Source organism: Orbicella faveolata, unplaced genomic scaffold (genome assembly GCF_042242905.1).
Source record: "Orbicella faveolata isolate gen_17 unplaced genomic scaffold, um_ofav_v1 contig_13, whole genome shotgun sequence".
NCBI classification, from domain to species: domain Eukaryota; kingdom Metazoa; phylum Cnidaria; class Anthozoa; order Scleractinia; family Merulinidae; genus Orbicella; species Orbicella faveolata.
The window spans coordinates 9,412,684-9,534,344 of record NW_028301540.1 but is presented as its reverse complement, the minus strand read 5'-3'; the positions used below and the strand labels follow the sequence as shown (position 1 = coordinate 9,534,344).

General features: G+C 39.4%; 7 protein-coding genes across 9 annotated transcripts in view; all 7 read left to right on the top strand.

The window, feature by feature from the left end:
- The first annotated feature begins 5,043 nt into the window (after nucleotides 1-5,043).
- Nucleotides 5,044-27,526, top strand: LOC110066870 (uncharacterized). 2 transcript variants are annotated; one of them, XM_089284535.1, is made up of 23 exons: nucleotides 5,044-5,245; nucleotides 5,360-5,407; nucleotides 7,646-7,681; nucleotides 9,061-10,068; nucleotides 10,573-10,624; nucleotides 12,271-12,360; nucleotides 12,893-12,981; nucleotides 13,341-13,414; nucleotides 15,495-15,631; nucleotides 16,293-16,359; nucleotides 16,513-16,634; nucleotides 18,070-18,124; nucleotides 18,699-18,752; nucleotides 19,503-19,596; nucleotides 20,361-20,434; nucleotides 21,200-21,277; nucleotides 21,620-21,682; nucleotides 21,831-21,893; nucleotides 22,018-22,089; nucleotides 22,487-22,581; nucleotides 23,237-23,355; nucleotides 23,546-23,619; nucleotides 24,553-27,526. In XM_089284535.1, the coding sequence occupies exons 1-23, from the start codon at nucleotides 5,161-5,163 to the stop codon at nucleotides 24,622-24,624; spliced, it is 2,721 nt and encodes a 906-aa protein (XP_089140661.1). In that variant the 5' UTR covers nucleotides 5,044-5,160; the 3' UTR covers nucleotides 24,625-27,526. The 2 variants fall into 2 exon arrangements, with proteins under 2 accessions (XP_089140661.1, XP_089140662.1); XM_089284536.1 differs by lacking the exon at nucleotides 12,271-12,360.
- A 93-nt stretch (nucleotides 27,527-27,619) lies between these two features.
- On the top strand, nucleotides 27,620-33,240 carry LOC110066862 (uncharacterized). The gene is made up of 6 exons (XM_020774114.2): nucleotides 27,620-28,332; nucleotides 28,620-28,836; nucleotides 29,764-29,833; nucleotides 30,842-30,916; nucleotides 31,081-31,132; nucleotides 32,189-33,240. Exons 1-6 carry the CDS (start codon nucleotides 28,187-28,189, stop codon nucleotides 32,340-32,342), a joined length of 714 nt encoding a protein of 237 aa, XP_020629773.2. The 5' UTR covers nucleotides 27,620-28,186; the 3' UTR covers nucleotides 32,343-33,240.
- Nucleotides 33,241-40,152: 6,912 nt separating this feature from the next.
- On the top strand, nucleotides 40,153-68,873 carry LOC110044925 (uncharacterized). Of its 2 annotated transcripts, none has more exons than XM_089284534.1 (27): nucleotides 40,153-40,276; nucleotides 40,542-40,673; nucleotides 48,034-48,096; nucleotides 49,151-49,350; nucleotides 50,032-50,157; nucleotides 51,030-51,294; nucleotides 51,581-51,686; nucleotides 52,064-52,149; nucleotides 52,456-52,578; nucleotides 54,346-54,428; nucleotides 55,330-56,334; nucleotides 57,035-57,281; nucleotides 57,438-57,607; nucleotides 57,936-57,985; nucleotides 58,520-58,578; nucleotides 59,422-59,474; nucleotides 60,051-60,104; nucleotides 60,806-60,859; nucleotides 61,022-61,077; nucleotides 61,514-61,601; nucleotides 62,235-62,354; nucleotides 62,732-62,789; nucleotides 63,040-63,198; nucleotides 63,820-63,953; nucleotides 64,266-64,350; nucleotides 64,917-65,058; nucleotides 65,893-68,873. In XM_089284534.1, the coding sequence occupies exons 2-27, from the start codon at nucleotides 40,649-40,651 to the stop codon at nucleotides 65,936-65,938; spliced, it is 3,657 nt and encodes a 1,218-aa protein (XP_089140660.1). In that variant the 5' UTR covers nucleotides 40,153-40,276; nucleotides 40,542-40,648; the 3' UTR covers nucleotides 65,939-68,873. The 2 variants fall into 2 exon arrangements, with proteins under 2 accessions (XP_089140660.1, XP_089140659.1); XM_089284533.1 differs by having other exon boundaries at nucleotides 50,014-50,157.
- Nucleotides 68,874-71,917: 3,044 nt separating this feature from the next.
- LOC149114891 (uncharacterized) lies at nucleotides 71,918-75,690 on the top strand. Its single transcript, XM_089283822.1, has 5 exons — nucleotides 71,918-72,090; nucleotides 72,760-72,831; nucleotides 73,596-73,744; nucleotides 74,496-74,670; nucleotides 75,328-75,690. The coding sequence occupies exons 1-5, from the start codon at nucleotides 71,918-71,920 to the stop codon at nucleotides 75,638-75,640; spliced, it is 882 nt and encodes a 293-aa protein (XP_089139948.1). The 3' UTR covers nucleotides 75,641-75,690.
- Nucleotides 75,691-76,880: 1,190 nt separating this feature from the next.
- Nucleotides 76,881-98,631, top strand: LOC110044923 (dnaJ homolog subfamily B member 6-like). The gene is made up of 9 exons (XM_020750497.2): nucleotides 76,881-77,041; nucleotides 78,015-78,124; nucleotides 82,585-82,635; nucleotides 84,142-84,223; nucleotides 89,573-89,613; nucleotides 89,803-89,932; nucleotides 94,300-94,346; nucleotides 96,657-96,720; nucleotides 97,335-98,631. Exons 1-9 carry the CDS (start codon nucleotides 76,977-76,979, stop codon nucleotides 97,426-97,428), a joined length of 684 nt encoding a protein of 227 aa, XP_020606156.2. The 5' UTR covers nucleotides 76,881-76,976; the 3' UTR covers nucleotides 97,429-98,631.
- Nucleotides 98,632-103,365: 4,734 nt separating this feature from the next.
- LOC149114890 (uncharacterized) lies at nucleotides 103,366-105,782 on the top strand. Its single transcript, XM_089284532.1, has one exon. It carries the CDS (start codon nucleotides 103,486-103,488, stop codon nucleotides 105,556-105,558), a length of 2,073 nt encoding a protein of 690 aa, XP_089140658.1. The 5' UTR covers nucleotides 103,366-103,485; the 3' UTR covers nucleotides 105,559-105,782.
- A 15,205-nt stretch (nucleotides 105,783-120,987) lies between these two features.
- The window catches only part of LOC149114889 (hsp70/Hsp90 co-chaperone CNS1 homolog), a 4,050-nt gene continuing 3,376 nt past the window's right edge, over nucleotides 120,988-121,661 (top strand). Inside the window, exon 1 of the mRNA XM_089284531.1 lies at nucleotides 120,988-121,661. This exon is cut by the window's right edge and continues 146 nt beyond it. Coding sequence (XP_089140657.1) covers nucleotides 121,600-121,661 — 62 coding nt within the window. The 5' untranslated portion in view covers nucleotides 120,988-121,599.

Sequence of the window (121,661 nt, the reverse complement as noted above, 5' to 3'; positions counted from 1 at the left end):
CATGCACTGATAATGCAATAGCATTGAATACTCTTTAAGCAAATGTCCTAACATGGCAATCAGAGCATTGATCCTCGACTGGCTTGCAGCCCACAGAAGTGACCTCAGTCGTAATCCAATACACTTGGCATGTCTTTCCTCAACATTAAAAGAAGTGTTTCTTGGCATGAAAATGAAGCTTGAAATATCAGAACCAAGAATACTTTTCTTCAGGAAGTACTGCTCTCATACCACAAGTTGATCATAATTTTTTGGTCTGGATTTTCTAGTCTTATGTGTCAGAATATTGGCAAATATTTTTATATCCTTACCCCTTCCAATGAGAAGATGATAGAGGAGGTTTACATCACGCCCAAGTCTTCCCCTCTCCCCTCCGACTCTCCCCTCCCACTCTGCCCCGCCAGGATGAAACACTACTTTCCAGTCAACTTTGTCAACTTTCTAACAAGAGGAAAAAGCCGACAAAAATGGGCAAAAAAGCTGTTAAAGGAAAATACAGTATTGCTATGTTGTCTCTTGTGTTCATTGGTCAAAAAAAAAAAAGCAAAATATTCAACTGATACGGTCGTTTTTTTTAGAAATAAAACCTTCTCGATCCGTTCTTTTGTCACAAAAAGAATTGCGTGATTCGCAGTTACCATAGCCTGAGGAACGGAGGGAGTGAGAGGAGCGACCCCGGGCCTTAATGACAATCACTCTACGGTTGTTTAGAGCACGGGAACGTAATTTATTGCGGCAAGACTAAATATGTTGCCTCCGAGGTTTTATAACTCTTGACTGTCTCCTAGTATTGTCCGAACTTAGGGTTGAGAAAGGGACACTGAGAAGTGGATTCCGTTCACATCACGTTTCACGTACTTCACGTTACTTCAAGTTACTTCAGGTTACTTCACGCTTCATCAATCGGCAGAAAATTGCAATTTACGACAAAAACTCGATTCTCGTTTCAAGGAAGCCCTCCTGGCAGCTCTTGGAATACAAGACAACGACGGGAGAACTTGCTCGCAAGCTACCCTCTTAGACCTCTTAGTCAATTGAAACGAAAAATTAGGACCACACCTCCCCCTCCCCTCCTCCCCCTCCCCTCCTCCACCCCTCCCCCTTCTCAATGTCAATGCTGGAAGAAAAAAAGGCGCGTTTTGGTTTTAACGCGAGCTAATCTTTGATTTGGGGGGTAGATGTGGTTTTACTTCTCTTTTTTTTTCCGATCAATATTTTAGTTCCAAGGATATTGAGAGTAAAAATCACACTTCACGGCTATTAATTTGTTAAATCACATTTCACGAAAAAAGGTTCCCACTTCACGTTTCAAGTCAAACGAGTGACATATGATCACACTTTTTTTCATCCTCCTAAAAAAAAGTAAAAGAAAGTAGCCTAAATTTTGCATCTTCCTGCTTTTGATTCTTTCTTTCGTTCTCTCTTTTATTCTTTCTTTCTTTCCTTCCTTATTTTCTTTCTTTATCTTGACCTTGGAAATATTAGGTTTGTCCAGAAGACTCTTCTGTTTTGGAAGCAGCTTTCGCTTTCGCTAGCGCTTCGCTCAGCCGAATAGAAAACATTTCTATTATCGAAGTAAAGGACACAAAAAAACACCACCAACAACAACAAATATAGTGGAGGGAGCTGCCAGCAGTCGAGTTCATTCACCAGAACCTGAGACACGTTGAACACGGGTTACAAGCCAAAGAGTATACGTGAGGTGTCATACGCTATTTTACACAATGATGATTATAATTAATAAGGAAAAATATCCTCCAGTAAACTGATATGATATTCACAAGCAGTGGTATAAAAAGGTCTGATTATCCCCATGGGATTCGAAATAATACAATAACACTTATTATATGGCTGTGTCTCTCAAGGACTGGGAACTACCGAATTCACGAATTTGATTGGCTCAGATCGATATTGACCGCGGTCTAGATTTTCCCATCTAGACTGGCACCTCGACCGATTACATTTTGCCGTGAAAAAGTTGCAAACTAAATACAAAAATATTGGCTATTTTCTTCCAAAATATTAGTTCCAGAAAATATCCATATCATGGAAGTGCGAAGCCTGATGAGGAAGAAAAGTAAAGAGGACGAGTTTGGCAGAATTAAGTTCAGCTCATCGCCGTTCGTAAGCAAAATGTCAGCTTGTACAAACCAGTTACATTAAACGAATTAATTTTTTCTTGTTTGCCATATAATAAACATCTTATTAACCGAGCTTAGTCGATCTGTATGTGAGAATCTTGACCTCGGTCGTGTGTACGGACCTCACTGCGTTCGGTCTGTACTCCCGACCTCGGTTAAGATTCTCCCGTACAGACCTCCTGCTCGGTTAATAAGAGCTAAATTTAACACCTAAAAGAAATACATAATATAACGAAGACACTTTGCATAAATGGCGCCAAGTTTTAGCGATACTTTATACATCCCAAGCTAGCCTCATATTCATGGGAAAAATCCTTTGTCTGGAAACACAAACAGGAGGCTTAGAATGTGTAAAGTATTGTTATTCATCAAAGTTAGGCGCCACTTATGCAAAGTGTCTATCGCATATGGCCCTTTTAACTGTCTTTCCATCATCTTCCCCAGGTGGTCTAATGGGAACGATGTTCCTTATAGTTTTTTCTTTTTTTCTTTGCTTAGGTCACACACGATTTCGCAACAGAGTATCCGGATATTCGACAAACAAAACGCAACTTAATTTGAGAATGGCACTTGTTTTGTTACCGGCCACGTTGATATGATGTCTCCTTTTGAATTGCGTCGTAGGTTTACACATTTAACAAGAAACCCACGCATGGCCTGAAAATTCGAGAGGGGCAGGAGGCTCTTAATGAGATGAGAAAACACACCCCATACCCCAATCCCCCCACCAAACTAAAAATAAATAAATAAGTAAAATTGCCTGACTGGTAAAGCACGAGAAAATGGGATGAAAATATAGTTACAGAAAATCGCAGAAACACTGAAGGAAAAAAAACACAAGCAGACAAAAGCGTTCAAAAAGCGAAAGTAATTTGGATTAGTGCAATACCAGTTGCCCTGACTTAAGATTTATTACCCAGATAATAATCGTAGCCCCCCCAACCTCCCCCCCCCCTCCCCCATCATGTCCCTCGTCAATATTACAAGATATAACATAACATTTCGTTTTTTCCAAGTGTTTGGCAATGTATATATAGAGTAAAATCTTGGTTCCTCGAATAGTGTTAATTATTTAACGTGCTCACTTGACTACTAGAACGCTCATTGCCAGCGAAGCACTCACTCCGGTTTCTTTAGCATGGACGCGACTGCTGGGTGTTAAAACCTCCCGCTATCCTTCCCCAGCCTGTCTTAGATGAGATGGCAAGGAGGACAACTTCGTTCCCAGGTCTCAGGAGTGAGACGTCTTGACCTAGGCTGTACACGCCACGAACAGGGGCAAATGTGGCCGATAAAGGGTGAAAATAACTCTGCAGACGTTCAACTCCGCCCACGATAACGAAAACCTGACGTATGTTGGGGTTTTCCGATCCGGCCCGGCTCGCCTCAAGATCTCAATGGGACGATTTAGTGTCTAATATATCAGCAATGTTTGGAAATGTACACCTAATCAGTGTCAGTAAAAGAATTCAGAATCAAAAAGAATGAGTGGGTAAGAGTTTGATCATAAATGCGCAAAAATTTAAAGAACTGAGCGGAAGAAAATTTTATTATTTTCGTCCATTCCAACCAGTCCTTCAATAAATTTCAATTATTTTTTCTACATGTTAATCACTTGATTCAGTATTTCTTGAAGCATGGGGTACTTACCATTTAGCAAAAAAATGCGGAAATTTCGGTAGAAAATCAAATGAAACAGTAATTTTCCGGAAAACTACCTCCAGAGGTAATCCTCTTTTTCCGTTCGGGACGGGACGGAACGGAACGGCGGAAATTTCCTTACCATTTCTGAATTCCCCAGTTTCCAGTCTTTCCCAATTGCAACCTGTTCGGTTGGTTTGCTGACCTTACCATAATTCAACAGTCATCCCAACTGGTTTATTCCGAAAAATGGTGAGAACCCATGATATCTGATAAGGGCGGAAAAATGCCGATAATACTTTATTGGAAAAACGGCACAAAATAATCCGTGTCGAAATTGCTTTAGAATGGGAACATTTCTGTAAAACTGTTCTTAATTTTCGGCGAAAGTAATCTATTTTACTTTTGCTGTTTGGTCCATGCCTTGAGAGTTTTTCTTCAAGTTCTGATTTGGTTTAATTAACGAAAAATTCCAGATGCTGGTAACGTATGAAGTGTGTGAAGATCAATCCACGTCAAGGAGGAAAAGACGCGTGGGCGTCCGCGCATGAACATGCTAGTTACGAGCGCGCGCGTCTTTGCGTGGGCAAGAAATATAAAAATAAGAATACGTGTATTATGAAAATACCGCTTCAACTTGTGAGGTATGGTTTTATTTATTTATTTATTGATTCATTTATTTTTTGCCGTAAAAAGGAAAAATTGTGGTGTTCAATCAAGGAGAAATATTGTTCATGGGTGAGTAAATAAAAGAATTCCTTGAATGTATGCGAACGTCAATTATTTGGTGAATGCGTGGGTGTCAAGAAACATAAACGAATTATTTTGTTCCAGGTTATCGAGTTTTCTTTTCTTTCTAATTCTCGAGAAAAAAAAATATCTGAAAGTGAGGGAAAAAATCCAAACGAAGTTATAACCAAAAATATTTATGTAGTTTGATTTTATCTTGTCATAACCATGGGATGACGTGTTGTCTACTTACTGTTTTAAAACACCAAGTTGAGCGTAATTTTCGAATGTGAATTGCCCGAGATAATTTGTACGAGAAACAAAATCACGCTTAAAATCAAGTTTGAAAGAACAAGAATTGGCATCGAACATGTACGAAGACAACAAAAAGAAGCAATTTTTATTCATTTTTCCGCGTCGTTGCGTCAAATGTACAGATGGTCGACCTGCCAACGAGATTTACTGCGTTCTGATTGGTCGTATGAACAATACATGATCGACAACTTCCGACAACAAATAAACATCCGGGGACTCAATCGTACTTCTGTTGTTGATGGCCGAGTGGGAGAAGATGGCGAAGCGTTACATAGATCATAGCGTTGTCTACCTTTGAAACTTTTTTCTCCTTATCGAAATCCATGGCAAGCCCATGGATTCTAAAAATCTGAAGTACATACTTCTCTTGTTCTGTTTTTTTCTTGACTATGGACATCTTAGGGAATCGCCGGCGGTCGGTAAGTTTTCCCTTCATGATCAGGTGCTCGCCTCGGTGTGATTGATCAGAGATTCGAGAACGCTCTTCAAAGCGTCAGAAATCGACTCATTTTTCTTCCCCTTGCTTCCTTTAGCCTGTTCATCTGGGGCTGACTGTGGAATTGGCGAATACTGCAATCGATGTAAGTAGAAACGAGATTATTGGAATTATTGTAAGGAAGTTTTTTTTTCTCTCAATGTTTGATTGACCCCGATCTCTGTCTGCCTCCTATTTCTTGATCCATCTCGTTGACCATTCTGTGGTCACCGGTCGAGACTTCACAACGTTAAAATTGGGTTCAAATTGAATTTTACTTTGTCGATAACTCATTACAACACTCCATAGTGCTGACAGTAGCCTTGGTTGGCTTGTATAAGTCAGTTTTGAGATACATTTGGAAAATTATACTAGTAAAGAACGAAGGGTTTGATTTTGATTAACCTGGTTCGACTTAATTTGAATACGCTTCCCGCCTACTCGAAAAATAGTAATCTTTCGTTTTCTTTTTGCCAGTGAAAAACCTTTTGAGCGAAATTTAACAGAAATTTTCCCGTGTTTTAAAATTTCTTTTTTAAGTGATTTGTCACAAGTTGAATACCAAGCGAAATATTTTCGTTTCGTCCTTATTGTAAAGTGGGCACTCATGAGGAACAAAATAAAATATTTTTGCATACTAATTTTGAACTTCATTTTGTGTAGGATGTTTTTAAATAACAACTGTTCAAAATTCCGACTGCTCCTGTTTTAACGAATATCTCTATCAATTTAGTCATTCTGTTCTGAAGCAAATCTTTATACGTATCCCCGCACAGATGTCGACTCCATGAGTTTGACTGGCTTTATCATGTCGCTCAGCCCGACATGTTAATTTTATTCATAATATGTACCCTTTATCTGTATCTAAAAGTCTTTTGTTCATTCTTGTTCGTATAAACAAAGTATTCGCACACATAGATTCGATTTCCTTCAATAATCTCAAAATGTAACTTTTCTCGGGATTCAGATACCTAGATACCACAACACTTGTGCTTTTTGTTCTCTTCACAAACATGTACGGATGTCTTAAAACACGTATATTAAAATCAGCATTTACTTGGCGGATTTTCTGAACAGTTTCTTAGCGTGTCTCGCTTAATGCTCACATTACTGAAATTTTCCAGTGTTGTCAAGAGTATTCATAAAAAAAGATCATTCATCAAATATGTAAAAAAAAAAAGAATTAAATAATACTTTCCAGCATTTTACTGGGTTTGGAGTGGAGGAGAGGATACGTTTTCCTTTCAAGGGAACAGTACACTGTCAAACCTGATTTGAATTATGCCAGTTTGTTCACTTTGGTGACACACCTGATAGAAAGCCAAGCATGTCTGCTGTAGAGAGCTCTCTACAGGGTTCATACTAAGGCAATAGCTATTTTTAAATTTATTAGAAAGCAAAGGGAGGAGGTGGCTGAAATTCAGGCTAAATAATGTAAACCAACATCCTCTTTTAAAAGAAGCTAAGAATTGTAAATTCACACTAGTGGATGCCTGTCAATTCTCGGTAAAACATGTAGTTCTATTAACCAATTGACTGAGTCCTGTGCTGTCCATAACGGACCATAAAAAGCGTTGGCCTTTGTTCTACTTCCTGATGTCATCACCTTTGACCAAAACTGGCATCATCTAAACTCAAGTTACACAGGAGGAAAAGATCTTTCCAATGATACCCAGATCAGGGGTATTGGCTCAAAGGAGCCTGAAATATGCATGAAAATGCTCAGAAATTTGAGTGAAAAACTCTGAGCAAAACTTTCTACAACTACATGAAGCTACTCCATGGTAGAAATTGCCCGTCTCGTTGATGCTTTCTCAGAAATTTTTGAACTGGAAGCAAGCCTAGTAGAAGGTCAATCACTGCAGCAAAAAGACAAGAAAAGGAGAAAAAGGAAAGGCAAAAAACATTTAAAAAACTGCAAACCCTAAAGACATAGGTCACTAATTTCTCGTCCAAAAACTTGAAAGTTTTATTTCTGTACATGCCCGAGCAACATGTCGTAAACACGATGCTAGTGGAAAGAGAGCCATGCTGTCATGTTGCAAATGCCTTTTTGGGTAGATTGGAGTTTATTTGGCCCATATGCAGGCTGAAAATCTCCAAAATGTCCAAAAAATGCGTTTTTGGCAAAAAGCTCCGGGAGTCAATGGGTTAACACAGAAGTAGGATATAATCAGCTGATTGACATCCAACAAAAATGCAGTCTGTCTAGGCTATTTGCTTTTAAAGTCTGTGGAGTTTGCAATAACTGTAAAATGACGACACATTGTTCTTAACTTGCTATTAATTTAAGTTCATTTTAAGTAAATCTTCTGTAGTTTAATTTAAATCTGTTCTTCCACAGTTTTTCAGTGTAAAAGGGAGATAATTCTTGATGAAGGTAATTATTTTTCTCATGTGAATATTGTTTCTAAGCTTTAATGTTGCTGCTCATCAAAGAAAGCAATCCTTGATAGCACAACAATTTTGAGAAAAACAGCATTCTGTCATTATCAGTGATACACTTATTGTTAGATTCAGTTTCCATTGTTTTTAAAGAATATTGTCATAAACATTTGTATTATGTTGTAGCCTCTGTTTGAAGCTAGTGCACATAAATTGGGAATAATAGGTGAAGTCTGCATACAAGCCAAGTGGCCCATCAGACTTGCTCTGGCACTTATCCAGGTTTCTGTAGCATGAAGCGACTAGGAGTATTTCTACTCCCCTTGGATGGGATGTTAGCCATGGCAGGGTTATTACCCCCAGCATTAAGCTCGCGGTGTCCATTTATACGCCTGGGTGGAGAGAGGCACTGTGAGAGTAAAGTGTCTTGGTTAAGAACACAACACAATATCCCCGGCAGGGCTCCAACCTGGGTCACTTGATCCGGAGCGCACTAACCATGAGGCCACTGCACCTCCCACAAATTGGGAATAATATTTTTCTATTATTCTAATATTCTATTGTAATATTATTATTCTAATATTATTTTCATACATTTAGTTTAAAATTCATGATCAAAAGCAAGACATTTTTGTTTTTGCATTTGGAGGCGTGGCGCTGGTGCTGTTATGGTTTGAGTGTTGTAGCATTGGCTGTAGCCATTGAATGGCGCACTTTACTCGCACAGTTCCTGGCTACTCCCATGTGTAAGTGGGTGTCGCCCACTTGTTAGGGCAGCTTGAAGATGTGATTGATAGGGGAGGGGGGTAATCTTTGATGGACTAGGTCTCATCCAACAGGAGCAATGCCCATCATGCTTCGCAAGTTGGGATAAGCTCTAGCACTTTGCACTCCCTTGACCTATTCAAAGTACAATTTTATTTATCCTTGTTCTGTAAGGGACCCCTTTAGTCTCATTCAGCTGGTTATCATCGGCAACAGAGTTGTAATCAGAAGTGCAGAGTGATATGATCTGGTGAAAATCAATCAGACGGAGTCAGAAACAGAATACCAATTCCACTCATGACTCTGTTGTTTTTGATTTAGTGAGGACTAGATTGTTGGAATTGCAAGCAGAAATTTCTAGCATTGTACTCGGACAATCTAGCTTTCACTGGATCATAAGTGACTCAGTCATTGGCGGAGTCTGAACAAATGGAAACATTTTGATTCTTCCAACTCTGATTCCATCGAGCTTATGACTCTGTATTAGAGCAACTCCTATTTTCAATTGTCACTAGGTTTTAAGCTCTCTTATGACTCTTACTCTGACTCCGTTGCTGGTGAAAACCACCCCTAGAAAAAAACTTTTCTAACACTGCCATATTTTTGCAGATTACCCAGCTTATAGCAGACAACAGCTACGGGAAAGAATCAATACCAACGAATACAATCCCATTGAGAATGACTATGAACAGAATTTTAATGAAAGGGAGGCGTTTCCACCAGGTCGGCTGGACGATTCTGAATGGATCTTGAATGAGAATGAATATGAAAATAGCAGAGATGATAGAAATTTAATACTGTCTCTGGCTGGAGATGATGCGCGCTACGAGAGAAGAGGGCTGAATAAGTTACCTGTACGTGGTGGGCCTTTACCACCTGAGGTGCTGGAGAACTGGGGTCAGATCAATGCAGGCAAACATGACGGTACCACAGAAAGCCCTCACTCTGATCCAGAACAGCTTAACAAAGCACACCATCAAGCTGAATATGATTATGATGACTTAAAAGCTAGAAGACATATACGACAACATGAAGAAAGTAGAGATTCTGTACACAGTGTAGGCAATATACGTGATTCTTCCCAAGGTAGCAAGAATTATTTAGTAGGTGAAAACAATCAATATGACAAATCAATGCAATCAAGAGACTCTGTGAAACATAGCACAGAATTATCTTCCAAAAAGAGTGATGTGCTTTATTCAGATGAAAATAGTGGAATGATGTCTGCTGGCAATGAAAGGACTTTGGATGACAAAAAGAAACTTCCACCAATTCCTCTTTCACGTGAAACCTTGTCAGTCCCTGATGATAATCCTGGTTTCCAAGGCAACCACATGCAGACTGAAAAGGAAGCCTTTGCAGAGGAGGTTGCTAACACTAAGAGTGAAGGAAAGGTCATGGTCAAAGGGCAAGTGAAGCAAGTCAAAGCTGACATTGATCAAGGACCAAATCCCGAGAAGACTTACAAACGAGTGGAAGATTTCTTTCAAACCCAGAGAGAGAGCTCCATAGTAGAGGTTCCAAATGCGGTCAAGAAGGAAGAGGCTTCTAAACTGTTCAAAGACAACTTTATCCCTGTGAAGGAAGATGGCAGTGATCAAGTGAACAAGGAACAAGGTAAGGATAATTTTCTGTTGTGAGTGATCAACATTGAATTCTCATTACAAATAGAGATCAATACATGTACATTGTTAAGCACACAGGTGAAGAGAAAAAAGAAAATCCTCAGCTAAGAGAGAATTATCGTTATCGCTGATTAAATTCTTGACAGATAATAGAGCAGAAATTGGATAATAAGGTTTTGTGACATTATCGCTTTCCAGGGTAGTACAAGAAATGGAAATTTCTCAATGGGAAGTACCAAATTTTTTCTCCAAATTGACTTTTCACATAAATAAACACATTTAAAACATGGGGTAAGTATCTGCAGTTACCATATGCTAATGAGGCAAAATTTCGACCAAAAATGGTAAATATGGTCTAAGCTCATTGTAAGCAACCACCTCCCCTAAGGGACCACCTAGGCTTGATATTTTGAGTGGTCACTTAAAGGAGGTTCGACTGTATCTATATTTTAAGCTCAAGACTACTATTAACAAGGTTTGTTTTTTTCCCTTTAAGCTGATTCTTCTGCACATGAGGAGGGAAACATCCAACTGTCTTTGAACAGAAAGTAAGTTTGTTGTCCTGCAACAGTTCTTTACCTTACAAGCTACAGATATTAGAGTGCAATGAAAATTGATTTTTTTTAAAAGGGCAAGCTGGAGTTGAGATAACTGGTCCAAAACTCTCTCTAATTAACCTTATAAATTGGTATGTGGGAGGAAAAGACCTCTATGACTTTAACATAAACAGAATTAGTATTTTTAAGTGGTTAAAGTCATCAGGCTTCATTAAGGATACAGAAAAATTGTCAGAACCTCTTTAGGATTGAGTTATGGAATGATACATTACTCGCAAAAAATTTCGGACAAAAAGTGTCTGAAAATAAGACCATCAGAAATTTTTTAGCATCCGAAATTTTAAGTGTCCGAAAAATATGTACAAAGCAATGTAAGTAATATAGTTTTGGACTCAAGTTACAGTATATTTGGTGGATATGCTTCACTCTCACTCTCACTCTGGATCATTGAGATCTGTCACCAATGAACTGTTAGATCAGTCAAGGTCTTTCACAAAGACCTATGGTGCTATGACATTTAGTGAATGCACAGGGCTTCAAATAACAGCCGGTCAACGGACTATGCCTGGTCAAAGAGGTTTTGTCCAGTCAAATCCGTAGATGGCCAGACAATTTGTTTGCTTTTTTACACTGGTAAAGAAAAAAATCTAGAGTTTCAAGTTTTAAATATTTAAAGGTTCAATAATATTGGCATTTGTGAAAAAGGAGGGGGAAAAGGCAGATACTTAACTACCACACCAAGAACTTTTAATAAATGATTTGTAATACTCATAAAATTTCAGGCTATGGTTGCAAATTTTCGCACAAATGTGATACTGATTTTGCTGTACCGTGCGTTCCACTTTATTTAATGTTTTCCTGCGTTGAGGTTGATGCTCGTGTACAATAAATGCTTTGAAAATTTACTTGTTTCATATTTAAACATCATGTGAAGGGGGGAGGGGCACTTTTGTAGTGATAAGACATAATTGATGTTTGTCCGGCCAAAAATGGGATATGTCCGAGCAAAAATAGGTTTGACCAGACAATTTGACTGGCACCAGACGGGAAATTATTTGAAGCCCTGATGCGCCTCAAGATTATGGAACAATCTGCCACTTGCCTTGCCCAAGTCAAACTCCATTGAGAACTTTAACTGTTTGTAGATAGCGACTCGCTGTTATTGTAGGTATAATGTACTTTCTTAGTTTTTAAACCTTGATCTTTTTGTATAGATTTTATAACTGATTGTATAATATTACACATATCTTTGTTAAGCACCATGAGCATAGGAATGGTGCTATATGAATTAAATTTATTATTATTATTATTATTAGTAGTAGTAGTAGTAGTAGTAGTAGTAGTAATTATGAATAGGGCTTTAGATCACTTAAAAATTTCCTCCAATCCAGTTTGACTGACATAAGTTTTTACATGTTTTATATTGACACCTTTGGCTATTAAATTGTGAGAGAGAGGTAATAAGAAAAAGTTGAACCTAGGTCTTAATCATTAATTGCTTGACACTATTAATAAATCAAAATAATAAAGACTGAATAACTGCATGCATTGATTAAAAACTAAATTGTTCTCTTGCTCCTTGAGTTATGTTTCACACAGTATTATGACAAAACATATTACACTCTAAATCTACACAGCGTAACCACAACCCAAGCCAAAATAGTTGCAGCAGCACTTCAGAATGCGCTTTGGAACAATGCACCAACCCCCATGTTTACTGTGATGAAGTAAGCTAATGATGACTTAATCGCTCGTTCAAATAAACAAAATCAGTTTTCAAGACACTCATATAAAACATTTACTAATATGAAACATACTCCATGTTTACATAGCCAAGCTGAGAACTCAATGGGGAGTTTGGGAGATCTAAAAAACATGTGTGTGAACCTGAGTTTACTACAGGCAACAAATTGTTAGTCAATTCTAAATTCTTGCATATCAGGTTTTGAGACGGGACACATAATTTGAAAATTAAATTTAGATTTAACTGCAGTTTTGGGTGGCATAGATTGAACTTCCAAGTTTGAATTTTTGAGAGCGCATGTAAAGGTTTTTAACTCTACAGTGTAATTTGTGGTGTAACAGCTGATTCCAGTTTAAATGTTTTAAACCCTTATACAGTTAAAATACAGATTCTCTTTACTGATCTCCATTCTCTTATAAAATTTAAGTTAGGAGAATATTGAATTCCTGAATTTGGAGTTATGCTGAGTGAGCTGCATTGAGGCATTACTTACACAAAACCTTTGTTTTCAACAGAGTTCATGACTCCAAAGTCAAGTTGAAGATGGCAAAGACGAAATACACCCTTGAAGAACCCAAGAATGTTGCTGAGAGGATTAAGAAAGGTACAGATACAAAATACTAAAATACTTTTACAAATTCAGACCTCCTGATTTAGTCATTAAAAAGGGCTTATTATAACTGAGCATAATTCAATGTTGGTCTGGATTGCCACATTGTGCCATTCCAGGAAATATCAATTATAGCAATCCCATAGAAATTCATTGGAAATTCCAGGGGGAGCAGGTGTCCAATGCTGAAGGTTTGAAAGGAAAGTATGCAGCTCCCTGGAAATTTCTAGGGGGGAGGTATCAACTGGAAAGCTCTGTGGAGGTGGTGTGGATATGTTCTGGAACAAGATGTTTTCATTTATTGTTAGTTCTTTTAGTAATGTTTGCAATCATATTTCCATTTTCTTGTACAGAGCCAAGTGTGAAGGGAGATGTGCAAAGAAACAGTGGTCTGGAGATCATGTCTGCTGATTATGAAGATTCGCCAGTAAGTTTTAACTAAGGTTGTGAACTAGTAATTTTGGCAAAGTGTCACAAAATCAATCTCAGTTTTTACTCTGGAGCATGACTTTGAGGGATTTTGAAAAGTACTCCACATTGCATCGAACAGTCGAGCACTGCATTTTCACCAGTGACACTTGTTTTCTGTTGTTTTGTATCAGCTGATTTTAACAAATAATCAAATTAGAATAAACTTAGTTTAATGAAGCCTTCGAGCTGTGCTACAATTATTAGTAAAATTGTAACAGACAAACATACAATTACTCTGGATGGACATAACATTCCCATTGTACACTGAAGAATTATTTTGTATTTCAAATTTGCCAGACTTGCAGACACACAGAATATTTCTGTTATCTGAAGTGAAATTTTCTAATTGGCTTTTGTATAGTAACCCCTTATGATGCCTATTTGATTGCAATCTAACAGTGATTTTCAACACACAGGCTCAATTTTCTGGCCAAACAGAAAACTTTCTCTGCACCCAATAGAAAACACCTGGATAAATGAATAAATGATTAGTGTTAAAGTTGTAAGGATAGAGGAGATTAAAGCTTCAGTTTGACAATGAAAATGTCTAAATTCATTCAGACCATTGTTTATCGTTGCCCTAAAAAAGAAAAAAAAATTAATCATTCATCTTTAGCACTTCCTTATTAATAAGTCATTAGTTCAACAGAAGGCTGCTTCACGATGAAGGTTATTAATAATACATAAGTGGAGAAATTTTCATTGAATGAAACCTTCCTGCCTCAATAAGCACCTGTAGTGTGAGAAAGAACTGAGTTACTTCCTTTGAAATACAGCCTTGTGAATTTGGGTGAAGTTTGTCAGTGGAATATAGGTAAAAAGATTCACAGTCCATGTCATCTTATTTCATGGTGATCGTTGTAAACTTTTTGTAAAATTGCCATTAGAGAGATGATTGATCAAAACCAGTCATTTTCATGAATTGTCTACGCTGGCTTTCCACTTCATCTTTAGCAAGTTCACCTTTCAAGAGATGTTTTTGTTGATTGATGCAGTGTTTTTTGATTTTGAATTTCTGAATTTCACTTTTGTCGTAGATCTACTGTCACTGTAAATTGCTCTACTTGTGTGTTGTAACTTATTGAGAATTTTGACATCCACTTCAACCAAAAAAAAGTTTAATTTACATTTTACTGATTTTATGCTAATTTGGCTTCAACTGCAATCTGTTGAGAAAAGATGATATCATTGTTTTTTTATACCATGTCATAATTCTCCTTTTCCTTTCTTTGTACCAACTTAAAAAAGGTCTTTTTCTACATATTATTCATTTGAGTCATATCATGGGCAAGAAATTGTTGATTGGATTCCATCTGTTGTGAGAATTTTGAAGTGTAGCAGAATATCCTGATTTCACAAATCTGCAATTTTTCAAGTCTCCCAATAACTCAAACCAAAAGCGGTTTCCCTCTCCTCAGTCAAACGCTGTAATTGTACCCACAATTTCTTGAACTATTCTACTTTTCAAACCATTTTTCCCTTCCCTTGATGGTTAAAAAAATCAGAATTCCACTGTACAAAATTGAGCTACTGAACAACAATATAGTCAATTTTCTCTCCTTGAATCTGAAAAAGAAAAGGAAACTGACATAAAAACATGGATGTTCAGATGTTAAGAGGTTTAATGGCAAACAGCAATCATTATGAAAACTTTGTTGTCCAGCTTAACTTGTGTGCACTTGATTAAGTGAGAATATTAATTTTGTTGTATTTGCTGTGATTGGGAGATTTGTTTCTATTTTTGTGTTGGATTGACTCTATATTTAAAATTAAATGAGACACAAATTTTTCTACTTGCTGTTTGCAGTAAATGTCATTCTTAAATCCTCTACTCTTATGGCAAATGGTAAACAGCACAGCAACTTCAAATGATTATGTTCAGTGTACTTGTAAAAATGGCTGAGTACAGCAGCAAAAGTATTTTTTGTTGTTTGCTGTTTTCCATAAATACGATTTGTAGCTTCTCTATTTTCTATGTGCATACAGCAAAAAGCTTGTACAAAATAGTAACAACAATACTTTTTTTGTGCTTGCAGAAACGGGATGTAAAAGGGCATCCTCAACGATCTGTAGAAACTCAACAGCCAAAGTATTTTCTTATAACTATAATTGTTGTGGGTTGTGTTACTGGAGTGGTGCTGACAGCAGTTGCAATTTACCTTATGATGAGAAGGTAGGTACCATTTGTTTCATCTGTTCCATCTTTTTGTTAACTTGAGTGTTACATGTAGGTTTGAAATCTTTGTTTGTGTGTTATTTTAGTGATAAAACAATTAAGTAAATTGATTTCTTCCTGTCATAAATTAAGCATTCAAATTTGCTCTGGCACTTTCGTAAGATCTTAAATCTTAAATATATGTCACTTGGGTTCCTTTCCATTTTGCTCTCTGATGTGTAAATTCATAGCTGGGTAAATTCACATTTGTTTTGTTTTGTGGTTCTCTCCTTTTCACAGTGACGATCATTCTGCCTTTAGAAAAGCGTTTTCTAAAATGTCAACTTCAACACTTACTTCTGTTGATTGGCCAAATAAACTAGTAAATGGGCTCGCAGGTGCCCATGCCTCAAAAGGATATTTCAATGTTTTGTAGTCAATAAGCTAGCTTTGCGTGGATGGACTTGTGACAGTGACTAGTTAGACTTTTGTTGGTTGGCTAATCAGTGAAATTCGCTCTTTCACTAGCATGTGCACTTGAGATTCCTCAGTCAGATTGCAGTTGCATCCAAACCCTGCAGTCAATCAGGGTCACTAGTAAGCGTGTGTGCCAAATGTACATTGACATGTGATTCCATCTTGCAAGAACTTGATTGACATTATTTTATTGTTTTTTCAGACACAATGAAGCAAAGAACTTTAAACCTGTCACTCTTCCCGGCCAGGAGGCAGCTGCAGACTATCAGGTAAAACTGTTTGCTTTAGAGTTTAAGAAAAATATTTTAAGTTGTATGTTTTAGATTATGCATTTCTTAAACTTCTGATGTGAATCATGTAAATCTTAGCCAAAGACTCTTTCTGATTATCATCCTTATCTGTCCCATTTACATTTTGCTCAGGAGTTGTGTCGTCAGCTGCGAGCCACCCAAGGCTGGGACAGTGCACCTGTTAAGACCACACCCTTACAGCACGGGGAGAAGGAGAAGGGGTTGGGAAGTGGCAGAACTCCTAAATACTCATGGTAAGACAAAGTGACTTGAGTGCAACTTACTTTATCATACTGAGTGTTTTAGTGGAAAATCAGTTTTTCGTAATGTTCATACGAAACTATGTCTGGAACCTTTATTCTTCTGAGGTTAACGCCCAAGTCGCTATTGGAGGGAAGGTGCCTACAAAGCCTGGGGGCTGCAACTGTAGTCACATCCCCAAGGCGGTAGAACATCCGACTGGCCTGCCCAACCCGCAACCAAGCCATGAGCCCCCTGCGCCAAGCCCCCTACAGGCACCTGTCACACTCAAGCCAGATGACATTGGTGGGGGAAAAAAAAAGCTGAAAAGAGGGGGGGATAGGGAGGGAACGCCAAGAACCGCTAAACTATAATTCAATCCACAGCGCCACACTAACAGAAGTATGAACATGCTGCGAGCACATGGGACGACAACACACGTACTAATCAAGAATACCGCTGGACATTGTCAGCCCCAGGGCTCTCACGACCATATGACTGCTGCAAATGCTACAGAATGCACCAAACGCTAAACAAACGCTAACAGATGGCCAAGGCACTATCAAACACCTACAAAAAAAAAAAAAAAAAAAAAAAACGCTACTGACCAGACTAGCTCCTGGTCATAAACTATGTAAAATTTCATTGAACTATATCAAACGCTACAGAACACACCAAACACTAACCAAACGCTCACAGATGGCCAAGACACTAACAACTGCCCATAAAAACGCTACTGACCAGACTAGCTCCTGGTCGTTAACTATGTTAAATTTCATTTAACTATATTATATATGATGTCATTTCCTGTTTTTTCGCAGTTTGTGCAAACAGTCGGTTTGGCTACAACAAAAAGAAAATTACATGGTGCCTTGATATGATATGAATTTTATTTTCTCGTGTTAAAAACAGTATTTCACTTGCTTGTTGTGCGTATTTGTAAAATGTTGTTTTTATCACTCGAAAAGAAAATTCATATCTTTGTGGTGCCTCGTAATATCCTCTATTTAATCCTTCCTGACTTGATGTCAGTACTGTAGTTATACTTGTCAATCCTCATGCCTGTGGGTCCAAAATGTTGATCTTATGTCTACTCACACCTTTGGACCAATTTCACTTGCCCAGCTTAATAGTATTTGAGCTACTCTAGCCTTAAATGACCTACTTTTGAAAATATGTTAACTCGAACCAATTCAAGGAAAGAAAAGTCCGTATAAATGATGGTACACCTCTCTGAATTCTCTGATTTCCATGGAAAATATACCTACAACATGGCGCTTGGAAATGTTGGAGATGTCTTCGGAAGAAATGTATGCAAGTGAATATATGAAAGGTCATTTTTTTTTTATGAATGGATATAGTCAGATTCAAAAATCGTGGAACTTTGACTTAGAAAAAGTTGACAGGTTGAAATTAAAGAAAGTTGTAATACAATTAATTTTGTTTCAGGAGCGAGGAGCCTGTTGTACCCAACATGGACATTTCCACTGGACATGTAGTCTTGGTGAGTATTTCATCCTCTGAGGGGGAGGAATCCCATGTGAAAAGGTCGAGGATACTTTAATTTGGATTAAAGCTCTTAAGGAGAGTAATCTGGGTGTGTCAGGAGCAACATTCATTTCTGGTTTGCCCCCTATAAAGAAGATACCTCAATGGCTAAAGATAGTGGTGCTTTGTCCTGAACACCCAAAGTGAGACCGAGGGTGGGTTCCTTAGGGGTGATCTGGATCAGGATCACTCAGGTCGTTGTGCATCAAAGGAGCCAGTGAATCAATGTCTAGAGTGGATTGATCGGTTTCTTTGATGCATCATGATTCAAGTGATCTTGGACCACGGATCCAAATCTGTGATTTACACCCCTCTAAGGGAAACGATGAACATCCCTGGCCATTTTCATATGGGATTTCCCCTGTGGTTATTTCATCCTTGTAGTATCATTTCTTGTTTGCACTTTGGTGGTTTTTGTGAAAAACTTAAAGGAAGAGAATTATTAGGAAGTTGTAAGCATCTTGCCTTAACTTGGTAAATGCCAATTCCTTTTGGAGTGTTTTATAAATGATACTCTGCTTATTTTTCAGTCATACATGGAGGACCATCTTAACAACAAGGATCGGCTGAACAAGGAGTGGGAGGTAACACTGTCAATTCTTTTCCTTAATTTGCCTTCTTATGTTGTTAACTTGTTGAAAGGCAGTGCTTAAATGGAGGGGAGCATGAGAAAAATGCCAATAAGAGAGCAATCCTTGGAACATCCCTGGAGAAAACTGCAGGCATCAGTAGATTACCTGCTGGCTGATGGGAGATCTCCCTGTTAACTATGATTTTTGACAAACTCACGACCTTAGACTAAAACATACCAACCAGTGTCATACATCTCCTTATACGGGGGTTTCATTAAGAGTGGGGCACCAGCAAATTTACCAGTGAGGATGATTTTTCCCATCTGATTCGACCACCTAGGGAAAGTTTTTCTTATAATGAAGTTCAGTTAAAAAAGATTTTCCTGCCTGTGTAAACCAGTTGCCCACCTGATGAAAATGTTAATGAAACCCTTGCTTAAATACTGGCATGTGATAACGTGTAACAATAACTATAACAATAATAACAATATCATGACAATGTCAACAGTAACAATGAAGGTTGTACACTGTTCCACTTGATTCTAATGTTGTAAACTATGAGAAATTTAGTGCAGTCAGTAGTAATAAGCTTCAGTCTAGTGGGGTTCAGATCAGTTTGAGTAATCCAGGGTAGAAACTATGATAACTTTGCTGTAAAAAGCTAAGAAAGAATCTGTAACTTACCAGAATAGAGCCAGATCTTCAAAAACGTTATTATTTCATTTAGTATATTCAGTATATTAAAAATCCTTTTTGTTTTAGGCTCTGAAGACATATGAGGCTGAGCCTAACAGCAGGGAAATCGGAAAGTTGGAAAAGAATGCTCGCAAAAACCGTTACAGTGATGTCTTGCCATGTACGTATTTAAACATTGGAAAACACCTTGTAAAAAAAGTGTGCACTAAAACACATACTTCTATAACTCGATACTTTGATAACTTGATTGAAACAAAGAATGGTATGAGCTGTTGACATAATGATGAAATAGAATAGGTTAACATATAGTTATAGAAGCACTCTTGAAAGTTGGGGATAAGCTTGAAAAAGCCCTGGAATCACTGATCTGTGGCTTGTGTTCTCACAGCATTTTTCTCTCTCTCAAACTTCCTCTTGCACTTCTATTTAACAATTAGATTATGAGCTCAAGATTTGTATGAGATGATAGTTAATGAGGCGGAAGGCCGAATCAACTACCACTTCATAGAAAACGAAAGCAAATAATCTATTGTAATATTGTTTTAGTATAAATCTGAGTCATCTAAAACTTAATCTAAATAGCTTCCCTCACAGACACTTCAAAAATGCAAAAAAGGGGCTGCTAGGTTGTTAACAAAAGCACACTGCTACGCTACTCACCATCCACAACAGAATAGATAGTGAGTAGCGTAGCCAATTAGAGAATGGCAATCAAGATAGAATGTGAGTAGATTTATACTAAAACTTGTTAGAAACACCATTAGTGAATTTTCTCATCTGAATCTCAACAAGGGATAATATCTTCATTTGCAAATAAATCCTTAAAGCCATAATTAAAGGAAATTCATTGTATCCAGTAAAGAGAATTGTTATCTTGGGGATAGAGTTAACCTTGTAGCCAACTCCCATGTCATTACGTTGCAGATGATCATAACAGGGTTTTGTTGAAAGAGACTGCAAGTGCTACTGGCTCAGACTACATCAATGCAAGCTATGTGGTAAGTCTGTAGCTTAAAATTAATTTCTTAGTGGTTTGAGCAGTTTTCGATTGAGCATGGAGAAATTGAAACCAGAGTAAACACTATGACGTGGGGAAACCTGTGTGAGTGAGTCACAATTGGTTTTGGTTTTACTTTATAGAAAGGTTTTCAATCGAGTGTCGAAAGTAATCAGGCATTTACTTTGGTTTTGGTTTTGGTTTTACTACGGGCTGAGATTCCTCAAGAAGTCTAATTGTTGAGTTATTGGTTTGGTTTTGGTTTTATGACACTCAGTTGAAAACCGCTTTATTCAAAGACAAAGTGGTATAAGTTTTCTAAGGCAAAACCAAAGCAAATGTGAATTACTTTTCACAGTCAAGTGAACATTTTCATGAAATTGATTTTTGTGTGGTTAACAACGATTGGTTCAATGCATGCATGCGGTTATGGTTCATAAACTGGAAACTGGCTTATTTTTAGAGTTTATCCTGTTTATCCATATCATTTAGCATCTAGGAGTACTGTTATCCCCCCCCCCCCCCCCTCTCCCCCAACTTCGAATGAGATTCTACACTATTGGGATGCTTGGTTTCTGTAACAAATAACTTGAACGCATTTATGCTTCTGAGTGTGGAGAGGCACCATTAGAGCTAAGAGCCCAACCACGCTCTAACCCAGACTGCTTATTCAAAGTTTGAGGGACTACCCACTAGGCCAATGCATCCCCCAAAAGATGTACTCTGTAGATGTAGCTATTTACAGCCACGTTGGTTATTTCCACAGACAGATCATGATCCAAAAAATCCTTCTTACATAGCAACACAGGGACCCCTGGCTCAAACTGTGTCAGACTTCTGGCAGGTAAGCATGCTGGGAGTACTGTGGCATTTTCTACTAAGACCAGGCATCATAAGGGTTAATCCAATAGATGTTACTCATATTGTTTGCTTAATATTTGCCATCTTTGTGACTACATTCTGACAGTTTCAAGTCGATTTAAACATTTGATTCAGACAATCCATTGGAGAAGAGCTTAGCCTAAAATGTCTAGGTGTTATTGGAATAATTGGCAGTTTTCATGTACTCAACTGAAAGATATCCATATGGTGTAATCAATAAAAATCCAGTGTGACCAGTGGATATGAAGAAAAATTTGCCGGCAAGAATGTATTGTAACATTTGCGGTATGCTTTTCATTTTCAGATGGTGTGGGAACAGGGCGTTGTTGTGATTGTTAACCTAACAAAACTCTCAGATCTTGGACTGGTAAGTGTCGTCGATGACATAAGAAAAGAAATTTCAAAGTGTCTATAGCTAGGTGGCTCTTTTTGTTTTTCACTTGAATCTTTGTGAAAATTTTGTCGAAATCACTAAATCCCAGTTTTGCTGACCTAGTTAAATTCTGTCTCTGTAGCCTCAATGTCACAGATATTGGCCTGAAGAACAGCAGCCGATTGTCACATATCGCATTTACGAGGTAAGCACGTTTTTATTGCACATTTTTGTCTCAGTTGTTCTGTCATGCCTGCTGGCCAGAATAATTATGTTACAATAATCAAGTGCTTCAGCTTGAGTAATTTTTAAGTTCTTTTTTGTGTTAGGTTCACCTTGTCTCCGAGCATATATGGTGTGAAGACTACTTAGTAAGAAGCTTTTACTTAAAGAATTTACAGGTAGGTTCTTCCATTCTCTTTTTGTATGTGAACAGAAAACTCCTGAGAATACCTTCACCAAAAGAAGACCTTCTCCCTCATTCCTGCACACACGTGAAAGAGCACCTTTATCTAAGATATAAGTTCAGTCACTCACTCACTCACTCACTCACTCACTCACTCACTCACTCACTCACTCACTCGCTCGCTCGCTCGCTCGCCCACCCAAAAAAGTTACAATATGTAAAAAGTTACAATAAAAAGTTACAAAAAAATATTTATAAACATAATTGTGATGATTTAAGACGTTAGAAATCAACTGTGCATGCTATGCATTGTGGCCTACTGTTTTATCCTTTTTTTTTGCATGCTTAGTTCTTTAAATTGTTATGTTTCTCATGTTATTTTAATGTTACAGACCAGTGAAACAAGAACAGTCACTCAGTTTCATTTTCTCACGTGGCCTGATCTCAATGTCCCTTCAACTCCTAAACCACTTCTGGAATTTAGACGGTAAGACATTCTTAAAAACTATGCGAGCTTTGTCATGAACAATCTAGTAACACACAGGGTCTGGTTTTTACTAGAAATTTTTGGTACCTGTTGGTGACTTTGATAGACATTCAGAGACGGCAGAACGTTTTGAAACATGAGGGGGCGCGTCGCTAGGCTAAGCGTATACCTCTACTCCTGTTTTCCAAGATGTCTTTTGCGCTGTTCTTTTACACAAACAAACTTCTTTGCGATGTCTACAGTGTTCAGTGTGTCCGTAATAGACTTATGACAATGCAGTTGTTTAGACAATCCTTCTTTATGATGCTTCTAAGGAACACAGGCCGAGGCAGTCCAAAACGTCCTTCAAAATAGTACTTCGCCAAGCGTGAGCCTGATGTAACGAATTTTATGAAAAGATCACGGACCGGAATATTTTGTGAAACTAATTTTAAACTGCGCTAGCGGTACTTTTGGCACCGAAATGTAGAGGCTGACCCCCAAATTTTCGTTGCGGGGGTTAGAGCTCCCCTGCCCCCTGCTCGCCGCCTATGACATTGAAGTTAATGAGCTGATGTTCTACGCTCATGCTAGAATAGACTGTTCTCTGTAAATGTTTGTAAGATTCCAACAGTGACGTGACAAGTTTGCACATACAATTATCTGTCTCTTGCAGGAAAGTAAACAAGTGCTTTAGGGGCCGAGCCTCCCCTGTAGTCGTGCATTGCAGTGGGGGTGTGGGGAGGACTGGAACCTACATACTGATTGACATGGTGCTCAATAAAATGATGAGAGGTGAGCATTAAGCGCACACACCAATCAACTGTCATTGATTGGTGGGATTACATGGAACAGGTTTTAAATGACAGTTTTTTACTTTCGTTTGACACTGGTTTCACATGGGTGCCATAATGCTTTAAAAGTTATTCAGCAGATTGATCTAGCCAATGAGGACATGGTAAAATGTATAATTCTTTTATTTCAGGTGCCAAAGAAATTGACATTGCTGCTACTGTGGAGCATCTCCGTGACCAGCGACCATCAATGGTCAAAACCAAGGTGCGTGACATAATGTTCTTATGTGCAATCTGTATGTCTGCGTTGTGTTTTTTTTTTTTTGCCATTTTTGATACGGTTTTATACTGGACTTGAGTTTCCAATTGTTGATCATCATCTGTCATGATGCTCTCTTGGTTGCCAGTCCAAATTGTCTTGACTTCTTTCATCTACAACACTTATCTGTAACAAACCTGTTGAGAACAGTTCTGCTCAGATATTTTGCTCGTTTATTCCAGGCTACGCAGTGTCTGTTATTAATGGGGAAGTTTACTTACTTACGCAGAAAAAGAAAACAAAATGTGATCAAAATGGTGATCTACTAAGCAATTGGATTATGAGCTCGAGATTTCTGAAATCGAGAGCGAATAATAATATTGTTTTAGTATAAATCTACTAGTCGTCCAAAACTTTATCTAAATCCTCTTCACAGACACTTCGAAAAAGCCAAGGAGCGGTCGTGATTTTGTTAACAAGGGCACACCGGTACGCTACTCAGTATCTATCACAGAATAGATAGTACCGGGTAGCGTAGCGAATCAGAGAACGGCATTCGTGATAGAACGCTAGTAGATTTATACTAAAAAGTGATAGTCCTGTTTTGAATTAGCCAAGACCGCTAGATAAAAAGCCTGAAGACTCATCTGTACAGACGTAAAATGTTCACAAATTATCGGCAGGAATACTAAAGCTAGCTACACAGTTGTTCGGTTTTTCTTGCTATTTTTGAATAATTAATTGAGATGGAGACTAACACTGTACAGATGCCTCTTTGGTCTTCTTTCTTCTTTGATCACAATCAACTTTCCCTCCCACTGACGCACTTCCTAGGCGAATACCTTTCAGTGTATTTAGATTCTGCAATAAGCCTTACCTTCTTACATTTCGTCCTGTGTACTGCCCACTCCTAATGTAACATCTTTTTCTTGTTTCCAGGCTCAATTTGAGTTTGCCTTGACAGCCGTTGCGGAGGAAGTGAATGCAATCCTCCAAGCACTCGCCAAATGATTCTTGCCAACCCCCAAAAAAAGTATTTTATCAGCACTCTAGGGATTTTAATTTGGTCACTTGTAAATGGGCAAAGTGATTCTTTAAATTTTGTTGGTAAATTGGTACTAACGAAAATTCATTTATATAGTTTTTATGAAAATGGTAAAAAATATTTTATTTTTCAAATAATGTTCTGTTGATACCAAAGGGAAATATTGCTGTGGAATAGTTATTTTGTCAGATCTAGGAGCTAAGCGATGGTGTCATTGTCTCACTTCAAAATGTTTTTTGCGGAAACAACAAAATTCACTGTTCCAAACTTCAGACTTTTTGTTTCAACTCACGTGTCTCGCGTGCCTCGCGTGATTCTCGTGTAACATACGTGACCCTTCTATGACTTGCGTGACGCCTTAACACGAATGTCACAGAGGATGAGAAAAGTCTTGCCTGGCTCTTAGGTCTGACTATTTTAGTTCTGTTTCTACTTCGAGACGGATTTTTCAAAATATTTGGTTGTAGATAGAGTTGGTTTTAGTTCCTGTTGTGTTAATGTTTACCACTTGAAGGATTTGGCATTTAGTTGTATCGGAATGGGCCAGTCGTCCATGTAAATCACTTAAGAGATTTTTATTATTACGTGCCAGTAAGTTTAGTTATAAATTTAATAATAACTATTAGTTTGTGAATAAGTGCCCCTTTGAAAATCACGCCCAACCGTCTAAGTTTTAAACACCAGTGTTGGGTTGAAAGTTGTATCAACTCAGGTTGTCAGAGGGAAAGCACTTGTTGATGTGTTACGGCACACAAAATTTTATTTACGTGTGAACAGTTTTGTTATAGTTAAATTAGCGGTTTTTTAGTGATCTCTTGCTTGATAATGTGGCGTGATCCTAGAAGACTGTTTCCTAATAATTTACTAATGGTGTTCTGAAATTCTGCGACTTCACTTTTTTCAACTACTGATCTCATTAACTGAAGTAGTTTTTTAGTTGTTTTGATTTCACGTACCATTTAGTAAGGTGGTTCTTCTCGACTCATTACACCGAGACCGCCGAGTGTCTACCACAATTTTCCAGTGTTTTTCCGTTGTATATTGTCGCGAATAGCTCGTAGAAAAGGTGCATTTGGATTAACTGAAAGCCATATTTCCATCGCCATGGAGGGATCATTTTCTATGGGTTGTTTTATGAAAGTAATTTAAAACATTTTTGTCTCCGTTTAGTAGAATTACAGAACCTCCTAGCAACAGTTCACTTGTTCTTACTTTTGCAGACTTTGAATGTGTGAACAATTAACAATTTTAGATTATGATTTATGAGCTCGAGATGTCTATCTCCCGATAGTTTACGAGGGCCCAGCCTGCAGCCCTGGTCGACTATCACACACAGAAATCTCGAGCTCATAATCTAAGTGTTTAATAGTATAAATCTGTTAGTCGTTCAAGTCTTTATCTAAGTCCTCGTCACAGACACTTCGAAAACGCTAAGAAGCGGCCGTCGTTTTGTTAACAACCGCACATTGCAAGGCTGTTCGCTATCTACATCAGAACTGATAGATGGTGAGTAGAGAAGCCAGTGAGAGAACGTTATTCGTTATAGAACGCTGGTAGATTTATACTAAAATTACGTAGAAACTCAACAGATGTTTTTTTTTTGTCTTCAGTATAATGACAGCGTCCTTCCAGAAATATAACCAAAGGAATATATCTATATACATACTGGAACACACGGTATTCCACCTGTTGAAACCTATACAGGTTCAAGTTAAGCCACGTTTCCGTAACAGTAGTTCAGGAAAAAATTGAACAACAAAGGACAATTATTTTTATTTATATTTTTTTGAAGCAGTTTAGATCGATTGCTGGTAAGGTGTGGTTGTGTTTTGTTAACTTTTTCATCATCTTTTTCATCATCGAAGGCCTGTATCCTTCAAGCATCTGAAGTCGGTTCTTGAAAGGGTTAAGTGGACATAACCAGATGTATTTATCAATATTGAAAACTGAATGAACCTCAGATAAAATCCTTTACCTCCTGAGAGCAGAAAGTTAAAAATATTCCAAAAATTCTACCCTGCAATATCTTTCATTTGAATGGTCACGTACCACGGTTATATCCTCAGACACTAGGCTTGTAGATCATAATAAACAATGCCACATGAAAATACTGCTCAATCATCATCCGAAGACTTGGTTTGACTCTAGGAGGTACCAATTTGTTTGGTATATTTGAAATTGTTCTCAGATAATTCATTATTTATGTAAACAATTAACGATAGGTGAATATTGCGTTGTAAAGTAATCGGAAACGGTGGTTATGGAAGGAACGTCGGTAACTAAGAATCCAAAACGTGAATAATTAATTTATAGGGGAATAATTTCTCGGGTATGTTACGTTAAATAACTGTATTAACGAAACTTATTGTTTGCAGAGTTAATTACTGAGTTATGTAATAAGGGGTTGTATCTGTATGTTATTATTCACATACTGTGATATTACAGTACACGTTCGCATGAAAACTATACCTAATACATATTTGCTGTGGTCTAAATTAACTGACTGGCTATATAACCCCTTAGCGACATGAGTTACACCCAAATTTGAGAGTAAATTCCTTGTTAATTTCTGTCCCAGAATTAAAAATACTTCACCCATACTACAATTAAGGTTTACACCACGGCAAATTATTATTTTTGTTCTACAAGCCCTTGCTTTCTGCACATGAGGAACAGCCGTGTGTCACTTTGGCTGCCTTTGCCCATTCTTTTCTCTAAAGCCTCGAACGAGTAGTACTGGGGTTGAGAATGGCATTTACTCTGCTGAGCAGTAGAATACTGGAGTTTGTAGATCAACTGTAAGTTAAAAATGTTCTCACGAACAACTTCTCTTCAAGAATGGACAAATAAAATGGTGCAAAACGGGAAGTGAGGTGTATTATCGTTTGAGTTAGCTTCACAAAAGCAGCGTCCACAATACCCTGGAGAAAGATGAACACGAAGCTTCACTTTTACGGTTAGGTCTCCCGTCCACTCAATAAATCCGTCACGAAAACGGTACTTTTCGAAAACGCTCTTCAAACTGGAGGAATTTGATAATCACGTGATTTCCCTGCCCGAGTTTTCCTCAAACACGAATCTAAAATGACCGTTGATTAATGCGTTTTTAAACTCCTCTGGCGTAGTGTGGACGGAAAACATTTGATGCGTCATCAGAGTGAAAACACCGTTTTCAAATTTCTCCGTCGTATAGTGTGGACGGGGCCTAAATTTCAGTGCATTGCGTTACTTGCAGCTCAATCATCGAGAGAAATTCCTTGGAATAAGAAAAATGCAACTAGTGCGTTCATTTCACATTACATCCCTTGCATGGTTCAAGCAAACATAAAAGACACGTGGGGGAGGGGGGTTAGTATTATGATCAGTTTTAATGCAGTTGAACCTAATGAATCAAAATGCAAGCTCTTCAGAGTGGGATTGTATAAAAACGACTTCAAAAACCAAAATTCTAAGTAAAGGAGAGAAAACGAACGCCGACGGAGGAAATCTCTCAAACCGAACACCCTGGCCTTCCTCCGCCATCCTCAAATGTTTGGATGTTTGCAGCCCGCGCGTTTGGCGGGAAAACGAGCTGACGACGTCATATATTGTTTGCAAGGCAAAAGAAAATTTTTATCAAGGCAGTCACTTTCCAAAACCCGATTTTTTTCAATTTGCAAAATAATCTTGGAAAGGTATGGCATCGTCAAGTTATTAACTGAACTGAGCATTTGTCTAACAGCTATTTGCTTCAGTTCTTAGCTAAAACTACTAGTGACTGAAGCAAAATAGAGACCTCTGGCTTCGCGTTTTAAACTGGCTTATTTTCATTTTGAAGTACAGAGGTTTTAAGAACTTAAGTTTAATTGAGCTGTTCTATGCTTAGGTTGTTCTTGCAGAGTTAACATACTCAGCTTCAGCTTAAGGCGCAAGAATTGATTTAAGCTTAAGCTTAACTTTAGATTCTCGAAATTGTTTTTAGTCTCAAAATGTCCTCGAAGCCTTTGGATGCTTGCAATAATGGCGATTTTCAGTTAGGATTTGGGGCAAACATGAGCTTTGAACCAGCAAGCGAGATTCTCAGTCCAGCAGATTCGCGAAAGAGGACGGTACAACACGACAAAGGACCAGCACGAAACGAAGAGACGTTTGTACAACCGGAGCCTCCGAAGAAACATAAAGGAACACATCCAACTCACGTAAGGTTATTATTAACCTAACTCAGCTGTTCAACAAAAATTTCCCCAGTGTTTTCTTTGCTGCCTAGAATTTCAGTAAAGAAATATCGACTCAAACTGCGTTGACCGGTAATATCACTGAGTTGGCGGAACTAACCTCTTAACTCTTCAACCAAGAATTCCTCGCTCTCTAGGATTTCAGTAAAGAAATTACTCAAGCCACATTTACAGATAATGTCACTGAGTGAGCAATGTTCACCGCAGCAATGGCGACAAAACACTGACTTGAAAGTTCTTCGCTCTCATTGACTGTTAAGAATTGATCAGTAAGTTTACCGGTATAAATACAGAGGAACCAACGGGCCATAAATATTCGGCCGTATTAACGGGGTGCCGAGTGGTCGTATAACGGGGTAGGGTCTAACCCCATGACTGATCTAAATTGGGTGACGTCTTAACAGATATATGACAATTGCACTTCTAAACAACTGTTCTTTAATAAGCATCCGGAGTGGAGATGATTTTTAAAAAGTTGAAACTGGAATCAGTGTAAAGGTGAACATAACTGTTTTGAGTGGCCGTATAATATAATTATAAAGGATTATACAGTTTGGGATTTCAGAATGTGGCCAGAATGTTCGCCAGGACCAAATAAAGTGGCCGTGAAAACGAGGTGACCGTGAGGCGGAATTCCAGTGTATTTCGAATTTATACATTTGGTTTTTGCACGAACATAGCACCCGCTTTTCAACTTACCATCCAGCGAAATTTACTTATCAGTTATGATTCAATATTCCCTTGGTAAGAGGAATCGGAAAAAGTGACTACACACAGCTTATCTGAATAGGTCACTTAGAATATATCAGGATAATTTTCTGTAGTGTGTCATAAAGCTTACAGTATGCAAGAATTGCACTCGAACTGGTTAATTTATCGCTACTTTCACAGATGACCGGACAAGATCGCGACAATCAGATGAATCCCTCAGATCATATGACATCACATGTGCAGCAAGGAGGTCAGAAAAATCCAGTGCCAAAAGGTAGCCCATTTCCGAGTTGCCTTAGGCCTCTCCGACAAAGCGAGACCTGGTACAAAACCATTATAAGAAAATGAGTTTAATTTGCATGTGAATGAAATCTCAATTTCATATGAAAGGATGGGCACCAAGACTCGCTTTGAGAAATAGGCGAAAGGTTATTCGGAAATGGCCTATTGAATTGGCTCACTAAGATAATTAATTATTTAGGAGATAAATTATGACAACACGATTAATACGCTATCCACTGGAGAAACTGGATAGTGATTTAACTCACAGATAACGTATAACAGCGGCTTCGGGAGAAGTTAGCTCCGTTGGTGAGCAGGATATGTCCTGCTACCTTAATTAATTCCAGGGTCTTTTTATATCTCCTATAACAAGTGGTCCAAAACACGACCAAGGAAGATGGTGTTTAATAATGGTGTTGACTCACTTGCTTTGTACAAGCAGAACTTAAAGTTACTAAACAACCCCTCAGAAACGAGTTGTAGGAAAGAGTAGTTCGAGAGCTCAGTTTGACTTTTGTAAGCTCAACAAATAGAGAAGATTCTAGTAAGAAGGCTCTTCTAAGCATGATACTTTTCACGCCCTTATACATTTCTTGTTCGATTGCTTTGTTCGAGGAGCAGGTCACGGTGCAAAACAACCCTTCAACTTGCTTTACGATTAATGTGTTGTTGGAATCAACTTAATTATACTCCCTTTTCCATACCTAAAACTGTTCCGTAACATATCTATCCTGTAAACAACTGAAACCACCAGAAAAGAGGTCTGAATAAATTATATGAAAAGATACAGTACATAAACCTTTACAGTATGACTAGGTCTCTATAAAAAAAAACCGGCTTCATCGAGATTACAAGTGACATGTTAGTTTAAAAACCAGGAAGAGAAAGAAAGAAAGGAGAGTGTTCAAATGTGTGCAAATTACTTTGTACGCTTTATTTTGCATAAAAACGTTTCTGTTCCTTTACATGTTTAAAGGTTCCTTCTTGCACCAGAATCCCAGTGAACCGGGTAGCAGTGATGATAAAGCAAGGCTCGAAGCTGTTTTACGAGGTGAGCCGTAATCAGGAATGTTTAATATTAGTTGCCTCTGTTACCACGGTTACTAAAAGCAAGTTGTTCTAAAGGATACGTTTTTGAGAACGTATTCTAAAGGTTAAACCCGTCTTTGTGTTTATTAGCTAGTAATGGCTGACACTTTTTTCCTCTTGCCGTAGAACTTGGCCAAGACATGAAGATGGTGTATTTGAAATGGGCACAGCCTTTCGCGTAAGTTCCTGATTATAAATGGATATATGAAAGAGCATATATTTGAACTGCGGAGAAACCTGTGTTGATCATCGCAGTGATAAGCTCAACTTAAGTAGCTGTGAAATTAAAGCTCCCAGATAGCTCAGTTGGTAGAACACTGCACCGGTATCGCAGAGGTCATGGGTTCAAATCCTGTTCAGGCCTGAATTTTTTTCAGGCTTTAATACCACAACTGCTCAAGTTGTGTACATAACCGCGATGATCAATCGTGTCTTCATAATTTCCTGATTCTAGCCATAAGGTTCCATTGTTTCGCAAAGATATTTTTTTTGACTGGTTCTTAGTTCGCGGGAGTTTAGCCCTTTCAGACTCAAAAGGGTTCGGGTTCAAGCGAAAATCGGAGCTGTATTGTGATCTTAGGCACTGCACCATTTTTACATCGCTTGCCCGGGCCGGGACCAGTTGGATATTACTATCCATCGGATAAATCGCTATCCAGTGGAAGTAAGTGTTGGCAAACTGTGTTATCAACTGTATAGTGGATATTCTCGGGCGCACAGCGCCATTCGTTCTTTGAATGACCAGGTCGGCCCCAGTTGTTCGAAAGATGGATAACGATATCCAGTGGATAAATCGCTATCCAGTGGATAAGTGTTGACAAAACAAACTACGCTATCAGCTGGATAGTAATTAATCCGATAGATAGCGTAACTTATCCACCTTTCGAACAACCCAGGTCCGGTGTTTTCTGGCGTATTAAAACGTCTGAAAGTTCACAGTTGTCCACGATCGACTACCATCCCACCAAGAAGGTCGAGTGGCAGAACTCTTATTAAACCAGACAGGAGCACGGTCTTGATACGCCACGAGTAAATTATATGTAATCTTTTTCCTGGTTCATCTGCCATAAGAAAAAGGGTGTGGATGCGCTGTATGCGAAAAGTTGCTGGGGAAGGTAACATTTATTTAATATCCAAGGATTTTTTTGCTAGTATTTTCCCACATAGAACGTAAGCCATTAAAAAATGACACTTGCATGAAGCAACAATGGTGTTTGCTATTGCCGTTTTTCAGTGAGGGCGAATCTTTTGAAGCGTTTTGTCCTGCAAGGCTAGACGAACTTCTGAGGGAGGCGCAAAGGCTGGAACAACACCTCAAGAATCAAAAAGAACGTCTAAGGGAGAGGTTGACCGTTATTACAAGAACTCTGCAAAAGCCAGTGTTGTAAATTGTACACTTGAACACATCAGGGAATTCAAGAAGACTCATCAAAGGGTTTTCTGGCAGAATTTTTTTTATGCCAAATTGTATTTCAGTTTAGATGCACGTACCCTTACATAAAGAAAACAATAAAAAACGGTACAACCGTTTTTTTCCGACAACGAACTAGAACAGGTAGACCTAAAAGAAGTTAAGACGAAATTCGATAGAAAATCGAGCAATTTCAGGTTTTAGTGGACAAAACTGGTCTGGTACCAGAATAATTTTAAGAATTTTACAGTCATTTTTACATTTTCTTAAAGCTAATACATAAATAGTTGCCTGAAATAACTCCGAAAACAATTTCTCATGGGAACGAGTGAAAATAAATTTCAAAGTTCAGAGAACTTGTGCAAACACAGGCAAAATTTCATCATCAGTTTCATTTCACCAGTACTTTTAAGTGTTTCATATGAAGTTCAACATTCGTTTTCGACGTTTGGTATTGCTAGAAATGATTTTTTTGAGAAGGTATTTAAAACAGTCGTACAGAAGTTTGCATTACGATGTAAATAATCTTGGTACTTAGTTTTTGTTCACTTGTTACTCGAACTTCTGGTGGATTCCGCCTAAATCTATAACGAAGAATGTAACATTGCTCGAAATCAATACTTACATCAGTTCCTACGTTTTCCCAGCTTCAGACAGCCACCCCTCCTCCCTTACTGTATTGTCTCTCTAGATCGTTGGAAAACTAGTCTTACGTACAAGTCGAGGTGAGAAAGTCGAGCTCGGAACGAGAAAAATGTCCGTGACGCTGCCAACCCGAGTGCGAAGACTGCGAAGAAGAGGACTACCTATAGACTAATGACTTTGAGAAAGTCCCAGTGAAAACCGAGCAACGCAATTAAAAGAGTCAAAAAATACTCAAGTAAACACCTGAAATGATTCTCGATAGAGCGGTTTTCACTGCTGGGTCGAATTAATTTGGGAAAACTTTGATTTGGTTTTATTACACACCATGAAAATGTTAGAAAATAGTTCCACCTTTATAGCCAATCAGACTGGTCCCAAACCAAACTCAATAAGCCCTTTGCACGATCCGGTCACATGGTACAAAATCACACATGCTGGGACGCAAGTTAGACAGTAGGCCTTCCAAAACAAAGCAACTCGTACCAGTCCACCTTGACCTGCCTTTGTTTTGGAAGTCCCACTGTGCAACTTGCGTCCCAGCAGGTGTGATTTTGTACCATGTGACCGAATCGTGCAAAGGACCTAGCGAGTCTTTCATTGCGCAAATGTTTGCGCGCCTGGCTAGTGCGTGTTTTCGGCAGTTCGTTGGTTCGTTGTCGACCACTGCGACTGCTTTGTTTCTGAATATCGAAAACCGCACTAGTTATATCTTAGTATTATTCAAACCAATATAACGTTCTACTTTGTTTTCCGTCAATGTCAACTTTATACTTGAATCAATATTTTGTTTCTTCTGCATGCTATAATTAGAACGTTGCCATAACAGTTTAATCGGTTATCAGTTGTTAATAATGACTGCTGGCAGCCGGCCGGTCTCTTGTCTTAAGGCCCGTCGAGTGTTCGTCCCAATTCCTTCTAGTTCACATAACGACAAAGGCATAACGACATAAGAGGGGCGTTGTGTCGTTATGTTAGCAGTGTGAACATCCTGACATAATGACATCAGAATAGCAACATAACGACATGAACATAATGACACAACGAAAATCTTTTCCTAATGTCGTTATGACATTATGTTTCTGTTAAAACAAGTGTGAACATCATCGACATAAAAAACATAACAAAGAACCAATCAGAGCGGTGCAAAAATCGTCGAACCCAGTCCGCCACCAGCACTATCTTTTTAAAATATGGCGGCGTCTGTCAGTCAGCGTGATCAGGAATGTTTTAAAATCCCGTTTTCCTGAAATAATATTCACGATTACCCAAACTAAGCCTAAGGTTGTGGTACTGGCCGTGTGCTGTCCTAGCTTCCTGTTGAAATATCAGGCGTATCCACTCTTTTCTCCTAGCATTGTTTCCCTTTGTTTTCTTCGACGACGCAGTCGTTGAAGAAAACAAACAACTATCGCAAATGAAAGTCTTCTTCTAACCTTATGTCTTTATGTCTATGTTCACATGTCCAACGTACGTTTTTCATCAAAATCCTTTCAGGGCCTGCTTTTAACACATTGAAGGTTAAAAAATGAAATTTAATTATAGCACCTGTAGGCTAATTTTGCGCCTCGGGCACCCTAAAAGTTTGCCTTGAAATTGAACAGGGTTTACGTTTGAAAAAAGATTTGATAGCCAGATTAAAATCAATTAGCAAGCTACTTTTAGTTATCTTATATTGCAACACTTGTGAACAATAGAAATAATCTGTAAAGTTTTTAAAAAGGTTACGTAATAATTTCAGCGAATACTTAAATATCCAGTCGCACCAGTAAAAAGAACTATATCGAGGCATGACTCCGAATAAAACAACTTCTTCCATTGTTTTAAATAACCTTCCATGCAGACGACATGTTGAAACAATTTGGATGCTAACTTTAGTATCGGCATAAACTGTTTAATGTTCAGTACTGTATCAGTGTTTGACATAAAAGATCATTTCATCTTATTTCTGACGTACTTTCACCGCAAGGTACTAATGTCTGGAAGTTCGGAAATGTTTTACATTCAGAATAAAGGCTTACAACTTCTAAAATAGTCCTTCCCGAAAAAAGCCAGAAAGAGAGACCCTTTCGAACAAAAATAATCTTGAGACCTACTTTTACAGGCCATGGTATGCATATTTTAAATTTAGCTATAGTTGGCCGGTGTTCCACGTGTTTAAATCGATCGCTACTAAAAATAGCGGCGTTGTAACGGAGTTAAAGTTTGACCGATGTTTTCAGTGAGTTATGAGTACAGGCCACCTTGCTTGCGGTATCAAAAAGGAACAAGCAATTATATGCGACACCGAGAATGTTCTCTGCGTTCCTCCCACGCCGAGAAACTGTCAAAATACTCCGATTCTTCCGTTATAACAGGCCTCCAAAGAGGAAAAAGTCACCGCAAACGACATCGTACTAAGATTGTTATGTCGTATTGGCCTTAGCTTTTCAGAAAATAGACGCGTCCTCGAGATTTCAGCTTACAGCAGCTCTTGTATATTGGAAAACTTCCTTCCCGAGGCGGAACACAGACCAACATCAGCCTAGTGTCCAAACATGGCCTTCAGCCGGTGGGAATTATTTTTCTGTTGCTGTTTGCGGTAAAATCAGTCAATCAATTACTAGCGAGTCTACATACTTTACATTTCTAAGTCACGTTTCTTTTCTATACGAGTGTGGTAACAAAACAAGCTAAGGAAACTTTCACCACAAAAAGCAAAATATTATGATAAAATCTCGCCAAAATATCCAACGCTCAAGATGACTTCAGGCATAGCAGAACTCTTTCCTCTAAAAACTTAACGCAGAGTTGTTGTAAATTATTTTTAGTTGAGGGAGTTGATTTCTTTGTTCAACTTTACTTCACCCTAAATTACCTTAAACTCTCAATACGTTGTTACTTATTATTTCTTTATTACCACTGTACATACGCTTTGTGTTTTGATTTCTTAGACTAAATCTAACTAATAAAATTTCCCACTGGATAATGTCCTAATCACATACCATTAACATTAGCAATAACTTAATTTTGTCGCCGGTTCCGCGTTCTGTTTTATTTAAAGCAATGTTATCTTTGTTTAGCAAACGAGACTTAAAATATTGTTCTATTATTACTTCGTTTTGAGACTTCCTCAGGGTTTCTGTTTGTAAACGCGAAGGTTCACAAGTTTTTAGCGCCATCTGTGACAGGTGAATACATCCTAGGGGTTTTGGCTTTCGAGAACGAGGGAATATTCATAATTTTGTCCGCTCATTTCAAAGGAACAAGGGCAGGAATATTGCTGGACTATTTTGAGGGAACAAAGGTATCTCTACTAATGTCGAAAACTTAGCGCAACTGACAAATTAATGAATTGTTGAATTTGTCAATTAATAAATTTTTTTAAGAGACGAATCAAACATGTACCCTCGTCCCCCAGCCGTAGGCCCTCAGCAGTATTTCCAAGTCATTACATATATTGTAAACTGAAGGAAGACGGTGTTTTCATTTCAAAGTCTGATGATTTCTTGATATATCCTTGGTGATCAAAAACGACCTCAAAGCGTCATTGCAACCTTAAACAGAGTGGAAAACAGAGGGTCGCCTCTATAGAAAAGATCGTAGGTGAGTTATAAAACGATCGAGTCATGTCGACCTGCTTAGGCAGCGTCCACACGCTTCAAGACGGAGCTTTTCGAAAACGATGGCGTCACGATAATCCTGTGATTTCCCTGACCGAGTTTTCCTCAAACACAAATCCAAAATGACCGGTGATTGCTGCGTTTTCAAATTCCTCCGGAGTAGTGAGGACAGAAAACGTTTGAGGCGTTTTCAGAGAGAAAACACCGCGGTGTGGACGGGGCCTTGTACCGCGTTTAAATGACTGATTCAGGGGTAATCAATCGCCATAACGAAGAGCTATATTCTGATAAGACGGCAGCGAGTTCTTATCTGTTACTATCGATGTTACTAGACTGACTTTATCCAGAATGCATTTACACTAGTGTTAACTGCAATTCTGATCTGCTAACAGACAATAAAAGAAACAGTTTATGTATAATTGTAATACTTCATGAAAAGTGCCCATGTACGCGTTTTATGGTGGCATAAACGTCAGTCTGAAAACTCGAACCAGCCATTTTTCGAACGAGTGAATTTTCCAACATGTTGCGGGAAGCAAATTAAAATCGTAATTTAACCTTTTTCTGTGGAATATATGAACTTTTTATGTCGGAAAACGGAGATCTGAATTCAAGCCAGCTAAATCACCAACGTTACGTACCACGTCAGAGTTTCTATGAAATATTAACTCATGTTTCCATCATTGACATTAACGTGTGATTGGACGAAGTACGCTTTCAAACTACAATTAGAAAATTCATCGTTCTTTTAAAATTCGACTATTATTTTTGTTGGCATTATTTTGAGTGCGTAAATCTAAGAGCGGATGAGGGTTAAGAGCTATAATTTCCTACCTGGGCTTTATTCTCAAAGTAATCTTTCTCAAGTTATTTTTAGTTAAGATGCCCAGTCCTTCTACGGATTATTTTCCCACGCGTGTTGCGTGCAGTGTTTTGTGGAGGATAGAAATGCGTGTAAAGACGTTTGGGTTGTCCAGGCCAGTAAGCAAACTGCGCCTCATGAGATATTTTTCATTTCAAGACCCTACTGAGATTTTCTAAACCGGTGGTGATTTTTAAATGACTTGAGAGGAAATATATTGGGAGTAAAGCCGATATGGGGGAATTAACTCTCTTTTAATCCACTCTTGATTAATCTGCTCATCGCATATCCTGCCTCACGAGTACCCAGTAATATGGACTCCTTGTTATGGCAGACAGTTTTTTTTTGTTACATGACTATGTTAGTTCAGAGGGCCAATAACTAAAACCAACCGATCTGCTCAATTGGCGGTGCAATATCATTTCCAAGTTTGTACCAAGCGCTAGAAATTGCCAATCCTGTGACGCGGATTTTGTTTCCTAGGGCATTCCACTCCTCCTCTATTTTTTTCCCTCGCCATGGTTGTTGGGTGAAGGGTGCGATGCCGCGAGAACCTGGAACTGGTCGGCGGTTTCCTCGCGCCAGAAACCCGCTGGCTAAAAGAGCAGCGGCGGCTCAGGCAAGAATGCACTCGGTTAGCTTGTGCACGGTTAGCTCTGAACAATGACACTGACTGACAGTGGTAACACAATGTGTTTTTGAAATAAAAGTCTGCATGCAGTCCTAGGCTAGCCAGCTTTATCTCCTACAGCTCGAACTTATGCTCGATTTCTAACTCGACGACTGGGTCACGTGCACAAACTGACCTCGCTTCTATGATAAAACCAAATAAATTGGCTCTGCACTCAAAGAGACAGATTCATTCCTTATTGATTACCTAAAACAGCTTGCACATATGATCACTGAAGTAGTAAGTCTTACTTAATACCACTTCAAAGCTGCCTCTTATCCCGACACGGTTCCACGAACGGGCGCGCACAATTTCCGTGGTCTCTCGGCTCGCGCTTGTTGCTCGTCACCAGTCGCTCGCGCCTCGTGCTCGTTCGCAGCAAATTTGCGAAACGCCTAAGGAGGAGGAGGAGAGGAGGCTGACTTTAAAACATAAATTTAACTTTCATCAAGGTAATAAATATATTTTGTCCTCCAGAAGAATGAAAATTCGCCCTCTCTTGCAGCTGTCAAAAACAAAATAGAGTGACGTTCGCCTGTACGCGCGGGAAACTGAGTAAATAGAAGCGACTTTTGCTGGGTTATTTACCTCATGCTCGGTACCCAAATCGATATTCAACAAAAAAGTAACAGCGCCGAGCTGAGCCGGACTTGCAAAACATGAAGCAAATGGATTAGAATGAAGCCATATGCTTGCGGATTATTCCGAAATAAAATAATTCTGATAATTCTGATCTTTTTAAGCTTCTAGGCAAGGAAATTGGAAGGGAAAAAGAATTGTGGGAACAACTATAAGCGCATACTATTTGAGCCAATTTTGTAAATGCGTTAAGACCATTATTTGACTACCTAATCTTTAGTAGATATCCGCTTATCAGAGTGTTCTGGCTTTTAAAAAACTATACTGAGCTGTGAACTCAGTTGTGGACAGGCTCCTCTTTGGGGAAGAAGGCGTTGGTTACATTTCTTTCCATGCCCTTACCCCTCTCCCTCCCTTTTTAACGACTTCTATTCTGTCTGAACAAGATTTTGGGAATTTCTAAAGAGGGCCTCCTAAAAGGGGGAGGGGGTGTAGCATGTTCCCTTGATTCCTTGAAAATTCCCCTTTTTCTCCCTTGTTCCCTATTTATAAATTCCATTGTTCCCAAATTTTTTGGTCAAAGTTTCCTTCAGCTTAATCCCCGAAATTTCCCTTGCTCCCTTGAAATAAGTGATCATGTTCAAGAATTCCCTTGTTCTCCAAAACCTCTTGGAGGCCCTCTCTGAGGAGTAGATTAGTGCAGCGGAAATCATACTGAAGAAATAGATGGGTTCTCGGACGAAACACCACTAGGAAAACTTAAAAGCTATTTTTTTCTGGGAATATAATAATGGATGAAATTTCAGGACAAATTTCGACAAGACTTCTAGTTGCAACCGGCTAGCGAGTATCCATGGAGAAATTCTCCATTTTCGTGCACTTAATCAAACATTGTGCGAACGCCCCGTTTGACAATCGCTACGCCCCTATTAGGTTTTATATACGCAAAATATCAGTGAAAACCCTTATTTACTGAAGTGAAGTGCTCTTTTCCAACTAAAAGAAAAATTCTGGAAGTTTTTTCAGCAAAAATAGCTTTAACCAGTCCAGTCGCGCTGGACTGGCTGTTCTGCGTGTGTGACGGTCTCTGATCCCTCAAAGCCATTGACGTCACTTGACGTCATACTTTCAGTTGGTTCCGTGAACTGAGCGACCTCTAAAAGAAGTGGGAAAATGGCCCTTACAGTCGTGCCGGAAAAAATGCGAAAAATATAAAGGTATCCTTCTCACCCGACGATCCTCTGTCTTTTTCTAACCAGCTACCCAAATTTCGTGAGCGATATTTTATTTATGTGCTGTTTTATCAGCTGCGGTGTGCTGCTAAAAAAGGCCCAGCTATATTTAGACCTGAATAAAACTGATGGCGGCCTGCATGCAATTATTCGGACTGAAGGTGCGAAAAATAAGGCCTGGATTGGGCAAAGGTGATCACGTGACGCTCCTTCCCTTCTGATTAATGTTGTTTCTTTACTAGACGCTAGTTTGCCAAGTTATTGTGTTTTTAGAGTGCTTGGGGACCATCGGAGGGGTGAAAACCGCCAGTTTTCTTCCGAAATGTAGGTACAATCTCGTGCTTTTCTGTTTCGTCGGTTAAAATGCCGTTTCGCTTCCATGGGAGCGAGAAATGCTCGACTCTCCTGCCATATCGCACTCAGCCAGCACAAGCTGAACTCAAGCTTATATTCAGCATACTTAAATATTTCTCGTCTATATCGATCTTGATCACTCAAAATTTGCTCTAGTTTCGAGGCTTTAAGTTACTTTCAATGCTAAGAATAATTTCTGATAGTTTTCTGGTAACAGAGGGAACTTCTATTTCAGTTTAAACCATGTCTACTGGCGAGCTTGAGGGAATTTTTTAGACGTCCTCCGTCACACATAGCCTCTCGCTACATTCCTTGAACCTCAGCAGATGCAGGCAAACTCTTATGATGGATCCAGGAGGCGAATCAGGTAATTATTCTTGTTTTTTCTTTTTCTGAGGACTGTTTACTCGAGTCTGGGACTTGGGACGATATGATACCCGGCGTTTTGAGCATAAAGGCAATTGCGACTTGCTGTAGTCGCGGAGAATCGGGCATTAGTCCAGTTAGAGACTCAGTATATGTGGCTCAATATTTTTTGCTCTTAGCTCTTTGAATTACCGTCCTTATAAAGAGCTTTGTTTTTGCACACCGCCGATTGTGACAAAAACACAAGATTTAGGAAGAAACCGTTTTTTCGATTTCCAAAATCTCGTTTTAAGGTCTTTTTTTGTGTCCTTATACAGTATTATCAATGGGAGATTGAAGTGTGTTTTGCGTAAGGGGTTCCGGAAGATTCAGTTTCTGATTACAGCGTTCATAACCCTACGTCGTCTTTTTGTTTACAATGTGGTATATATATTTTTTTGACAGCTTTTCGCATGAATGTCCTCAGAGCGACTGAGGTGTTTTTACCGGGTTCGAAGATATTGTTCTAACCTTTCGTTTTCATTCTGTCAGTGGATTAATTTAGGAACTGCTTGCAACTGAAATAGAACTGCGAACGTTGTCACCGTTATTTGTTGAAAAGCTCTCAAAGGCAGCGTGGATTTGCCACGTTTCATGTACATTTTATGGCCACTATAAACTCATGCGAACAAACAGTTAACTTTAAACAGAGAGAAATGAATTTACGGTTCTGATTCGAGCTCGCCGTGGGCCTGTTCTTTCTACTGGCAAGCTGAATGTTTAATTCGAAAATAAGACTAAAAGTATAAAGTTATTGTTTTCCGACTGCCACATTCATGTAGGAATCATAATTCAGCATTATTCAAGGCTGTCTTGTCCTGATGCTGTCGTGGGTGGTTTGTTTGAACCAGCCTGACATTTTTGAAGTTGAAAAGTAAATCTTTTTAAGTTCAACATTATCTTTACGGTTAATTCTTGACAGAGGTGAATGGAAACCCTGTTTACTGATATCATACCTGTCCTTCAGTTTGTAAACAACATGGGCGCTAGTCGCTTCACAAATAAATAAAGTTTTTAATGTTTTGGTTTTTGCAGTACAATGTACATGAATATGTGGAAAATTCTGTATGGTAATGCTGTGGAGAAAATAGACTGATTAGCTTTAATCATTGTATAGACAATCTTGTAAAAGATTTCTTGTCTATTTTTCTATGATAATGCTTGTGACTGTTTTTACACATGAATGCTACGTTTGATCTGCACACTGCAGTCAGAATCCAGCATACAGGGTTTTGTTCAGTCCATACTATATTCACAGATGTGGATCAGGAATCAATTTTATTCCTATGGTAACAGTAATTAATCAGAACACCTTTACTTGTTCAATGGAAGGTGATCAGTGTATTTCCATATTCATGTTAAGGTGAAAACTGAAAAGTAGACCATTAAGAAACTCAGACTTTTCCTTTGTGTGTTATATATATATATTTTGAACTCTTAAACTCCTCAACATTGAACTTGAGAATGACCTGAGAGCGGTCGAAACATAACAATGACTGCATTGTATAGGTCGTTTGGTGCAACATTTAAGTGGGAGAGCTAGCATGGTGTAGTTGGTAGAAGCACTCGCTTCTAACCAATGTGGCCTGGGTTTGATTCCAGCTGTGAGCAATTAAGGAAAGTTCCAATGATGAGTCATCCTGGAAAAAAGCCCACCGAAATTAAGCCCCACAATCTTAGACGTAATAATCCGTTGAGTATTAAGCCCTCTTGAATGCAAACCGTCAGACTTATGTTTGGTTAGCTGCTTTAGCACAAGAAAATTTTGTCCAGTCACAACATCCTTGGCTGTTGAGGTTGTTTTGTATTTTATGTAGCTGGAATTTTTCAGAGACTTGATGTTCATCTTGTGGTTGTAGAACTCGCTACAAGTGTGTTCATATCATTATCTAGAGAGAGTTTTAATATGCAGTCACTCCTTATATGCACCTAAAATTTTTCAGGTGGGAAGTCCCTTCTAAATATAATATAGACCAGTTTTTAAATGTCAGAATGCTTTCCAGAAAAATCCTCTTTAAAAAAGAAGCTCACTCAAACATGTAAGTGAACAAACCTGCAGACAAACCCAGACTTCACTTATTACCGGTATTTTCCACTTGGGTTTGTTGATGTTCTGGAACTCTGGTGCATTTTTCACTTTCCCCATTGAAACCAGTATTTCTATATCCACTTCAATCTGGTTGAAGAATTCACCTCTCCAAACCTACATAATTTAGTTCAAGTTAAACAAAATAAATTGCTGTTACATGTAGCATCGAGACTTCAGTCAGTTGTTGATAAAGTGTTGAGTTTGAAAGGACTGTTGAGTACATGTAGTTGAGGGATATCAAAGCAAATGCCAGTGTAGTAGTTTTATGGTTTGAATCTTACATCCAACTGTCATTGTAATAACGTGCAACTGATTATTACGGCTTGTTGTAGATCGTTAGGGACTGATTACTATGAGTCAATTCATATAGGTTATTGATCAAGTGTGAGGTCAAAATGGCTGGATATTGGCCAAGTTCTATTTTCTCTGCATATCTTTGGAACAAGACATGGTTAAGGTCCATAGACACTCAGAAAAAAGAATGAGGCCAATATCCCACCATCTTGATCACACAATCTTGGTCAAGATGGTGTAACAAGCACCATTTGCTTGCTGGGTACAGTGGGCAATCCCAAACAGATAGCTCTGTCTTGCATGCTTGAGTAGCCAATCACAGTGTAGGATTTAGTTCATTTCGCCTAGTAACAGAGCTAGCCATTTGATAAATATTATTACAGCTTGTTTTAATAAATGTTGTTACAGCTTGTTACAAAATTCTATGGCCTGTGAAACAGATGACAGTCGCAATGGTGATGGTGATTTTAATAACTAATCAACTCTCTTTTTTTTTCTGCTGGTCAATTTCATGCATATTACAGTTAACTCTTGTCTCCTCTGCCATTGAGAAGGGCTGATCAATGAGGATAATTTGTATCATTCAATGCCCCAAAAAATGCTGGTTTTGTGATGATCACTACAATCATAGAAAAGAAGTTCAGTGACCATTGAAATCATTTGCAGGGCTGTCATTAGTTTTGATCCACCTTTAGCTTTAATCTTCAATTTCACCCATAACATCAAGGGCGGATCAAACAAGCCCAGCCGTAACAGGCGAACATTACGGGTTATGGCCCATAATGACAGCCCTGATTTGTAAACATCTTCAGCAATTACAGAGACCATAAAGGTCATTGTGACAACAATAGCTGAGATAGACCTCAGTTTTATCTCAATGGCTATAGCAATGAGTAGCAATTGTGGAAATGACATGAAAGATGGTAGTTTGAAAAGTAATACTGTAAGCATGTTGTCCTTAAGTGCCCCTCTCTGTTGAGCGCCCTCCCTTGCCAAAAGTTAATTAACACATCGGGCACTAAATTAAATCATTGTGGTATTCTTACATAATTATTTAGGAGTAAGCTCCAAATATAAATTACATGTATCTTCACTGATTGTGATACACTTCTTTTCATTGTAGTTGTAAGAATGTAAGTGGTGTTGGAAAATGCAGATCCAGTTGGTATGCAGTGCGTTTTGATGTTTTGTGTTGCTGTCATCTGTCTCTTTGACAGTGTGTTAAAAATTTAATCTGATTTACAAATTGTTAGTTGAATGTCAAAATTGTGAAAAGATTTCTTGCTGTTGCAAGAAGCTGAGAAGAAATCACAGTGAAGAAAGGAAAAGACAAAAAGAGTAGAAAAGTTAAAGGAAGTTGTAACCTTTGAATAGATGTGTGGTCTGAAACTGGGATTAAACCATCAGTCATGTTTCATGCATGTTGTTTATGATACTAGCGAGTATCACCTCGCTGCCTGTAAGTGGTTTCCTTGTGTGATTTCGTTCAAACTGTCATGTTTTTCCTAAGGTGCCTTCTTCCAGCCAGGCAAATTGTCGTTTCCCAGTGCAACCTTTGAAAATACTGAGGGGGTGAAGTTGGGGGTGGGGGGAGGGGGGCAGTGGCTGGGCATGATCAGAGCTGGTCTAGTATTCAATCCAAATGCACTTAATGTAATAGTTTTCCTACAGCACCTGTTTCAAAACCAGTTAGGTACGGTTGGCTTCTTTCAGCATGGCTCATATGCATACTTTTCCACAGACTGTCTGTCTTTGATTGGGTTTAATAGTGACAACAAGGTCATGTGCTCTGTGGCTTGTATTACTTTAAGTGGAAAGTTCAGGTCTTACATTGTTAAGTGTCAAACAGACATGTGTCACAAATGCGTCTTGTTCCTTTAAATGGATTTTTGAGGTGATGTGTTATACAAATTTATTATTCTGCTAGAATTATTGACAATTTCTGTACTTTATGCATTTTTCCTTAAAGTTGACTTTAGCATAAGGTTCATTTATTATCATATTCTTACTGAATTGTGGGTGTACTAAATTTCATGATTTTCGCTTTTTGGAAAAAAACAGTGAAAATTAGTATTCACGAAAAAAGAGGGTGCAAAAATTAAACATGCAAAATTGAATACCAGATTTATTATGTAAGAAAGCAATACATAGATTTTAAATGTTCAAAGTCACAGGCTTGTTGGTAGTTATTCAATTTCTATCCTTGAAAATATACAGTCAGTCTTTATGGTCTTGTTGTCAACTAGGTCTTTGGATCAGGACTTGGGAGATTAAAGCAATTTTAACAAAAACGCAAAATTAAATCTACTTGTGTACAGGTTTTTCCTAGAATAGCAAAAATAAATAGCTGCAAAATACAGCTCCAGAATTTTCGTGAAATTAGTACTTGTGAAAATTAGTAAGATTTCCCAATGTCTTTTAAGGTTGATGTGTCCGTTTCTTTTCCCAGACTCTTTTGGTCTCACTAGATTTAATTTGTTGCTTGGGAAAGAACTTTTTTTTTTGCAATTTTTTTTTGGTTTTGAGGTCGTCTGTTTTAATTTATTTCTCAGTTTGTTATAAGCTGACAGGTGATGGGAATAAAAGGGAGTCTGTCAGTAGCTTTACAACTGTACTCAAAATATTTTCTTTGCATGTCACACAATTCTCTGACTCAGAGGTAAATGTACCTTTACATCATAAAAGCTAAAACTAAAATAAGTCAAGAATCTTATGACATGTAGGGTTGCTGTTAACATGACATTTGCTGAATACTGAAGCTCAGTATTGATTGTTGGAGCTTGTCGTTTTTAAACAAAAAGGTTGAATTAATATGCTAATTGGACCAAGGCTCTAAAAATAATCTTCTTTAGAAACAGAAGTCACCTGCTCTTAGCTGTTGTAGAAAATAGATTTATACAATTACACAGGATCAAATGAGAAACAATACTTTTCTTCACTACACCATATGCCATACACTGTGTCCTGAGCACTTCTAAACCCCCAGATATGAAATTCAGGGCTGGAAAATTGGATTCCAGATCGGGAATATTAAATTTCCTTGTTATTATTCAGAAAATGTGGAAATAATTATTGTGACATGGCAAACATGAGTTGCTATATTAAATGCATCTACATGTAGACTACTGCTATTATTATAACCGCTGAGTGGGAGTATATTACAACAGGAAGTACAGTCAACAAATTTTGTTTTGTTCCAAAGAAGAAACAGCAGTGTTGCATACTACAGGTTGGCTGTCTATGTATACTGTAGGAGGAAGCTGAAAGTAAGTTACTCTTGGAGGTTTTTTGATGTAGATTGTTTCCGTCAAACAGTGGTTATTAAGAGCATCTACTGCTAGCTTGGAAACACAGGTGTTTTAAACATTGTATTTAAGATCTTTCAGAGGAGCTAAAATTTCACTGTCACAGGTATATATATGCTACATGTCTCTTTGATTTTTGATTTTACCAGAATGATAAAAAAAAAAAAATGCTGTGCCAATTTTTGAAGTTCTTTATACTCCAAATGAGATGACTAATCCTTGTTTGATTATTGCACACGTTATATGTCGTACGGTATATACGAAAATATATACTAGTGTAAAGTAATAATGTGATATCCAGTCAAATTAATGGATTTGCAATATATAAGGTGGACCACAGCAACAATTTTATACCACATCCCAATCTTGACTAACACAGGGCAGGAAAAAAACCCAGGTCCGATATCCTGGGGCAAATAAATTTTGCTCTTGGGCAAGTGAAAATAGAAGTTCAGTGACCCAGTGGGGAAGTGAAATTAGCCTCGGTAGTCTTGTGAGTCTGAATGAAAATATGTCAGCTTGATAATTGATTATTTCCATTCAGAAGCTATTTCTAAACTTAACACTGCAGGATTAGTTAACTATTACGCTGAAAGCACGGATTAGTTAGGAATCCAAGCATACTTTGTTCCTGTTTGTATTCTGATTGCCATACTTGCCATCATGTCGGCAAGTAGCATTTCAGTGGGGCAAGTGAAAACTGAAATTTACTAGTCCACTGGGCGAGTGGATTTGAAATCATTTTTCTATGCCCTGTGAACATTCGCTGTAACATAGCTAGCAAAGCTGTGCCATCAAACTAAGCAAAGGTAACTGTGCACCTTAATCCAGTGATGCACGCTTATTGAATGAGCCAAGTTAACTTTGCTTCACTAGATAAATTTCTCTTCTTGCACAAGTGGTTGTGACTGTACATTTATTTCTACGAGCAATGTAATTATGAAATACTCGATTCATGCTTTTAGCTGTGCATCATCAAGTTATGTATGATGCACTTGGGAAGTTTGAAGAGCACTCAAGAAGCTAGAGCTGCTCTCATCCTTGCCTTGAGCAACTCTTGTGCTTCTCTCTTGCTTTCCAAATGTCTTGTGCACAAAACTTGATAATGTGTGAGCAAGTCTGAAGCACCAACCAGTAGTACATTTCTCTAGCACCCTCCCTTGTGCCATGGTCAGGATGTTTGGTCTCCACCATGTTTCAATCCATACTACTCCATATATTTTACTCTTGTTCAAAATCAGCTTTATCTGCAGATGGCTTGTAAACCCATTTACTTGTAAAGTTTCTTTTGTCAGCTGACAAGAAGCACTATCAGCTTACCACTTAACAGTTCCGTAAACTTATCAAGTTCACACGTCATTGCCATGACTTCAAAGATCTCTCCACACGGCTCTGCACACATGTTAGCAAACTTGCGAAGTTTAGTGTGGCTGAAGTTGGGAACTTCGATTTGAAGTTCACAATTTGATTGTCTAATTCACCACGTAATTGGCTACTTCATAACCTAGTACCCAACTTCCCAGCGAACTTCGCAATGCGGTGCGGAAAAGTATTGTGAAATCAACTGTAATACTGCTCCAGGCTGACTGTTGGAGAGAGAAGTCCAATTGTAATAATGATCATATTTCTTTCAGATTCTCCGACAAGAGTTTCATCAAGCAGCAACAGAGTTTCTGTTGTGCCATTAACATATAGTGGTAAGTCAGTGACATTGTGAATATGTGAAATAAACTGAAATGCAGCAAAATAAGTGAAAGAGAATCAAAACTTCTCTGTTGTACTTCATTCATCTTAGTTCCAAAATGACAATTCAGTCAGGGGATTTGACTAAAAGGGTGTTGCGATTAGTGATGCAAGTCAGCATGGTATGGTAGAGATAATGGTTGTGGCCTTATGGGCATTGCTGAAATTGTCTGTTGTCATCCTGGTTGAAATTCTGCTTGTTCATCAGGATCTTGTTTAAGCAAATGTTTCTATCTGAGCCAGATAACTTTGAACTTAGGAATCCTTAAAAAGTGGTTTGCTGTTTTGTTAATGTCAACCCCTCACAAAGGGTGAGGTTTTGCAGCATCCCAATCGGTAAATACTGCTTTGGAGGCAGCGTGGCTGAGTGGTTAGGGTAGCTAAGGTAAGGTAAAGTCTGCAAACGAGCCAAGTGGCCCATCAGGCCGGAGCTTCTCCTGGTTTCTGTAGCATGAAGTGACTAGGAGTATTTCTACTCCCCCCTGGATGGGATGCTAGTCCATCGCAGGGTTACCCCCAGCATTAAGTTCGCCGGTACCCATTTATACACCTGGGTGGAGAGAGGCACTGTGAGAGTAAAGTGTCTTGCCCAAGAACACAACACAATGTCCCTGGCTAGGGCTCGAACCCGGACTGCTTGATCCGGAGACGAGCACACTAACCATGAGGCCACCGTGCCTCCTGAGTGGTTAGGGTGCCAGACTTGAAATGCGGAGGTCGCAGGCTCAAGTCCCGCTCTGATCACTTAGCTTGTGTTGTCTCTTGGTAGACCCTAGTTCAACTCCTGGGTGATGCTTGTAAATAACCAACTGGTCTGCCTCCCGCCAGTTGGGATTTTTAAGCATGTTTTGTTCATATGCATTATTTGTTTCATCATTTGGTTTCATTGGCCCTGAAAAGCCCCATTAGGGGAGTGGTCAATAAAGACTTTTTTTTTGCTTTGGAGTACTATGCAACCGCATGAACACATGTTAAACATTGACTATTGTTATTGTCCATTTTTATCAGACATGAACAACCACTATGCAGCTTCAGTGTCCCCCGAGGGGGTTGCCATGCCACGCTTCATTCTGTCACCCAGTCAACAGCAGCAGCTTGCTGACATTTTCCACCTCAAACAACAGCAGGAAATGCAACAGCAACTTCTTTACCAGAACTTCCAACACCAGTTACAAGCACTTCAACAACAGCAGCAGCATGAATTGCAGGTATTGATAATAAGGATAGTATTTGCTTTCCTAATGCAATGCTCCAAGATTCTTTGAAAGTAAATACCGTCGCTTACATCTAAGCATGAACTCCTGATGCCGAAACATGCTCCAATTGGGTGTGAAACGTGGCATGATTGGTCACCAAACATTTGAAGTTTAGCAGACCGTAACGTTTTGTAACACATTTGAAGTTGTCCTTTAGTAACATGTTGGGTTGTTAGGCGGAAGATTTGTGTGAGGCCTTGAGCTACTGTTAGTCTTACAATTCCAAGCTACGGCATTGCCCCTAACCAGTTTTGTAATGGTGATGGTTGACAGACAACAGGCTGTCAGAATGGCCAGAAGAATCCCTGTTCGTATTGTCAGAACTTCTTCATTTAAGAAACAATCTATAGCATTTAACCATGTGCGATTTGCAAACAGGCCTTCAAATTTGTTAGGTGTTCCTCTCTAACAATCTTGCGAGCATAGATGGATTCCAGCTTTTGTTTTACTACACCAATTTTTTGGCTGCTGCTCAATCTGGATACCAGTGCACCAACCATTTGGCCAACACACCTCCTATGAGAACTGCAACAGTTACACTGTAGTTGTAGTTTGCTGAATGCTGATTTGGATTAATTGGTTTCTCAGCAAGTTACTTTGATTGGTTGTTTTCAGTACCATCTTGATTTTCAGCGGCCCGGAGTTCTGGAGCAGCGGAACAAATTTCTTCGGAAGAGGCAGGAGGAACAGCGGCAGAGAGAGCAGCAGGAGAAAACACAAAAGGAAAGAGAGTATCGCTTTCCTCAACCGAAAATTAAGGTGAGCCTAGGTTTCTTTTCATATGAATGTGACAATTTTTTTTATTGCTGATTTTTAGAAAATAATTTTAATAACAATATGGCTTTGATGAACCACATGATGTTTTTGAAGTTCATTATTTAATGAAGAAAATACAAGTTTTGGATGAGACATCATCCATCATCAGTTTTACAGTGAGAAATAAAATGAAAATATGCAATAAATAGCATGGCAAAGTGAGATATTAACAAGAATTATTAAGGATTAAGGTGTGAACCAAAAAAAGAGTAAAACTGTATTTTCTTCATTAAATAATGAACTTTAAAAACATTGTTTGGTTCATCAAAGCCATATCTTACTTCGTGCTGCTACGAAGCTCTAATATTAATAATAATAATAATAGTAATAATAATAATAATAATAATGAAAATAAATAGTAAACTCCTACCATAAACACTACCTTACAAGAGAGTTGTAGCGAACCATGATGATGACGCCGTTGAGAATGTCACCAAACAAAGGTTTAATGAGCAGAACAATGGTTCTTCACATGCTTTTTGAATCTTCGTACATTTCTTGCAACAATCTTAAATGACCAAGTTCTGTGTATTTTGGAGAACATGGACCACAATGGCTTATTATGTATCTTCTTTTGGAATTGAATGCTATCATTACATAGTTTGCCTTGGCAAGCTTTTAGACCAGTAGGATTACTGAACAGATCTACATGCACACAGTTGTGGCATTTGCTGGTAAAACTTAAATTATTTTTTTACAAGGCATCCTCCGCTGGATCTCTGTCATATAATAAAGTTCCCATTGAGAAGGAGGGGTAGAGCACTAGACCAATTTCAAGGAATTATGGTGTGAATAAATTTGTTCTTTTTTATAAGGTTGAACCAGAAGAACGCTGTGAGAGGGAACAGGAATGCTCATCGATGGATCAGGATGACGAACCTCCAGAAAAACAATCTAAAATCAAACAAGAAGTAACACAGCCTCCAGCTCAACCGTCCTCAACTCAGCAACACTTTCAGCAACCACAAGCACAGGACAAGCATCATTCACAACAACAGCAACAACAACAACAACAACAACAGCAACCCTCCCAGCCACAATCACAGCAATCCCATGGATCTCAACAACCTCCACCAGAAAGTTAGTTCACATCAAATCAACTTTACTTCATTATGTTGTTGTATATACTGTATTTCACTTGTTAATAATCTCTGGGTAGCTCAGACAGTGCTCAGAGCACCTGTGGAGTATCTTGGAGTTCGTGGGTTCGAATCTTGTCGTGGACTCTGTTTTGTTCTTTGCTCTATGCCCGTGCACAACATCTACCTCTTAGTGAAAATATGGGAAGAATAGATAAGGACTTCATTTGGTGGCTTGGTGCAGGGTGTCCATATATATATGTATCATCTGTTCATTTCTGTTACAGTAACATCTAGTGAGGTGAAGAAGCGTCTTCATGAGTTTGTCATTAGCAAAAAGCAAAAGGATCTTGCAATAGCTTCCTTGTCAGGGGCACAGGCATTCAAGCACTGGTTAGTCAAAAGGTTTTTGTTTGTTGAAATTTACTAAATATAAAACATAGGCCACTTTTTCAAGTACCTTGAGTTTGTTGTTACTGCATGGCTACTCCGGCCAAGGCTTCGTTGCAAATTGAACAATTAAGTTTGAGTATTAAAGCAATAGGAATAGTCACTAATTAGTTTCTGCCTTGTGTCTTGTGCTATAAATTGCTCAGATTGATAATTATTTGTCAGAAAACTACAGTGAATATCCACAGTTTGCATTCATTACATTTGCAAAGAATTTTATTGGCGGTTGTTGGAATAGTCACACTGTAAGGATTGAAAACTTGTTCAGATATTTAACACTTCTTTGATTTTCAGAGATTTGTTTGATTGAATTTTTTTAGGAATCAACAATATGAACATGATTCAGATAGAATAACGCCTCTTGGAGCTGGGTTCGATGGTGTCAACTTCCCCCTTCGTAAAACAGGTTAGAGTGAATTACTTGGCAAATTGATCAAATTGAATGTTTTTTAATTTATCTTAGTCACCACATGCTGTAGTGTGATCAAGTGACAGAGCTGTGCCATCTCTAGGTGCATGGATTCCTTTTATTAGCAACTGCTGGTGAAATATTCGTGGGCCAGTCTAACTGTGAAAATGTAAATTGGAATGAAAATGGAAAAAGTATCTGAAATTTTCTGAGAAGCCATCCTGGGAGAGGTGTTTGTTATTAGCACAGCAAAGTTGTAGAAGTCACCTGACAGAATTGCTGAATTTTTTTCTTTTTTTGCAGCTTCTGAACCGACCCTCAAGGTAAAGTCAACAGTGAAAAACAGATACAAGAATTATGGAAGCCCCTTGATATACAGACGGAGGGATCGACCACACAGGAATAGGATTCACAGGAGCTTGACATGTAAGTGAGACACAGGATGTTCATTTTTACAGTAGTCCCCTTCAATGGCAGACAAGCTTTGCTTGAGAACGTTGTCCTCCTTGGCAGGAATCGATGTAACTGAACAAGTTAGGAATTTGGAATACCAGTGATACTTATTACACATGTATATCTGTCATTTACTCCCGTTGAAGCTGCCTTTGTGTCCAAAATTTCCAGTGATCTGTTGTAGAGTTTTTTGAATGTGCATTACAAATGATTGTGTGAAACTTTTTGACAAGTACTAATGAATGCAAATGACTCAACAATCTCAGTTGACTTGTTTTGCTTATAGCATATCATTTGAAGCCAATCCACAAGGCTTGAAATGGTTTCCTGAACTATCAGACATGCACTAGAGATATAAAAAGAATCTCCTATTACTTATCAACCATGTCTTCTTGCTTGTAGTGAAAGAAGCTTATACATGTTTATAGATTACAACATAAGGAAGATAGCTGATCAGGGTGCAGAGAAAATCAGTTTTCCAGCCTGCCCTTTGTGCAAGCTGTAACTAGAATGTACTACCCAACAGTGATTTTCACTAGCCTGAAAAAAAAAAAAAATGCACTAGCACAACTGAAAATCAGAACAATACTCTTATAGTTCTTCTACAATTTGAATTTTCTCCAATTTCACCTGAAAAAACTTCATTTACCCATTGGGCAAGTGAAAGATCTAGAATGTTGCACAATCCACAAGCCCTGGGCTATCAGACATGACTTTCTGTGCACACTGCTTATAAGTAATAGTAATTGGACCAAGTGAAGTACAATTCAGGGAGTAATTGCATGAGTAATTTTAAAATCAGACGAGTGCGAAGTGTGAGTCAAGTTTGAAATTACAAGCACGATTAATAATGGTAATAGGACTGAGTGGAGTCCAATTTGGTCTGTAATCACACAAGTGATTAACAAAATTGGATGACCGCGAAGCGGAGTCTGATTTGTTAATCACGAGTATGATTACAGACTGAATTGGATGACATGATGTCCTGTTACCAATTAATCATAACAATTACAATTTCCCACAAAAGCAAAAATTCATTTGAAAAAGAGCGTTTAATAGTCATTTTTAAATATCATAATTAAAAATATGGAGAATAGCTTGCAAAATGGCTGTTAAGTTTCTTTCAAAACAGTCACCAGAGACTAAACCTCCGCAATTTTACAAAGTCAGTCTCTTGAATTGGTTACTATGGTAATTGTAATCAATGTTGTGATTGGTGCATTTAGTGGAGAGGACTTAAAATGATTAGCTCATGTAACTGTCCGATTACAGGTGTCCGATTACAGCCAACTGTCTGATTACAGCTTTGCAGATTAATTAGAGCAAATTACAGCAGTTTATGCACCAATCACATTTGAGAAAATTGTAATTGTTATGATTACTCCCTGAATTGTACGACACAAGGTCCAATTACTAATTAATCATATCCATAACAAAATTTCGGAATTTAAAATGTCTTTTGAGAATTTATTTTGAACAAAAACGTCTGTAGCGTTTTTCATACGTTTTGAAAACTGTGCAAAACATTGAGAAGGAAGCCATTAAAGAACACTTACTTGACATGCGAATCACGTGGGTATCCAATTACAGGTATCCAATTACAAAAAGTTCAAATTGGAAACCTGTATTTGGACACCCATGTGATCGTGTGCTGATTACGTGACAAATAGGCATGTGGAGAACCAATTACGATCGAGAATTCTGTTATAGATATGATTAATTATGTAACTTTGGTTTTAGTGGAAAATGCAGGTGGAGACATGGCTGAGTGTTCTAGTCCAGGATCTCCAAACCAATCATCGTCAGCTTCACCACTCAGAGAGGTAATGTGGTAACACAATACATGTCTGTTTGTCCAGGTTATCAAATAGCTTCAGCGCTGTCTCCAGGATGTGTTCATCCAAATCATGTTTGAGGATGTAAAGGATATTCTTACAATAATTACATAATTTTTATTATGATGAATCTATTTTTGTGGACTCTAATTATTTCCAGGGGGGCATCCATCTACGGTGTAAAAAAATTGTGTTGGGTTTTCTCTGATAGTTGGGTCCAGTAAAAAGATTTGTATAAAGGAAAAAAAGCAGCATTGCACATGAATGACTATACATACAACCAAGAAAGTTTTTTTTTTTTAATATTCTTTGATTTACTTTCTAATTGTAGATGATACATGTGCATGTATGTTTGTTTGTGCACTGTCTCTCCAAATGGAATGAAAGTTAAAAATTGCCTTAGAGTTACAACTCATTGACCTGCCTCTGTCAGCCCAAAATTTACTTTGTAGTCTTGTTAACCCTGCTATCTACAGCCTGTGTTTGTAGGGGCAAACCAGAATGTAAGGTAGGTAAAGTTTTCTACTCCCCCCTGGATGGGATGCTAGTCCGTTGCAGGGTTTCCCCCAGCATTAAATTTGCCAGTATCCAGTTAAACACCTGGGTGGAGAGAGGCAATGACCCCAGCCAGGGCTCGAGCCCAGATCACTTGACTTGGAGGCGAGCACACTAACTGTGAGGCCACTGCACCTGCACTAAACCAGAATGTGGGTATACGAAATCTTCTAAATTTTTGATAGAAAATAAATTGATGTATTATACATGCATCTAATATGTATAATTTATGTCTTCTGTATTGAACTCATGAATCTCAAACTCATTGCAGCACCATCTCTTGTTAGATATTTTGTGCTTCTGAGCTTGTTAATTAACGCAATTCTCTCATCAGGGTTCGTCACCACTGAGCACTGGGCCAGGGTCTGGGCTTGGTCATAGTCTGCCCAACCTCCAAGCAATTCCACGTTACCCATCAGGACTGGATCACAGCCGGGGCAGCCAGCTCTGGCTCGCAAGTCAACTGGCACACCAGCCCCGTGTACTGAGCCACACCAGTAGCTTGTCAAGCAAAGATATGGCTCACATGGAGGTACAGCAGAGTCCATATTCTAGTCAAACAATTTCGGATGGAATAGAGGAGGAAGATGAGGGTGACCTTGCTGCTGCAGCACTGCACCAAGCACGATGGAAGCAGCTGGCATTAGCTCAAGCACAGGCACAAATGTTGTCCATGGGATATGGAGGACAGCATTTAAAACTGAACTCTGCAGTGCCCCCTACCACATCACCCCCAGCAACAACATCCACGCCACCAGAAGGACAAAACAATTTATTATCACCCCAAGGTTCAGGTCTTTCTGCATCATTATCGTCTTCACAGCTGGGAGGACAGTTAAAGGTACATCGACCTTTGCGGCAGTCTTTATCAGCACCAGGCTTAACTTTGTCAAATGGTGTTGCTTTACACCAGCAGCAGCAAAACCAAGAACTTTTACAGCAGCAGCACTTGCAATTTTTAAAGCAGCAGCGGCAGTACCAGCAAAATCCCGCCAGGTTTATCCAACAACTTCAACAAGAACTACTTCTACAGCAACTTGGAACGAAAAACCTTCAAATGAACTTGCAGAAATTGCAGGAGCTCCAACAGCAACAGCTGCATAAAGAGTCTCAGGCAGCACTCAAAGAACACTTAGAACAACAAATGCAGCAGAAAGAAGCATGGAAAGAACGTCTTCTACAGTTACAACAACAGCAACAGCAACAACAGAAACTCCAACAAGTGCAGCAGCAGTTGCAGCAACAACAGCAGCAACAGCAACAGCAGCAGCAGCAGCAACAGCAACAACAACAGCAACAGCAACAGCAGCACCGACTTCCACAACAACGTCTTGTTCGTGTAAGTGGCTGAATATACTTATTGCTTTCATCTGACAAGTGTCCACATGCCCCACAGCTCCATATAAAAATTTCAAATCATTAGTCTCCATTTGAATAGAGCCACACAAGAGGCTGAAAAGTTACAATCTTGTTGTTGTATACCATAATAAACAGTACCACATGAAAGTACTGCTCAAGAGCTTTTATTTAAATGGTTGAACACACTTGCATTCCACTGTACAAAACCCACGAACGACTGTGTGTAGCATAATAAGAAGTGTAATATAAAGTACCGCCCAGTAACTTTCATTTGATCAGCTGCTTCAGTTTAAGGGTTTTATTCATTCATTTTATTTGTTTCATTCATGACAAACACCTCAAGAAGAAAGTACTGCTCAGTAGCTTTTATTTCAATAGTTGCTTAGGGTTTCAATGTTAAATGGCTTTGTGCAGCATGGTTAAGTACTGCTCAATAGCTTTCTTTTGAGTAGTTGCTCACTGGGGTTTATTCGTAGACTGACTTTGTGCAGTACTGTTCAATAGCTTCTTTTGAATAATAGCATGCTCACCTGTGGATCTTGACTACAGTGTAAAAACCATTAGATTCCTGTAAGAGGTTACACTTTATTGTTGTTGGGGTTTCAAGGTTTCGATCATAGCTTAGTCTCCTGTAATAAACTGTAAATCAATGAATTTAATTGCAAGTTTTGCCATCTTAGACACATAGTCATGAAGACCTTCCATCGCCTCAGTCTGCACAAGAGCAGCAAATCCAAGAGCTTCAACTTATTCGCCAGTTGCGGCAACAGGATTCCTCACATGGTGGATCACTGCAACAGGGAAACCAACATGCCTTGCAGCTCCGTCAAGCTGATTTGGCGGCTGCGTCATCTGCAGGGTCTGTCTCTCCTGGGGCGACTGTGGGCCACAGACCTCTATCAAGGGCACATTCATCTCCTGTTGTAGGTAAGTTGCGTCAGCATGTGATCAATAATTTTACCATTTTTAATCCCATACGTCGCCTTAGTACTAGCTAAAATGGCCACTTTGGGTGACCCAAAATCATTTCTGTCAATACAGTTCAAGTGAAAATATCTGTTGTTGTACTTGTTGTGTTTTCAGGCAGTGGACAATTGTCTGAGACTATGAGCCGCACAGGCCTTGTTTATGATACAGTTATGTTGAAACATCAGTGTTCATGTGGCGATGCAAGCTCCCACCCAGAACACCCTGGCAGATTGCAGAGTATCTGGGCACGGCTACAGGAGACTGGTGTAGCCAATCTCTGTGAGGTAAGTCTTCTCTGAGGACATAATGGGTTATTGACCAAGCGTGAGGTCCAGATGACTGGATATTGGCCAAGTTCTTTTTTTGCATGTTTATGGACTGAGGTCCAGTTGATGTTGGTTAAGGTTGCTGTATACCTTACAAAGTGTCTCGCTTCCAAGCGATGTAATGTGGTTTAAACTATAGATTCCTAAACTCCTCTATCAAATTAAAGCTTATAGAGTGGCTATCTAACTATCTAACTAGTTTCACTACCTTTTAATGCGAACGTCCCTCTCTAAATAAAGTTGCTTACTTAGTGCACTAATATTAACTTAATTTTATTTTTAACAGCGTGTCCGGCCACGGAAAGCAACTCTAGCAGAGATTCTTACAGTTCACAGGTAAGAGATTCTCTTTGTCCTCCTATGCAACGCGATAAGAAATATAGTATACACAATTATATGTGTTTCATTGTGTAACAAGTTTAGATGGGAACTAGAAATGTCCTTGTACTTTAGAAGCTGAGTTTGTAGTTAATAAAAATGCCAGAAGAAATATGCTCTTGTTGCTGCTGAGATGTTATGCAATTGTTAAAGGGGAGAACTCTTTAGAAGCTTTCTTAATTGCTCTAATATTCTTAACATTTGATACATAAATATAAATCATTTGTGCTGACATATGGCTAAGTAACAACAAGCAAGCATGCAAGCAAACAGACAGACAGACAAACAGCCAAACAACAATCAAGCAAACAGGCAATCAAGCAAACAAACAAACAACAAACAAACAGATATTCAACAAACAAACAAACAAAATTTGTAAACACTTACTAGCTAATTATCAACTGGTTACTTTGGGAATTCAATTGTTTAACTTCTATCTTTCTCTCGTCTAAAGGGAAGTACCAGTTATACTTTTGATTTTGTTGTTTGCAGTGAACAGCACACCATGTTGTTTGGTGGTAGTACTCAGTGTAGAACCAAGAATGAAGATGGTGAGTAAAATGGCTACATTGATATATACATTATTCTAGAGTGGCATGAAGAGTGAAATGGAGTGATCAAGGGCCATTCTGTAATCCTAGATAGTTGACACATTGAAGGCCAGCCCTGCAGACTTTCTAATGACTTTGTGATTCAAGCACATTGATACTACTGGCATATTGGATTGGAGTGATTATTATTGCATTTGCACATTTACTATTTTGTTGGGTTACATGAATGACTGCTGACATAATACAAGAAAATATAAATCCCAAGAAAAGGAATGAAGATTTCTATAAAGCTATGTTACCCATTAATCATAAAAAGGAAAATGCTATGCCAGTTTTATAATCTGTGTTAGCCAAATGCAATGGATATGCTATGTAATAACATGGGATTTAACATGATGGATTGCCAAATTGAAACATGTGCTAGACCTCTATCTTGCTGGCTTAGGGTTAAGTTTTCAAAGCCCTTGCATGAAAAAACATGGCAGGAAAAAAAAAATTAATTAGGAAGCTGGCCAATTACACTTGCAAGTAATTTCACAATTGCAAAAAAATTGTAATTTGATACCTGTAATTGGACACCTGTATGATTGCACACCAATTACATGAATAAGGCACATAGAGGACCAAGGATTTTGATCAAGAATTTTGTTATAGATACGATTATAGCAGTAATTCAACACGTTCCACTCATGATCAGTGTGTCAAATCTAAGTATGACCCACTGGATTTATTTTTTGATACATTTAAATGCCATTGAGACCATTAATGAACATTGAAAAATGCAAAGATTTTCGTTGTAATCATTTTGTATAGAATGATGTTGTGTTTGTTTTGTTGTATCAGGCACCACCACTCTACTGAAGTGTTTTAACAAGCTCTTTTGTGGAGGAATAGGGGTAGGTCAAGAATTTGCCTTTGTAAATAAGCCAATTTTGACGCCTTAAAATCCTAACCTCCGAGGCTTGGGGGAACAAATGAGAAGTAATGGACCTTTTACTGATGCCACGCCATATCAACAATTTTTTGTTTCTTTCATATAAACAAGAGAACACTTCCATAGATCAATTTATCATGTCAAATTTGGTAAATATGCAAAGTTTCGTGACAAATTCATTGCAAATTTGTGAAAATATGCCATACGTGCCATTTTTCACAACGTAATGTATACCACATGGCAACAATATTTTTTGTTTGAATGAAAAAATTGGAAAAGCCTGCTGTCAGTGAAAAGGTCCATATTTAATTATTTATCCTCATTCCTCAATGTGATGTCTTTCGTTTTCTTCATCCCAAGCCTCGGGACCAATCTAAACTTTTAATATATTGAAGTTGGTGTATTAATAGATATATTACCCTTTCAGTTCCACACACACAATAGACTTTTTCAGACAACAGTTCTCACTCTCACTTTCTTTACATAATTCTTAGGAACTCTAAAAATGATTCATTCTCACTGTTCGATATCTGACTAGGTTGATGGGGATACAATATGGAATGAAATGCACAGTGCCAATGCTGCAAGAATGGTAAAATCCTCACTCCATACTTTAGACTTAATGACTGGTAATGAATGAAAGACTCAGTTTTTTTTTTTGGTGTTTTTTTGAGAGACTCGGTTGTCTTTCTCGGAGAATCTCTAAATTGGTTTCCTACGCACACATGGAATTCACTTGCCTTGTAATGTTGAAACAGTTAATGTAGATACCTGAATATAATCCAACAAGCCTATAGCTATGGGACCACAGTGCAAAAAAACTACTTTTCAGGATTGCTCTTTGGGCAAGCTGTAACTATGATATCATTCTACTAGCCCCCCAAAATTTCGTCATTCATAGAACTTTTATAATTTGAATTTTGTCAAACATTTTTGTTGGAGGATTTTTTACATGCCGTTAAGAATTGTTTCCTTTCTATGGTATTGTTTCCTGTTTGGGCAACTGCACATGTTGAAATAAGTAGCCATCAATAGTTTGGGCAAGGAGGAATAGTGTGGTTGAGCCTTCCCTCCTGCCGATGTAGCTTGGATACAAAATGCTGGGTGGTGTCATATGTGGGTTGATTTTTTTTGTTGGTTCTTACTTTACTATGAGGGCTTTCTTCCCGGTACAATGGTCTCCCCCTGGAAACCAACATTTCAATATTCCTGATTGACCTAGATAAAGGACCATCCTCTATAAATATTGTAACATTGTTTATTTAGTTAATGGATATTCTTGTTTATGTTTAGGCTGTAGGATGTGTTGTAGAATTAGCCTTCAAGGTTGCTTCTGGGGAACTGAAGGTAGGTGTGACTACCTTAGTCTTGTGTTTCTATTAATATATTAGTGCAGTAATACAATCATTACCCTTTTCCCTTTGTTTCAAGGTGACTTTCTGCGTGCAGTGTGTGTACTTTAAATAGTAATGCTGGGTAATTTTTAACAGCCCTTTTTTCTCTCATCAGAATGGACTAGCATTAGTGAGACCTCCTGGTCACCACGCAGAAGCACATCAAGCAATGTAAGTTTTACATGTACATTGTATTCAATATAGTGCAGGGTATTGGTTTTGTTCAATGTGTATCAGTGGGGTACCTGGCTATACTCAGCTAAGCCGTTGCTTCACCTCAGTAGTCCAGCTTGTAAACTGCATTTCGCACCTTAGACATCAGCTTGTACACCAAATGTGTCTAACAAGTGAGTACACCAGCTTTGTAACTGGTGAAAGTATACTAAAACAATTAGGATATTTGCTCTCGATTTCTACATGTATGCATGATAGTACCTTGGGCTGTGCCCTTGTCAGTTATTACCCAATAAAACTCTTGCACTCATACAGCTTTTAGCTTGTGCTTTCTTAGTGGTCTCTAGTTATCTCTTCCAGCTGTCTTTCGTAGTACAATTCTTCCCAGACAGTCATAGTAGATATTAATCTTTAACATTTGTTTTTATTCCAGGGGCTTCTGTTACTTCAACAGTGTAGCAATTGCAGCCAGACTCTTAAGACTGAAGTTGTCTGTTGAAAGAGTTCTCATAGTAGACTGGGTTTGTGCTCTTACTGTCTTCTGTAGATCTGCATTTTATTTAGTATGGTATCCTATTCAGAGTTTTTCTGTTTAAACCTTAAGAGTGGGTTTTGGCAGTTCACAGTTTACACCGTATACTGCAATGTGTAGAGTTTATATGTGTGTGTGTGTGTGTGTAGGGTAGAATCTTGTTCGTACAGGTTATTTGTCAGAAATAACTTGGATTCATGACTATTTGTGGGATCTGGACATCTTAGAACCGGAAGAAAAAAAACCCCCCAAAAAGTGAAATTCTCTCTCCACAAGATATAGTTTCCTAAGGCTTCCTCAGCCTGGAAGAGTCTTTTGTAGATGATTCATTGATTGCATCACTGCAATCACCACTGGTTGTGGTGCTAGACCTGTGCAAATTCATTTTTTACAAAGTTGTACCCCTTTGATTGCGTTTTACTATATTAGTGGCCCTTCAACTCTGAAAAGAGGAGAAATTGGTTTGGAAATATAGGTACAATTTTGGTACAAAATTCTGTATTAACCCTGGTACTACAGCTTGGAAAACTGGCTACATATGGCTTCTGTTAAACATTCACTTGTATTTGCCCTTAAAAACACCATGTTTTCTAATAACATGCCTTGAACTGTGTTTCTCCAGGACATTCATCATGGTAATGGAACTCAGCAGATGTTTTATGACGACCCTCACGTGATGTACATTTCAATTCACCGACATGATGATGGAACATTTTTTCCTGGTACAGGAAAATCAGAAGAGGTAATAAATTGTGTTTTAATGAATCAAGCTTTGGTGACTCTTTCACATGATACATGTCTACAGACAGAATGAGTAACAATTTGTTGTATTGGATTTCCAAGATCAAGACATAGACCCTTTTCACAAATGGCTGCCCATTATAAATTCTTTTGTAAGTATTAAAATTAGCCTGACTAACCTCGTTTTTGAGTTGATAATTCAAAAGAATTTTTACTCCCAAACGAGTTTAGTGAGGCAAAGTTAGATGCATACAAAAGAATTCTGAATTGGCAGCCATTTATGAAATGGGTCTATAGTGGCCAAGTAAAAATATGTTTATGAAGTCAAACTTAAATTTTTTTGTATGACTGTAAATAATATTTTTCTTTTTGTTTTAGTGTGGTGCTGGAATAGGTGTGGGTTACAATGTAAACATCGCTTTCATGGGAGGATTAGGTGAGTTACAACACTGTTTAATCTTCCATCTCCTCTAAGTACCAAACTACAAAATTGTTCTTGGTACAATATAAAAAAAGAGACCGTGTTTGACCTCAAAGTTCGTCGTATTTTCAACTCTTTTCATGGTGTTTGGAAATGTGGTCAAACATGGTCTTTCGTGGTTGATATATTAAATTTTATGAGGTAGACAAGTTTATTTAACACACATGAAACAAAGATATGACAATATCCTCGTTTATTCCAACAGAGCCTGTATATGGTGATCCAGAGTATTTTGCAGCCTTCCGTTCAATAGTAATTCCCATAGCAAAGGAATTTCAACCAGACATTGTGCTAGTGTCAGCAGGATTTGACGCAGCAGCTGGGCATTCTCCTGCCTTGGGAGGTTATCAGGTTACAGCGGCATGTAAGTGTAGAGCTTCTGTCTTAAAGGAGCTATGCCATGGTTTGCACATCTTGAAAAGTCTAGCCTAAATTTGTCAAGTTCGTGGTTTGTAATGTGGCTGTGTTAATCTTCTTCATTAATCATCCTTGTTTCCTTATGGTTTATTTTTATCTTTTTGGTGTTTTCTATATTAGTAAAAAGCTATTTTCAGGTTTCCTTCAGTGGAAAGGTAGTTTTGTACGTGGCCTGAAATAGCGTGACTAAGCCTCTTCAAGAAATGACTAGATTTTAATTTCATAAATGAGATTTTGCATCTGAATATGTAAAAACAGCATTTGATTCCAAATATAGTCAGTACTAATGGACAGAAGGAAGCTTTTGGGGCAGTTCTATACTAGTGAAAAAACTGCATGAGTCACAAGTCTTTGCTCAGCATATCATTACTTCTGGGTGTGGTTGTTTTAATGCGCATTAGCCACATGACCCAAATATTGCTATCTGAATAGTCCATTCAAGTAATGCTGGGCTCTGATTGGAAGGAACCATATCCCTGCCTAACACTACTCTCAGTATATCTTAGTGCAAAACTGTTCAGATATTCTTGGTGCAGGGTTGGTAATCTGTAGGCCTTCCCTTTGTCAGGTTATGCACAGTTAACCAAGCAGCTAATGGATTTGGCTGGGGGCCATGTGGTCATGGCACTTGAAGGAGGGTACAGTTTGCCATCCCTGTGTGATGCAGCCGAGGCGTGTGTGAAGGCTTTGTTAGGGGAAAAGGTAAAAAACTATGTGGTAAATAATTATCAGAATAGTTTGATTTAGCACCAAGGCTCCAATTTACTTTTTAAAAGTTTAGCTAGCCTGGGTAGCAGGATTGCATGGGTGAATGCTTTTGTTTTGGTGGCGAATCCAAGGGTGAATGTGAGTGGCGAAGCCGCGAGGCAATTTTGAAGAATTGTTCAAAATTTCTGAGAACTGGAGAGTATTGTGTTGTCTTCCGATGCGTTTTCACAATGAGAGTGCAAAGGACAGGTGAAGCTGCTATGTTCTGGCATTTTAACTATCTTTTTCATAATATCTTTGTCGCAGGTCCCTGAGCTTTCTAAGGAGAGTATCAAACGGGCTCCAAATCCAAATGCTGTTGCTGTCCTTGAGAAGACCATAACTATTCAAGGTATGTACCACGAACTGGTGTTGAGTCAAGAAACATCATGAAGCTAATCTAGGACTAGTATCAAACAAGCATAATATCTGAGAATTAAAAATGGCACTTTCATACGAATTCACAAAGTTTGCCCGGATGTAATCCATTTTATTTTTCTCCCAATTTTCCCATCCACGACCCCTTTCGACTCTTGTGTGTTTGTTTTGAGTTTTTCTGTAGTTCTTAACCACTACTGTGACCCTAAATTAGTTTTATGTCTAGCATGACCTAGCCCCTTTAACATCTCTGTCATCAAAGTTCTTGATGCCTCTGTGTTGTGTTTTGGGCAGGACACTTCACTTTCTTAGTGTGGTACCAGTGAATTTAATGCTGGGGGGAACTCTGCGATGGACTAGCATCCCATCCAGGGGGAAGTAGAAATACTCCTAGCTCCTTCATGATAAGAAAACCGGGATAAGCTGTCTGGGCCTGATCTGCAACTGTGCTCAAATGCAGTCTTAACCCAGTCACTAGACCTGGATTGGATCACTATATGTGGCTGTTGCTAATCGCAGGTGACATCTTCTGTCTTGCAGGTAGATACTGGAACAATGTAAAGCGGGCCGCCACACAGATCTGTCAGTCATTAGTACAAGCTCAGCAGCGAGAGAAAGAAGAGGCAGACACTGTGACTGCGCTGGCGTCGCTTTCTATGGGAGTTGTACAGGAATCTGACAAGTAAGTCAGATTTCAACATTCCCTGTGTTGTCCCTTGTTACAGATTTCAATAGAGAGGCTTTCCATTGAGTGTAGGAAAACCACGGCAAAACGAAAGTAATCACTCTCAAGATAATCCATTCCATGCCTGTCATGATAATATTGCCATGGAAACCTCGAGATCCTCAACAAATGACATGTCATCAAATTGTATGGTCAATCATAAAGGACACAGACATTCCAGTGAACCAATCAAAATACGAAACAAATACATGTAGCTGACACAAAGCACAGGGAATGTGTGCCAGTGAGTCATGATTGATTTGGGCTTTAACCTCTGATTGGAACCAATCGCTTAGCGCAGCAATGCAAAGCGAAGTCAAATGCAAATTTCTTTGGACGCTCAAGAAAAATCCACAATATATAGTAGAGTGGGAGTGTTTTAATAATTACCTCACCACATTGCAATGGATTGGTGAAATTATCCTGAGTACATGTTGAATGGTTAACAATAGTCATAGTGTATTGTGCTATATGTTGATCAGTGTGAAAATGTAGATCAGATCTTTGCAATGCTCTCTGTCTTAGAAAAAAATCTTGTCTTTTCTTTTGGATCTGCTTTGGCTCAAACCTGATGGGCGTCCTGTGTTTTGTACCAAGTAAAGGACTCCTGACACTTAAAATGGGGTTTGGGTGTGGGGCCATTCACCCGCAACAGCAGCATACTCTTGTGCCACAGGGAACCACAGTGCTTCACAGTGTTCAAATAATAAGTAATAATTAGTGTCCAGTCCTTATGACCTATTTCATTCTTTGATTGTAATTATTTTTTTCCACTCTAACTTGAAATTTTAGACGTATCCACGATGAATCCATGGAAGAGGAACAAGTTGAGACATGAGAGATAAGAATAATTTTAGATAGAATAGCTTACAGCAGAATTTTGTTTCTGTGCATAAAGATTTACCTCAGAGACTCGTGCGAATTTAAGTGAAGTGTAGGTATAAATGTTAGGCGACTGCTGATCCAGACAGAGGAACATTTCGCCTTTTACTGCTGATAGTGGAGCCATCTTTACGGTTCCTCTAATCGATTCAGCTTCCAATTTAGTCAGAATTTACCATAAACACAGGCTTCATGTAGTTGGGTGTGTACTGTCCCGTCCAACTCTGGTACACACTGTGCAATGTGGTTAAAGGAGCTACGCCATGGAAGCCCTATCTTGGAAAATGTAGCCTGAATTTTTCAAGTTCGTTGTTTATAATTCGTCTCATTGTCGCCCAGTATCAACCATCTGTTTTCCTTTTGGTTTAACGTTACTAGGTTCGATTAGCAGCCGCTGTTCGGGAAAGGAGCTCGCGCTCGTCCCCCCTCCCTCTCCCCGGACAGAGGAAGGTTGACCAGACTCGAGAGAGCAGCGGAAATCGAGCATATAACATTTTTCTGTTTGGTGTTTCTCTACATTGTTAGACTCGGTTGCTTTGAGCATTCGTTCGTGACATGGCTCCGTCGAATTCGAGCTTTATTAGAATTAATCATAACTTAGCTTAAAGAGTTTTTATTATTCACAGTAGTCACGAGTCATAGGTGTGCAGTGTGTCGGTAAACCTGCCTTGCTTCCAGGGAGTTTGTAGTCTGCGTTTTCACGCAATATTTCCACCCCAACCCCGGCATCTTTGTAATTATTGTATGTACATATATGTCTAAAGTGGCTGGGTTTTTAAAAACCTCAGTTACTAGAAGAGTTGTCATTTAAATTATGGCTTTTAAAATGTTACCCCTGCATAGCAAATATATAACAGGGAGGCACGAATATTCTGTAAATGCTATATATATAAAATATATAAAAAGAATACTAAACTTTTTAGCCCATGTAGAATGTCAAGGCTTGAAACAAGCCTTGGCAGCTGAGTGTCCAGTGAGGTCAGCCACTAAATAGTTAACCCCTGTGAACTGGGTCGAGGTAATTTCGTACCCAGGTTTCACTCTGTTTGACGCGTTTCCGCTTGGCCGTAGGAGATCTGGGCGCGAGACTACGGTCGAACATCGAGAAATGATTGGCTCAGAATTGGATGGCAGTCGAGAAGGAGCTGTTGAAATGTCTAGTGCAGTATGAACCTTGTTGTAGAATTCATTGCGACCGAACGAGACTTACTCTGCTTAGATTCATCAGATTCTCACAGGGTGCAGCTCTCACCGTGTCGTTTTCAAATGTGTGTTGGTGTGTCGTCTGAAAGACACACCTGTTTAATTGGTGTGAAGCTCTGTTAGGTCTAAGGTGGCACTTCATTTTCATTTGTTTCTCTTCGTACTATTTTGTCAAAGAGAGAATGAAGCTACAAGAGAGCAAAAAATCCTCATAGATCAGGCCGACAGCCAAAACGCGTTGTTAGCCAGGAAGAGCCCATCCCGTCAGTTCATATTCAATCGACTTATCTATTCAGTCTGAAAGCAGGACAGAGCCCATGCCACGAGGTAATCTCGTGACAAAGTTTAAAATAGAAACGAAAATGAATTCTGTAGGATCGCAAAAAGACTCTCCTTGCATCATACTCTCTTCATCAGTATTGTCATGCTATTTTCATCGCATTTCCATTACGTTTGAACTAAAGTTATCTGTTGCTTAACAGCAGTAGAAAATTTCCTGATTGGCACTTCTAAAGCGCCAGTGAAGAAAAATGGTTTTATTTTATTTTTTTATTCTTTGTTTTGAAGCGCAAGGGTTTTTTCCTTGGGATTTTAACAGATGTTGAACCAGTGTTTTCATCTCAAGAAATTAGAGGTTTGTTGAAACTTCCGAAGGTTTCAACTTGTTATCAGCTATGATCCCGTGTCGACACTCTCTATAAGGGTGCCGGATGGCAGAAAAACGCCTCCATACTAATTCACATCTCAAAAAGAAGAATAGAACACATTGCCTCATGCGTCGTTCTTTAAAGCACTGAATCAATTTTTCGCAATCCCGCGCCTCGCTTCGATGGATTCATTCAGACTCCTGCGTGCATTCTGCAGGAAAACAAAGCACCTTGGTTCGACACCTGATGTGGTGAGCTTTCCTCTTTAGAGCATTTCTAAACGTAAAACAGTGTGTCTTAAGGACGTTCGCGCGATAATCGTCTAACATTGAGGTAATTCAAACTTTTAACGCGGCTAGGTAGTGAGTTACTTGAGTCAGAAGTGCAGCGAAGAATGTGTGTCAGCGACTCCGTTTCAGAGGTAAAGCGTGTGAAAAATACTTTAGAAATTCAACATGGTCTCCAGGGTTTTTAGCTGAAAACGCTGTGTAGAGGTGGCTTCATAACGTTTCCAGTTCCAAATGTTGCCATCCTTTTCCTAAAACTAACCCTTAAAAGAGCATTTGAAGCCATCGTGCACTTTAAACGAAGTGCTCAAAAGAGCATAATTCAATATTGGTTGGGCTAAAAATGTCAATCTTTCGATAGATTATTTCATTTTTTCGCACAACATAGGAAAACGATGGGTCACCTACGCGCAAGATGGCCTAATCCACGCAATAGTTTTATCACTTATCGCGTGCTCGATGCATGACGTGTGAATTGCGGGGTGCGCATTAAGAATGCGCACAAACAAACAGCGCGAACGTCCTTGAAATGCGCACCGAGAAAGAAAATAGGACCTGGAACTAATGTCCAAATTTTTTCGGTTTCTTTACGAGTCTTTTAACCTTGTCTTGCTTCTGAGTGGACTCTCAATCTTTGGAAGAATTTCATTCTAGATATAAATGCGATGACTTTCAACGACTAGCGTCACAAGCGAATGTATTTTCAAATTTGAAAAAAGAAAACAACAAATGTTAATAAATTCTCTATACGTAATTGTGTGTGTCATAGTTCTTTTCGTGTATGTTCTTTCCTACACGCCAGGGTACTTGTTTGGGAAGTTTTCGGCTTTGTCGTTTTGTGTCACTCTCCCCTCTTCCCTGCGAAAGCGTCCGTTTTCGTTCCTTAAGCCCATCATCTCTGTAAGACGGCAGGCTTAGCACGAAACTTGTTTCTTTCCATGGGACTGCCCCCCAAGGGAAAACGGAAGTCTTCTTCGATCTGTGTCGGGGAGAGGGTTGGGGTGAGGGCGGAAAGACGAGAGACCCTGGTAACAAGGCCGACGATGAATGAGCCAAGATGCATTAATAGTTTGAGTGCCTTCTGGCGTGCTATCATTACCACAGTCTGGCAGCGTTGGAATGGTATTACACTGACTATGAAGGGAGTCTGTTTACAGCCCAGGGGTAATTTGCGATTTTCTCAGCTTTTGAGGATCTTGCGGATGGATTTAACTGATAGCTGAGAATCGTGACAATTCTTAACTGTCAGCTTAAAAAGGACGCATTTTTGTGTGGCTTACATGAAGTGTGTAGCCACACTATGTCATGATCCGATTTAGTTATTTGTTAACTAATGGCTGAGATTTGAGATCTGCAAAATATACTTACAGCTAAAAGAGAGCTGAAATTTTAACTGATAGCTGAGAAAACGTCGAAAATTAAACTGATGACGGAGATTCCAGCATCTTCGCACCCACCCCTTCCCCTTCCACCCTCTTATAATAATCCTTTGTCTTTGGAACCTCATTGCCATCAACTTCATTCCCAGAGCTTTACCCTCGAAAAGTTGGAATGGAAAAGCCCTGGGAACTAGGCTGCATTGCTCTGCCTTCGACCAATTGTATAGAACGAGCAACTTGGTAGGCCTTCCCTCGAGGACATCATATTTCTGAACTGTTCTCACACAAAAATATAAACATGCCGTGAAAACCTTCCGCAAGAGACAAATAATTTTTTAAATACCATAACGGTAAGTTTTCGATAGACAAGGATTTTGGAAGCCAGCAAGGAAGTCTTCCAGTCCCCATTTTTCGGACGATTAAGGGATTAAAAGGACTGTAAAAACTAAAAGAGAAAACGAGATTCTTTATGGGCCATGGTAACCATTGGTGGGTACTCCCTGACAATGAAATATCTGATAAGGGCCCCACTTGTATCATGAGTCCATGACCTCGCCCGCGGGCTCTCCTGCAGTTCAAAGCCGCTGGGGGAAAGGTGACGTTTTGTGGCAAAAACGTATCGCGAACAGTCCTTTAGCAACTTCGGGACGAAAATAGAGTGTTTTCACATGACGTCACGGTGTGCCAAAACAATGAAACGGCGAACATGTTGGTGAATCAAACCAATCCTGTGGGAGTTTAGCTCTTTTCTTATCTTTTCTTATCTTTTCCAAGAAGTTTGCAGGTGTGCTGGCCACGGAAGTGAAAAGCTCTATTGCGGGTCTTGGGTTCTAACTCGCTGATTTGTCATCGAGTGCTTTTAACTATGAAGAAATATTACATGTAAGAGTTGATGTCCGAGGTGATCAATCCAAACCACAAACACAGTATAGCGGTGTTTTTGTTTGTTTGTTACAAATTCTCGCCTGCGCCCCAAAAGAACCTTGAGGTCCCGACTACACTAATGCGCTCTTAAAAGTATGCGTTTTCGTCTTAACGAAAACACCGAAAGCAAAATAATTTCGCTCACACTAGCGTTTACGGTTTGTTTTCACCTCAGCCACACTAAGCGTTTTCGTATGAAAACGCATACCTTTGGTGCTTTTTCGCCGATCCTCCACACTAAAACAACCGAAAATGCTGATGAAAACTGAGGCTTTTGAATTTCGAAAACACATCGTTTAGGTGAAAACCGACGCTTTTGAAAACGGTACCGAGAAAAGCGTCATATACTGTCATTTCCTTCCGCGTTTTCGGCCGTTTTAGTGTGGACGATAAGCGAAAACGGATCAAAAAGTATGCGTTTTCGAATGAAAACTAATTAGTGTGGACAGGTGAAAACAAAACGAAAACGCTAGTATGGTCGAAAATATTTTGTTTTGTTTTCGTCGAGATGAAAACGGATATTTAAAAACGCGTTAGTGTGGTCCGGGCCTAATACGCTCGAAAACGTTGATGGAAACGACGACAGCATATAACGTTTTTTCGGCACCGTTTTCAAATGGTTCCGTTTTCATCTATCCACTCTAGAAACAGAGCGTTTTCAAAAGGCTTCACTTAAAAATCCGTTCTCGAGAACCTCCGTTTTCATCAGCATTTTTTGGTCGTTTTAGCGGGGACGATAGACGAAAACGCGTCAAAAAGTGTGCGTTTTCATACGAGAACGCGTAGGTGTGGTCGGGGTCTGAAAGTATCGGTGCTTCGTGCTTACAAGCCTAAGTGAAACCACTAGACAGAATATACAACCATCAAAATGACAACGATCACTCATTCTTTTTTCAAATCGGAGTAACAAATCGAGAAATAGTGCCTATTAAGAGCGGTGAACACCCTTCCGTGACCACAGTGATATCAGGCAAAAAGACTCCGTTCGTGTAACGAAAATCAAACTTCAACCTATTTCAAGGGGGTAATCGCGATGCTAACACCTAATACTCAAAAATTTTTGTCCCAAGTACTAAGGAAAGGTGTCGTCTGCTGACTTAAAATATCCCAACCTCATCGGGAACCATTAGAATATAGTTAATTGTTCAATTGCAACAAAGCTTGGGTATACTGTGTGGCAAGCACAGTAACCCCATTCCGCCTAATGACAGCCGCGGAAGGAGTGTATCAGAATTATTTCGCAGATTGGACTTTTAATGTCGACAATGGAATGACTGATGGCGAGTTTTTGGACGATGGTTTCTTTTTTCGCCTGACTTCATGTTTTGATAAAGGTGAAGCCTGTTCACTGGCTAATTTAGGTGAGGAGAGCCGCGCGCGCGAGTAATCTGATAATTACTTTATCAAGTGTGACGTCACAAAGCGTCAATTTTCACTCGACCTTACTCAGTTGAACTTCGTTTGCGTTTAAGGCGCGTGTTCGGACTGCTTCGAGATGATTTTGAGAAAACTAAGGGTTGCGCTTTCTCTGATTGTTTTATTGTCTTTCGCTCAAGCGAAGGATGAATGTCCATTGCAGTGCGATTGCAGTGATGACCTCTCCGTGGTGAGATGTCGGGGAATGGACAAATTTCCCGTGTTTGGCTTTTCATCAAAAGTCAAAACTTTGTAAGTAATCATTGGAAATCTTCGCGTATTTTCGCATTCAAATGGTTTCGAAGTCTTCAGCAAGTTATGGAAACAGGTTTTGTCCAATGATGGACAGCGGAGTTTGAGATTGGTTTTTATGCTGCTGTCTCTTAGTTCGCGGTTAAAAAAGATAAGCAACTTTGAGACATCGTTTTTTTTTTGTAAGTTTGCATTGTGAACTTCGTGTGGGAGCTTTCGGGGCGGGGCGATACAGAGGGCCGGGGAGTTGACGGCGGCAGGCGGACGAGAACACGAGAGAACTGTAAAAGGACGCGGGACACTTAAGAGAGGGCGGAAAGCGAAGTTCCCATGATTGTGTAAGCCTGGAGGAAGAGGACAAAAGTACGTAACATTGCGCAATACTTGTATAAGCATAAATCTGCTAGCTTTCAATCACGAACGTCATTCTCTTAATGGCTACGCTACTCGTTATCTATTCCGTTCTGGGAAATAAGGTTGGGGGGAAGGGGCGGTAACCCGGAAAAAAGAGGTTCGAAAGAGGGGAAGTTCAGATCCCCCAGCGCGCTTCACTTTCACTTAACTGTTAGCCATAACTCCCTGGGGGTATTAGGTCGGACCCCCCCCCCCCCGTGTCCCCACCCAGTTCTTATTATACATCGTAATAAACCATGAGTTGCATTTTTTTAGGGATGTGACTTATGGAAATATCAAGCATATTCACGAGAAAGACGTGAAGGCTTACACCAATCTGGAAAACTTGTAAGTGAACAAGACATCTTTAGAGTTGATGAAAAACTGAATACGATTTTCAATGACAGCTGTTAAAGCAACGTAATCATGCAGCGAATCACTCAAATGAAAAACAGAAAGAAAAACGGAGAGAAAGAGAGAGTGCCAATCGCAGAATTTTTTTTGTTAGCCCTGATTGGTCACAAAAAAGAGGCCTTATAGGCCGTATTTCCAGGTTAATTCCTCTTTTCTGGAGGATATAGAAATAGAGAACCTTGTGAGGCGGATGTTGCTCGAGTGGACAGGTCTTAACACGCATTTTCATCCTCATCGAAACATCCTCGCAACAGCGCGGTGACATTATCCGCGGAAGAACTGGGTACTTGGACTAAGAATAACTTGAGAAAGATTACTTTGGGCAAAAGGCATATATGGCGGATTAACTCGAGCTCTTATTCTTCCTCCTCTCTTTCCACAAAACAATGCGTCACGGTTCGCGCATCTTTAAAAGTTAGGTTCACAATTTTAAAGTTCGTTGTTTGTAATCCGTCTTAATCTTCTCCATCCTGAGCCATCCTTGTTCCTTTATGGTTTATTATTATCTCGTTGATGTTTTTCTATCTTGGTATACTTCTATTTTCAGGTTTCCCTCAATGATAAAATAGTTTCGTATGTGGCCATATAACTCAAAATACCGTGACCTGAGATTCAATGAAATCTTGGCAATCTTTTTGTAGAGGAAAAAAAATCCAGCCATGTCTTAATGCTCATGTGTTGACTTTGTTTGTCGTCAGGTTTATCAGTCATAACCCTTTGGACTGTGACCATGCCACTACCTACACATTAAAACATGTGTTGAAGGAAACTTTGAGACTCAAGTCATTTGATGGACACAAGATCAAATGTCAACGAATGATGCCTCTAATGCCCAAGGAACCGCACGGTAACTTGAAACCTTGAAACCCTAATGTCAACATAGAAATTCTTCTTAAACTCTTCGGACATTTCTTATGGTAGAGGTTAGGAGAAAATTTATTTATCCCCGAGGGACTTCCATATAAAAAGTACGGGGTTGCTCGTCAGAAATTTTGAAAAGAACCCCTAATAGGTACCAAGATCTTGTTTTCTGGGCGTGGCTTGAAATTCTTCACAGTTAAGAGGTACCCATTCTAAAACAAAACATTATCTCCAGTCATATTTTTTTTCGGTTCAGCACCTTAAAAGTTACCACAAAAGCTCCCGCTATGAACCTTTTGAGGCTAAACACCCTGAGAGGTACCAAAACTACTTTTTGAACCCCTAAAGGCATGACGAGTACCATCGTCCTTTTTACGTGGGAGGCCCCCCGGAGAATTTATCAGGAGTTTGTTACAGTCAAACCAAGTGAAGCGTACCCCTCAAGATTACGTACATTAATGAATTGATTATTGGAAAATTGAACCCACCAGTCGTTCCAAGAATACGGCTAATGGGTTTAATGTTAAAAAAAATCAATTTAATATTGATTTTTGAAATGACTAGCGAGTTCAATATTGAAGTAATCAATTCATTATTGCATTCTTGAAGCGATTAGCGGGTTCAATATTCAAATAATCAATTCATTAATGTAATCTTGAGGAGTACGTTTCACTTGGTTTGACTGAAATATATATACATATAACTGAAGCTTTATCCATGTGTTGGGTCTTTCTTAGGTCACGGACACCACCATCACCAACTGGTCGGACATCACATACATTTGCATCATGGAAGAACTCGTTATTTTTCTCCATTAAAGGTGACGGGTGCGATCGCCATCACTATAATCGGTATGCTCTCTCTGGCTGGGGTCTGCTTGATCATAGAACACTTCAGGCACAAATGGATCAGGTGAATAAGCATAACAAGTTAATGTCGGCTTCTGTGATTGAAGTAACGGGGATAAGATAGTTGGAACGACATGATTACTTTTAAACTAAAGGAAACGTGAAAATAATAGTTTACTACGATAGAAAAATACTAAAGAGGTAATAGTAAACCACAAAGGAACAAGGATGATCTAGAATGGAGAAAATTGACACGGATTACAAACAACGAACTTGCAAACTCTAGACTAAACTTTTCAGTCTGAGCATGCCGTGACGTAGCTCTTCAAAGAGCAGGCGTAGCGGTGGACTGTCCCCCAAAATTTACGAAGCAAGGCAGGGGTGGGGTAGGGTGGTTGTGCAGTTTCTCGTATTGTTGTTCTCGTTTAACATTGTTAACTCCTTAAGTTTTCATTATGCCACGTGGGAATTCGAAGTAGCTTAGTACTCGATTTCCACTACGAAGTAAACCTTTTGATAATAATCTGGCGTGACCAACCTTCTTGCCCCGTTTTTTGAGGAGCTGCTACCTACCAGCAACTTTCGCGTTATTAGGGACGTCATGCAACGCTTTTAGGAGCGTTGCGTGACGACCCTAATGACGGCTGCGATACTCAGTTTAATTTTACCCTCTTCCACTACTTGATACGTGGTATTTACTGTCATTTTTTTTTCATTGCAGTGCTTCTGAGCTGTATGGCTCAGAGGCTGAAGATCCCGTCCTCGGAATGGAAGAAGGAGCCACAGACGCGTCTGCCCAGACGTTAATGGAAGGTTTACGGAAACAGCGAAAAGAATCGCAGGGATATCCCGAGAACGCTATCGTGGACTCCGAGAGCGAAGAGGTGGTGGAAAAGGAAGATTACATGAAAGAAAAAATGAAGAAACAGAGGCGCCTCTCCCAAGGATATGCTGAGGGGTCAGGCTCCAGTGAAGATGAACCTGTTATGGTGGAGATTAACCTGGACGAAGATCTCTACTCTTCCCGAAAATAAATTGATGAAACCATTTCTACTGACCGAGAACTTGTATGAAATAGTACTTAATACTCCATTGATTTTCTTAATTTCTTAATTTCGTTCACAAGTTCATACATTTCATCTGATTAGCCACTTTCCATGGCAGTATTGATGTGAACTGGCAATTCTAAAAGATGGACAGATACTACTAAATTCTGGTTTAAAAGTCGTTTATTCGTTATTTCTTCTATTTTCCGTCCTAACAATTGAAGGACGTTACATTTGCTTTAATAGTTACTAAAAAATATCAAAAACTAAATAAAATGACAAACACAAAACAACCAGAGAAAAAAGATTTCTGTCCCAACGTTTAAGGACGTTATTTTATTTTTTCAAAATAGTTTCTAAAAAAAATCAGACTAAATAAAAAAGACAAAAACAAAATGCCAAAACAAAGAACTGTTTGAAATCAACTTTGAGAAGTTGCTCCTGTTTTACTTCTCAACAGAAAATCTCCTTTTCTACTAGCCAGAGGTTTTGTTGTTTCCAGTAAACCTCATGAAAAATGAGAAAAACATATGGTTGACACGAGGAATTCGAATCAAGCTGATAATCTCTGTGAAAAAAGTCTTTTAAAATAAGTGTCAATAAAATGTTCCTAATCGAAACTAAGTTGAGAAGATTGTAAAGTAAAGATGTAAAGGATTTTTATTTGAGGAAACCTTCTTTATTACCTGTTTTATTTTTTAATTTTTGTTACACCTTGTGGAGAAAGATTATTTATTTTGTTGTTTGTAACAGAAAAAAAAAATCAACGGGAGCCGAATAAATTGGTTTTTGAAATCACATTGTTGAATGATTGGGTCAAAATTGGATGTCATACCTTATTAGATGTTTTTGGACGTGTTTTCGCGGAGACAGTGTCTACATAACTATGAACTTGCGGGGCGCCTTTACCCTGGTCATCTCGTGCCGGATTGACCTTTTGATCGCAGGATCCTTATTTCAAAGTCCAAACTAAGCCCCAGATCTCCTGCTCTGGGGACGAGAAAGGAAGGATTTCAACATAAGTGATTCGAAATTTCTTTGGTTGGAGGATCAAGCGAAATAGAACAACAACAACAACAACAACAAAAAACCGTTTCGCTTTATTCAATGAATCAAATCACAATTTGGAAGCAGCGTGAAGAAATAGCATTCGAAGCAGGGCATTCGAAGCTTGCATTGATTAGGTGACGACACAGAGGCGAAAAATCGTCGTAATTAATTCGGGCGCCAAAACGAGGCTACGAAAATGTTTCCGGCATTTACCTTCTGTAAGTTCAACTTGGGAATGTATCTGTGAGTTTCTTCCTTGCTGTTACACGAAAAAATGTCCGATTACTATGCGATTTTGGAAGTCCCAAACAGTGCAAGCGAGCAAGACATCAAAAAAGCGTAAGTATTTTCTTGTTTGGCCGATGCAGGTATTCATCGGATTTCGTTGTGCGCGTCATCAAAGTTCATTCGTTCCTGCTAACGAATCAAAAGAACAGATTTTTCGTTATCTTTTGCGGGTCTTCGCAGAGTTACGTAAAGCTAAAATAATCCAGTCTGATTTGGAAAAAGCAGAAACATGTACGTCGGCTGTTGTTTTGAGTCTGTGCACACTTTGCAGGGAACTTCGCTGGAAATGTTGCATTTATTGCAGTCATTGGAGTGGTTTGTTTATTAAACACGGTTCTTATTGTCCATGCAGTAGTATTCCTATTGTTACATGCACTGGGACAGAAATATCTGTGTTAGTGCCTTCTGTTCTTTTCTTATGTCAGAGATTGATAGTAAGTTCAATTGCACATCGGTTGATATTAAATTTGTACTAATAAATTGTCTATCAATAAAGTTTTCCTCCCCAAAAACGGAGACTTTGAAGAACATACTAGAACGTTCTACATTCTACAAGACCATACTAATAAGAATTGGCTTTGTTAACTAAATACGTACTTTGCTTCTATTTTTGTAACATACTGCACCGAAATTTGCGACTAAAATAGGTTTTTGAAGAAGTTTCAGCTATCAGCACATTCAAGAAGTACCCACAAAAGGTGTAAGAATTTGTCAAATTAACGTGTACAACAATTGTACAACACATTGACTCCAGCCAGGGCTTACATGTACAACTGGACTGTCCTGGACTCAAATATTCCCAATATACTGATTATCTCAGGTTTTGCGGCATTTGTTGTACGAAGTCTGCCCATAATTGGCAATTTCTTTCCCATAGATTTCTTTATTTCTTTAATTTTGTTTAGCTAATCTAATTAGGAAACAATTCAGTTCATTCGGACTTTGAGCAGAGCAGGAAAATGATAAAATGACTAATATTCACATAATTCTTCTGAGTAATTATGTTTGCTTGCTTTGTTTGCAGATATCGAAAATTAGCCCTAAAATGGCATCCAGATAAAAATCCAGACAACAAAGAGGAAGCTGAAGAAAACTTTAAACTGATATCAGAAGCTTATGATGTCCTGTCAGACAGTAAGTTGAAGAGTCATGTCAGTAATCCCTCCTATTTGGCTTGTGTTGGAAATTTTTGAATTCTGAACTCTGAACTCACCCCTCTTGCCTTAGTATGTGTTTTGTCCACCCCATGATTTCACTTGATGTCATAATTTTAGCCAATCATGGCCCAGAACGTGCTAACACAGACGTTTGAACCTTGATTTCGTAATTTTCCAGGTTTTTATAATATTTCTTGCCATGTTGAGGATTTTAGGCCAGCCTTGCCGCTGTTCTTGTTTTGGGTTTAGCCTCTTTGCTGCTGAAGCCATTATAATTTACCATTTATTCTACGTTTCATATTATGTGGTTGGCTCATTCAATAGTACATTTGTTTTGGAGTTTGTGCCTATACCTTGTTGTGTTCAATTTCCTACAGCATGTAGAGTATGTGGATAAGGGCTTTTAGACCACTGACCTGGATTATCTCAGTGGTTCATTCGTAACTTCAACTTTTTCTTAGTTCCTTTGTCACCTTTCTCTAGGCATTTTTCATGATGTACGATCAGTTTTCCTTCTTCCGCCAGTGTTTTGCTGCTTTTTCATTCTGGATCGAGGAGGCAAAAATGAAAATATGTAGCTAGCGACTGGCACGGTGTAGTTTCTATAGAAGGACAGAGTAAGAGAAAAATTTGGAAATCCACTTGTCCATCGGACAACCATCATAGAGAATTTGGTTGTCTGAGACCCAAAAGTGCTTGTCCAAAAAGATTTGTTCAAACTGTATTTAGAAATAAGATCAATTCAACATTTGGCTTTTGGTGTATTTTAATTTCTAGCAACGTTAATTGTGAACTATTTACAAGGGTACAGATGTTTTTAAAGATAAAAAAAAAACAAACATTTTCGACTTTATTACAAGTAACTCACCTTATACCCAGTCCCTGCAGATACGATGACTTAATTGACTCAAACACATTCAGGTGTTTTTTTCTTTTTAATGACATTTTAAGCCTTGTAAGTAATTTTTTCTTCTAAACCTAAAACGAATATCATGCACATCGAACTTGTGGGGTACAAAATAGCTTGCTTAAATCGTAAATCCTTCTGTTATTTAAATCACCATCCGCTCGTACATTTAATGTTTTTCACTAGCAAGTCTGACTGTTTAGTTGAGATTAAGAATGATTCAACAATGTCATCACTCGATTTCTTCCTAATCAACAACAAGGTGTGGCAGTGGGGGCAGCGACATGTTGTTATCCTCCTGCTGTTCTTGCTCCACTTCTCTTCCATCATTAGTGTCACTATGGGTAGCAGGAGAAGAAGTAACATTGGGTTTTGACAAAATGTGACGCTTTGTTTTAGCCTTTAAGAGCCACTGATCAATTGCAGAATCTACGTCAAACTCTTTCAGCACTGTACCTTGGTCTTTAACTCGTAAGAGGTTGCTCAATGTTCCCTGCTGCATTCTTGTTTTCAGCACTGTTTTCAGCCGATTCATTGCTGAGAATGACCTTTCACATGTGGCAGTTGTTGGTGAGATAGTGATCATGAGCTTAACCAACACAAGAACGTTACTTAGGTCATTTTGGTCACGTGCAAGCAGGGATGCATACACATCACTTGGTTTCAATGCTCTCTGTGTAGCGAAGAAGCTCTTCAATTCCTGCCACTCTTTAACCGCTCCATCTTTTTCTTCTTGGGAAAGAAGTGGAGCAAAATAATCAACTAGCCTTTGAACTTCCTCGTTACCATAACCAGCTCTTTCTCCTCTTTGAACAGGGAAATTTCTGTAATCAAAAACAGTGAAATCAGAGAGAGGTGGGCTGCTGAGGCTGGCAAACCTCTTCTCAAGATAATTAATGGTATCAGTCAAAAATCTTGAAAAAAGCTCACGGAGATCTGTACTTTGGCTATTATCTTTCAGTGAAACTTCTTGGCTGTTGTTTTTTCGATTCAGTAGGATCTTTTTCTCCTCATCGTAGCTGCTCTTGAACTTAGTTTGGAATTTCGACAACTCTGTGGGAGGCTTGTCATTCTTTAACAGCTCCAAGTTTGCTATGGCTGTGTCAAGTTTTCTTGCAACATCAGTGATGAAAAGATCAGCTCTTTGGAAACTTTCACTCAGTTCCTTTAAAACTGCAATGACATCTAACATGAAGTAAAGGAATCTTGCAAATTTCCCTGTTGTGATTTGCTTTAATATCCCCTTGGCTTTGGCTGCATCTTCACCTTTCCCACTGCTCACCTGCTCCAAGTGTGTGACTGTCACAGCAAGATTTTTTTCCATAGCAGCGAGAGCCCTATGTCTGCTAGACAGCCACCTTGTCTTCTTGATGTTACTGCTGAAATGAGCTGGATTTTCATCAAGGATTTCTGATACTGCATTGACTTCTCTTCTTTTCTTGGGCAAATAATAGTAAAACTTGAAAACTTGCCTAATAGTTTCATCAAAAGTTTCAGGGTAGGGAATGGTTTTAACTGCATCTAAAACAGCAAGCTAAAGGTTATGAAAAACACGTGTAAAATCACAAGTGGCTGTGGAACTTTTTTTTGTATTTGCACAGCAACGCCTGACTTCTTGCCCATCATCACGCTAGCTCCATCAAAATTGCACCCAACTAACTTCTTCTTCAGTGTTTCTTCGTCAATGTCAATTGTCTCCAAGCTGGTTGTAATTGCGTTACAAACTCCATCTGCAGTTGCAGATTCAAGGTGAACAATGTCAACAAATTTTGTCCATGGCTGTCCTTGTTTGTCCACATAGCGTGCGAACACTGTTTCTTGTTCAATAATTTCTGCATCTGTTGAGCCGTCTGACAGTAACGAAAGAAACCTTGTCTCTCTCACTTCTCTCTTTGTTTTTTCTTTCTCAACATCAGCAATGCTGGCAATGAATTGGCTACACATCTTCTCATTACAGTATATACTCTCCATCTTTACACCATTCTTTTCTTGGAGGTCACAGAGGTTGCCAAATTTTCTAAAAGCTAGTTCTTCCTTTCCCACAAAAAAAGCAGTGTTCATAAGGACTCTGAGGTGGTGTCTGTTCTTTTCATCCAGGGAAGTTATCATCTGTTGTACAGCTTTCTTAATAGGAGGTTGGTATTCAAGTTGGTTATTCTTTTGCCAGGCCTTACCACAAGCCAAATGACATGTGGAGGTGTTGTGGCTCACCAATGGGTTGTGTCTGTAATTTCTGTCTGAAACACATCCTGAAAAGAGGGGGCTGCTTTTATCAGCTAAAGCTTCATTTTCTCTGCAGTAGAAGCAGTACATTTTCCCTCCAGATTCGTCTGCTGCAATGCCAAGCCATGGAAATTCTGACTTGCATTGCTCTTGAAAGTTGCGTTTTCTCTTTTTTTCATAATCCTGCTTTGCAAGGACCTTGCCTTTCTTCTTGCCATAACTACTCGAAGACTCAGTCGATTCTTCGCTTGATTCTTTGGTTGACTGGTTTGGAAGGAAAGCAAACAGCGTGGACTGACGCTTTTGAGATTCCGCCATTATTGACTTGAATTTAGAGCCTAGGGATTAGTCCTAACAGGCCTGGTTACTAAGGCCAGATGAGGTCACCAAAACAAATGAATGGCTGTAGAATAGCAAAATTTATAGGAATCTTTACCCTTATTTTGTCAAGTTAAAGGTTTGCTGTTATTATTGTTAGATATATTTCAATTCTACTGCAACTTGAAGTCAATTTTCCTCTGTTTCTGTAGTTGTTTAGACGTCAGAAATGTGCTTGTCCCACGGACAAGTCATGTTTAAGATTTACATGTCCGAACTAAATTTCTACTTGTCCCGGACAATTGGACGTAGGTTTTGGCACACCCTGAAGGAATATGCATCAGTAACCCAATAGTTAATATGCTTGTGTAAGCAACCTTGCTTTTTCTTTGCTTGCTTACTATTCACTTTTACTAAATCATCATCATTACTGATCTCCTAGTGGAGAATTGAGCTGTAGGCTGTCACCCTTGTCCTCTGCTGCCGCTTCTGCTGCTCAGGTTCTTAGTTCTTTCTTGTTAATTAAGCTCTCTTTTCACAGTTCTCCTCCTTTTTCCTTAACTGAATAATTACTAGATAAATTATTTTTGAAGTTCCAAAGAAGATTGCGTGTGCACTGTTACAGTTACTATAATAGGTTTAATTATTTTTCCAGGTATGATTGGTGATTGTGCAGTTCCAGAGAATATCCAAATCCACTCCAAGGAAGATTAACCGATATTCCAAAAGGAGAAGGGGGAGGGGAGGTGGGTTTGAAAGCTAAAATTTTTAAAGTAAAGTATGAAGCTAAACTGGAATTTCAAGGGGGGGGGGGGGGGGGAGGGACCAAACTAGAAAACCTTCCATGGGAGGGGTATGAAGATTTTCTGGAACAACACATTGTCTGTTTAGGTTGATATCCAAAGAAACAGTTAACCCTTGTAGTGTAACAGTTGGAAGTGTTTTTCAAGGTCCTGCCCTAAGCAGGTCTTTTCTTGTTCTTATAACAGAGGAGAAAAGAAAAATCTATGACAGATATGGTAAAGAAGGATTAACAGGAGGTAAGTATTTTATAACAAATATATCATGCAACTGAGGAGAGACAACCGGTGGGCCCTTTCAAAACAGTCCAGTGGTGTTGTGTGCTAATTTCTCCTTTCGTATCCAATCAATTGCATGTATGTAGCTCTGCAACTATGGAGTACTCTGTGAGTCAAGGATAAAAGTCTTCCTGTACAATGTATTCTATTACTTCAATTAACTCAAAATGTCTTGCTAATGGGGAGGAGTGCTTTTTCAGTTGCAAAGTAGATCATAGAACTTTGTATATAAATATATATATGTATGTAAAAAAAACTTTACAAAAGGTTCAACAAGAATCAAACACAAAACCTTGGTAAAAGCGGGAACATTGCTTTACCAACGGAGCTATGAATACATTAGAGACAGGTCAAACTTACATGTAACAGTGAAAAATTCTGGTTTACACTGCAAGTTGTATACATACGCATATACATGTCATACATTTATTTGAAAAGCAGGTAAGAATGAAAATGGCAACTTTATGGCCCACGTGAAAATGAATTTAAAAAATCAATCAAAATCTCGATAACATGTAAGTGATTTTACTTTAATAATGCCTAAAGCTTACTGTGAAACTCAGAAAACTGTGAACACTTCGATTTGATTCTGACAGGTTTATTGTGTACTGATTAATCACAATAAAATTCAGGTCACAGCAGCAAACCTCAAAACCACAACTAATTTCCATTGCTGTTTGTGGTTTAGTTTTCCCACACTGACTAATGGCTTTTCCCTCGCTACACAATAACATTCCATAAATATTTCTGGTGTTTACAGTTTCCTGACAGTAAGCATGAGAATTTAATATTGTAATATCAGTATACATTTTTAAACTGGAAAGACAGTCTAAAACAAACATTATGATTAAAGTGAAGAAAGATCATCACAGTAAATTTTCCAATTTAAGCAATTGGAAAGAAGAAGCCTGAAAAAATCAAGGCTTCAATGGGATTCGAACCCGTGACCTCTGCGATACTGGTGCGATGCCCTGCCAACTGAGCTATGAAGCCACACATTGGGAGCGAGGTCAATTAATTGAGTTCATATCTTCCCGTGAGGAGTGAAATGATGTGAAGTATATCTAAAATAATTCATGTATGAACTGCCGTTGTAGATGGAAGTGAAGAATGATCATTGCAGTAAATTTTCCAATTTAACCAATTGGAAAGAAGAAGCCAGAAAAAAATGAAGGCTTCAACGGGATTCGAACCCGTGACCGTTACAGGTGGGTCCTTAAAGATGTCACAAGGTTTTTGACTAGGAATGGTAGTCAATTCACTGGCATGCTGGCTTGGAAGGCACATGATTCCAAGAAGCTGTTTACTGATACTTAAATTACCTTGATATTAAGTCAAACGTTTAGGAAAGATTCCCTCACATATGTGTATCTATCCCGTGACATGTTAACTAACTAGTTAATGGCAACTATCTCTGACACCACCTAATGCCCTGATGAGGATGTTTGTTGTTGTTATCTCTCTCAGGGAGTGGTGGTGGAGGTCCAAGTGCTGGAGGCTTTGCAGGATTCCATAATTTCCATTTCCGTGATCCTAATGAGATCTTTAGGTAAGTTGTTGTTTTTTGGGTGTGCCTTAAAATGTAAATTGTCATTGATCCCATTGGACTTAACATCCAGGGACTCAGGCAACAGCTTTCATTATGCCAGGTCCTCACTCTTTGTACTGTGCAAGTTCTTACTTTCACAGTGCCTCTCTCCACTTAATGAGCTATGCTATATGAAGTTGTGGTTCAATTTTACATCTACTTTGAATTTTTATCAAACCAAGGAATTTTTTTCACATTTGTTTTGATTAGTTTTCATCAAAGGGGTAGGGGAAGCCCGGGACCACTAACTTATTAGACCAACCGATTTGGGGAAATTTGCTATAGTAGATAATTTGCATGATGGCGTCATTTGACTTCAACTACCAGAGACCCTGACTTTTTCTGTTTTGTATGTTAATTAGGACAGTTGGTCTTTAAACCCCACTGGGGCTTCACAATTTAAATAATAAAGAAAAATGAAAGGAAAATTTTCTGGTAGTTTTAGTCAAATGACACCAATGTGCAAATCTGCTATTGCTTATATGGCCTAGCAGAGATAAAGATGGAACACATAGTCAGCCCATAGTCAGCAATCTAGGAGGGGGGCATTGGGGTATATTAGAAACTGCAAATCTGAAGAAAAAAACATCCAAAACCGCAAAAACGCAAAAAATTCACCCAAAACTGAAAACTGCATACAAAACCGTCAAAAACTGATACAAAGGTGACAAGTGGGACATACAGAGTAAACTACACTAAGACTAATTTTATCAAAGTATTTGTGAATGTCATGGACTTGTCTGAAGCCTTCGTATCTTTTAGTATCTTTTAGCTTCTGCAGGCTTCTCTCTTCCCTTTTCACTTTACATCTAAATGTGTTTTTCTTTTGAAAATTCTCGCCACCTTTCTCCTCCTGAAGAAGCTAGTCATAAAAGGGGATAAGTGACGATTTTGGTTGCTTTTCTTTTTTTTCGCTCCAAATTAGCTGAATTTTTGCATGTGGTCTTCAATGTAATAGAAAAACGTGGTTCTGTATTTTTGTCGCTGGTTTTTGCTTTGTTTTCGAGTTAAAACGTATGCAAAAAACTTGGCTTTTCCTAGCCATGTCTTTAGGAGTTTATTTGTTGAACAGCAAACAGGCAGACTGTTTATAGTGTATGAAGTCAAAACCAAATCCCACAGCATATAGAGCGGAAATCTGGGAACAGATTGTTTACACCGGTTATTGTGACGTGAACACAACACGTGAAGCGATCGAGCATCAAACAAAATGCCATCGAACAAAAAAGAGATGTGCCGCATTAGAGCTCTGTCAACTAATATCTTAAGCATTGTTTTAAAGTACCTTGTATGCCTGCCTGGTGGTTGAGAGGCATCATAAAGCCTCGATAAACCCGTAAGTCATCAGCACGTTTTGAAGAATCAAAATGTGTTCTGAAACTTCGAAGGCGGCTGATATACTGTAATCGTGTTATCGGCGTTCGAAGTCAGATCGAGCCAGGTAGCAAAGTCCAAGAGCAGTTCTTGCCCAAGAAAAATACCCTCTGGTGAGTTGTGGCCCATTTGCCAAGCGTTGCTAGCGTCAAAGTTTGGAAAGCGAGAACTGGTTTTAGACTTATAAAATTTGTCTTGTATCGACCGCCATGTTTTCCCGCGCACGAGGTGGAAAGACCCTTCCGGGCATGCATTGCGATTACGTTCTGCGAATGTTTCTCGAACTGGTAACTAGATTTAAACATAATAATGGCCAGCAAGTGGCGATCAATTCTAACAGATCTGTGATCCAGTTTGCGTTTGCATGATTTGTAGTGTTTTGAGCTTCTGGGATCAGGGGACATGCAGATGTATGGAGACCCATACGTTGCGCAGAAGGGTTAATTTGTTAATCTGTCAGCCCTATTTATAAAGCGTTTTCATGTGGAGTCATCAAATTCTTAAATCCAAAACTAAACAGCCACCAAAGTTGTTATCCTCATCGGGCATAAGAGGTACCAGCGCATTTTGAACTTGGAAGTTATGGCAGTGCATGACATAAAGCTACGATCGCGTTTGTCGAAAACTATATATTTATCTCGTGATTTTTTAGCCATTTAAGACATAGACTACGAGTAGTCCCTCTTTTGCTTAGTCCGTTGTGTGTGACGCGAAAGAAAACAGTGAGAAAAAAATGGCCGTGCAAAATGCTGGAGGCGAGGAGCACACGAAAGGAGGGACTACCGCCTAAGCCCAAGAGTTTGAATTATGCGTTGCTCTCACAACGCAAAAATATGATTGGCTTATGTTAGGAGCGTTGACAACGTGTTGTCAAGATTCGAGATACCTTTGACATCTTGCAGGAATGTTTTGGAACCGGAGCAAATTGAAGCGGTACCAGAGCAAATCGAAGCGTTGCAATCATGCTTCGCAAGCTGTGATGTTCTTGCGAATCTGCCGACAGGCGCTTTGGAAAGATTTAAAGTTATCCAGTGTTTTGTTTGGCAAAGCTTTCTGCCTCCACCCCGACTGCAAGCGTGTTAGTGATTTCGCTTCTCAACAGCATCGTCTAAGTCAGCGAATATAAATTCACTGAGCTTGGCCTTTCTGCCGTCCATTTGAAAGATTGAACCGGACTCTCACTTGATGCTGGACATTCACCTGAAATTTTCCGCTGCTATCGGCAAACATTTCACCACAGTTGGATGATCTCCTATGTATAATGTATAATGTAAATTCTCGGTTGAAACTCTGTTGAAATTTTCGCAATAACTTTTAGACGCAGCGAAAATCATTACAAGAGGCCTCATTCGCCGTCTTCTTTTTATAACTTCTTTGACAGTTTCGCTGAACGAACACTGAACCAAGATATACTTCTCATGGCATATGTTTTTGCCTGGCTACTTGAAGAGTAGAGAAGAGCAATTTTATTCAGATCTCCCGGGGCTATTGATAACAGGCGATAATAAGAGGACGTCAAGATGAGAAATCCTACATTGAAAAATCACTCGGCCGTGAAAGGGCAAACTCTTGGGGTTAGACGGTAGTCCCTCCTTTCGCGTGCTCCTAGCCCCCAGGATTTCGCGCGGCCATTTTTTTCTCGCGAATTTCTTTCACGTCACGCACAACGGACTAAGCGAAAGAGGGACTACTCGTAGTCTATTTAAGACGTTGCTGTATTTAGAAAAGTGCTTATTGAAATGTTTATTTGTTTTATTTTATTTTTATTTACACCTTTCTTGACCTGAAATCAACATTTTTGAGCTTATATGTTGCGTGAAATTACCATTTTCAGGAGCCCATCATGGGCTCCTACCATTTTGCTGTTTTCTAAGTGAAACCAACAGCCTTGCCGTCACGCCTTAACGTCAAATCAACATTTTAACCTATTTAGACTTGAAATCAACATCATTGAGCTTATGCGCTGCGTGAAATTACCATTTTGCTGTTTTCTAAGTGAAATTAACATCCTTGCCGTCAAGCGTTAACGTGAAATCAACATTTTGACCTATTTAGACCTGAAATCAACATCATTGAGCTTATGTGCTGCGTGAAATTACCATTTTGCTGGTTTCTAAGTGAAACCAACATCCCTGCCGTCACGTGTTAACGTCAAATCAACATTTTAATCTATTTAGACCTGAAATCAACATCATTGAGCTTATGCGCTGAGTGAAATTGACATTTTGCTGGTTTCTAAGTGAAACCAACATCCTTGCCGTCACGCGTTAACGTCAAATCAACATTTTAACCTATTTAGACCTGAAATCAACATCATTGAGCTTATGCGCTGCGTGAAATTGACATTCTGCTGGTTTCTAGGTGAAACCAACAGCCTTGCCTTCACGCATTAATGTCAAATCAACATTTTAACCTATTTAGACCTGAAATCAACATCATTGAGCTTATGCGCTGCGTGAAATTGACATTTTGCTGGTTTCTAAGTGAAACCAACATCCTTGCCATCACACGTTAACGTCAAATCAACATTTTAACCTATTTAGACTTTGCTTTGTTTTCGGGATATAGCGTATGCAAAAAACCACTCGGTTTTCCTAGTGGAGTCATTATAAAGCGAAGCAAAAACCAGTGGCAAAAATCCAGGAACACGTTTTTCTATTACATTGAAGACCACATGCAAAAATTCAGCTAATTTGGAGCAAAAAAAAAGAAAAGCAACCAAAATCGTCACTTGTCCCCTTTTATGACTAGCTTCTTCAATTGATTCTTCCGTTGCTGGCGTGGGAGGCACCTTGGAAACTGACCAAATGATCGCCCTGTTCTGCGAGGTCAAAGTCTTGGGCATCATTTGAGACGTGTGATCCCCTACCGTGACATTTAGTTTGTCACGCTTTCCTCTCAATAACTTTGGCATTTCACGGCTATTCGAGATCAATTGCTGCTCAAATCGAAGAGAAACCGGAACCCAAATAGGACAAAATGGGAAAATCCAAAAACCACATCGTATATCAAAACTGAAAAACCGCTAGCATTTTTTAAGAAAACCGAAAACCAGGTGCTAAAAAATGAAAAATCTGCAAACCGCAACGAACACCAAAACTGAAAAACCGATCAAAAAAATAGCCAAAACCACAAAACCGAAAATCCCAATGTCCCCCCTCATCTAGTGTTCACATCTGGGTGTTGTATGGGAGAAGTATAATGATTTTTTCTTTTTTTGGTTGGGGGGGTGCAGTGATAGGGGATCCTGGTGGGGCTAGGGTAAGGTAGAGTAGGGCTGGAGACTGAAAGGGGTGGGTGGTGTGCATGTTATTCTGTTTAACAACTCCCCAAAAAGTGAAAAAGAAAAATGAAATTTGTGCAGAGGTTAAAAATTGAACCACCAAACTACAACTTGTACATGTACAAGTAGTATTCTTCTGGGAGTAATAAAAGTCTTAGTTACCCTGTCACTGTACAGGAAACAGTGGTAACCAGGGTTTACCAATTTTTCTTACCCACTGTAGTCAGGTTGATTCCACTTCCACAAATCTTGCACTCATCTACAGAATGCTAAATTATACATTGTGCATTGAGCTTTTTTATCCTCTAGAAAGATTTTCTGATTGTTGTAATAATTAATTTGACAGCTTCAGGACTTAAACAGATATTTAACAGTGAATTTTGTTCCAAAACTGCTAGTACCTTAGATTCAAATGGCCCGTAAAGGGCATTAAAAATTTTGGATGGCAGCCAAAAATATATTCTCCTGCAAATTTCAGGGTTTTGAGCTGGAGTCAAAATGACTTTCTTTAAGAATTGGCATAAAATATGCCAAATTTTGCAATTTATTTTGTAAACCTGGGAAGTCAGCACTGGAAGCATGGACCCATCTTAATTTGCTTTGCGAGAACTTGTTGAAATTAACTCTGTGTCATCATTTGTTCTATTCAACAGAGAGTTTTTCCAACATGATTCCATGTTTGACGAGTTTTTTGGTATGTTTTGTTATTTCTTTTTTTGTTGTTGTCATGTTCTGGATGGGACTACCTTAAATATATATTCCCATGGAGACCTGCTCACTGCTGAGGAGACCTCTGTCCTTCTCCCGTGCTACCTTCATGTCACCTATCTTTAAATGCACTTAAATGGGTTAGATTTTAACATAGAAATTTTTTAACACCCAGGTAACAGAAGAGGTGGAAATGTGAACAGGATGAGGCCAACCGACCCTTTTGCCAGCATGCCAAGTTTTGGCTTCACATCTAGTTTTGGATTTGGTGATGGATTTAGTGGTGATCCTTTTGGTTCAAACAGGTAAAAATTTATGGCTGTGGATAAATGAAAGTTGGGTGTCTGCTTTCTAATGAGTCAGTTAAAAATAATACAGATTAAACGTGTAGATGTACTAAAAATAATTAACAAATAGATTCCATGTTGCCTTGCATCTGTTCTGAGTAATAGGTCACAGATGACGGCAAAATGTGGTAAGAAGAAGACAGTTTTATGTGACATGATAGCCAAGTGTGTCACTGATGTTCTTACCACAGGTTGACGCTGCTCTCTGTCCTTTGGAGGTAGCCCACTCTACCTGCTTTCTGTCCTTTAGAGCTAGCCCACTCCCCCTGCTCTCTGTCCTTTAGAGCCAGCCCACTGCCCCTGCTCTCTGTCCTTTACAGCCAGCCCACTCCCCCTGCTCTCTGTACTTTAGAGCCAGCCCACTCTCCCTGCTTTCTGTCCTTTAGAGTTAGCCCATTGCCCCTGCTCTCTGTCCTTTAGAGCCAGCCCACTCCCCCTGCTCTCTGTCCTTTAGAGCCAGCCCACTGCCCCTGCTCTCTGTCCTTTAGAGCCAGCCCACTCCCCCTGCTCTCTGTCCTTTAGAGCCAGCCCACTCCCCCTGCTCTCTGTCTTTTAGAGCTAGCCCACTGCCCCTGCTCTCTGTCCTTTAGAGCTAGCCCACTGCCCCTGCTCTCTGTCCTTTAGAGCTAGCCCACTGCCCCTGCTCTCTGTCCTTTAGAGCCAGCCCACTCCCCCTGCTCTCTGTCCTTTAGAGGTAACCCACTGCCCCTGCTCTCTGTCCTTTAGAGCCAGCCCACTGCCCCTGCTCTCTGTCCTTTAGAGGTAACCCACTGCCCCTGCTCTCTGTCCTTTAGAGCTAGCCCACTGCCCCTGCTCTCTGTCCTTTAGAGCCAGCCCACTGCCCCTGCTCTCTGTCCTTTAGAGGTAACCCACTGCCCCTGCTCTCCGTCCTTTAGAGCTAGCCCACTGCCCCTGCTCTCTGTCCTTTAGAGCCAGCCCACTGCCCCTGCTCTCTGTCCTTTAGAGGTAACCCACTGCCCCTGCTCTCCGTCCTTTAGAGCTAGCCCACTGCCCCTGCTCTCTGTCCTTTAGAGCCAGCCCACTGCCCCTGCTCTCTGTCCTTTAGAGGTAACCCACTGCCCCTGCTCTCTGTCCTTTAGAGCCAGCCCACTGCCCCTGCTCTCTGTCCTTTAGAGGTAACCCACTCCCCCTGCTCTCTGTCCTTTAGAGCCAGCCCACTCCCCCTGCTCTCTGTCCTTTAGAGCTAGCCCACTCCCCCTGCTCTCTGTCCTTTAGAGCTAGCCCACTGCCCCTGCTCTCTGTCCTTTAGAGCTAGCCCACTGCGCCTGCTCTCTGTCCTTTAGAGCTAGCCCACTCCCCCTGCTCTCTGTCCTTTAGAGCTAGCCCACTCCCCCTGCTCTCTGTCCTTTAGAGCCAGCCCACTGCCCCTGCTCTCTGTCCTTTAGAGCTAGCCCACTGCCCCTGCTCTCTGTCCTTTAGAGCTAGCCCACTGCCCCAGCTCTCTGTCCTTTAGAGCCAGCCCACTCCCCCTGCTCTCTGTCCTTTAGAGGTAACCCACTGCCCCTGCTCTCTGTCCTTTAGAGCCAGCCCACTGCCCCTGCTCTCTGTCCTTTAGAGGTAACCCACTGCCCCTGCTCTCCGTCCTTTAGAGCTAGCCCACTGCCCCTATTCTCTGTCCTTTAGAGCCAGCCCACTGCCCCTGCTCTCTGTCCTTTAGAGGTAACCCACTGCCCCTGCTCTCTGTCCTTTAGAGCCAGCCCACTGCCCCTGCTCTCTGTCCTTTAGAGCCAGCCCACTGCCCCTGCTCTCTGTCCTTTAGAGGTAACCCACTGCCCCTGCTCTCTGTCCTTTAGAGCCAGCCCACTGCCCCTGCTCTCTGTCCTTTAGAGGTAACCCACTGCCCCTGCTCTCCGTCCTTTAGAGCTAGCCCACTGCCCCTGCTCTCTGTCCTTTAGAGCCAGCCCACTGCCCCTGCTCTCTGTCCTTTAGAGGTAACCCACTGCCCCTGCTCTCTGTCCTTTAGAGCCAGCCCACTGCCCCTGCTCTCTGTCCTTAAGAGGTAACCCACTGCCCCTGCTCTCCGTCCTTTAGAGCTAGCCCACTGCCCCTGCTCTCTGTCCTTTAGAGCCAGCCCACTGCCCCTGCTCTCTGTCCTTTAGAGGTAACCCACTGCCCCTGCTCTCTGTCCTTTAGAGCTAGCCCACTGCCCCTGCTCTCTGTCCTTTAGAGGTAACCCACTGCCCCTGCTCTCTGTCCTTTAGAGCTAGCCCACTCCCCCTGGTCTCTGTCCTTTAGAGCCAGCCCACTCCCCCTGCTCTCTGTCTTTTTGAGCTAGCCCACTCCCCCTGCTCTCTGTCATTTAGAGCCACCCCACTGCCCCTGCTCTCTGTCCTTTAGAGCCAGCCCACTGCGCCTGCTCTCTGTCCTTTAGAGCTAGCCCACTGCGCCTGCTCTCTGTCCTTTAGAGCCAGCCCACTCCCCCTGCTCTCTGTCCTTTAGAGCCAGCCCACTCCCCCTGCTCTCTGTCCTTTAGAGCTAGCCCACCCCCCCTGCTCTCTGTTTTTTAGAGTTAGCCCACTCCCCCTGCTCTCTGTCCTTTAGAGCTAGCCCACTGCCCCTGCTCTCTGTCCTTTAGAGCCAGCCCACTGCCCCTGCTCTCTGTCCTTTAGAGCCAGCCCACTCCCCCTGCTCTCTGTCCTTTAGAGCTAGCCCACCCCCCCTGCTCTCTGTTTTTTAGAGTTAGCCCACTCCCCCTGCTCTCTGTCCTTTAGAGCTAGCCCACTGCCCCTGCTCTCTGTCCTTTAGAGCCAGCCCACTGCCCCTGCTCTCTGTCCTTTAGAGCTAGCCCACTCCCCCTGCTCTCTGTCCTTTAGAGCCAGCCCACTGCCCCTGCTCTCTGTCCTTTAGAGCTAGCCCACTCCCCCTGCTCTCTGTCCTTTAGAGCCAGCCCACTGCCCCTGCTCTCTGTCCTTTAGAGCCAGACCACTGCCCCTGCTCTCTGTCCTTTAGAGCTAGCCCACTCCCCCTGCTCTCTGTCCTTTAGAGCCAGCCCACTCCCCCTGCTCTCTGTCCTTTAGAGCCAGCCCACTCCCCCTGCTCTCTGTCCTTTAGAGCTAGCCCACTCCCCCTGCTCTCTGTCTTTTAGAGCTAGCCCACTCCCCCCGCTCTCTGTCCTTTAGAGCCAGGCCACTCCCCGTGCTCTCTGTCCTTTGGATAGCCCACTCTTCCTGCTCTCTGTCCTTTGGATAGGCCACTCCCTCTCCTCTCTGTCCTTTGGAGCTAGCCCACTCCCCCTGCTCTCTGTCCTTTGGATAGCCCACTCTCTCTGCTCTCTGTCCTTTGGATAGCCCACTCCCTCTGCTCTCTGTCCTTTGGAGCTAGCCCACTCCCCGTGCTCTCTGTCCTTTGGATAGCTCACTCTCCCTGCTCTCTGTCCTTTCGATAGCCCACTCCTCATGCTCTCTGTCCTTCGGATAGCCGACTTCCCCTGCTCTCTGTCCTTTGGATAGCCCACTCTCCCTGCTCTCTGTCCTTTGGATAGCCCACTCCTCCTGCTCTCTGTCCTTTGGAGCTAGCTCACTCTCCCTGCTCTCTGTCCTTTGGAGCTAGCCCACTCCCCCTGTTCTTTGTCCTTTGGCGCTAGCTCACTCCTCCTGCTCTCTGTCCTTTGGAGCTAGCCCACTCCCCCTGCTCTCTGTCATTTGGAGGTAGCTCACTCCCTCTACTCTAGATCTGCCACTGGGCACAAATGGGCAAAATAATGATTTTCGGGCCCATCTGACACATCTACTGGCCTGAGTTTGCCCTTAGCACGGAATAGCCTTAGTCTGGTTATAGTCAGAAAATACAGTTTTCAGGTCTAGAGTTAACCAATGCGGATGTTATTGAATAGACTAATTCTGAAGATGGCAGGGTTAGAATTTGAACAAAAGTATATTAGAAAACCTTACTCAATAATGCCTCTCAGAAATGTGATTTCTCTCAATAATGCAAGGCAAGGTTTTTGTAATATGTTATTTACATGGTCGCCACTTTTGGCACCATTTAAGCAGTTAGTGTTGCATGTATTATAGTGCCATAGTGATTGTGTCAAAGTTTTCATCCGTGTGTACATTTAGACAGTTGTTTCTTATGGTTCATAAGTGCCTTCAGTTGACAAATTCTTGAAAATGTGGTAGACTGTTGAATTGTCCTTGAAACTGAAGTATTGATGTCTGTATGAACCATGTAATCTCCCAGCTGAAAGATTGTACGCATTGTGACTTACGTGTTGTGACATGTTAGTCTACAGTGAAGTTGGGCACATGTTTAGAGCAATAGACAAATGTGGTGGTGGAAATAAATGTGCTTTTTCTTGTTTTTAGCTTTTCATCATTCCAAAGTTTTGGTGGAAGTGGAGGCGGAGGGGGAAGTAAGTGTTGTGGATACTTGATGATAATTAATTTTTGGACTTTGGTTTAAATTTTACGGTAGATGGCAAACCAGTTGGATCTGTTTCAGTAGTTTTTTTTATTACTAGCCTTCATAGCCAGGCTCACTCGCCTACCCAAGCATATCCCAGCTGGGAGGAGTCTAGGGAAATCACCGCCCATGGAGTTCTCCCTATTCTGTAGGGTCATGTGATGACCTCGTGGTTAATGAATCGGACTCCAGATTGAGCAGTCCAGGTTCATGGCGTGGTGTTCTTGAGCAAGACACTTTACTCTCATGGTGCCTATGGGTCTCCACCCAGCTGTATAATTGGGACACTGGCAAATTTAATACTGGGGGTAGCCCTGAGATGGATCACCATCTTATTCAGGAGAGAGTAGAAATGTTTCTTGTCAGTCAGTGCTACAGTAACTGGGATAAGCTCTGGCACAACGGACCACTTGACCCAAGGCAGAATTTACCTTTCCTCCCCATTCTCTTTTAAGCTCAGTTTGTGACTCCTGCATGAAAGCAAAAGCCTGACCATGCAGGTTAGGTTATAATTAACAGTTATTCACCAAAGTGGAGGTGAATAGTGGTGGATATTTACAGAGCTGCAAAGCAGTGAGTTAAATATCCACCCATTGTACCAATACTGAGGTGAATAATTGTTTTAGTATATACCACACAAGTTGAATAATCAGTGTCCTTATCCATTCAATTTGCTCCTTGGTAACCGAAGTGAAACGGGAAGCCATTTCAAAGTGTGGTGGATAGAAAACACATGACCCACTCCTTCCATTTGGCACAAAAGTGAGTGACCCACCCCTAAACGAAGGTTAAAAATCACATGACCCGCCCCCTATAAATTGTGACATGTTTGGTTGCATAATCCAACAAAATCACATTTTGTGTTTGAAATTGTGGTAATTACGTGTTAGATATACTTCTTACAGCGGTTATCAATCACACGCGACCTCCAGCGCAAAAACGTCTTGATAAAACCTGAGTTTTGGTGGATTTCAATCATCTCCGTCTCCTTGCCGACTGTATGCAAAATTTACCTGAAAAAAAGTCTGAAACCTTGCAGCGGTCCACTCGTAAAAATCATCATTTTACTTTCGGTATGTACGGCTTGCTCACTAAATATATCGGCATTAAATATTCCTTGAAATCTATAAATGGAGACTTTTGTCGGGTTTTTCAACGGCCATTCGCAAACATGAATGACCCCTAGATCAAGCAAATCTGAACTTGAGCAAACAAATTATTTCTGCACGTATTTTTCTTGGGGCTACGGACTAAACTTTATTACCTTACAAAATTATAAGGTTTATAAGAAGTTTAGGTCTTGTTCAGTCCGTAGCCCCAAGGCAAATACGTGCAGAAATAATTTGTTTGCGTGTAGATTTACTTGCACTCGGGGTCATTCATGCATGTGAATTAATGGCCGTTGAGAAACCCGACCCGCCCGTCTTCAGTTATAAATTTCAAGGAATATTTAATGCCAATGCATTTAGTGAGCTAGCCGGTCATACTGAAAGTAAAATGATAATTTTTACGAGTGGACCGCTGCAAGGTTTGAGACTGTCTTTTTCCGGTAAATTTTGCATACAGTCGGCAAGGAGACGGAGATGATTGACGTCCTCCAAAACTTAGGTTTTGTCAAGACGTGTTTGCGCTGAAGGTCGCGTGTGATTGATAACCGCTGTAATAATAATACTAAAGCATCTAAAAAATAATACTGTTTTCCTTTACTCTTGCAACTTTAAGTGATGTCTGTAAACTCTGAGGACTCCAACCTCGCAGTGGGTTGAACAGTGATTCATCCAGAAAAAGGCTGTAGTGAGTCCTGGGACTAGACTTCTTAGCTTTCGTACAGATTTTACAATACACGCAAGTGTCATCTCTATTGTACACCACCCAAGTGTTCTTTTTCAACCATGGCTCGAAAAGGTTTCATCCTTTGGAACTGGAAGGAGTTATCTCTGTTGTCGATTGTGTCAAATGTTTGCCAATTGCTGTGAAAAAACCCCCAGGATGACCCACCCCCACGTGTGGCTGAAAATTGAACGACCCACCCCTTACCAAGGGCTCAAAAACTGATGAACCACCTCCTCTCTGCTCTGCCCCCCCCCCCCCAGTACTTTTTACTAGTCCCTTAAAGAAATTGTTTATAGAAGTGTTCCAGTAATTATTATTTTTTACCAGTTGAAACTAGGACAAAATAATTTTTCCAAATTTTCCAAACAGAAGTCGAAATCTATGGCCTGTTGCTTGTTCTAATTTTTATTTCCCTTTCTCCATTCAGGAAATTTTAAATCAACATCGACATCAACTAAAGTTGTCAATGGAAAGAAAATAACTACAAAGAAGTAAGAGTTGACTTGTGTTGACCTAGTGCTTTTTATTTCTTCATCAATTGGTCTTGTGCATGATTACGCCAATCATGTGTATGATTGCACCACATGCTGAAAATTCACCCCCATCCCTCGTTTACACAAAATTTTCTAAAACTTCCATATGTAGCACCTTTATCTTGTTTTCACATGGGAATACTTTTCACGTTTGCTGCTTTGGGAATGAGTTTATGATAAAATTTACAACACACTGAGTCACTTTATGCTATGGAAACCGGGTCGAGTTTTGGTACTTGTGGGTCACTAAACTGGTGCAGACTTCACGTGCCTAGTGGAGTGGCAGGGGGGGCATATAATAGTCTGCAGCTACTTAAGCGTATGTGCATTTGGACATCTTTTGTGAAATTTGCATAAGACACGTATATAGATAGTTCAAAGTTGTTGTAAATGTTTCTGGATCTATCTCCTTGGGTTGGTGGGAAAGAGTGCAGGTTGGGAGATGGTGGTGGGGTGAAGAAGATAGGAGTTTATTTTAAAATTGAAACATAAGAATGTGAAAGAGGGAGGGGAATAAAAAAGTTATGTGATATTCACTCAGATTGATGTACTGTACCTATTTTTTGTAACAGGATTGTTGAGAATGGAAAGGAAACTGTAGAAGAATGGGAAGACAATATCTTGAAGAGGAGACTTGTTGACGGCACATTACAGCTTACAAACTAGAAAATAATGCACACTAAATATGGGCCTTAAATAATGCACACTATGGGCCTTAAATGAATAAGAAGAGTGTAGACTGGAAACCCTCTGGTTACTTTCAATTGAAATGTGGCAGGGAAAAAAGCAATCACTGGCCAAAAGTTTCTTTTAAGTTATTGGTTTAAATATTTTTTTTTATACAGATATTGAGCGTAGTTTCAGGATTGTAGATGTCTCAACTGAACATTTTCTAACCGACTTTTTTCTAAACTGTTGCTTTAGACCTTTCCTCTTTCACCCTGAGAGTCAAGCAAATCTCTGTAGGCGTGACACTGGTGTGTGACGATTGATCTCTGTAGCCGTGACACTGGTATGTGACGATTGATCTCTGTAGGCGTGACAAAGTGTGTGACAATTTAAAGACCTGAAAGCTGCTAAAAACCACAGTATCAAGCAGAGTACTTCATATATGGGGTAGCAGTGTGTGTACCAAAGCAGCACTCTGGGGAGTAAACTAGGTTGCTGAGTTCAAATGAATAAACACAAGTTCTTTAATTTGTCTTTCTTCAATTCGACTGTCAGTGAACTAGTTATGACTAGTGATATCACGTAGAAAATTTCAAGGACGAAATAGAGCAGTCACTATTTGGATCAGTCTGTCTCGTGTCTACAGGTAGATCACATTTCTGGGAAAAAAAAACGATCAATTCCCACTTTGTGCAGCCACAAAGCTTCAACATGTAATAAACCCAACAAAAAAAAAACTTACTGTTTTTTCACAGATGATTGCTATGGTAAATTGCACCTTGCAGATATTTTGAAAAAAAATGAAAACAGCAACAGCAATAACAACGACAACTAAACAATATGTATGTAAATCCAGAGACCCATAATGAGGTCATGGTGAATATAAATGTACCTTTTACCACTATTTTTGGTAAGGAATGTAAATATTAGCCCTGTGAGAAGTAGGGGGGACATATGTTGCTATTGAAGACAACACGGCGTAGACTGGGTTCAGCCCAAAATTACAGTGTTTGCTTTTGCATGCCTGAAAGCGTGAGTGTTGTTCAAACGCACTCAAATCGCAGTAAAAACAAAACGTTCACAATTTTCACGTCTAATGAAACTGTTATCATTCTAAAATATAGATTTAGGCCAGCGTTGTTCAGAGCCCGATTAAGGTAATTCCTCTGAAATAAAAGTGACAATAGATTTTTGTTCAAACGTTGTCCACTGAGTATTTGTCATATGATAACTTCAATTTTGAAATAAAAAAAGGGGTGCCCATGTTCATTAAGGAGCAGTGAGGCATTCAAAATACCCCATTTTGGCATTATTTAATGCTTATTATAAGAACCCATTCCCAGTAATTGTAAAATCTTTGAACACAGACTCATAAGAACACGCATTAAACTACAGTCAATACATTGTGTCGGACACAAATAAACATTTTAAGTTTGATTCAAGCAGAAAGTTAAATCCTTGGTTAAAAATTGGAACCAAATTTCTTGACGTGGTTACCGACTGCAAAATAGAAAAGACCACAGTGTATCTGCTATCTTTCTTATTTATTCAATTTTCAGCAATAGAAATTAGATCAGTCTTTTCTCACGCAAAGCTTATGATTAGTTGTCTACAATGACTGGAAAAAAACTTGGGGTGCCCGTACTCGTTGGTGAGCTAGAGCTATTTTTCAACTGACAGAGCTCAATATCAAGGCAAATCCGTCATGTTTTCAATGTGCGCGTGCACGAGCCCGTGCTAATGACGCCATAAATTATGCGCAGTAAGGATGCGCAATGCAAATGTGAGGAATGACCTTAAGCTAACCCAGGAAAAGGTAGAATTTTGGTTTGAGTTTTGTAACTTTGCGGCGACGGTTCTGTATATTGTTTGGCTTTCGGTTTTGAGTTTTAATAATCACCATATACACAAAACAAAGCAAAAAATATTTGTTCAGAAGAAAAAGTTATGATTCGGTTAACTTTTAATCCTGGGTTAGCATTAACTGGCTTCTGAACAATCCTGCCATGTTTTCAACAAGTTAGCCTGACATGAGCCCGCGATCCAATCGCAAAAACGGTTCGCCCAGGGAAAAGAGGGGGTCACACTTGGACAAAAGGATGCAACTTCAAAAAAGAGTCACACTTAGAAAAATGGATCACACTTGGAAAAAAGAGTTACACCTGAAAAAAGGTTACACTTCGAAAAATGGGTCACACTACAAAAACTGGGTCACGTTCGGAAAAATAGGTTACATTTGGGAAAATGGGTCACACTTGTAAAAATGGGTCACATTTGGAAAAAAGAGTGACACTCGGAAAAAATGGGTTACACTTGGAGCAATGGGTAACACGTGGAAAAATGGGTCGCACTTTGAATAAAATGGGTCACACTTGGAAAAATTGGTCACATTTGGAAAAATGGGTCACACTTGGAAAAATAGGTAACACTTGGAAAAATGGGTCACACTTAGAAAAGTTGTTTCCACCGCTTAGAAAAATGTGCCACATTTTCAAAGACGGGTTACATTTGGAAAAAAGCTCACACTTGAAAAATGGGTCACACTTGAAAAAAAAGGGTCAAACTTGGTAAAATGCACCACACTTCGAAAAATGGGTCACACTTGGAAAACTGGGTCATTTGGAAAAATGGGTTACATTTGGAAAAGAGGAGTTCACACTTTCAAAAACGGGTCACATTTGGAAGAATATGTAACACTTGAAAGAATGGGTCACTTAGAAAAGTGGGTCACACTTGAACAAATGGGCTCACACTTGCAAAAATGGGTCACACTTGTAAAAAGGAATCAGACTCTGAAAAAAGGTCACTTGGAAAAGAGAGACACTTATGAAAAAGGGGGTCACACTTGAAAAAATGGATCACACTTAAAAAATAGTCACCTTAAAAATTGGATCACACTTATAAATATGGGTCTAGCTTGTAAAAATGAGACAGCTGGAAAAAGTGGTCAAACTTTGAAAAATGGGTCACACTTGGAAAAATGGGTCACACTTGGAAAACAAATCAAACGTGGAAAAAAGGGTCACATTAGCAAAAATGGGTCACACTTGGACAAAAAGGGGTCAATTGGAAAAAGGGGTTCCACTTGGAAAAATGGGTCACACTTGAAAAAATGAGTCACTTGGAAAAATGGGTCACACTTGAAAAGATGGGTCACATTTGGAAAAATGGGTTACATTTAGACCAGCCACACGTCGAAAAATGGGTCACGCTTGGAAAAAAGTGGCACACTTGTGAAAAAGGTCACACTTGGAACAATGCGTCACACTGGAAAAAAGTATCAAGCTTGGAAAAATGGGTCACACTGAAAAAAGTCACACATGGAAAAAGGCTCACACTGTACTTGGAAAACTGTGTCACACTGAGAAAAAAAAGATCACACTTAGAAATGTGGATCCCACTTGGAAAAATGGGTCACATCTTAACAAAAGGGGTCACACTTGAAAGAAAGGGTCACTTATGGAAAAAGGGGATCACATTTGGAAAAATTGATCACACTTGCAATAAGGGTCAAACTTGTAAATATGGGTCTCACTTTGAAAAAACACTTGGAAAATGGCTCACAATTGGGAAAAGGTTCATATTTTGGAAAATGGATCACAGATGTAAAAGTGGTTTACACTTGTCACACTTGGAAAAAAGGGTCACTCCTGAAAAAATGGGTCACACTTTGGTAAATGAATCACACTTGGAGAAATGGGTTGCACTGGAAAAAAGGGCGGTCACTCTTACAAAAAAAGATCACTTATGGAAAAATGGGGCTCACACATGGAAAAAGGTCACACTTGGAAAAATGGGTCACACCTGGAAAAGGACTCAAAACTTGAAAAGAGAAATGGGAAAATGGATCTCAGTTGAAAAACTGGGTCACAGTGAAAACAATTATTCATAAAAAAACGAGGGTCACTCCTGGAAAAATGGGTCACATTTTGAAAATGAATCACACTTGGAAAAATGGGTTACACTGGAAAAAGAGGGGTTTACACTTGGAAAAAAGGATCACAAATGGGTGATACTTGGAAAAAGGGTCACACTTGGAAAAATGGGTCGCAGAGAGAAAAAGGGGGATCACACTTGGAAAAAAGGATCCCACTTGAAAAAAGGGTCACACTTGCAAAAATGGATCACACTTGGAAAAATGGATCACACTTGGAAAAAGGTCACACCTGGAAAAATGGGTCACACTTGAAAAACGGGTGTCACACTTGGAAAAAGGCTCACAATTAGGAAAAAGGGGGGTCACACTTGAAAGAAGGGTCACACTTGGAAAAATGGGTGACACTTACAAAAGTGGCACACCTAAAAATTGGGTCACCTTTAAAAAATGGGTCTTACTTGGAAAAATGGGCCGCCCCGGGAAAAAGGGGGTCACACTTAGAAAAGTGTCAAACCTGGAGAAATGCGTCACGCTTGGAGAAATGGCTACGCTTGGAGAAAAACTGAGTCACACTTGGAAAAATGGGTCACACTTGTAAAAAAGGGGCCAGACTTTGAAAAAAGGTCACACTTGGAAAATAGAGTCACAATTAAGAAAAGGGGGTCACACTTGGTAAAAGGGTCACACTTGAAAAGATGGGTGACAATTGGAAAAATGGGTCACACTTTAAAAAAAAATAGTGTCACCTGAAAAATTGGGTCACACTTAAAAAATGTGTCTTACTTGGAAAAATGGGCCGCCCCGAGAAAAAGGGGGTCACATTTAGAAAAATAGTGTCAGACCTGAAAAATTGGGTCACACTTTAAAAATGGGTCTTACTTGGAAAAATGGGCCGCACTGGGAAAAAGGGGGTCACACTTAGAAAAAATTGTCAAACTTGGAGAAATGCGTCACGCTTGGAAAAAACTGGGTCACACTTGGAAAAATGGGTCACAATTGGAAAAAAGGGGTCACACTTGGGGGAAAGGGGTCACACTTAGGAAAAGGGGGGATTACAGTTGCAAAAAAGGGTCACACTTGGAGAAATGGATTACACTTGCAAAAAAGGGTTGCCCTTGGAAAAATTTGTGACTCTTGGGAAAATGGGTCACACTTGGAAAAAAGGTGACACTTGAAAAAAAGGTGTCAGACTTGGCAAAAAGAGTCACAGTTAACAATAAAGATTAGCGAAAAAACTGAGCAACGACGTTTCGGTGTCATCCTGGCACCATTTTCAAGTTAAAAAATATTTGTGCGAAAAGTAAACTAATTTATACCAATGGTAGAGGTGCGAAATTGAATAAATTAAGATTAAGATAGCTGTTCAATGTTCATGTTCATTCCAATGAGGTGTCAAACACTGGTAATGAGTTCAGTGTCTGTTCAAAGCCTAAACAAATACTTTTGCGCGAATGGAGTCTGACTGTGTGTTAAGGCTCGGTTTCTTCTTGCGAATCCACAACATTTCGTGGATCAAGCAATCGAACTTTCCGTGACATTTCTTTAGGATCTTAAAGTTGTTAGTCAGGTCACCAACTGTATCAACTCGGTGTTCATTTTGAAGGTGTTTTCCGATGGCGGTAAATCGGTGTTCCTCAATGCGCTTGTAAAGATGACGGCTAGTGTAACCGACGTATTCTGCATCACACAGATCACATATATAGTTATAAACAACGCACTGTTGATTGATCAAAGGTGGTTTTGGCTCTTGTACTTTGAGATCATCGCCAATTTTACGGCTTCTGAACACCGGCTGTAGTTTGTGATCAAGTTTATTACTCAAGTCCGAGAGATGTTTCTTTACTATGTCCGCTGATTTCTGGTCTTTAAAAGGCAGGACAATGCGGTAGATATTCTCTGTTGGAGGCGTCGATCTTGTGTCTGGTGACATCACTGAATTAACGAAACGGGTGATGGTGGAGTTCACAAGAGAATCTGAGTACTTGAGGTTAGAAAAGATCAGTTTAAGGCGTTCGCATTCTGTTGAGAATAGAGCAATTCTGTTGAGAATAGAGCAATTTTCAACTAATGTCATCGCAGAAGAACTAAGGGCAAAAGTAAAGCAAAATGCGACACTGAAGAAGGAACTTAACGGAATCTACGTTGAAATACGCCGGAATTGTTCATCGCTCCAATATATGTGCATCCTGAGAACGATGGTTAACCTCCGCAAAAAGCACTATGAGAAAATGATGAGCGGCCATATCAACAAAATCATGAAGCTGCTAAACAAAGATCACGATGTGGACAAACATATCCAGAACATTTCCTCCTACAAGCTTTCATTCTTCCAGAAGCTTGTTCTGTGTCGAGGTTTGAAGTTTTCCTTGCCGCAACGCATCTCTTCAATGGACATTCAAGCTAGCTTCGAGAAAGCCTTCTGGCAACTGGAGCCTTCATTATCCGATGATAAGAAGGAATTAGCTGCGGCGACCCTTCGATCGATCGCGCTTAACTACATCGAGTGCAAAGCCCCCAAACCACCGAAAGCGCTACAAAGAGCTATTGAGCAACTAAAACGAAGAGATGACATCGTAATCACGAAACCAGATAAAGGTACAGGAGTAGTTGTTATGGATAAGGCAGAATATGTTCGCCTTTTGAGTGAATCTTCCATCAACGATACAGCTAAATTTACCGCCGTAAGTTCGGAGAGACCCAAGACGCGTGGACGACCGCTCAAAAACTACCACCCTTTACTGCAGAAAGAGAAACACCTTGAATCTGTCGTGCGCAAAATTCTCCCAAAACAGATTGCCGACTCAGTTTGCCCGAAAGGATCACGACTCGCCCATCTTTATGGTCTCCCAAAGACTCATAAAGAAAAACTGGCGATGAGGCCCATTCTATCCGCCACAAGTACTTACAACTTCGCCCTCGCGAGATGGCTCGACGATAAACTGAAGCCCCTGTCGATCAACAGCTACACAATATCTGACACATTTTCCTTCGCTGATGAGATTCGCAATCTGAGCCTCGACGAATCTGACATCCTAGTATCTTATGATGTCTCTTCGCTATTTACGAACGTCCCACTACAAGAAACCATCGAGATCCTTGCTGATAGAGCTTTTGTTGACAACTGGTTCAACAAAACACACCATCTAAACATCAGCAAAGCTGATCTAATTGAACTGTTGTCAGTAGCAACAAAGGACCAGCTATTTCAATTTAACGGTCAACTCTACCAACAAATTGATGGAGTAGCGATGGGCTCTCCCTTGGGTCCCCTAATGGCCAATACTTTTCTTTGTTCTATCGAGGAAAAGCTACAAAACGAGAACAAGTTGCCAGACTTCTACAGACGCTACGTGGATGATACACTAGCCACAATGAAAGACATACCAACCGCAGAAGCCTTTCTGAAGACTTTGAACAACTGTCATCCATCCATATCCTTCACCATGGAGATCGCATCTAACGGTAAGCTACCATTTGTCGGCATTGAAATATGCAAGAAGGGCTGCAAGCTGGTAACAAGTGTTTACCGTAAACCCACAAACACTGGTCTCCTCTTACACCACCAAAGTCATGTCGACAACCGCTATAAAAGATCTTTAGTTAAAACCATGTTAAACCGTGCTTACCGCTTGTCCTCAACATGGGAACTATTCTCAACAGAATGCGAACGCCTTAAACTGATCTTTTCTAACCTCAAGTACTCAGATTCTCTTGTGAACTCCACCATCACCCGTTTCGTTAATTCAGTGATGTCACCAGACACAAGATCGACGCCTCCAACAGAGAATATCTACCGCATTGTCCTGCCTTTTAAAGACCAGAAATCAGCGGACATAGTAAAGAAACATCTCTCGGACTTGAGTAATAAACTTGATCACAAACTACAGCCGGTGTTCAGAAGCCGTAAAATTGGCGATGATCTCAAAGTACAAGAGCCAAAACCACCTTTGATCAATCAACAGTGCGTTGTTTATAACTATATATGTGATCTGTGTGATGCAGAATACGTCGGTTACACTAGCCGTCATCTTTACAAGCGCATTGAGGAACACCGATTTACCGCCATCGGAAAACACCTTCAAAATGAACACCGAGTTGATACAGTTGGTGACCTGACTAACAACTTTAAGATCCTAAAGAAATGTCACGGAAAGTTCGATTGCTTGATCCACGAAATGTTGTGGATTCGCAAGAAGAAACCGAGCCTTAACACACAGTCAGACTCCATTCGCGCAAAAGTATTTGTTTAGGCTTTGAACAGACACTGAACTCATTACCAGTGTTTGACACCTCATTGGAATGAACATGAACATTGAACAGCTATCTTAATCTTAATTTATTCAATTTCGCACCTCTACCATTGGTATAAATTAGTTTACTTTTCGCACAAATATTTTTTAACTTGAAAATGGTGCCAGGATGACACCGAAACGTCGTTGCTCAGTTTTTTCGCTAATCTTTATTGTTAAAAAGAGTCACACTTGGAAAAAGGGGTCACACTTGGAAAAAACTGGTTCACACTTGGAAAACTGAGTCACACTTGGAAAAATGAGTCACGCTTAGAAAAAATGGCGTCACACTTGCACAAAAGGGGGTTACGCTTGCAAAAAAGGATCACAGTTGAAAAATGGGTCACACTTTCAGAAAAGGGTTACACTTGGAAATATGGGTCACACTTGCGGAAATGGGTTACACTTGGACAAAAGGGGTTCTCACTGAGAAAAATGGTCACATTTTGAAAAAAGGGTCATACTTGGAAAAATGGGACACACTTGGAAACGTTGGTGACATTCGGAAAAATGAGTCACACTTGGGAAAAAAGTGTCAAACTTGGAAAAATAGGTCACACTTTTAAAATTGGGTCACACTTGGAAAAATAGGTCACACATTTTGAAAATTGGGTCACGCTTGGAAAAAGGAGGGTCACACTTTGAAAATGGGTCACACGTTGAAAAATGGTTCACCCTTAGAAAAAATGGGTCACACTTGGAAAAATGGGTCACACTTGGAAAAAAGATTGCACTTGGGGAAATGGGTGTTTCTTGGACACCAATAATTATATTCATTTGTTATGTTAAGAACAGCAGTAAAAGCTAATCATGTATATGGAAAATGCCTTTTCCACTTGTTTATGTATTCATGGCTAATGCATGTATATTTTGACTTTTTAGTTTGAAGATCCTATTCATGATGTTTTGAAACTAGTGTTCACATAGACCTTGGCACAATACTAATGAACAATTCCCTGCTTAGCAACGACGGGCTCGGTTCTCCGTCAAAGAAAGTCGGGAGCTTAAATAGTCTATTTGTTTACCTCAATGTTTCCAATTGTTTTGTTTTCTTTGAGGAGGGCTGGCGGGAGGGGGTTTACCAGCCGCATCAAACGACCTTCTACTTACTTTTGAGTTAAAAAAAAATTATTTCTACATTTGGTTTTAAAATTTTACATCATAGTGAGTTTGAGATTTCACTTTCGGCATTTACATTCCAGAAGAAGATTTTGAATTACTCTATGTCAGAGCATGCTTGGATAAAGGAACATTTTAGCACGAGGTTGGAGATTTAATGTTTTTTGGGCATTGTTCGTTTAATTTTCGGTTTTGGCATTAAGAGGTATTATCAAGTTATGCTGTTTGTTTGATTTAACTGAATTTTGGATTCGTTTTTTTCTTGGCATGTGGCAGTGATGGGAGAACAAGGCAGATTGCCCCTCTTCCACACAGCATTTAGAAAAAGGCTCCTCCGCAGCCGTTTTTTGGGATATCACGCAACGCTTGGGAGCGTCGCGTGACCGTCCCAAAAATCGGCTGCGGAGGAGACTACACAGCATTGTGGTCTAAAGAAAACCAACGCTATTACCAAAGACTACTACTTCCAGTTAACAATTAGATTATTTACGAGGTGATACATTTTTTTTTTTTTTTTAGAATTGAAGGGTCATCTTTATTTACACATTTGGCTTTTATTATTATCAGTTTCCTTAACTTTTTTTTTTTTAATTTAATATTTTTACTTTATTTCCACACTAACAGACCAAAAAAAAAAAACACTACATACAATGAAAAATACTTACAATACAATGCTATAGTACAACATTTATCTACTACTTACTTGGTTATAGTTACAGTACTTACATTCCAGAAAACTTTTCCCCCTCCCCCTATTGTATGTATATGATATTATTTAGGCACGATTAACCTCTTTTACAGTTTTTACAATAACCTCTTGGATTTCTAAGAAAAAAAAAACCGCTGATAATTTCACATTTCTTATATTTCTACCAAAAAAAAAGCTATTTATTACAATATTTTTGTCCTTTTTTCTCTTTACTAGTTACCACACGCTGTTACATAATGCTTGTGCACACTTTCATGTAATTCTTAACGACTTAATGATTCACATTACTTATATTTTTACCAAAAAAAAATAATGCTATTTATTACAATTTTTTTTTTGAGTAGTTACCACACGCTCTTACATAATGCTAGTGCACACATTTTAACGACTGAAAGATTATGTTTCTAGTTGATTTGAAATATTGTGTCTAGATTTGGGGAAGCATGCTCATTATAAAAAGCGTGTACAAGACAAGAAACAACAGAGAAAAGGGAAAAGGAACAAGGACACATAAGAACACAAACTACTAAGGAGGCCGCCAGTCCAGGTGTAAGGTTTTGGAAAAGTAAAGAGTAAAATTGGAAAGAGAATTGAATGGCAAAAGGGGAGCTGCTAAAAGAAAGAAGTGGATTAAAGTCACAGTTCATTTGAATAGATACCATTTCGAATTGTATTTCGTAACAGTGTTTTTCTTATAAGCATAACCTTTTTCGATTTCTTGACGCTTAAGGAAAGTTTGTGAAAATACTTGTAAATTCGGGAGATTATTCTTTATTTTCGATGAATAAATGTGATATCTGCCAATTAGAAGTGCATGGTGTAGAAGTATATCCTCTGTATTATCAACTAGTCCCAGGCAGATTGGTAGGGTCAAAGAAAAGTTCTGTGGCTTTATCTGATGCTGTATCAACCAGTGTTGGATGTTTTGCCAAAAGGTTTGAACGAATTCACAGTCCCAGAAGAGATGAATCAGGCTTTCTTTTTTTTGTTCACAGAGAGTACATATGTCTGTTAAAGAGATACCTATTTTATAGAGATAATCATTCGTCGCAATTCTTCTGTGAAGAAGCTTAAATTGGAAAGTCTGAAGTTCGGTTTCTTTCGTGCAATAGAAAGGCAAAATATATGACTTATCCCATTCTATGAAGTTTTCGTAATTTTCGCAGTCAGCTATCCATTTACTCTGGCTTTTATCAGGTGATGAAGTGATTCCTTTGACAATTAACTTATACGCCTCATTGCAAAAGCTTGAGGACGATAGTAACTTTGAGGTGATAGTTGATGAGGGCGAAAGCCTCATCACTTTTTTTTTGTTTTTGAAGACACCAAACTGATCAGGTCGGTCGGTCGACGCTAAGAGGTGAAAACAAAAGGAATGGACTAAACACGCACTGCGAACTTCTTGAATGGATACAGAATAATTCGCAGATCGAAATGACTGAAACGCAGCAAAATATGTGCTAAATATCTCGCCTTCAATGTTTAACCGTTTCTATTTAAAGCATTTGCTTTACTGTGAGCTCAACCATACAACATGATGGGTAATTAGGCATAAGCATGTGACACCCGTCCTGCATACTGCTAGGATGAGCAATGTTGAAAGCGTACTGTTTGAAGATAGGTAAAGAAAGATGGCAAATTTTACATGTAGTCTTTTAAATGTGAAAGATGAAGGGGGCCCTGAATGGGGTTAAATTGAAAGCTGAGGAGTGGTCGAGCTTTTAGCTGTCCGCTGAGAAATGACACGTATATTAACTGATAGCTGAGATCTGAGATCTGCAAAATTTACCGATGACGGAGAAATGTGCTGAAATTTTAACGGATAGCTGAGAAATCGCCGAAAATGAATCTCAGGATCCCATCTCACAACCAGAGCCCTATGAAATGTGCTTAACGTCTGTCCATGCTGTGACGTGGAGTTGTCACGTTCTTTTGGAGTGTAAATGCGGAAATTGAAATCTCAAAGCACTAAAATCTAAAATTTCAAACCCAGTTATGAGCATATTGTATTCGGCTTCACTAAGCAGTCTTCAACTCAGTATTCCTGAGAGCTTTCTCGCTGTCGTGGTGATGACCAAAGTGAGGTTTCTAAAACCTCTACTACTACGCTTGCGTAAATTAACAGCAGCAACATTACGTCTGAGAATTTTAGACTTTCTTCTCTGGAATCACATGTTCCGCCACACATTGTATAATTTTCAGTTTCGTCTCAAGACGAGAGTGCAATTTCATCTTTGACGTAAATTTGGGTTGGTAATAGTAACGACAGAACTTTTGTACCCTGAGGAAATTAAATGAAGCTCTCCGCGTGTTTAGTCTGTTTGCAACAACAGAAAACAACATGATTTTCGCTCGGAAATCAACATAAATCCACCCAACAGACGAAACCTACGCCATGTGACCTTTCCCGCATTTTTCTCGGTCGCGCACATTCCTCTTTGAACTGGTAATCTTTTACTCGTGAATAATTATTTGAAGGTTGGCTACCTCACTGATTTGGCATAAACCAAAATAAATGTATTCACGTTACTGTTGGTAAATGGCGGGAAATGCCCGACATGACTGTGGAAGTGAGCAAACTCAAACTCCAGTTTTCACTCTCAGGCTATTTCAAACTCTATATAATTTATGGGAGTTTAAAAGAAACTGAAGCTGCACAAAGATAATGAAATTTTGAATCCAACAGCGGATATTGAAAAACAGTTTCGAACGCAAGAGCAGATTCTGAAATATAAACAGTCACGTGTAATTGGCACGTGGCCTGTTTGTTTGAGAGCCGGTTAACGCTGACCCAGGATTAAAAGTTAACCGAAGTATCATTTTTTTCTTCTATAAAAATATTTTTTACTGCTTACGTTTTGTGTAGTTTGAGATTACTTTAGGTCAAAACAGAAAACTTCATCGAAGATTTACAAAACTGACATCAAAATTCTCGCTAATCCTGGGTTAGCTTAGTCGAGCTCTGAACTAAATTTTTAATTTTAGTGCAAGGCGCTGGCAAAGAAACTCGTTTTGGTGGAATCTGGGCCAAAAAGCGACTCTTAATTTCACGGACATACTGTCGGAAACATATTTTTTTCACCTTTCTAATTTCAAGAACATACTGTCGGAAACATATTAAAAACAAACAATTAAAGATCCTCTGAAAGGAATATTTCTTTACATTCGAGAATTTTGGAAAATTAAATCGGCAACAACATCACGGTGTTGTTGTTAATGTGTGCGGTGAAAAATCTCCAACATATTTTTTAGAGTCAGCATTTGGGTTTGAAATTTCAGATATTTGCAGCGCTTTTTGTCTACTTTTCACATTTACATTCCAGAAGAGTTCTTCTATCCAGTCGACGTCACAACATGCGCAGATATAGGAAGTTTTAGTCAAAAATGTCGAGATTTCAGTTTTTTGGCCTTCATGGTGATTTTAGTTTCGACATTTCAGTGTCAAATGTCAGTTTTTGAATTTTAGGCATAATTTCGTTTAGGCTATTGGGTTTTACCATTCAATTTTCGACGTAGGTTTAAAATTCTGTTTTATTTTCGACATTTAGGCTAGGTTTCTTTTTGTTATAAATTTCTGTTTTGTAAGGTATACGAGTTTTCTGGAGAAAAGCATTTGGGTTTAGTAGATGTCGTTGTTGTTAAAGTTTACGCCGCGTCAAACCCTTTTGCCTAGCCACTGGAGGTATACAACTCTCCGATTAAGTGGTGGGCCAATAGATTATTGATGGGGGGAAGAGTTGACAGATCCTTGAAAAATAGCGAGTAGGTGCTTCAAATTATATAAAAATAGCATGCATGAAAAAAAAAAATTCCGGCATGACAGGAAGCAGGGGAAAAATATCGAACCGCTGAGGATTCATGCCACACCCCTTCCCTAATTAATACTGTAATGGTCCACCCCTAATAACTGTCCACTTACTCAGTGTTTCTTTGGGTGTGTCACGCAATATTTTTAAGGTGCACTTGAGACTTCACATTCCTTACTATTTAAGAGGTATCAAAAGGGGCCCTTCTATCGCAGTTCGACAGTGGCGTTCCAATATGAGTAACTTTTATGACGTTTCACTCCAACTCCTTACCGATAGTCTCCTATTCAAATAGTCAGCAAGGAGTACCTGCTCTTAGAACGAAATTCAATCTCGTGAGCGCTAAGAAAGGTCCCGGATAACCACTCGAAGTTACAAAATGTGCAGATTAAGGAAGTTTCGAGCGTGGGGTAAAGATTACATTTTTATTTTGGCATTGTTTTTATTTTTAACATAGGATTTTCAAGATTTTTGATTATCAGTTTTTAGCTTTGTGTTTCGACTTTTTAGTTTGAAATTTAGGTTGTAAATTTCAGTTTTTCGACTTTCGGTTATTTTTCGTCTTCAGGTTAATTAAAATTAAGGTTTTGATATTTTTTGTTGGGATTTTTGCTTTTGGCATAAGTTTCATTTGATAGATTTTGGTTTAGTATTCTGATTACGTTTGAGACTCTTGTTGTTCACATTTCACTTTCTGATGCTTAGCTACAAACTTTCAGTTATAACATTGCTTTTGACATCCCGTTAGATAGTACAACATGTTGTTTTAAATTTCAGTTTGATAGATAAAAGTATAAATTAACTGCAACAAGTTGATCTAACCGACATGAGCTATATTCACAGCTAAAGGAATCTCGACCGAAGTTCAACTGGCTTGCAGAATTTTTTTGCAGATTACTTTTCAGCTGGCTTGATTTTCTTGGCAGATTTTCTCCTGCATTCGATGCTCGCGAAAATTTTGCCAGGAGATCTCTCTTCATCAGAACTCTCCAAACACTGGGTATGTTTGAAAGTTAATGATTTCTTTGTAACATTTCTTGAGTGTGTGTATTTGTAGTTTAATCTAACTTGCGACCAGAGATATCGCTTGCTAGCTCCGTTAAATTTTGACATTGTTTTCCCGCCACGATCTTTCCCCTTATGGGCATGAAGTCAAAATGATTTGGTCTCTGGTCACCGGTGACCGATCACTCGGCTGCCGTCCTTGAATGCCTTATATCAGTCTCTGTGCTCGAATTGAAGCTTAACAGTAGAAAATCATTTAGAAAGTTTGCAGCCGTTTGGAAACGTGATATCGCGTGATTTTTGGTCAGTCGTGCGCAAATTTTTTTTTCGCGGATACATGAATCATTGAGAAGAAAGAATTTTGGAAAAAAGATTACTGTTATTGTACGTGGATTGATTCCTTTCCGTTCGCCTCCACTTTTTTCGTTTGAGTGAAGTTTACATTCGCATTCGAATTTGGAAGAGTTTGATATACTTAAAAAAAAAAACTAAATTTTTGCACTCTTTTCTTGTATTCTTGCAAGAACCTCAGTAAACATGAAGTAGTCGAGGCTGACAAAAGTCAAAAATTTAAAACATGCCAAGAACGTGATATGTAAATAATAACTTCAACGTTTTCCCATTTGTTGTGATGACAGTGGTACATGCAAAACGAATCAATCTTTATCAGATGTTTATTTGAAACCAACATCGCAATCACGTGACATCGTCGCGGAAGCGTCTATGAACCATTTGAATGCGTTTCAGAGTGATTTGAAAAGCCTCTTAAATTTTCAAATTGATACAATTTGTCGCCTGAACTTGAAACTGTACAGTCAGTAGCTCAAAAAAGTAGAGAACGCTGTTGGCCACCATCTTTGCATTAAGTGGGTGTAGAAGAAAAGATAGTACGGTTTTCTTCATGGCATATTTGCCAATGTTTCTTTTTTTTTTTGGCATAAAACTGAAAGATTTTTCTCCTTGGAGTGTCAGAATTTTCAAAGACAACCATACCATAACCGAAGACGTCCGAAGATTTTCGACGACGCTACGAACATTTTCTGGTCTCAGTTCGAAGTTAGGCAAACGTAACCTCGTCGCCAGTACATTTCACTTTAAAATTTCGAATACTTTGCTGGAAATATCCTCCTTTTCATGGAATTTTCCTCCCCTGCATTGGTTCGAGCTAATATTCTTTTCATCAGTTCGTCAGTTAAGTCTGTACTAGCTGAATTGTTTTTTTCGGCTAGGCGTGAATATTGGTCCGCAGTGATGAACTGTCACACAAACCGCTGGCGTGAGATGAACTGTCACACAGTCCGCTGACGCGAGGAGTTGGCAGCTATAGCATGGCTATAACATAGGAGTTTGGAAGTAAAATTCCACAGAGCGGCGGATATCGAAATTTCAAACTTGAAATGCGGATACGATTGCATTGCGTTTTTAAATTATCACTTGCGATGCAACAAAGAAACCAAGAAACCAAGTGCTTTCTTGTTGTTCATATGGCATTACAAACTTCTGTTCCAACAGGGGGATTTTCAGTTTGCCCATACAACAAAGAGCAGGCAAAGAAACTATTCACAGACCTTCACATAGTACAAGCTTGGCAAAATAACTGTTTTATTTTACCGATAGAGCGATGTGGGGAACATGTTTCAAGGGTCCATTGTGTTTCAGTTTCTTTACTTCGAAAGAACTGCTTCGTGACAAATGTTTGTTTAAACTAGGCAGCTTTTCTGTTTTCTGTCGTTGTTTTTCAAGCTTAAATGTCGATATTGAAATGTGAAACCTTTAGCACGGATACTGAAAGTTTGAACCTAAGTGTGGGATACTAAAATTTCGAACTATTGAAATTTAAGTAAAGCCGACAATTTTGAACATATAGTCGTATTCTGAAACTTTCAAGCTTAGTGTGTTGACACTGTTGAAATTTTTGAACCTAAATGCGGATACTGAAATTTTGAACCTAAATACGGACACTAAAATTGGGAACCTAAATGGGGAAACAGACATTTTAAACTAAATGTGAACAAATACTGAAGTTAAAAAGTTTTGGATTGAATTCCGTCACTCCGGGAAGCCACTCCGCTCAATGCTATTTTTTCCAAACACCGCCAATATAATGAGGACATTTCTCTCTCGAAATGAAAAGTAGTCTTGTTTCGCGATTGAACCATTCTTTTAAAAGTAAAGAAACCAAACATTACATTGCTGACAACTAAAATCAAAATTACTGTTTCTCTTGAATAGTTGTCTGCGGTTATTTGTCACGCAACAACATTTTCGGTTTCGTAGCGAGTAACGCGGAGTCCGACTTTGTCCGCTGATTAGTTCTTATTACAGAACTCAGTGTATCTAGTGAGGTTCTACAGGGTACTGTGTGACGACGAATTTAAACCAAAATTATTTTAATTCAACGCAGCTTGTTCAAAAATAAGACAAGTAATTTTGATCCAAGACAGAGCAATGGCGCCAAAGGAAGTAAGCTGAAAATATCGCGCTTTTTTGTACAACCACAGAAGGAATCCTTGATAAACTGTCCTCAATAGCAATCAAATTCCGAAATTAAAATATAAAGTTTTCTCCGAAGTCAGTTACACCAGCCTTTAGGCAAGCGTAGTCTGAAAGAATCTCCAAATATCATGAATGGTTTAAATTCCTTATTGTATTAGTGTATTAGCAGTTTTAATCATTTGATGGATAAAACAAAAAAAAAAAAAAAAAGAAAAAAAAAAAGTAAACTCGTAAAATCTTGAGATCACTTGCGGATGATTTTCTGAAGCTCGACGTCTTCGACTGATTTGTGGATTTGTTTGATCGTTGTCTTGATTTTTTGCAAGGATAAGAAAGTCTCCAAGTACCCATTTGTTTGCTTTTTTCATATACGCTCAAATGACGTCTGAACGTCTTAAAACTTGAACATCTCGAGCTCGCATTTAAAACACTTTGAAGTCTCGGTCTCGCAATTGAAGTAGTCAAAACATTTTGAATTAGAATTTGTACAATGTGTGGCTGAGAATAGTAGAGAATGTTAAAGGTCACCGTCTTGAAGTGGGTGAAGAACAAGCGATTACCCGGTACGGTCTTCTTCATGCCATATTTGTAAATGTTTTTTTTTCGACTTTTAAAACCTTTTAGATTTTTATCCTGGGAGGATCAGAGTTTTTGAAGACGATCAAACCATAACCAAAGATGTTCGAAGATTTTCGACGACGTTACGAACATTTTCCGTTCCAAGTCCGAAGAAATGTCTAGCCAAGCGTATCCTTGTCGACTTTTCCGTCCTTGCATTGATTGGAGTTTATATTGTTTTTGTCAGTTCGTCAGTTGAGACTGTCCTAGCTCAACTGTTTTTTCGGCCTTTATATGACCTCATAAACTTCTGTTCCAACAGAACATTTTCAGTTTACCCGTACAACAAAGCTCAGGCAAAGAACAGGCAAAGAAACTACTCAGATCTTCACATAGTAAAAGCTTGGCAAAATTACTGTTTTGTTTCACCGATATAGCAATGTGGGAATCATGTTTCGTAGAGCGTGTTTCAGTTTCTGAACCTCGAAATAACTGCTTTGTGACAAATGTTTGTTTAAATTGGGCAGCTTTTTTGTTGCTATTCACGAGTGAACCATTTAACCGCAGATTATTACTGAGGTTTCAAACTTCCTACTGTCGATGTTTTTCTCGATACTGGAATGTTTAATCTTAAACACGGATACTGAAATTTTAAACTTAAGGAAGTTCGCGCTAATTGTTTCTGCGCAACCTTACAGCGCACGCAGATTCACTCGCCACGTCATGCATGAGAGCGCGCTCTAAGTAATAACATGAATAATGATAGGGTAGATGGCCATTGCTATAGCTTTGCCTAGATTTGACGATCTTGGACGTTCGGTGACCCCAATTTTCTTTTGCTGGATCATTTCCTCCACCGATATTTTAAGTTGAGCGAAAAGAAGAAGAAAATCTATCAACTACAAGTTTGAATTTTTTGCCAAATGCACCATCGAATTCCGTTCTTTTTAGCTCTTCGCTTATCTGTGCGACGGTTACAAATGCCTCTTGAAAGGTTAAGTTTTGCGTAAACGTTGGTAAAGTTTGGAATTATTTACGCAACAGACCCACTTGTACAAGATATGACTAGGATCGTTTGCCTCCGTTGACTCACCTTCGATATTTTTAACTATGAACCCTTGTAGACCATGCTGAATTACGTGCGCCAAATTTTCAAAATCAGAGTAGTTTTCCACACGCTTTATCTCTGAAACGAATTCGGTGACCCCCAATTTTTTTCGCATTTCTGGAAATTAAATTATCTGACTGCCGTAGAAATTAAAAAAAAAATCTATCGACTGGAAAATGTTCGCGCAAACGTCCTTGAGTGTACATACTGAAATTTCGAGCTATTGAATTTTAAACGTAAATTCGGATAATTTTGAGCATAAAGACGTATCCTGAAACGTTCAAGCTTAGTGTGGTTGATGAAATTTGAAACTGTTTTGCTTTGTTTTCCAAACTCAAATATGCAGCTAGTGGAATTCTGAGCGTAAGTGCTGATACTGAAATTTTGAACTTAAGTTGGACACTTAAACTTTGACTGAGTAAATGGTTATACTGCAATTTTGAATTCAAATGCAGATACTGAAATTGTGAACCTAAATGGGAAAACCGAAATTTTAAAACTAAATGGGGGCAAATACTGAAGTATAATAAGTTTTGGATTGAATTCCGCTCAATGCTATCATTTTCTCCCAACGACGCCAATATAATGAAAATTAGTTTTGTAACGCGATTTAACGGTACTTTGAAAAATGTTAAGAACCCAAACACTACATTGCTGACAACTAAAATCTAAATTACTGTTTATCTTGATTAGTTGTCTGCGAATATTTGTCACGCAACAATTTTCGGTTTCGAAGCGAGTAGTAACTTCTTCCGCTGAGAATTTCTTATTACAGAACTCGGTGAATCTTGTGAGTTTCTGCAGGCTGGTACTGTACGGGTCCGCAAATGATCCCAGGACCGCAAATGATCCCGGACCGCAAATGATCCCCAAATTGAACCGCAAATGATCCCGGACCGGAAATGATCCCCATATTGGACCGCAAATGATCCCGATCAAAAAAGGAGGAATGGCATGGATGGTGGGATGGTGTGGATAGGGAATTGGCGTACGTGAATACCGATGTTTTTATTAAAGCCATCTTATAATTATAATGGCGTACCACTTGATTTTTTTTTTTGCATACTTTCGACTAAACTTTGTTGCTAACTACGATGTTATGAATATCACCACTCAATCATCAAAACACGACTTGGCTTACATTTCTTTGCAATTCTCGGTAAAATTATGATCAGTGCAACACACGCTACATATCCTCCTTTGTTAAACATTGATACTTCGGTGGTATAGTTAAATCACATTTTATCAACCATTAACGCCACTCGTCTAAAGTTTTAAACTAACCATGAAGCAACTATTATGGAAGACGCTGTCACCTGAGTAGACCCACAAGCCTACAACGTTTCATCACTCTGTAAAACATCTAGTGTGTAGCACTGGAAATTCGAACAAATTTATTTTGTAATTTTTACTTGGTCGTATTTTGGCTTTAATTCCTCGGAAATGACTACTTGAGTATTCTAAGAAGCCAAAATTCCAAGCTTTAGTTATGAAGTTCAGCTTTATGACCACGCAAGGCCAAGGCTTGCGCTTCGTTTTGTCAATTAGCTGTTTGATAGATGTTTGATACTATCGCCACCGGCATTTCGAGAATGTTTACAAGTATGTGTTTTTCTAAGACTTCTAATTAAATAGATCGTCTTCATGTGACATGTTTTTATCCTCATCAGGCATAAGAGGCGGTATATTTATATCTGTTTACAATTAGCGTGCTTCGTTTGGAAAGCAGAGCATTTTGAATTTCAGGGTTATGGAGCTGGCGTGACACAAGGCTACGATTGAGTTTGTTGAAAAATATACACTTATCTCATGATTTTGAGTCTTTTTAGAAGTTAGAGCATTAGGAAAAGTGCTTAAATAAATGCTTGTTTGTCTAGTGCTGATAATCAGTCGCCTAGAAAGCCAAAGTAAGTTCCAGATGTTTACACCATATTCCGGCCGCCACATTGGTGTACCACGGATGTACGTACACCAACATGGCGTTTTGTTACTGGACTCTGTAAATTTCTGGGAAACATTTGCGACGAATATCTGAAGTTGGGGGAAACGCACAGGCCTAAAACTTGGGGAAGTGTCTTATTTAGTTATCTTCTACAGCGTACATCACAATTTCTTACCTTTTTCCATTGGTTGGTTTTGGATTTATTATTTTTTTTTTATTGCGTGACAGTGAAAACGATCTGTACCCTTCGAAGAACAAAACAGCAACTGTGGAATATTTTTTTTGCAAAATGATAACATATGTTTTTTAGTTCATTATTTTTGTACATGTTCTCACCTTCCTCTGATGTAAATCCATGCCATTCCTTATATTTTGATCGGGATCATTTGCGGTCCAATATGGGGATCATTTCCGGTTCAGGATCATTTGCGGTTCAATTTGGGGATCATTTGCGGACCCGTACAGTACTGTGCGACGAGGAAACAGACGACTTTAAACCAAATTATGTTCATTCAACGCAGCTTGTTCAAAAATAAGACAAGTAATTTTGATCCAAGACAGCAATGGCGCCAAAGGAAGTAAGCTGAAACTATCACGCTTTTTTATACAACCACAGAAGGAACCCTTGATAAATTGTCCTCAATAGCAATCGAATCCCGATATTAAAATATAAAGTTTTCTCCAAAATCACACCAGCCTTTAGGCAAATGTAGTATGACGGAATCTCCAAATATCACGAGTGGTGTAAATTCGCAGTTTTAATCATTTGATGGATAAAACAAAATGTCTGTCTTAAACATTTGAAAATCTTGAGATCACGCGCGGCTGGTTTGTTGTTCCTTTACCCGACAAGTCTTGAAGTCAGACATAAATTTTAACCCTATATTTATTTTAAATTAATTTATTTTACTCACGTTGAGCAGTTATTTGTTGAGGATTATGAACGAACGGCTAATAAGTTTTTTTTTCCAACAGTCAGCGACTAAAACAAATCTAAAGGACATTTGTTCAGAATTCAGCCCTGATGGCGTGTAGTTCATCCAACGCTGCGGACATGATTGACGTCTTACCTATTCCACATACTCATTTCTCCTGGAGAGGTATGAAAAAGCTTCATCTGCAAGTCCTTCTGTAACTAAGCAACCATTATAATATTTAAGTTACTGTTTGTAATGTGGATAGGTGGAAACGGAGGCTTTTCACACGGTGCCGAAAAAAGCGTCATTTTCAGAACTCATTAAAAATGACTGACACTATAATATAGTTAAAAGTTATCTAAAATTATTAAAATCTGGATCATAGAAAATGCAATTCAAGAGTTTTCATTGGCTAAGCCATCATGGTTTTTGAGCAATTATACAATTCTCTACAAACATAGTAAGCGTCCACGTATTTTTTCAGGGCGCCTTTGTTTTAATAAAACAGTTATTCCACTCGCGCTTCTTGGCTATGAGATGATGATAGCCAACGCGCACTCGTGGAATAATGTTTAAATAACCTTAACATAATCCAAGTCTAATCCCGATGAATGTTATTAAACAATTTTCACCAAAAAGTAGTGGAAGTTCGTGTTACCTTTATAACATTTGGTAATAAAAATCAGCGATAAAAACGAACGACGTTTCGACCTCTCCGACGTCATTTTCAAGCTCAAGTGAAATATAAAATAGTATACAAATATAAAAGTCTAAAAAGTAAATGGGAATGTTAAAACTTAAAGCGTGTTAACATGCATAATTATCTAAACAAATAGAGTGTTCACGTGACGTCATCAAATTCTCAAATCCAAAACTAAAGAGCCCCTAAAGGTTTTATCCTCATCAGACATAAGAGGTAATAATTTTTATCTGTTTACAACTTTCCAGCTCAATAGCGTCCTTTGTTTGGAAAGCAGCGCATTTTGAATTTCGGAGCTATGGCGGTGCGTGACATAAAGCCATGATCGCCTTTGTCGAAAAATAAACACTTATCTCGTGATTTTTAGCCATTTTAGGAGTTAAAGTATTAGGAAAAGTGCTTGTGTAAATGTTTTTGGCTCGGTTCAGATAATCAGTTGACTAGATAGCCAAAGTAAGTTCCAGAACTTTACACCATTTTCCGGCCGCCATATTGGAGGACTAAGAAGGTCCTCCAACATGGCGGCTCTATACTAGGCTCTACAATTTTGCGCGGAACATTTCGACAAATATCTCGACTTTGGGACAACGCACACACCTTAAACTTGGAGAACTGTCTTCTTTATTTATCGTCTATAATATCACAATTTCTTGACTTTATCCCCTGAATGGTTTTTTATTTTATTTTTTATTGCGTGACAATGCACACACTCTATAGCTTCGCACGAATAGAGGAGTTCGCGCTGTAAGGGGCATTATGGGTAATCAGGGCAATATTGCAAAGAAACAAAGCGGCAAAATATACGTTTTTCTTCATATTTCCGTTCGGAGTTTCATTTTCGGGAAGAAACTTTTACTGTGTATAGAGAAACCCCTTTTCTACATTTACTAGCGTTTTTGAGTCGATTGAGCTAGGCATTAGCCTACTTATCAGAGTAACGAAAATGTTATTTTTGTGGCTTGAGCGGACTTGATCAAATCATACGGTTTTAACCTTAAAAAAATTCCTACGCCCAGAACAATCCCTCGATCGGCTCAAAAACGCTGGTAAACCTACAAAAGGGGTTTCCCCGTCTACAGTATATGTTTCGTCTCCAAATGTGAAATCAGAATGGAAATATAAATATAAGCATTTTTTTTACGGCTTTGCTTCTTTGAAAATTTGCCCTGATTACCCATAATGCCCCTCTGAGCGTGAACTCCTCTATTGAGTCACACTGTTTGTTTAGCGTTGGTTTCAGTTCCTTCATAAAACAGCATTTCAAAGATGAGACATCCAGTTTGTTTTTACACTTTCTTAGAATGTTAAAGCTTCGCATGATGTTATCTGGTTCAATGCCATGCTTATTCCTCAGGTGGTCTCCAATTACCGATCCCTTGTGCTCCTCAATGCACTGGTGTAAGTGGCGGCATGTGTATCCGACGTAACTCGCATCGCACAGGTCACACTTGAAAGAATAAAGAGCGCATTGTTGACTCACAAGGGGCGGCTTGTCTTCCTTCTCTCTGATATCATTCTTTATCTTTACATTTGTATACACCGGCCTGATTTCGGTATTTGTCTTGCGACTGAGGAGTTAAATTTCGAGAAATTCTAACATAGGTCAACAGGTTATTGGCTCCTGCGTAAGTGTTTTATTTGCATGTTCGTTTTTACAGTATGTGAAAAAGCTCTGCTTGCAGAGATTTTCAAAGAAGAAGGTGA

What these genes read in the sequence shown, in the direction of transcription:
- LOC149114890 (XM_089284532.1), top strand. Translation starts at nt 103,486, where the DNA reads ATGTGCATCCTGAGAACGATGGTTAACCTCCGCAAAAAGCACTATGAG.
- LOC149114891 (XM_089283822.1), top strand. Translation starts at nt 71,918, where the DNA reads ATGATTTTGAGAAAACTAAGGGTTGCGCTTTCTCTGATTGTTTTATTG. An exon ending in TCATCAAAAGTCAAAACTTT is followed by an intron (nt 72,091 to 72,759) that starts GTAAGTAATCAT and finishes GCATTTTTTTAG; the next exon opens with GGATGTGACTTATGGAAATA. An exon ending in TACACCAATCTGGAAAACTT is followed by an intron (nt 72,832 to 73,595) that starts GTAAGTGAACAA and finishes GTTTGTCGTCAG; the next exon opens with GTTTATCAGTCATAACCCTT.
- LOC110044923 (XM_020750497.2), top strand. Translation starts at nt 76,977, where the DNA reads ATGTCCGATTACTATGCGATTTTGGAAGTCCCAAACAGTGCAAGCGAG. An exon ending in AAGTGGAGGCGGAGGGGGAA is followed by an intron (nt 94,347 to 96,656) that starts GTAAGTGTTGTG and finishes TTCTCCATTCAG; the next exon opens with GAAATTTTAAATCAACATCG. An exon ending in AAGAAAATAACTACAAAGAA is followed by an intron (nt 96,721 to 97,334) that starts GTAAGAGTTGAC and finishes TTTTTGTAACAG; the next exon opens with GATTGTTGAGAATGGAAAGG.
- LOC110066862 (XM_020774114.2), top strand. Translation starts at nt 28,187, where the DNA reads ATGTTTGGATGTTTGCAGCCCGCGCGTTTGGCGGGAAAACGAGCTGAC. An exon ending in TGCAAAATAATCTTGGAAAG is followed by an intron (nt 28,333 to 28,619) that starts GTATGGCATCGT and finishes AATTGTTTTTAG; the next exon opens with TCTCAAAATGTCCTCGAAGC. An exon ending in GCTCGAAGCTGTTTTACGAG is followed by an intron (nt 30,917 to 31,080) that starts GTGAGCCGTAAT and finishes CTCTTGCCGTAG; the next exon opens with AACTTGGCCAAGACATGAAG.
- LOC110066870 (XM_089284535.1), top strand. Translation starts at nt 5,161, where the DNA reads ATGGATTCTAAAAATCTGAAGTACATACTTCTCTTGTTCTGTTTTTTT. An exon ending in TGGCGAATACTGCAATCGAT is followed by an intron (nt 5,408 to 7,645) that starts GTAAGTAGAAAC and finishes GTTCTTCCACAG; the next exon opens with TTTTTCAGTGTAAAAGGGAG. An exon ending in CCCATGTTTACTGTGATGAA is followed by an intron (nt 12,361 to 12,892) that starts GTAAGCTAATGA and finishes TGTTTTCAACAG; the next exon opens with AGTTCATGACTCCAAAGTCA.
- LOC110044925 (XM_089284533.1), top strand. Translation starts at nt 40,649, where the DNA reads ATGATGGATCCAGGAGGCGAATCAG. An exon ending in TTCCTCAACCGAAAATTAAG is followed by an intron (nt 50,158 to 51,029) that starts GTGAGCCTAGGT and finishes CTTTTTTATAAG; the next exon opens with GTTGAACCAGAAGAACGCTG. An exon ending in TCAACAACCTCCACCAGAAA is followed by an intron (nt 51,295 to 51,580) that starts GTTAGTTCACAT and finishes TTTCTGTTACAG; the next exon opens with TAACATCTAGTGAGGTGAAG.